This window comes from Hirundo rustica, chromosome 3, assembly GCF_015227805.2.
Source record: "Hirundo rustica isolate bHirRus1 chromosome 3, bHirRus1.pri.v3, whole genome shotgun sequence".
NCBI classification, from domain to species: domain Eukaryota; kingdom Metazoa; phylum Chordata; class Aves; order Passeriformes; family Hirundinidae; genus Hirundo; species Hirundo rustica.
In genome coordinates, this window is record NC_053452.1 from 43,895,163 (window position 1) to 44,038,543 (window position 143,381).

The 143,381-nt window shown below is 43.3% G+C and overlaps 4 protein-coding genes and 1 long non-coding RNA gene across 6 annotated transcripts; 3 read left to right on the plus strand and 2 right to left on the minus strand.

Annotated features, from left to right (window-relative positions):
* Positions 1-25,738: 25,738 nt before the first annotated feature.
* EXOC8 (exocyst complex component 8) lies at positions 25,739-29,333 on the minus strand. The gene is made up of 2 exons (XM_040059709.2): positions 27,757-29,333; positions 25,739-27,094 (listed from the first exon to the last, which is right to left on the minus strand). Exons 1-2 carry the CDS (start codon positions 29,272-29,274, stop codon positions 26,486-26,488), a joined length of 2,127 nt encoding a protein of 708 aa, XP_039915643.1. The 5' UTR covers positions 29,275-29,333; the 3' UTR covers positions 25,739-26,485.
* A 180-nt stretch (positions 29,334-29,513) lies between these two features.
* On the plus strand, positions 29,514-34,840 carry SPRTN (SprT-like N-terminal domain). Its single transcript, XM_040060780.2, has 5 exons — positions 29,514-29,842; positions 30,991-31,090; positions 31,906-32,034; positions 32,799-33,066; positions 33,366-34,840. The coding sequence occupies exons 1-5, from the start codon at positions 29,580-29,582 to the stop codon at positions 34,085-34,087; spliced, it is 1,482 nt and encodes a 493-aa protein (XP_039916714.1). The 5' UTR covers positions 29,514-29,579; the 3' UTR covers positions 34,088-34,840.
* A 10,480-nt stretch (positions 34,841-45,320) lies between these two features.
* EGLN1 (egl-9 family hypoxia inducible factor 1) lies at positions 45,321-79,523 on the minus strand. The gene is made up of 5 exons (XM_040058542.2): positions 78,520-79,523; positions 53,472-53,591; positions 51,212-51,348; positions 49,802-49,869; positions 45,321-48,024 (listed from the first exon to the last, which is right to left on the minus strand). Exons 1-5 carry the CDS (start codon positions 79,417-79,419, stop codon positions 47,960-47,962), a joined length of 1,290 nt encoding a protein of 429 aa, XP_039914476.1. The 5' UTR covers positions 79,420-79,523; the 3' UTR covers positions 45,321-47,959.
* Positions 79,524-80,090: 567 nt separating this feature from the next.
* On the plus strand, positions 80,091-90,595 carry LOC120750557 (uncharacterized). Of its 2 annotated transcripts, XR_005700043.2 has the most exons (4): positions 80,123-80,229; positions 86,190-86,330; positions 86,915-87,013; positions 90,317-90,595. It is a non-coding gene; the product is annotated as an uncharacterized LOC120750557 (long non-coding RNA). The 2 variants fall into 2 exon arrangements; XR_005700044.2 differs by lacking the exons at positions 86,190-86,330; positions 86,915-87,013 and having other exon boundaries at positions 80,091-80,229.
* Positions 90,596-111,206: 20,611 nt separating this feature from the next.
* TSNAX (translin associated factor X) lies at positions 111,207-136,953 on the plus strand. Its single transcript, XM_040059536.1, has 6 exons — positions 111,207-111,283; positions 113,142-113,249; positions 117,445-117,559; positions 119,216-119,346; positions 133,397-133,524; positions 135,167-136,953. Exons 1-6 carry the CDS (start codon positions 111,226-111,228, stop codon positions 135,539-135,541), a joined length of 915 nt encoding a protein of 304 aa, XP_039915470.1. The 5' UTR covers positions 111,207-111,225; the 3' UTR covers positions 135,542-136,953.
* Positions 136,954-143,381: the final 6,428 nt, after the last annotated feature.

Below are 143,381 nucleotides of genomic sequence, written 5' to 3' on the forward strand. Positions count from 1 at the left end.
TTAGCGGGACAGGAGAGCCCTGAAGCTTCGACAGGTGCTCTCGGCATGTGTGCCGTGGAAGCCGCTGAGAGAGCTCCCACCTGCGCGCTTGGGGAGGGGTAAACCGGGCCGTGTGCCGTGGGAAAGGGGGCACCTCAGTTTTAGCGTCTTTGCAATGAGTTGGCCGTGGAAGGTTTTGCAGTAAAACACTGAAAATAAAAGGCTGATGAATAGCCTGGCTCTGTTCTCAGTTGGAGACGTTATTAATGCATTTCTTATGGGAATGTTAAAAGCATCATACAAATATGAATCACACCGCCTGGAGAATCCGGGATGTCTCATTTGACAGGCAGCAAGTGTGTATATCTGAACTTACCCAAATCAGTGGTGATAAGTCTATGGCAGAGTTGAGATTTTGGTTTACCATTTTTAGCAGCACTGAGTTGCCAGTGAGTCCTGAAGTGGTGTTTCCCACTTCCCTCAGTGAAGTGTAAACCCGTGTGATGCAGCACATGCTACAGCTGCCCATCGTGCCCCATCTGTATTTCCCATGGTCACTGCTTCCCAATCCTTTAAACAATGCAGCGGTGTGGCCTGACCACCAAAGGCCCTGCAGAGGCTTGTGTCTCATGGAAAAAAGCACTCTGTACAGCTTGATATTTTCGTGAGTGCTCTGGCCTCTCTGGGAAGAGTCACTGTGGCTCTCCACAGGGCCATGGCTCTTTTGCACACAGACATTGTGGACATTCCAAAGCAGGGCCAAAGCCAAGGTTCTCCCTGCCCTGGCTGAAAGCAGCTGCAAGCTGGATATGCTGTGTGTGTAATTGAAGGTATAGGGAAGAAACATCTCCCTGGAGCCCCATGCCAGCTCAGCAGCACCCACTCCCTGCAAGGAGCACAGCCAGGCAGGGATGGAGCACAGCAACCAGCAGAGCATAGGGGCTCCGTGTGACACTCAGGCTCAAGGCCATTGACTCTACTGTGGGACACCCCAGTCCTGCAGAATTACCTTCCCTTAAATGGACCAAGCTGCTGTTGTCACATATGCCATTAGCCCCAGAAAGAGCCATCACAGGGCACCTGGCTACAACCAAGAAATGGTTTCCCATTAGGTGCTTTCATACATTTATCCCTCTGTGATGAAGCCTGTGAGAGATCACCCGGGCAGCTGAGCTCTGCCAAGGAAGAAGGACTGGAGTGGGAGCCTGCCTGCACTCACACTTACACTAAAGTAACAGAAATGGCTTAATTTGTACCTTTGGTTATTTCGGTACAAGTCCTTGTGGACAAGCTGAAGTTAGAACAAAAGCATTCTATTTTAATTTAGTGTAATTATAGCCTGTCTACTCAGAAAAGCTGAATTGCTTTAACAATACTACCGCGGCTAATTCCCTGGAGTATGGATGCAGTTGTGCCAGGATAATGCTAATTTGGCTTATTCTTGCCGGGAAAGGGAAAAACATTATGTGTGCATTGCAGGCTCACTTTGCAAACAGCTGCAGCTGTTTGAAAGGTTACCTCCGTGGCAGCTTGTTGCCACACTTGTTTTGGGGTTTGCTTCCTCCATAGCAGAGCTTTACAGCAAGCGTGTTCCTGGCTGCAAAATCACAGTGTTTAATTCAGTATTAGGTGCCTTCGGCCCATGAGGTGTTCTGTGGAAAGGCTTAAGTTTACTGTGTGCCTGCTGTGCTGTAATGTGAGGGAGCTCAGAGCTATCTGTGGTGTGGTAACATCTTGGATGGCAATGGTGTTTCAACAGTATAAGCTCGGTATTGGAGTGATGCAGGTGACAAATCACACCCCTGATCAAAGTCAGGTATCAGCCCCAAATCAGTACCAAAAATTGCCATAGCTTCTCCTTTTCCTTGAAGTGAGACAAAAGGGAAATGGATTTATTGCGCAGAGGTTTGTGTCCCTTGTTCTGAATTGAAAACAAGTTGCTTTTCAGTGAAACTCTGAAGGTAGTCACGGTCTGCATAAAACAAGGAATGTTTTCAGTAATTTCTGGTGAACTGCATGGTGTATGGAGTCTGGATACTGTTACTTCTGGTGCATTTCCTCCCTACTGCTCTGTGCAGGGGGCAGAGCCACATTTGCAGCCCAGTGTCTCATTTTTATTCTGCATGGTTCCCGGCGTATGCCTAGCTGCATTTGTCACATTTGTCACAGCAGCTAAAGGAAGCCAGATTCTATATGCAGTTGTCTCAAAACCTCTCTGCACAAGACAAGGCATTGCTGGTGAGAGACATGCACATTGGGAAAGAAGTATGGCCTTTTAGGATCTAGTTCCTTCTGAGTTTATTCTTCAGGCTCTGAGCAGCACCCGAGAAAATTGTCTCCCGCACACACGAGCTTTGATAGAAAGGCCCGTTGTGCCTGAGGAGCAGAGCTGTCATGAGGAGTCTCCATCTCCATGCCAAGATTTGTGTTACCCTTCTGCCAGTGCCCAGCAGCTGGTAGCTTTCTATCTCCTGAAATCCAGAGGAACTTTCCACCTCAGGGAACAAGAAATTGGAGAAAAGTCAATAGACCATTGCTTCATACCACATTTATGCAAGGAAAGAAATAAAAGGAGCTCTAAAATTATGTTTTAACTACCTTTTACTCTCAGCAGCATCCCATAAATCAGGTACCTTGTTAGTACTGTGGAATGGCATGTGATGCTGGAAGTCAGCATACAGTAAATATGCTGACAGTAAGTACAGTAAAGACACTACACTGGTTGGCTTTGGCCATCTTGGGCAGTGTGTCCTGACGTGATGAAGTCATGACAGCAGACGAATTTTTGTCCATTTTTGGCAAAGAGAAGGTGAGGAGATGTACTGCAATGTCTGACACCATGCCAGGATGTGGCCCAAGTGAGGGCACAAGGATGTGCAAGCCACGTCACCCCTTACCAGCAATGGAAAATGGCAAATTCATGTCCTGGATCAATGCCATGACGAGAACTCATTAAGACAAAAGATGCACAATCACAAGGAAAACTCCTGTAGGTGGGAGATGAGAGGGCGGGCAGTATGCACTGGGTGACAACCCATTGGAACGGCACCGAAAGATGATGTGAGAAATCTCCTCATGCAGTGCTGCAAGCAAAAAATGCCACACGTACATTTTTAAACACCTTCGGCAGACAAGTACAGCTGATGCATTGAGCTAAGTAGGCTGCAGTGGGATAGCTATAAGAGTCTGCATTGTTTGCTCTCGGGGAGGGGGGCGGGAGTGGATTCAGAGCTGCATGGTTGCCCTATACTGTAATGTACCCTGCTCAGTACAGTAGCCTTTTGTGTGAGAGGATGAGCTAACCAGTTGTTTTGCAGGGGGGGCCGTTGGCACCACAGCAGCAAGTCAGAGCTGCTCCCGGGCTGCCGCGGTGGCAGTGGGCATTGATGGAGGGACGCTGTAACGGATAGCCCCCGTTTCCGAGCTTTTGGCCTCAATCCTATCACATGCACGCATCTTACAGGTTTGAAGCCAATTGTTTTCAGAGGTCTAAGCTGGGGGATAAACAGGCTTAACTCCACATAGGTCAACAGGGTGGCCGTTGTCTGTCTCAGGGATGAATTTGACGCATTATCAGCCAGTTCACAGAAAAGCTCTTGCTCTATCCTGCACGCTTGTGCTAGTCAAATGTTATTCTTTGAGAAAAATGACAGAGAGAGGAAATTATTTTATCAGGACGTGAAGTAGGTCATTGTTATACCCTGGCTTATCATTTTCCCTATGATACAAAAAATATGAGCTGGATGCTGGCCTTGGAGAATGAAAGGTTTATTTTTTCTTTTTTTTGCAGAAACTTGAAAAGCTTGATGGGGAGAGAGGTGAGGAAGTGAGGCAGCACGCTCTGAATATGACATGATGGACTGCTGCTTGTTCAGGGGAGGGGTATGGCCTGCTCCGCAGAACTGTCACCAAGATATTGATCTTTGTCAAGAAGAGCAACCCTAAGATCTGGAAAAACATCCATCTGTAATACCTCCATCCATTTTTCAAAGAGTTGGATACCAGTGATTCAACTGAGCCGACCACTGGCGAGCGAATTGGTGAAAAAAGAGAGGGGAAGAATAGGAAGGGAGGGAGAGAACAAGGAAAGGACAGCAACCTGGGGAAGAAAAGGCAGCTTTTATAAAGGACTGTTCTGACCTGCTCTGACTGTAGAGAAGTGTCTTTGAGGCTGTTCTATGAAAACTGTGAGGGGAAAGGGCTAGAGAAGTACAAAATCCTGCTACTTATATATTTGATTTGTAGTTTAAAATATATATATATTTGCCAGAGCTTTTTTTAGTAACATTTTCATGCCCTATGTATGGATTTGGGAAATGGTATCAGTAAGTAGCACACATTATTAACTCAATAAACTCTCACCACTCTGCCTGCTAAGCTGTGACTGAATTTAGGACAGGGTACTAAAAACTCACAGACAAAACCCGCTGTTGAGATAAACCTGGAAAAAAACCCCACAAAACCAAAACAAAGCAGAATTGCTTCAAGGCTCCCAAATTCCCAGTTAATTCAGAAAACAAATTAACCCTAGCCTCCTATCTGCAGTCCCTCTGCAGGAGAACCACGGTGGGAGGTGAGCCCTTTATCTCACTTTCAAAATCCTTTTCAGCTGATCAGGGGTCACAGATGCTGAAAAGCACTGCATGTCCTGATTTGGTGTGACAGTCACCAATTTGCCAGCTTGTTGTGTAAGCCTCTCACTGCCTTAGGGCTGTCCCACACCCCTCTGGGTGCACCAGAGCTGTGAGATTTTCCCAGGGCTCTCTCTGCCGGCTCAGAGCAGGGATCAAGCAGTGGACCCAAGCAGGTCACCTGAGCACTGCTGGAGACACACTGGATAAGACCTAGGTGGTGGCAGATAAATGTTTGGTAAGAAAAATAACAAAGATACCAGCTTTGCCAAACATCTGAATGATGGGACTGCCTCTGCCCTGGAGTATATTGCATGCCACTGCCCCTCTGCTCACTGGGATTTATAACTGTTCTTCTGTTTCTGCCACAGGAGCCCTGTTTACAGAGACAACCTGGTGAGAGAAGAAGTCCAAGAACTAAGCTGGAGGAGAAGAAAACATGCTTGGATAATGTGCTGCGCATTGGTGAGACTGGTAGGAGTGATGAAGGAGAGAGCAGAGCAGAGAAATGACAGCTCAATTTGGACACATCTCTGAGGAGCCAGAGCAGAGCTGCCTGCACTGGAAAGAGGTGTGGGTAGTATCTGCAGCGCAAGTACTCTTTGCCAGACTGCCTGTCAGCCGACAGGTGAATTCCCTTATGAGGTTTCCTTAGCTGGCACAACCCCACTACTTCCCCAGGTGGACTCCCAATACAGCTGTCAAAATCTTAGACTGCTATGCTTCTGTCCTTTAGGGATTCTTTCCAGAAGCTGGGAAAACTTTCTTTTTTCCTGTGCATTCCCTTCCCTCTTAGAGCAGACTAATGAGTAACTTTTCTGCCACAGTCTTCCTGACAGTCATAGCAGAGAAGAAACCCTGCTGGCTGCCTCTGCTGGTTCCTGCTCCAGCCCTGCTCTCATCCCTGATGTGATCACTCTCTTCAATCCATGCTGGAACTGAGGTGACCTGCATTTATGGGCATCTTCATGTAACCCCACAGGCAGATAGATCTCCATGGCCTTCATGCACAAGTGGACTGCAGTCCAACATCTCCCATGTACACTCCTACCCCAGTCTCCAGTGATGTAATCTGTATTCCTGAAGTTGTCTATCTCAGAGACATTTTCTGTACAGCTTTAGACAGGCTAAAAAGCCTTTATTGGTTTTATTTACAGGGTTATGTGAGGCATCTGTTTTGTTTTCACACTGGCTAAATATCCAGTCTCCTTGAATGGGGATGAACCCCAGCTGTTTGTGTGCACCAAAATTCATCAGCCCACTCTGTTCACCTGACTCGCGTGCCATACCCAAACCCCTCACTTTGCCAGACTTTCAGGCCTCAGGTCTGCTTCAAAGGGGAGTCAAGATCCAGAGCAGCCTGCCAGACTGGGGTTTCTTTCCCAAAATGTCCCTTATGGCACAACAGATATAAGGGGTCTGGTCTCCCAGGCCTTCAGAGAAAGCTGGGAGGTGCCAGGGAGACTCCAGCTATGCAACAGGAGATGCAGAGCTTGTCTCTGGACCAGGGAGTCTTCAGTGGCCAGGCCTAAAACTGCTGACACTTTTACATTGATAAAGTAAGTGCAGGGATATCTCTTTGCATTTCAGTGCAGGGCTGTGTGTAAGAATAAGGTCCCTGTTTGCAAATGATCTGTGACAGAGGATGATGTGATCAGACCTGGCTGGAGAACTGGGAGAAGGCAGCTACAACCCAAGCTGATGGTGTAGAGCAGTGAGTGCAGGGGGAGGGAGTCAGGAGTGAGCCAGGAGAGAGGTTTTTGACATGTTAAACCCAAATGCAAACACTGTGAGAGGAACAGGAATGCAAGAGAGTGATCAGTCAATGTGTACCTAGGCATACAGAACCAGGACACTAAGCAGTCCTATAATGCTGAGTGATATGGTACTTGTAAAATATGCTCAGATTGGGCTGAGCCGGAGTGAACAGAGCTCAGTACATCAGTACTCCCAGGGGAAATCCACCACCTCCCCACTGCTGTGGGTGTCCCCAGGGGCACATTTCACTAGGCCATACACATCCTTGTATGAGGGATCAAACCAGTTTCCTACTGGGACCCTTCACTTTTGTTAACAATGCTGGGACGTGAGGAGAGCAAGGAGATCTGTCTGCTCTGCAGGGACACTCCCATGCCTACTTCTGCACCCTCCCACCCCTGGAAGCTCAGCCCAGCCAATACATCTCTGCTGATCTGCCTTTGCAGACAGTTTGTCCCGTGCATTTTTAGTTGGTTACTCTGAAAGTCTGAAAAACAACAACTGGTCTTAATGTTATCTCGTATGGAGCCAGCTACTTCCTCGTGGTATCAAACTTGGAAGAACCCCATAGACACTGCTGAAAAGCCTTTTCCCCTTCCACATTTAAAAATCTTTTCCAAAAGCGGTTGCTAGGATGTTCTCGGTGGGGATTGAAAGGCTTGGAACAAGCCAATGCAAATGTTAGTTTTATTGAAAGTGAGCAAGATGTTCTTCCCTCATAGCTGCCTGACTTTGAGGGCAGGAATTGCAGGAAAGCATCCAGAGCTCCAGGGCAGCTTAGGAGAGGAGGAAAGTCATGGCTTTTTCTGTGCTACATGGTAACACAAAGGCAGGAAACCAAAGAACAGGGTTCCTTTTGTGCAGAGCAAACCCTGCCATCCAAATCAGCACTGTCCTGGCTCGGGTGGTTGTCTGTGGAGGCTCTCAGGTGCCTCCCTGATCTCCAGCTTAGCTGAGCCAGCTATGTCCATCCAACATCCCTGCTGCTGGCAGCCACAGCTGCAGAGGAGCAGGCACTTCTCAGCACACCATGCTCCACCCCACCAGAATCTGCTTTGAGAGAGAACTGGGAGCAAGTTTGAGATACTGAAAGCAGTTATACAGGCATTATATTTCTCTTTTCAAGGATAGAATGAAAACTTCTGATTCCCAAGTTTCCAGGACAGCACTTTTCAACCATAATAGGTATACATAATCAGACATAGAAGCCATGCACAGTATAAGGTTTTCTTTCCCCTTCAAACATCCCATCTCTTCCTGGGACTCCCTCACTAGCATACAAGGCCAGGCCCAAGAAATTGCAATTGGAGTCCATTGGAGCTGGATTTTTAATCAAGGAGTTGCCAAAACTGTACTACCAACATGGCTGTATGGGGCAAACCCTCCCAGAATGGTTTACTTTCACAATGTAGTGTCTTCACCAGTCTAGATTAAACCAGTTTTTCGAACAGAATAAAATCCCAAGGACTCATTTGCTGGATAACCGTGACAGACTAGTGTCCTTTCTTAGCTGGGGAGGAAGCAGACAGAATTCATATGCCAAACCCCAAAACTCTACAGGAAAACTTCAGGTGAGAGCAAACTGAGCCTCAGTTTGTCAGTGTTTGAGAAGGTACTTTGTAGATGACTTGAAGTCCTCAGGCTGAAGATGTGAACAAGGGCAGAGCACTACTGGTAGATAATGTGATCCTGGCTTCAAACCTGCTTCTCCTGCTGCTTTGCACATCTTCATATCTTTGACAGAGTGTTAGAGCAAGAAGGATGAAAATGCTGAATCTCTCCCAGCTCTGGTAGTTGTGGAGAAGTGACCTAGGGGCTTTGAGCACCAGCCTCTTTTAGCTGTAACACAAACCACTGAAAAGCACCAGAGCTTTCCCACTGAAATGAAGGCATCGGGAGCAGGAGATTAATGGGTTGCCAGCTGTGTCGGCATGATAAGCCAAGCAAGAACCCAGACGCTTTCAGTGGAAAATGGATTGAGACCTCAGCAGGGACACATGGCAAATCAGCCAGAAGCCACACATGGAAAACTGAGGCAAGGCAGCACGGGCAAACATTCCTTATCTTCACTTTACGTCAATAGAAATGGCATTGTAAAAGAGGCAGCAAAGTATTTGCTGGAGAGGAGGAGGGAAAAGTCCACAAGCTTTCTTGGCCGTGCATGTAGGTTTTAAAATGCTACCGTTTTCCTCAGAAAACAAGCATCCAGCAAAAACCACCCAGCAAGTTCTTCCAGAAGGCTTGTTTGCTTGTTTTGGTGGATTTAGCTGAGTTGTGCTGGCAGGAATCTGCCTGCCATTGCTGTTGTGCTCCAAAGGAGGTTGGGAAAGTACAGCCTCTTAAACCAGTCTAAAGCACCGCTGTAATAATTATACTATCCACTATGATTTGCCACAAAATAGGACTCACGGGAGAGGCAGACCTCAGAAGGCTGGACTTTCTACAAGATGATGTTGTCTGCAGCCATGTCCCCGTCTCCCACAGCTCCTGCTTTTACAGCAGCCCAGCCCAATTATCTTCATCGGCCTTTTCTTTGCTTTCTGGTTTTGTTTTTGTTAAGGCTAGTTAACAGAAGAGTGGATGAGTCCCAGATTTCTTGTATGGGTTTGTTTTTTGGTATTTTTTGGTGGTGGTGGTACTTTCCATTTTGCCAAGTTTTCCTTTTGCTTTTAAACTACTGTATGCAAAAAAATCATCTTTCCTACCAGAAGCAATACCGAGGAAGAAGAAGACTCAGCAAGGAGAATAACAATTAAGGTAAGGCCATGAATAGGTTTTGCCTCCTCCTCCCTCAGTTTTGCAGCCCCACCCTGAGTGGGTAATGGGCCCTGACTGCAACTCTGCTTTCAGTGCCCTGGAGCAGGGAAAGGCACAAATATTCCCTCCACACAGGTGTGCAGGTGTCAGTGGGAGGTGAGCTGGGAGAAAAAACAGACTGGGATAAACACAGCTGAAGCGTCTCATCCTGGATCTGTATGGGCCTGGATCCATCCCTGCCCTGTGGAGCCTCAGGCTGGCCGCTGGCCGGAGCAAAGCTCATCGCCAGGCTATGGGCAGGGCTGGGCTCACCGCAGCTGGGTGTCTTAGGGAAGGGCCACCCACTGCACATCCCTGCAAATCCCCACACCAGGTGCACAGGGCTCTGCAGAGACTTTAGCCAGCCTGGGAACTGGCTGTAGAAACCTGAAGGTGCTCTGTCAAAAGGTCCAGTTGTTCAGGTATCAAAGTAATGGTATCACTCATAAAAATAATCTCAAAATAAGTTTGTTGATAAAACAGTGCGTTTTTGTATAATGCCATAATTAATGAACACGGATTCTCTGTATTTGTAGTCCCTGACACCGTAGTGATGGATATGATTCAAGAACAGAGACAGATGACCGGATAAGTGAGTGACTGATCATCTCCCTCTTAACACACGCATGGGGAAAATGAATGGAAAAATTGGAATGGAGAAAATGGAAAATCCACGGTGCTGAACTGCTTTCTGTTTTTCTCAGGAGAGGGACTTCAGGCAATGTGTCTGTAAAGCACTGAGCAGCTTCCACTCTTCCTGACCCCACCAATTTCCTCTGCACTAACTATCCATATGGATTTGACGTGTGGCCTCTGAGAGGCCCTGAGGCCTCATATGTCTTAGTAAGTCAAAACGTATGGGGTAGAGAAGCCATGTCCCTGCCTAAGCTTCTGCAAGTCCCTCAGGGTCAAGTTAAGTGCAAGCATGATCCTGTTCTCTGAACCAGGCTTGCCTGGTGCATGCTCTAATCTGCCCAGCCTCATCAGGCTGGGTTTCATCTCAGCTGCAGAGCTCAAAAGGAGGTGGCCCCTGTCTTGCCCCATGTGGTCCTTGGCAGCTCAGCATCCCCACCAGGCCAGGGGCACATCTCCATGGCTGGCTCATCCTCACCAGCTTCAAGCCCTGGGGCTGGGGCAGGAGCTTAAGAAACAAGAGGGCTGTGGGACTTGAAGGTTTCTCTGGAGCCATGTGCCCCTTTTAGTGTTTCTATGAGTCTGACTCTGCCCTCGGACCCAGGGGCTTAACAGTGCTTCCCTGCTCCACAGGGATGCTGGGGTGAGTCAATCCATTAAGAGCTGTGCACTGCTGAGACACCCAGTCTGCAGCCACATAAAGTAATAAAACAGGCTGGGGAGTATTTTCCACTCCCAAGACCCATTGGCATGCCCAGCCATCCCCAGGGAGACAAGCTCCTGTCCCCCAGAGCAGGAGAGCTGTGCCCAAACCACCTGCTGAGAACTACCCTGGCTCCTGAGACATGCCTGGGCGTTGGCTGCAGGAGTATTTGCTTGGTCTGGGACAAACTCATGCAAGGACAATGCCAACCATTTAACTGCATGGGCAACTGCCTGGGCCTGTGCCCTGCCTCCTCTTTATTAATTTATTAGTACCTTGCTGCTAGCCTACACTTGTACAGACAAGACAAAGAGCTTGCCATGAGCAAGAGCAATAAAGTGCCTGTAAGGGGAAAGTTCAAAGCGTTTTTTTTTTGTTTTGTAAGAAAAAGGTGCATTGTCCTCTGCAGCTCAGTCTCTCTGGTCACTGCAGAGCTGGGTTTGGTCGATGCAGGTAGTGAGATTTTTTTGTGCAGTGCCTGGCAGCGGGAGCCTCGGTGGCCACGCATCACTGCCCCTCCAGCAAATGCTGCTACTGCTGCTGTTATGAACAGTACTGCAGCCAGGTTTAAGACAGGGATGTAATGCTCTGAGTGGCTAGCTTACCAAAGAGAACAAAGAAATGATTATATGGCCAGGGAAAAAAAAAGAGAGGGGGAAAAAGCTAAAAGAAAACAAAGAGCCATTGACAAGAGACACAAATTAGCTGGGTCTTGGGTATCCTTCCCCATCTGATAAAACAAAAATGTCTAGAGCAACAATTAACAAAAAAAAAAAAAAAAAAAAAAAAGAGGGGTAGAATATCTCTGTTTAGCTCCAGGTACTGACTACCACACAGGTACTGACTACCACACAGAGCTCTCTTTTTCTGTTGTTCCCATGCTTTTGGTTGTCTTGGGTCTTGGTTAATGTAGAGCTGGTTACATGTATGTGTGTGTGTGTGTGTGTATGGTGCAGTCCCCATGGGTTTGAAAGCTGCCTTTTGCAAAGGAAGGGAGGCCCTCCTGAAGGGCAGCAGAGGAGGAAAGTGGCCTCATAGGATACCGGGAGTGTCCTTTGGCTGCTCATAAGGAAATACAGCTAGAGGTAGGAATTAGCACCAGAAAAGCACTCAAAACTAGAGGCAATTACCGCAGGTGTTTAGGGTTGCGAAGGCAGCACTGAATAAAAGCTGTGCAACAGAAAAGGAAGGTTGCTCCTGGGTTGCTCTGGGATACACTGGTTGTTGCTGGCTCACTGGTCAGCATTGAGGTGAGGGAAGCATACTGTCCCTGCATTAGAGCATTATAAACAATGGGGAATTTAACACTCTTCACTTTTGCCACAGCAAAGGGAAAGGAAATAATCAATTCTCCACAGTATGTGGAGGTAAATAAGGAAGCAAGTATTGAGCTCAAACTGCAGCATGGAAAGCTAAATACAGATGGCAAAACATACCTTCCAGAAGTGTGGATGATTGCATATTACAGTTGCCTCCAGGGACTGAGGTGTCTCCAGCAAGGTGGGACACCCAGGCCTGTCAGGAATGGTTAGGGACAGCTTGCTTTGTTTCTAGGTAGCTGGGATGCAGTGGTATTTCCTGACAATCACTCTTCCAACCATACCTTTGTAAAACAATCCAAAGACTGTCAAGTGCTATGGCTCCATGGTGATTTTCAGAGACAATAGAAAGGAAACCAGATAAAGCCTACAGTACATTTCAGTGCTCTTGCTCCCTCGCTGTAACATTTGTTTGTGTGTGTGGAAGTAGATGCACCTGTTCCATTCACTTTTTCTCCATTCACTTCACTGCCCAGCTCCTCTTGTCCTATGGATCACCTGTGTGTCCCTGAAGGGCACCCCAAAAACCACAGGGGCAGATATCCTCATGGGAGCCCTTTTGGGTCCCTTCCTTGTGTGTGCCCAGCTGACCAGTGCCAGGACCACTTGTCTCCGTGGGTGAGGCACGCATGGATGTTGGATTCTGAGCAAAGCCCTGCCAGTCTCATGTGAGCTGCTACCTCTGCCTGCAAGAAGACATAATCAAGACCTGTCGGATATACAGCTAGGTGCTGTTAAGTGCTGTCTGTCCTGGATTTTAGATTGTTCTCCATCAGAGAAAGATCACAGAAACAAGAAATTACACTTGTTTCTTAGTCTTGTGTTTGAAAATAGAAGTTGTTCTTAGCTATATTATGTCATTTACCTGTATCACACCATCTCTCTATGGTCTCACTGGAAAAATCTCCATTTGGTTTGCAGTGGTTCCCCTTTCCTTCATGCTGGATTGACAGGCTCAGCTGGTACCCTTGAAACTGGTGTAAATTCCTTTGACTTTTCACAGCAGCTAGTGGCACCGTGGGTCAACATTTCCCCAACAACCTTATTACCATAGCATGAAGCAGAAAGGGAAAGCCCTATCTTTGTTAGTAAATAATTAAAATTTCTTTTGTCAGTAAACTGAGGAAGCATGAATTGAAGGCAAAGAAATAAAAACATTTTTTTCCCCCAATGCAGGAGGAACTGGATTCTGTAAACCCCCATGCAGCTTGCTTCCCTGTTAACCGAAGCGTAAATATTCTTGCGTTCAAGGCCTCTCTCCCCTGACTGGAACTCTTCTGCATGGCTTGTCCTTCACAAGCTAAGTGACAATAAGAAATTGTCCTGCTTAAGCAAGGGACCTATTTCCCCTCCTCACCACAGTCATTAAAAAATGGCCATGCTAAATACATTTAAAGATCAAAGGCCTGGTGTGCAAAACAGGTCCTGTGCAGCAAACTGATGGGCTTCTTAGGCTTTTGTCACTATAGTGCTATTGCCTTGGCAAGTTAAAATATCCCTTGTCAGCCTCTATGGGAGCCTAGACAGAGAAGGAACCATCACAGAATAACTGAGTACTGTCTTTGACTACAGTCACTGAGTGGTTAATTTTTTTTAAGTTTTAATCAGCTTTGACTTCAGGTTTGGCTATTAACTCACCAACTGATCATTAACTCTACTGGCTGAATGACTGATTTCGAGAGGATTGGTCCAAAGAAGGATTGGTTCTGATAGTTGGGTGGTTTGGTTTTTTGTTTGTTTGGGGTTTTTTTGTTTGTTTGTTTGTTTTTTGTTTTTTTGTTTTTTTGGTTTTTTGTCCTGAAGGACTTTAATATCTCCTACCAGCAGACAGACAACCTATTGAATCCCCTGTAAGAGTCTGGGGCTGAGCAGGGAGGTATTGCAGGTTATCTGCATAGAAACACACTGCTCAGGGCTGATAAACTCACTGACACTCTATCCTGCTTTCCAATTTAACTCAAGCCTTGCTAAGCAGCAGGAGTAACCTGACTGAATTGTTGAGGGTCACAGCTTGAGGTGCTTAATCAACATTCCCAGCTTAATCAATGGGAGTTTGGCAAGCCTAAAACACAAATCTGGATATTTCTGGTATTTACTCTGGTGCTTGTCCTTTTCCTTCCAGAACAGCTGGTTAAGGATAAATGTAATGTTGATGCAGAAATTATCAAATGTCAATTGGACTTCCTTTTTTAAGCCCTTTTGTCTTTTAAATGCCTACAGTTGAACTTTTCTAAAGGCAATTTTGCTGGTTAGAGAATGATCTGCCAATAAATGAACAGTTGTTTTCATTAATAAACTATCCTGACTCACAGTCCATATCCTGAGCCACAAGACCATCCTGCCTTCCTGACTTGAGATCCGTAAGACCTAAGAAGCTAACTCTGACTCAGCAGAGAAGGGCTGGGATTGGACTGTGTTTGCTATGTGTATCTTTTTCCCAAACACAGCACAGACAGAAATAAATTAGGAAAAAAGCCTCTAGTACACTGTCCCTGATTTCTCCCTGGGAATCACTGGCGTTTTGATTGCTCCCTGTGGTATGAGAATGAATTAATCTCAGATTTATAAATAGCAGTCTAAGCACCACTGTGCTGACAGGCACAAATGTCAGGAAATATGTAGTTAGTTACACCGGCGCTGCATCTTTGAACTTTAATTTTAAGTACCTCTGTCATGCCAGGGGAAGCAGAATAACGCATCTGGAACTAAAAGATTCCTGCTAGACTTTTCCTACTAACTATTTCCAGCTTTCTTTCAGATAGGAGTTTTCAGCAAAATGTTGTCCAATTGAACTGATTCCTTAAAACTATTGTTTTTCTTATGAGGCCTACAAAAGAAAAACATACCCAATACGTCTCTCAAATAAAAGTAATAAGGAAAAAATTATGAATATCAAAGCATCCTTTTTTCCATTGTTGACATTTAGAATAATTTTCTTTATTCGAGTGTTAAGTTTCCTTTATTCAAAGGTCTTCTACAATTTAAATATTTTTACTTTTAAGTAATAATAACAATAAAAAATATTGAAAGCACTGAAATTTAATTTTACCATTGACTGAAACTGCATTTTTATTGTTTGCCTGCAAATATTTTCCATGGCCTTGTTTTCTATCCCTTTTTGTGGCTTGACTTTTTCCATTTCAAACACCTTCTCTCGGGTGAAAATGGTAACCAGATATTTTGTGCCTGAATAAAAAATAGGATGAAGTTCTAACTAAGACAGCCCACATGTGCCTCTGGAGTATGCTCACAGAGGAGCAGCACACCTGTGCTATGGCTTTGGCTATAATAGCAAGGCTTTGCTGTAAATCAGCCAGGTGAGGAGTGCTCCACCAGACTGATCATGCACTCCCCTGTATGGAGCATGAGGTTCAGCAGGACCACAAAGTGGACAGGACTAGACAAAAACTGGGGGAGAATGATTTTTCTGCATACATTTATTGAATTTTCCCATTGCAGAAATGCAATCATGTTGATTCACAGTCAGCAGGATGAATATCCCAGTGTAACAAAAGTAGCAGGTTTTCCAGTGCTCATTTCCAGTTCTAAAATCCCGCAAAAAATCTGTTCCTGTGCGTAGGGAGGGACTGTTCCCGGTGGAGGCAAAGCTCTCAGTGAAGTACCAGCTGTGGTATTGGGCAAGAAGTAGCAGAGGCAGCTGCTGCCTGCCTTTCCCGTGTTGCATGCCTGCCTCCAGCCCTGCAGTGGTGGGAGCAGGAGTGCATCAGTAGTGCTGGCTGCATCCAGCACACGTGTTAAGCTGCCTCCTCAGGCTTAGGCTGTGGCAAGATTGTATTAGAAAGGTTTATCCATCTCCCAGGAATGAAATAGCACCTCTGTCACCTTTGCCTCCGGCAAAACCCCCAGTATATAACTGCAGCCACCTCCAGTCACAGTTGTCACTGCGCCTGGGGGCAGAAGCCAAAAAAAAGCCTAGACCCAGGGGCAGCAGCTCTGTGCCAGCTGCACTTGCCGTGTGCCCTGGGCTGGGATGCTGAGCTGCTGGGGCCGGGCTGCGGGCTCTGGGGCTGCGGCACGTGGAACTGTGCAGCTCTGGGGCTGCTTTACAGCTTGGGTGATGTGCTGGCTGATGGGCTGTAGGCACGGGGGATAGGCGCTGCAAGGCTCCTGGGCTGCAGGCACGTGGGGATGCTGAAATTCGGGCATTTGGGAATCTGGGGCTTCGTGCTGGGCTGCGGACCTGCAGGGCTACAGAAATGGACGTTTGTATCCAAGGCAGCCGGTGTGCTCGGTTGTGGCACTGCCGGGACACATGGCTGGGGAGGCATGAGGCTTCTGGGTGCTGGGCACAGGGAAGTGTTGGGCTGGAGAGCCGTGGGATTCAGGGCCGCAGGGCTGCTGAGCGGAGGGGCTGAAGGACGGCAGAGCTGCGTGCAGGAACTCTGCGGGGTTGCGAGGCTGCATGCTGGGATGGGAAAAGTGCTGGAGATGAGGAGCTGCTGGGCTGGGCTGGGCGCGGAGCTGCGGCCATCCCGGGCTGCGGGGCTGGGGCCGGGGCTGCGGCCATCCCGGGCTGCGGGGCTGGGGCTGCGGCCATCCCGGGCTGCGGGGCTGGGGCCGGGGCTGCGGAGATCCCGGGCTGCGGGGCTGGGGCTGCGGAGATCCCGGGATGCGGGGCTGGGGCTGCGGAGATCCCGGGCTGCGGGGCTGGGGCCGGGGCTGCGGAGATCCCGGGCTGCGGGGCTGGGGCTGCGGCCATCCCGGGATGCGGCAGCGGCGGGCACCCTCTGCTGGCCCTGCTGCCTCGGAGCGGCCACTTCCCTGCACGCCCGTGCCCCGCTTCAGCCGTAGCGGCAGCCCGAGTTCACTGAGATACCCGCAATATCTTGGTGGGGCTTTTTTCCCTTTGTGCGTAGAACTGGCAACAGGAGCCTGCATGCCCCATGTGTGGTGTCCTGTGGCGCCATCAGGTTACTGATTTGTTCCATTAACCACGGCTTAGAGATCACAGCTTCACACTCTGAGGCCAGTTTTCCACCGGCTGGAGTCACTCACACAGCAGCAAACCTTGGCATCGTCCTTGTTTGCAGCTTGCTGTGGCCGCGTGTGTCGCAGAGCTGTGAGCAGGAATGACACCTGATGCCCTCAGCATCCCTCTTGTCCAAGCTGCACAGCAATCCTACTAAGCACCACAACAAAATTCTCCTTATAGGTACTTAATTAATCTACTTCTCTCGAGGATAACAGGGACACATACACAAGCCATGCATGGTGGGGGTATTTTTATTTCCTTATTGGATACTTTTGTTTCCTACTCCCAGAAACGTCTCCAATATCAGGCATGTCCTGGTGCGAGTACAAATGGGCTGTGACTGCACTCATTTCTTCATCTCTTCTTGGTTGAAGTAGATAATTGCTCACCTGATTCACTACTCATCTAACGCAGGCAGTGCCAGCCCCTTGGACACGGCATGCAGTACAGGGAGTTTCCCAGAGCTGTGCTGTGCCACTTGGACGGTGTTGGCAGCACTGCTACACCTCAGGGAGTGCGACCTGGCACTGTGTGTCTCAGCACTGACATGCTCCATGGATCGCTTCTGGAGCCTTTTGTTTTCCAAGCACTCAAAACCTGATGCTTGGACTGCTTGTGAACAACAGGAGGAAAACACCCAATTTTTAATTTGCAGACCCCAATTATTTTCCAAAAGAGGTGCAGATCATCTGTCACTAATTTAAGGAGACTGGCAACAGGGTTGATTTTATTAGCTCCTTTTCCCCAACAGATAACCCTCAGGGCCTGCAAACAATAGGCTGCAAACTGTTGGCGTTGATAGATGAGCTTCTTCCCCTTCCATGCAGCTTGGAAAATTGCTTGCCTGTCTCTTACTTAAACAAATGAAATATTCCAACTCCAGACAATGCTGGAGCTAATAATGGAAAGAGGGACCAGTTTAGGATTTGAGTCTCCTACCTCCTGATTCTTTCTATCCCTCCCCCCTCTGTTCTACCACCCCCTTCTTAGATTTTGATTTAATAAGAAAATTTAATAACAAACTCAGAATGTTAACCAGGATATCTGTGCGAGGTGAGGGACAGAAAAATCATTTGAAAGGTATTTAAGCTGTAACCTTGATGTAGGATTTGAGCTGGCAAGGTGAGGATTTACAGTCTTTTCTACACCAGAAACATTAAAAACAAACAAACAAACAACAACAAAAAACCACCCACAAGCAAAAAACAAACAAACAAAACAAAACAAAAAACCCATGGTTTCTGCCTTTCCTACTCCTGACAGCCAAGCCTCAGCCAGCTGATATTCTCTGCACCAGCACCCAGGGATGGGAGTCTGTCACAGAAAGAACCAAACACATATAGCTGCAGCACCAGCATGAATACAGATACACAGAGCAGGAACACATTTTGTGCTGCAGACCCCAGGAGGCAAGCTTGGCTTGCAGCTCACATGCATGTGTGCCAAGATACCTGTGTGTGCTGCAGTAGAGGTGTGTTCAAACCCTTGCACTGCAAAATACTGGAGCTATTTTAAGAATGGGGAAGCATCTGGCTGAAAAACAAGCCTTGTGTGTTTGGGCCTGGTTCTTTTAAAACCCTTGTTTCTTCCAGAATATTGGAAGTAATGAAAGTGCCTGCAGTAAAATACCTGATAAACCTCTCTTCCTCTATAGAGAGGGTAAATGCACGTCATTTTCCAATTAGCTCTTGCTCTGAGCAATTATGTTGATCAAATAATTGAATAAGTGACAGGAATGTGAATTCTAGAGACAGTTAATTTCATTCATCTGCCAGTTTATAGCCTGACTTGCATGAACACATAAACCAGGCTAACGTGTTATTTATAACTTTGAAAACGCAATTATAATAGTCAAACATGAAGAATTGTGTGTGCAGAGAGAAAGGTTTCTGCTAGTAAATTATAATAATAGCATAATGAGGGAATTTGTTCATTATAGCCAGCATGTAGGACAGGAAGGATGTGAGACTTGTGTTTGAGAGAGTGAACAAGGCTGGTGTCAGCATTAGCAGGTGGAGCAGTGGCTCTGGCCTGAATGTGGGGCAGCTAAGCCTTACCCTCCCTGTTTTATGAGATATTGTGTGTGTCCTGCCCCAGGGACGGTCAATGAGGGCTAAACGTGTTCCCTAGCTCCCAATACTCTTCTCTCCAAGTGAAGCTGAGCATCATTTTTGATGGAGAACCAGGACTGTGATCCTTTGCATGAAGGTGAGTGCAGGAGATACAAACTAGGTGTTTTCTGCTTGGTGTCGGTCTTGGGTGAGCATCACAGTGCTTTGGGAAAAGGTCCAGTTGAGTTGTAGTTGTGCTCAACTACAGGTTACTTGGAACAACCCTTGAAGTCAAAACCAGGTCCATGACTTCCATCAAAAGTATCAATCCTTCTTGTTAGTTTTCTTCAGGAAAAAAGAAATAATAATAGTAATAATTTTTTTTTTTTTTAAGCTCATCAGGAATGTAAACCATCTGATTTTCTTCTTAAGGCTATCTTTAGATTGTTTTAATGGATCATACCTCTTATCTGAACCCCCTGTAGCAACCTGCCCTACCATCTACAGGCACTAATTGGCAGAGATTCACAGTATTAAAAGCAGTGTGCAGGCATGAGCCACTGCCTCGCAGGGAGTATTACCTGGCTGAGTGCTACACTGGCTGCAAGGAGGAAATCTGTGCCATTAATTGCTTCCTGATTAAAGGCATTTGTAGTCTGGCCCCTCAATCTTCAAGGCCTAAAGACACATGCTGAGTTAAATATGGAATTTGCTCTCAGTAGTCAAAAACATTGCCCCGGACAGCAGAATTCAGTGTGGTAATTTTGGTTGGAAATAAACACTTTCCAGTCTAAGCATATTTTACCCCAAGCCGAGTACTTAGAAAGTGCCCCAGTCCAAACTAAAGGGTCAGAGGAGGACTTGTGGGGATTTAAAACAGTTTCTAAACCAGCTTAGTTGAGCTCTTATCATGAGAGGACATGCTCTTACAGGAATTAATTTCACAGGGCATGAGGCAGCAGGGGCAGAAACCCCACAGGACGTCTCAGGCTGAAAGGCTATTTAAATGGTAATAAACTTCAGTGGATGACAAAAAATAGTGCTGATTAGAGGCACACCAGGAGAGGGGCTATCTGGTGTGAAGCTGCTGGGCGGCGGCGGCTCCGGGGCCTTCTGTTCCCTGCGCACATCTCTTGTCACCAAGCAAACAAGATGGAGTTAATCCTACCAGCAGGGAGGGGGCCTAATTCAGGCCAGTGGACAGCAGGAGGAGAATGCTCACCGTGGGAGGTTCTGGAGTTGGGCACAATGAGGGAGGATGGGGCGTGTCGGGAGGCTGGGACAATGCCAGCCAGCGCTGGGGTCAGGCCCAGGTGGAGCCACGTCTCAGAAGAGCAGGTGATCCAGCCTGGATGTGCACCCTCCCTCAAGTGCCGTCGTTTTCCCGAGGGCGTTTCCTCCACCCTAATGTGGTGTCACCTATTACAGCCGGCCAGATGAAGTGACTTTATTTTAGCGTGTCCAACACTGTTATTGCTGCCTCCTGGGAAGTTGCAGCGCCGATGATTTATGGAGCCTACTGCTCCCACCAAAGAAGGGGCAGGCTTTGTTTGGGACCGCCATTTGTCACACCAGAGCTGAGATGTCCCAGAAACACACATTTTGTTTGCTCATGTGGTGGTTGCCCTGGTGCTGCTCTCCCACCTCTCCTTTGTCAATTGTTTTGGCAAATTTCAAAAGAAATGTACTAATTCTCAACTGGTGAAAAGCACGTTAGGATCTAATTGCCTCTGGCTATAGGAGTGGGCTTCCCAAATTCAGGGGGGCATCTTCGGTGTGTGTTTAAGCACCTTGCTGGGTGGAAGTCAGAGGGATAAAGATTACAGATCTTTCTTTGCAAGCCTTGCAATCCCCCTCCTCCCCATCAACTTTGTCAATGGCAAGAGCAGGCAGGAAGTTATATAGCCTGAATTGTGCTAGGACAGATGTACAGACTGTAACTCAACGTTCAGTTTGACATCCTTCCTCCACAAAGTGAGTCTGGCACCTCTGCTGGAGAGGTTATATTGTGGAGTGGGAAAACAAACAATCCTGCCAATTGTTAGTGAGCGGGAAATAAAGCAGAGCAGAAGCTGCTTATCAGAGATCTGCATTTTGAGAGAAAAATTCACTGAATCCTGAGGAAGGAAGGACTCTCTGCAGAGCTTCAAGTACTCTCCTGACAATCCCATCCTGCAGGAGCTGGGGCTAGGATCGGGGCTCCTTCCTATTGTGAATACTTGGTTTGAAAAATTAACAGGAATCCCCAAACTGCAGCAGTGCTGCAAAGATATAATTAAAACAAAACAAAGCAAAACACATTAGTCTGACTGGCACAGATTGTTGTCTATGAATTGTGATTTCTAGTAACAGTAGGAATGACTCAAAGCCCAGAGAACTCAAAGTCCAAAAGTCTAGAAGTCTGAGGCAAAGTTTTCCCTCATCCCAGTCAGTTTGGAGAATGTTTGCAGTTCAGATCTTAATTTTTCTGAAGTTTGCAGTGTTTAGATTCACATGCCTTATACCAAAACAGATTTGGCTAACTCTCTCTTACTTTCATGAGACTTTTGATTTCGTTTGGATCAGTTTCTGGGAGGTCAGAGGAAGAACTGTGTGTCTTGGTGCAATTAGATGAAGAGCTGTATGCTTTCAATTAATTTTTTTTAAAAAATAACTTGAAAACATCATCAATTCAGGCATCTCCAAGGTTTTCCCAAGCAGCAGTGAAGTTAACACTACCTGTCCCTCTTCCTGCTCCACCTTCCTAGTGCATTGCATTCACTAATCACATGCCAAGATATTACTGACACATCTCAACGAGATTCCCAACATTATATTTTGGGCAATCTAAGACCACGCCTCAGGGCCCAGCTCCTGCCTTGACACGAAGAGATCAATCTCTCAGCTTCCGTACCAGCTTTGCTCTGGCAGCGGACAGTGGGAACAGATGGAATGCAATCGTGCCTGCTCGCAGGGGTGCCCGCGGTCCCTGCGCCGAGGGGATGCTCCCCAAGGCACAGCTCCTGCGGGAGCCCCGCTGGCGGCCATGCCCCCGCAGCTTGCTTCAAGAAATTTTGGGAGCAGCTCCTCTCCATCCTCCCACAGTATCTTCTTCTTGGATGGGAAGCGGGATGCTCTGCCCATCGAATGGAATGCAGCCGCTGCATGGGGAGGGAGAGAGAATAAATACCACAGGGCCACAGGGTGATCTAAAATTGCCTTAAAACTGCCCTGATCAGCCATGTAAAGCCCCAGGAGGGGTACTACTGCTCGGTGGTCAGCACAGACCAGGTCCCTTGCCGGTACTTTTATCTCTGCTGCGTCAAATTGAGCACATCTGTAGCAGATAATCTAGTTCAGCTTGCAACCCTGAAATTGAGAACTGTATTACAGGGCATGTTGAGGCTGCTGAAGCTGTATAAGCAAAGTTTCCTAAATACACAAGAGGTAAAAACTCTGTGTCCAAGGTGGCTCAATCAAATTCTGATCTATTACTCCAGTCGACATCCCTTGAAGTGGTAAATGACATAAATTTCCCCACAGTTTGAGGTGCTTCTCTCTCCACTGTCCCTCAGATTTCGTTGGGATTGAAGGCGTATCACAACTCCTGAACTTGTGAGGAAAAAGATGTTTATGGTCAGAGCTGCTTGACAGATCAGCCCCATGCCAGATTTGATTTTCATCAGAGAAAATACACTAAAGAGTCTGCAGACCTATTAATATTTTTAAGTAAAAGGTATTAATATTTTTTAAGTAAATGGTAAGCCAATTAAATTGAAACAGTTGGTTAGCAAAGGGAATACAAAGAGTGTGTAGGTTATAATGATAGGCGGTGGGGACCTTTTGTGTTACTGTGCTGGAATGCAAATCTGCGCTGTGAGCATGAAGTTACACAGGAATTTCAATCCAATATTGAAGTAAAATGACCAGAGGTCACACAAACTTGACTTTGAGAAGCCAGTAATCTGAACATACATGAGACAAAACTGCAGCTGGGACAAGCAACTTTTCACATCTCTGCAGGGGCTCGAAGTATAGCAAGTGTTTTTCAGGCAGAACACAAGCCGCATGTTGGTACCTACCTTAAACAAAAGCAGAAAGGCGAGATACCCTGAAGGACACCTGCCAACAGTACAGAACCCCCCACAGGAAAACATGAAGAACCAAAAAACGAACAGTACAAGAATTAGAAAATGCAGACACCACCACTGCCAAGGAATTAAAAAGCCCTGAACCATTTAACATCTGGATCATTCTCCGCAGCATCTTCCCCCAGCATGCTACCCAAAACCTTGAAAAGCCACACTGCAGGGCAGCACAGCTTTCATGCCTATGCCTGTGCCTGCTCCAGCCGGCTGAGGTTTCAGCGAAGCACAAAGCTCCACCTAGTGAGGGGACAGGCTGTACTACACACTCAGCATCCAAGGTAAGTATGGATGGACTCCAGACACAAAAAAAGTCTGGAAGACAACAAACCCTTTAGAATTACGCTCCCTTGGTGTTGATAATCCATCACATACACACCCAAAGTCCCATCAGAGGAGAGTACAGCCTCTCCTCTATGTCCAGAAACATTTTCTTCCTGCGCCACCTAACTGAAGTGACTCTCTAAGAATGTAACTGAAGTGACACCACCTGGCTTTCATCAGCTGGCTGCTGCTCACCGCTCCCTCACAAGAGACTGACCTGAAGCTCTCTGACTTCACTGGAAGTCCAGCTTCAAACCAACATCCTGTTTCTGATGATCAAAACAAATACACCACAGTGCTGTATGTCCAAAAGTTTTAATACACGGTTTTCATTGTTCAGAAAAGTTACTGCATTAAATTCCAATACATAAATTTATCTGAATTTAAAAAAAAAAATCATTTTACTCAGTTGTCAGAGCAGCTAAAGGAAGCCAGATTCTATATGCAGTTGTCTCAAAACGCCCCAATATTACCTCCTTCTCAAATCAGCAGAACTGTTACCATATCATTCAGTAGTTACTGCAAGTCCCAACTTGAACAACATGACTGCCACAAGACAGCTCAGAAAAAGGAAAGTACCATTCCAAAACTGAAATTTATTAAACTATGAGTCAGCCTACACTGATTTTTCTCTGTTAACTAAATTAACAAAAAAGGTTGTTCAGTTTAATTCCACACCATATTCTTTATGCTGTTTTCCTTCAATAGATTCACAAGTTACAAAATATCAGTGACACTCATAGCAGTTTATACAAATCCACACCTGTTTGAATTGTGAGGCACAAGAACATGAGGTTTTATGACCCAAATGAAAAGCCAGATTCCCTGATGCATTAACATCAACGTAAGCCCACTGCTCCAGAGATGACAGCAGAGACAAAGTCAGTAGGCTCAGTGTGCCATAGAGAGATTGATGAAGGGCTCAATGACAGAGACAGAACAGAGCATGTGGCAGAATGACATTCTACATTTCATCCTCTGATGAGGGTAAGCTGTGCTACACCAGCTCACAACAGAAGCATGAACAGGGCTCTCCTCCTTTTCAGCCTCGTGTTAATGCTTGAGAATTGGGAAAACTACAATTCAGCTTCTTGCATAAAATCATCACAATAATTAGTATAGAGTTCCAGATCTAACCCTCCTCTTGCAAACACACAAAGATAAGGCTCATGTGTATTTATTCTGCTTTCTTCTGCTGTTAAATATATATATATATATATCTGTGTTCACAGAAAAAAAAAAAAGCCATCTCTTCTCCCTCTTCTCCAAAATACCCATCACCACAGAGAGCTCTCGTTTATAATTCACTTGAAAGCATTTCTCAGATTAGGTTGGCACTTTTCCCACTTTAAACAGATGACAGAGGTTGTATTACTTTGCTGTACCTCACTAGGTTCTGATATCCAAAACAGTTCACGACTGAAATAACACCAATAGGACTCTCTCTCTGACAGAACTCGTTACACAAGTTCTAACTCTCACTGTCCCTTAAAATAAAAGGAGAGCTATTTCACTGGTTTTCAATTAATATAATCTGGGAGCAACAAGTTACCCTTTAAAAACATTTTGTATGACTTTTTTTTTGAGTTTATAGCAAAAGGCCCAAACACTGAAAAGCAAGTGAGCAGAGACAATAGGGTGCTTTGCAAAATCTGACAGTTCAAAAGGTATCCAAAGAGCAAGAGAACAAAGCCCAGACACTGAAGTGAAAACTGCATGGAACTAGCAATAGGAAAAGAGGGAGAAATTAAGAAGCTTTAGTACAACAGTTACACGAACAGGATATTTAGTTATTCCGGTTAAGGACACTTTTTGAGGGACTAATACAAGGTTCCTTAGCTGTAACACGATTTTGTCACAACTAAGGAAGTTTGCACAGAAGCAGAAGTTTGCACAGTTTAGAAGCTGAAGCTGACAAGCTTTCCAAAACCAGCCTTGACACAACTCTTGGCTTATTTTATTTTCACAGACATATACAGCACAAGACAGCCAACACCACTCAATCCAGACATGAGAATTTGTATAAACTTTCCCCATCTACGTTAAAATTGCCAACCAAATCTTTGTGATTTCTGCAAAAAAGACAGTTCTTGTTTATTGCTGTATTACAGGAAATGATGCTAGTTCTTGCAGGAGACAGTGTATACTTCAAAGCTCACATCTCCTACAAAAAGCCTCACAGTCTCTTCACCAGGTGCTGCTTCTGTACAGCAAAGCTAGCATTCCATTTCTTCCAAATGAAATGGTCCCTTCAGTCCCTCTCCCTGCCCTGCATGTCTCAAGAACATTTATGCCTCTTCACTATGGTTCTAACCAGGAGACGACAGTCCATAATGCATTTGTGACCTCAAGCAAAAGTACACACTTCACTAAATGGACTTGACCCCAATCAGATCCGTGAGAAAACATGGAAGAGGAACACAAAGAGGAAGGGAAGCAATTTATTCTCACTTTTCTTCAAGGGAACAAATGCTTCTGACAGCAGGTTTGTTTTCAGACACCTATAATTCTGGCTGACAGGCCAGCTTATTAAATAGAAGAAGCCCCTTCACCCAAACACCACAACCATTTTTATTTCAGGCTGCCTTTGAAATAAATGAAGACAATCTCAATGTTACAAAAAAGTCTACATTGCTACCACAATGTAGACTACCACAAAAATGACGCTGTGCAAATCCATGTCATTTATCTGCGGTGCTGAGTCACATCTGGGTGGTGGATGTGCCTTACTAATAATAATACCACACCCTGGGAATGCTTCAGCACTTCCCCTCCTACCAGAACAATGCCTTAAAAAAGAACTGTTACAGTGACATGATGAGGATCGAACTTTTCCCGCCATCTGCTGCATATGTATGTAAGACTTTCACAAAAAATTTGGCCAAAATTTGTGTATTACAGTTATTTCCCCAGTCATGAATATTACACAAGCCCTTTGTACAGGATATGCTGTCCAAGGACACGTGACCTCCACCTTCTCTCTTCCCTACACCCCATCCACCAAGTGAAGCATTGCATGCTTGCAGGCATTGATTCAAAGTCTTCAGCTTCTAGAATGCAGCAACAGGACTTCTGCATCTTTCAGGGACTCAAACCCCCTGTTTAGTTCATCTGTTCAATGTACAACATCTTCAGTAAGTGCTGCCACCTGTTCCCAGAACAGTGGGGTTCACTTCACACCACAGAGGTGGTACTTTCCGGATTTACACGCATCAATCTTGAGGCATTTCTCAGATCCTGTAGCTGCTTGGCTGGCTTTCCAACTCCTTCCTCAAACCTTTTTTCCACAACAGGAAGGACAGTTTCATACAGGAAAGAGGCGTTCTGCCTAATGAACGCTTTTTTCTCAGGGTCCTGTTCACACCGTAAACTGTAATCGACATGCTGGACAGCCACCAGGATGATTTCCACGAGACTCTCCAGAAGAACCATATGCAGCTCTGGAAAGTAAAGCTTTAACGCCTCCTCCAAGAAGGCCATAGTCTGCTTAGTGAAAGCTACTACAGTGTAACTGAGGTTGACCCAGCAGTCATCACCCGTGTACTGGTCAAAATTGCCCACCCCACAGCTCCTCATCTCCTCCCTGAGCTTCCCCAGCGCCTCTGGAGTCATCAGGTTCATCTTTCTCCACATCTCCTCGGAGTTGCGGTGCTTGGTGGCCTCGATGATGATATCCTTGTAGCTCTGTAAAGCACCTTTGATATCCTTTACCAAGAGGGCATGAATGATGAAGGTGAGATCCAGTCCAATCTCGCTCAGCTGCTTGCAGTGTTCTTTAGCTACCTGGGATAACAAAGAACAGCAAAGGATGTTATTACTGTGCAGGCTCCCTTTACATCTTACATATTTATCAAATTTATCTCAGAAAACTGAGAAGTGTTACTCACACTTATTTCACATGCTTTAAGAATCTCATTAATGAGAAATTAATAACTAAAAGATACACCCTGGCTATCAAAAATACTCTGGGCAATTACACTATAACCCACTCATACATAAGCAGGGTTTTTTTTGTTTTGGGGTTTTTTTTTTTCCCTCCTCCCAACTAGCAGCTGAAAGAAAGCATAACCTGAGAAAGTTAGTCTTGCAAAAAAAGTATGAAAATGTAGCTATGGAGAGCCTTGGAAAACAAAGAGAAAGTTTTGAAGTACTTATAATTCAGGTGTAGCTTATGTAAATTTCAGAACCTCCTACTATTTAAAGGTACATTAAGAATCAACACATTTTGCATTCCTGATAAAGGCGAGGGTTTTTTTAGGCTTCCCTCTGTTAAATTGGAAAAAATGCAAACAAACCTCGAATGAATATTAACCTTTCAAAGCAGGAGACCTCTCTGGAGACCCGCACAAGAGTCAACAACTAGAGTCAGAAATGAGAATTTAAAGCCTTGAAACCTTTGTTTAAGCGATTGCGCTCCACCACCCCCCCTCTCTGGGCTCTCTTACCTTGACACACTCTGCCGCAGTCGACAAACTCTCTTTGCTATCAAATACTTGCTTACTGAAGGCATCTACAAACATCCTCATGGACGAGCGGGCCCAGACAACAAAGGCCGAGTAGCAGCCGTTGTTGCCGGCGAAGTCCGTCTCGAACTCCCTGGCCGTCTCCAGGAGGCTGGTGAAGAAGACGTGGCAGAGCTTGTGGATGTAGAGGAGCGTGGCGCCCTCGATGCGCAGCTGCCGGATGGCCGTGTGCACCGCGGCCGCCCGGTTCTTCAGGAACAGCTCGCAGGCCTTGGTGGACTGGCCCAGGCGAATGAGCTGGGACACGGCCCGGCGGGTGGCCCGCGGCCCTCCCCGCAGCGAGCGGTCTGGAGACAGCTCGAACACCAGGACATCCGTGAGCTGCCGGACGCGCTCGTCCACCTTGGCCCGCAGCTCCTTCACGGGCTGGCTCACAGGCTTGTCCGCCAGGTACTCGTTCAGTTTATCCAAGAGGTCCACCGCCCCCTCGAAGTCCCGCTGAGCGATGCAGACGTCCAGGTCCTCGGGCAGCTCCTGGATCCACTCCAGCGAGAGGTCAACAACCTCCTCCTCAGCGGAGGGCTCATCCTCGTCCTCCTCCTCGTCGAAGGGGTTGGTGGATTCGGGGGGCGTGGGGGCGGGCCGGGGCAGGGCCTCCTGCTCCAGGCGCCGCTTCTCGCTGAGGGCGCGGTTGCGCTTGGTCTCCTCCAGCACCTCCAGCCACTCCTTCTTGATCTTGGCGTTCTCGGCCTGGAAGATGCGGCTCTCGGGGAACATGAGCAGCTTGAACATGTCCTTCATAGGCGGGTTGTCCTTGACGTTGACCACGGCCAGCCCGTCGAGGGGGTACAGGGCGTCGTAGCGGTAGGCGCCGCGGCGGTTGGGCAGGGCGGTGGCCACGAGCAGGCAGTCGTTCATGAGGAAGGCGTGCACCCGCTGGATCTGCGCCATGTGGTCGGCGTCGTACTCCAGCAGGTCGCCGTTGTAGACCAGGTACTTGCCGGGGCTCTCGGGCAGGAGGTCGCGGCAGCCCTCCACCTTCTCCAGGAGGGTGGTGAGAGTGCGCTGCCGCCCCTCCTCGTTGGCCGCCGCATCCTTGGCCGACAGCGGCAGGAAGGGGTCGGCGGCGGCGGCGGCGCGGCGGGCGCCCAGCGCGGGGTCGTCGCGGTCGGCCTGGAGGAGCAGGGCCTGGGTGACGGCCTCCATGATGCCCTTCTGCTCGGTGAGGATGTGGCTGAGCTGGTACATCTCGCTCTCCAGGTAGCTGATCTCCCGCGCCGTCTCGATGAATTGCCGGTAGTTTTGGTAGACGTTGCGCTTCAGGCTCTGCGCCGTCTCCTCGCTCAGCGCCTGGATGCGCTGCCGGTGCTCCTGCAGGTCCCGGTCCCCGTCCGACTGCTGCGACAGCTGCTTCACGTACTCGCCCGCCGCGAAGCCGCCCGACTCCAGCTGCCGCCGCAGCCGGCTCCCGCCGCCGCCCTCGCCCAGCGACAGCGCCATGTCCGCAGCACCGCCGCCCGGCAGCCGCCCCGCCGCCACCGGGGACACCGCGCCTGCGCCCCGCGCCTCGGCAGCAGGAGCGGCTGCCTGCGGTGACGCGATGGATCCGCGCCGGGCGGGGCGGGGAAGAGAAGGAAGGGGCAGAGGGAATGAAGGGAAGGGAGGGAAGGGAAGGGGCGGAGGGGACGCCGCTGCGGGCGCACCCGGAAGGACGCGCCGGCGGCCCGCGGGTCGGTGCTGCGCCTGCGCCGCTGCGGAGGCGGTTCCGGTTGGGGCTGTGCCGGCCGGGGGGAGCTGCGCTCGGCATGGAGGACGAGGACTTCTTGTTGGCGCTCAGGCTGCAGAAGGAGTGGGAAGAACAGGACAAGGTGGCGGCAGCAGCAGCAGCAAAGCGCCCTGATGTCTCTCCGTACCGCTCGTCCCTCCGGCCGCTGTCGGTGGTGGACGAGGCGTGGGAGCTGCTGGACCCCAGCCCCGACGTGCATGCCTTGTTCGTGCAGTTCAACCAGACGCTCTTCTGGGGCAAGCTGGAGGCTGTCACGGTGTCCTGGAGCCCCCGCATGACCAGGTGCGGCACGGGGTGGGGTCGGCGGGGCCGGGAAGGCGGCGGGGAGGCCGATCCTTGTGTTTGGGGAGCCGCCCGCCGTGCCTCCGGCGGCGCCGGCAGCGTGCGCCGTGTCGGGGCGGTGGGAGGGACCGGCACCCGCGGAGCCGCGGCGTGTGTCGGGGAGGAGGTGTCGCTTGTCATTGTGCTGCTCCTCGCTGAGCCCCGCTGGCGCCGTGTTGGGGCTCTTGCGTGTCCCGAATCTCTGGCAGAGCCCGTACGGCGGGACGTGAGTTGGTCGCTGTCGTTGTCTCCGTTGCCTCGCGTCTGTCGTCCCTGGCAGCCATCAGTGGCTTTCCCCGGCGTGCAGGCAAGCCGGAGGATGTTAAAACGGAGGAAATTGGTCTGAGATGGTGTGTGTGGGAACCTCACGGACTCGTGTTGCTGCTCTGCTCGGGGTCTCAGTCTTTATGATAGCTTTACTGCACAGCAAAAAGGCAAATATGAACCAATAATAGTATATTTTTTAAAAAAACCCCTTAGAATAGATTAGGAAGGGGAATATAGAAGAAATCTGAGGTTAAACCCAGGAATCCTTGAAGTGCAGTCTGCGGTTCTGCAGCAGATGCAATTGCTGGTGGCTGGAGTCCTGCCGGCTTTTATCCTCTGCTGGTTGCAGTATTCTTTAGACATTTGGAAACAGTTGGATATTGCACTGATAAAGGACTAACTCAGTAGGACTAACACCGACAAAAAAAGTGGTGTTTGCTGGCTTAGTGCACGGAAGTGAAGGTGCGTGTAGGTTCGGTATGAGTCAAAAATTGATGAAGGGTGGGGAGTGAAATTGAAACAACCAGAAATTAAGTCTGTGTTTGCTGCTGTGAATCTCCAGCCTCTGTGTAGTGTGTTCCAGTCCATCACGAGGAAACATTCTTCTGCCTTCTAAACAGGTTTTTCTGCTCTAAGGAACCTGGGGATTTTTTTTTTTTTTTCTTTGCTTAACAATGCTTTTGTAGTTTTTCCAGTAACTACTCAGAGTGATTTTATTCCACGTGCTGAGTGACCTAGCATGTGTTTACAGGGGAATGGCATTTTAACTTAAACTCTACATTTTCTTCATGTGCTACAGAAGCAAATAGATTTTCATATTTTCTTTCTGTTTTTCCTTTCAGCTCTGCTGGTATCTGTTCATATCACGAAAGAAGTGGGTTGTGTTCCATTCGCCTCAGTGAGCCGCTTCTAAAGTTACGGCCAAGGAAGGATCTTGTGGAGGTATTTGTGGGATCCCGTTCTGTGTGGAGGAACATGGGTTATGAATAGGTTCATAAAGTATATTGTGTCAGCAACCCCTGCTTCATACAAACATTTTAGATTTCATACTGGGATGCTTTCAGGCAATCACTTACAGATCATAAAACAGTGGTGGCTTTACTGTTACGTTTGTGTGACTTGTGCTGCAGTAGCATGGTAACTTTTAGTTTTATGTTTAAAGTGAGCAACTCCCAATTAGAAGTCTTAAAGTCACTTGTTTATTTTGTTGGCTTTATACAGGGAAAAAAACACCCCAGGTTTTAAACCCCTAAATTGTCCTTTAAAATACAAACCAAACACGGACTGTAGTTTTGAAAAGGCCAACAGCAGAAAATAAGGATATAGAATATGACTTAACATGACTTCTTGTTGCTTTTTGGGCCTCTGCTAGAGCTGCTGCTTTGAGCTGGCTGAACATTCAGATTTGCCTGAGAACAGAAATGCTGTAGAATTTCAGCATGCTCAAAAGTGGCTCTCTTTTGAGGTTGTGTAGGGGACGATGTCTTTAAAGATGTGATTTAAGTTTGAGGATTATTTCTCCTTTTTGGAATGCTGCTTGTTGTAGTGATATTCTGCAGCATGTTTTAGTGATCTGGGAATAGGGGTAATTTGATAGATCAAAGTATTTTGTTTTTATGACTCAGACTGAATATGTGAATAATCAAAGATAAGATCAGTACCACAATCAGTGTAGAAGAATAACATACTTGCAGCTTGAACATGGAACTGAAAATTCAGTGCTTTTCAGCGAATATCTAATGTTTCCATCATTTCAGACACTGTTGCACGAAATGATCCATGCCCTGCTCTTTGTTACTCATAACTACAAAGATCGCGAGTCTCATGGACCGGAGTTCTGCAAGCACATGCGTCGCATTAATCTCCTGACTGGAGCCAATGTCACGGTAAGAATGATCCTCTTCACCTGATTTAATAGCGCTTTCTTCCTGATTTGGTGTCTCAGTTGACCAGTGTGGAGTAAGTAATGTTCTTGTTAGACACTCCGTAGTTGCTACCAATAAAAATTTGCATCCAAGTGTGTGCCAGTTCCATAGTTACTTTGTTGGGGATGGTGGTCGGAACAGGCTGAGGAAGTTCTGTTGAGTTGTTAGTAATACAGTTTTCAGGTATGTTTTCTGCAAGAATTTTTCTTTAAGCTTTTGTGGTAAACTAGAAACAGCTTAATGGTGGCAGGGACAGAGGTGCTTCATGTGAAGAGCAGTCAAGATTTATGTCAATAGAGGGGAATGATATTAATGTTAATACTTAAAAATTGTGCGTCTAATAAGATCAGTTAAGGTAATAGCTGAAAGGAGAATACAGTACTGGTATCGTTTGCAATGCATTCTAAACAGTTCATCTTCTAGGTGAAGTTGTAGATAGATTTCCAAAGTGATTTTACTGCAGTTCAAACAAGATAATCAGGACATATTCCTACACATCCTGTCTTTTTTTTTTAAAGCTTTATTGTAATGGTAGCTAAATGTTGATCAGATTTCACTCAGGTGCAGCTCTCTTAATTGCTAATATAAAAATCACAGCAGTAGTGGAAGAAATCACATGGAAATAAATTTTTTAAAAAATATTATAGAGCTAGTGATATAAAATTTGTAACTTCCTGAATGACTGGTCTTTTTTGGGTTTGTTTGTTTGTTTGTTTTAAACGTAGATCTATCACAATTTTTATGATGAGATTAATTTGTACCGCCAGCACTGGTGGCGATGCAATGGCCCCTGCCAAAGCAGAGCGCCCTACTTTGGGTATGTGAAGCGCTCAATGAACAGAGCACCCTCTGCACATGACTTCTGGTGGGATGAGCATCAAAGGACATGTGGGGGCACGTTCACAAAAGTGAAGGAGCCAGAGAAATTCTCAGAGAAGTCCAAGCAGAAAACTCAGACAGCAAAACCTCCACATTTCAAGTCACCTATCAAAGGTATTTTATGATTTTTTTCTTTCCTTTTCCAAACTGATTTTTGTTCAGACATTTTCTTGAACGAATATGGATCAAACACTACATAAGCTTGGTTTAGATGCTACTGCTACATAGCCAAAGAACAAGGCCTGTTTGTTTGGGCACTTCTAGGCTGCTCCTCAGCTGAATTTTCTACAAAAAGTTTAGTTTGATGCATTATTTTCAAGCAGCAGATTTTTTTGTGTGAAGCACCTCAAATACTAAGCCCATGATTTTTTAATGAAAAAATTACTAAGTTATTTTTTAATCTGATTTTGCAGGCAAGACACAAATGCATGGTGTGCAGGACCTGACTCCTTTTAGTGGAATGGGATATCGGCTTGGAGGAGGGGACGGTGTACTTTCAGAGAAAAACACAAATGCCAGCACCTGCACTGGAAACAGTGAAGCACATGGCTCACTGCATCACTCAGCAGTAAGGACAATACCATTCCCTAAAAATGAGATAAAACTGGAAAAATTACCCCATCATGGCATCTTTCCGCTTCATACCAGTGGTGCCAGTGAGAAGAGCAACTTGGCTTTAAAGCGTGAGTTTCCGAAAGCCTCTGCTGCTAATACAGAAGATGATGAGAACGACTGTGGATTGCCTGCTAGGATTGCTCGTGTTGCTGAAGAAACATCAAGCCAAAGCTCACCAGCTGGCAAGAGGGCTATGCCATCTTCTAACCGGTCACCGAAACAAATTTGTTTGGAGCAGACCCCAAGAGCTCAGGGTGCATCTAAGAAAAAAAGCTTAGAATGTGTTAATACACTGCGGCAATGGCCAAAAAAGGATGACAAAACTGCCTTTGAAAAGTATTTCATCAAAAAGGAGGGTACTGATGTCACTACAACTACAAAAACCAGAGCTGAATTTACGCAGTCCTCTGCAAGTCCTAGCAATCCTGTGAGGGAGGATAGAAGAGTCAGTTGTCCTGTTTGTGAGACTGACGTTTTGGAATCTAAAATAAATGAACACCTTGATACTTGTCTTGTGTAAAACAGCAGAAAGTTTCTTAAAAAGATAAACCAGGGCTGGAAACGTTGTTTGAAAAGTAATTTGTTCAGGGTTTGCTTAGCTGTTGTTACACTCCTGTGTGCCTGTTCTGAAATGGAATTTAAAATGTAACTGACCTCTGTATCCTCAGGCTAGTAAGTAAAAATTGTGCGTAATGCTGCTAGGAATACAGGTAAAGACTGCTCCTGGACATGCCATAAAAGCTGTCATGATTTCCCAGTTAAACTTCCAGTGCGATACAGGACAAATTCGTATTAAGGTGACATTACCTGCCAGTCTTTATTTTGCTGCTTCTGGAAGCCAGCCAGGTTTGTGGTTAGCAGGCCAGTCAGTCGAGTACTAAAGCCATTGTGCCACGACAAGTTATGAATGCCAGGCACATGAGTTTTCTATGGGAGCTTCCTGAAAGGTTCTCTTGCTGCACTAAGGTATTTAACGGGTTAAGCATTAAACAGTTTGTCCTTACAATCAGTAAAACTGATTGTAAGTATGTTTGCTTAAACATAGAAATTGTTTTATATAATTAGCTTTTAAACAAAATTGTTTTATATCTTGTTGCTGTAATTTTAAATGGCTGTATCAGCCTGGTTCATATGTGATTACAGTATTACTCCTGTTCTCTTAACTCATTTTAAATGCTTTATGTTTTTAAAAATATTGACACTACAGAAGTTTAATGTAAATTACTTTATTCTTCCATACTTTGAATAAATTGTTACTGAAGTTTAAATTTCCACTAAGCCTGGCCATTTTGTGTCACTTACCAGTGGGTTTGCCTGTATATTTGATAACAGTCTTGTTTATTAGAGCCTTTAAAATTTTCCTTCTTAAATTTCCCTGTATAAACAGGTGCTGGTGAATACAGATTGCATCAACTGCTGCTTTCTCCATCCCATTTTTAAAGCAGTTTCACTGTAAAAAATTTTACTAATACTGACAGTAAAACTTGCTTTGCCGTGTTAATTTTCCATACTTCCTTCTTAAAGCTGCAGCTGCATCTATCAGTGTTTCCAGTGATACTTGACATTTTCAATGACAGGACTACCAAGAAATATTTGTATTATCTTATGTTTTCAGGATGACGATGAGAGTTGCACCACAAAGCAATGATGTGTCTCTCACATCATGAAGCATTTTTGAGAGGTAATTCCACTAAAATTGCTCTCTGCAGTTTCCTCATTTGTCTTTCCTACTATGACAGATGGGGGTAAAGGCGAAGGATTGTGGGTATTGTTAATTGTGGGGATTTTTTCCTAATGAATTTTATTTCTGAATTGTTCATTTGAAGGACGAACAGAAAACAAATGAAGAATTTAGTGAATAGTGTAGCCTGTTGAGGGAAGGGGGAACTTAAGCTGTAGGCAAGTCTGTCCCTCATATACACGTCCTAAAATAGATCATTGTCCAAACAATTGAGCAATTCTAGATAAGCTATGGAAAAATAGCACCTCTGTCATAATGTTTTTATAAGGAAGTGTTCTAATACCAGGATCTCTTCTATCCAGAGAGGAAGGCTTTGCAGTTGATATTTATTGCAGGCTGTTACTAATGGGTCATGGCCACCTTCATTTTGGGTATGTTACTACAAATGCTGCTTCTGTAAAATGTGCTTGGTTACAGTGTCCTACCCACAAGGACAGCAATGACTACCAGTATGTTTTCTAAACACGCTGCTCAATTTGGGTCAAAGGTGAGAAGTTTCATCTCCTCTGTTGGTTGTCTTTGTCCTTGAGTGAGTTCAGATACTGCCTGGAACAACACAAGCTCTCAGTGAGCCTTGAACGAGCACGCTTCGCTGAAGTGCAGCGTGAGTTGCCTGAAGGGAAATCTGACAAACAAGTTAATAGACTCGATTTCTGAGGCAAAGCAGCTATGAAGGAGGGTCAAGCGTGTGTGTGCATTTTGTCAACAGAAGGTTCTGCAAACTAAAGGAAAAAGCCATCTCATTTTGTGGTGACCTGTTAGGATCTCTCGGCATAATTCAGAGAGGAGTTCCAGGGGTAAAACTACCTAAGTGGGGGTTGCTTGGACCTTCCATTATTGTCATTAGAGTCTGCTCTTCAGTTGCCTTGAAACTGGTTATCAGGCAAGAAATCTTGAAGGTTGAATATTAGCAAGTATTTTTTACTTTATGGAAATGTTATCTAGGAAGTTTTCTTAATACTTGAGTTCTGATGAAAGCAGTGGGAAGAATTTTTCTCAGGGCTACTAAAATGCATTAGTATCTTGCAAGAAGATAGGCAATAGAAATAGACTATTTTAGAACATATTTTAAAAGCAGTAGTGTGTGTTCATCTCTCGTTTAGTCCAACCTCTCTTTGTTTTCACCTGGCATATTTGGGTCACATGGGAGAAATGTATTCTCACGGCCAGTTCAACCCTAATGCCTGTGCATAAGCTGACAAGGAGGCTCTCTATGTCTAGGTGGAAGCAGGCCCTGCTGCTCAGTGTGGAATCAGGAACCTCTTACCTGAGCCTGCTTTGTAGGAGCATTTTCCAAGAGAACAGCCAGAGAAATATTGCTCATTTGGAACTGTGCTGCCTGCCTCTGAGCCGGAGTAATGAAGGTCACCAGGTGATAATCTAGTACAAAATCAAAGGCTAGAGAGGGCTTAGTCATAACTGGACAAGAAGTGAATAATAATCCCTGAGGTGCAAAGTAGCTATTCAAACTTCCTTTGGTGCAGCAGGACAGTAGACTAAATGGCTTGTGAGGGTTTTCTTCCTCGTGTGTTCTTCTGGAGCTCCTCAGTTCTCTCGCATTTTCCATACACACAGCAACTCTTCAAGTAAAGCAAGATACGCTTTACTGCAGGGTAACAGCAAGAAGGAATCAATAGCAAGTTTCTGAGGAAAAAGCCAGATGGACATCTCTTCCAAGTGGCTGGAGCATTCCATGGTGATGGTGGGATGATGCAGACTACTCTGGCTGGAGAAAGAAGCTGCTGCCACAGCAGTTTGCTTCACCAGTGCTGGGTCTGGTTATCCTAGAACACCGTGTCTGTGTCTTTTGTTGAATCTTGTCACCTTAAATTGAAAGGCCTCTAAAAAGCTGGGCTGGGTGACCAGGTGTGAGGTTACACCTGGCCTACACTCCCCTCTGAGCATGTTTGTTGCTGCCTGATATGGTGAAGAACAGATAGCTAGCATTCATCAGTTTTACACTCCTAACTGAAATACCCAAGTTCTTACTTGCTTCTGGATTACTATAGCTGTCTTGAAGCCTTGGAATTTAAGAAACTCCTTTTTTAAAACATGAATGTGACGACTCTGCATAAAAATTACCATTAGAGTGTGGTTTGTGGGCAGACAGGCCATTAAAGAGACTTGCATGTCACTATATGTGAAAATGTGTGTGTGTTCATAGACTCAAGCGCATGGAAGAAAGAAGCCAAGCCCCAGGCTTTGGGATCCTTCAACAGGCCGTTAGGTGGCACTCCTTGCACGTAAGGAATTCTTATTTCTTCCTCTCTAACCTGTGCGGGGAGAGAACAGAGAGTGCAGGATTGCAGGCTCGTATTTCACCTGCACTGCGCTCCAGGCTGAACGTGGAGCAGCAGCAGCCCTGACTGGACCACAAACAAGTTAAAGGAGGAGGAATAGTGGTGGTGGGGGGAAACATCTGCAACTAGCTGGGAAATGAAGAGTAAATGTACAGCTAACTAGATTCTGTGAGTGATTCTTTGTTGCAAGAAGGACTGGGAAGATGAGAGAGTAGCTCTAGTTTAGGACCCAGGAGTAACCCCAAAGGCATCCTTTTGTGGGTTACAGGCATTGCACTGCTTACATCCGTTTCAGTGACAAAGCTAATTTTCTATTACCATTTGGCATCAACACAGCTTTGCAAGAGATGCAGGGCAGAGTTTTAGGAAGTCAGAGGGATTTATAAAACACAAAACCCCTGTGCCTCGACTAAGCCAGGGAACCAGAGGGGTGTAACAGGCCCAGGGAAGTGTAGTGTACTACAGGTGTGAAATCTTAAAATGGGATGTGGCCATGGCCTTAATTCCTCTGTTTCCTTTTAGCTTCTGCCAGGCCAGGCTGCTTTACGACAAGATTAAATTTCTAAGCAGGTGCAGCAGCTTGGCCTCAATAGCTCACCCTGTCTCTGTTCCATCCATCACCTTTCATTCACATAATTTCACCAGCTTTTTGCCTTAGTATGTTTTTGAGGTGACATATCCTAAACTGTATAACAAAGAACCTTTGAAGGGGCAAAACCCAACAAGTCAAGTGTTTGGCTTCACCATTGTTTAATTTAAAAGCAGTGATTGCTTTTTTTTTTTCTTTAACTGATGTCAGTCTCTGGATCATAGTTTTTGTGTTTGCTGCAAGTACCTTCTCTTCAGAGAGCTGTCACTAGTGGCATGAAAAGGCTGGGACAAGATGTAGGCTCGAGCTCAGTGAAGGCTGGTACAGGATATGAGGCTATAGGAATATGGTTTCCTTGGGAGTTTTCATTCTTCCCGTGGCTTCAGTAAGCAATTTTCAATGGCAGGAATGGCCATAGGGCCTCTCTGCGCTTACCCCACTTTCCCCCCACTGCTTTGCTGCCCTGCCTTTGTCTTTCCACTGACTCTAGTCTCTTCTCTGGAGCATCCCAGCAATGATCTTCTTTCTTCCCCAAAGGATCCCCTCGGTGGGTGTGCTGCTACTGATCAGTAAGCAGTTTTTGAGTCACTGGGAAGGTGGTGTGTTCAGAGGCAGGCACAAAGCTGAAGTGCAAGTGATTCACTTGGAAAGTGCCCTCCTGCAGATGCTGGTGCAGGGTGGGACAGAGCCTGGCTGCAGCACCAACAGCAAGAAAAGCTCCCTGGTGTGTCACAGCACCACAGGGCTGGGCACGAGCTGCTCCGGCTACTGCAGCTCTGGAAGGACACGGCACAGACCTGGGCTGTTCTGGCAGATGGCAAACAGAAACATACCCAAAGGGAAGGGTCATCCTGAGCATAAGTCAACACCCCAGGGGCTTCAGAGAGGATGGCACCTGTACCAGGTGGAGTATGGATAGATGCAAGTAAGGGACTCCGGTCTTAAATCTGCTGTGTTCCCCAGGATATGCTGCTAAGAATCCTTTGGGATATTCCTTTGATTTACATTTAGCAGTAGCTACACAGGAAATTTAATTTAAAGAAGAGAAAAAAATTCTTCCAGCCAGGGTAGCTGAACATGAGAACAGGTTTCCTGCAGAGGTTGTGGAGTGTTTGCCCTTGAAGGTACTCTAATCCAACTGGACGTGGTCCTAGGCAGCCAGATCTGGGTGACCTTGTTTGAGGGCGGGAGAGCTGGATCAGACCACCTTCAGGAGCCCCTTTGCACCTAACCAGCCCTGGACTTCCACCTAACAACCTCAGGAGTGCTTCAGGTCAAATTGAAATTACAGCTGAAGGCAAGTAAGGTCCACCTGTTTACCCTTGCCCTGCTACAGCCCAGAGGTGCTCACACCATCTCTGCCCATCAGCTGATTTCCAGCTGTGCATTTCTTCCTCTCCCTGCAAGGTTTGGCATGGACAGCTCTCATCACTGCCAGCACGCACACCCTGGGGATGGGGGATAAGTCTCCTCTCACATGCATCGGAGACTGGGGGACTTCAGGCAGGAGCTGGGCAGGTGCCACGACACGAGGACAGGTACAAGGAAGCTCTGCCCTGCCAAGCCTAATTGCTGAATCCTCTCCAAGTCACACTGTGCTGGGGGGAAGGATTATCAGCCCTGCAGACAGCATGAATTAAAACTCAGACTTAATTAACTTTGAATGATACCTAGAAGAGACTTAGAGTGCCAGAAAAGCATCCCATGAGAGGAAATAGGGGATATTTCATGCACTACAAAACCCAGGCAGCATTTCCCAAGCAATACAGCAGAGTTAAGACAACTCGGCCAAGAGGTCTCATTGCTGACATTTGGGCTTAGGCTTGGGCCACGAAATGCAAAGTTGCTGAAGCAGACACACATCCCTGGTGATAAGCAATGCCATGACTTCGGAGCTGTTTGCAAGGTGTTACAGACACAAGCATTAAACACAACCATCCCCTGAAGTAATGGGGAGCCCTCAGTTTGGAGCAAAACACTGAAAAGTTGTTGCCTTAATGCCACCTTCCTTTTAATCCCTGTACAGGTCCCAGAAATGTTATCTTCTCCAAGACAAATCTGCAGCATCACACTCCCAGCCTAAACCAATGCCTTGCATCCTCAGCTGTGCAGGCACTGAACCATACAAAGGCTGCAGTCAGTCCATGCACACCCTGCAGCAGATACGGAGGGAAACGCTGCCTTAACTTCTTCAGGAAGAAGAGAGGGATGGGAGGCTTCTGTTGTTGGGCAAACATCTTCAGCCAGCTATGAGCTGTTACAGGATGGGTTGATCCCAGCCTTCAGTGTGTTTTCACATGTGGATGTGGGTTTGTGTTGAAGTGACACCGTTTTTAGGAGACTGGCAAGTAGATGTCCCATCCATGAAACCTGCAACAGTTTTCAGTCTCCTTCCCTCTACCTCTCTTCAAAAGACTACCCAAGTCTGGCGTGAAGCAGCTGCTGGGTGCTTGTTGCATGGTTAAGGGACTCTAAACACAGTGCCAGGTGAAGGGTATGTCCCATGATCAGCTGTGTCATGTATAACAGTACCTCTGCAAAGGACAAGGAGCACCTTCAGCCCTTCAAGGCTAGCTGGCCTCGCAGAGCACAACTCTGCAGCTCAGCACACGGCGCTCGTGGCGGGCAGCACCAACTCAGGGCGGGCAGCAGCGCCAGCCAGAGGCTGTGCAGCCAGCCATGACTTGGTAGCCACTATTCTCAAGGCATTTTGTACAGCCCTCGGCCAAGAGCTTGGGTAGCACCTGACCACCTGGAAAGGCAGCCACCCCAAATGTTTTCCTCAGGCAAGTATGCTATAATTCGCTCCAACCCCCACTCACGGGACACAGCACGAGAGAAGGGCTTGCAGCTCAGCTGACAGCAGGTGGGACGGTGCTCGGGGAGCCATGGAAGGATGCAAAAGCACAGGGGTAGCAAGGGGTGGGAGAAGCCTCCATGCACACGTGGGAGCAGGAACGGCAGGGGCAGGGTGGAGGCAGAGCAGATGCTCTCCAGGCGCTCTCACATGAGGAAACGAGCAAATTTTCAAACCTACTGGAACACTGGAAGTGTGACCACCCCCCTCCCACTTTCCCCACTCCTCCATCCCTGCCCCAGTGGATTTTTGTGTCACATTTGCCACACAGCATCCTCCCCCTGTAAGAGAGCGGTGTGTTTCTGTCGCCTCTGGGACACAAAGACCATGTTTTTCTGCTTTGGGACAAGGCCTTGTCCTGGCTGTGACACAGCAGGACCCCACCCGCTCTCTCCCCAGTCCCACGAGCCTGAAGCATTTCTGCATCCCACTCCTGGTGTCCCAGTGACAGCCTGGCCACAGGTGGCCCCCTGCTCCCTGCCTGCCCTCTTGGATTTGTATAAGCCTTGGGTTTATCGTGAAGTACGTGCCCTCCCTCCTCATCTCCTTGCATAATGTTGCACAGCTGCAGAGTTACAGAAACTGCCAGCTAGATAGAGTCATTTCCTAATGTGTTATTTTAAATAAAGGGTTTAAAAAAACCCAAACCCAAACAGCTACAATATTCTTATAGTACAGGTGGGAAAAAATAAAAGTAGTCCAAAAAGTTTATAGATTGCTACCTACACCCCTGCAGTTCTTCTAGAGACAAGAAATACTTAGGATTGAAGAGAGTTTCTACAGTTTCTGCTTGTTCATTAAAATATGACCACACAGAACCTGTGCCCAGCACCACATTACTCACTATTATGTTGTGGCTGGGGAAGGGGAAGCAAAGGGAAAATAAATATGCCTGATGTGACAGCTCAAACTTTGCTCTTTGCTATCGAGAACACCATCAACTGGACTCTAATCTCAGAAAACAGATTGTTATTACCCCTGTCCCTTTGGCAAACATTAGCGGTATCCACAATCACATTTTCCCTGAGGAAATACTCTCCTTGACGTCCAAAGATGTTCTCAAGTGCTCCTATAAGAACAGTTCTGAAGTATCTTTTGGCTCTGGTAACTCATGGTACAGCACTCACCAAAACTGTACTTTTCAGACCTAGGGGTATTTAAGTAGCATTGAAGTTTGTTTCCAGAGTGTAGGTTGATTCACTCCTATCTTACTGCAAGACAAAAATTCTCAGAATTCCAACAGGCATTAATCCAGCTCCAAAATTCTAGTTTCCGTCTGTTCCTTAGAGCTGCCACCATGTCTTCTGCTTTAATGCAATCTTTTAAAATAGATTTATAAAAGCTTGCTTACATACAGTAACATAAGCAGGACACATTTACTACCAAAGTGACTTGACTTCAGATAGTTCTGAGAGGTTTTTATCTTGGCTTTTTGGTTGACCCTTGCTTTCTTTAGGTAGCAAAATACCAGATTCACAATCCAATATGATATTCAGGCACTAGGCTTTTCATTTGTGAGTAGGAGTAAAATTTCTACATTTTAGTTATGCTGGCTTCATGTTTTCGCTTTTAAATAAAATAAAATAGAACATCAGCCCTTGAAACCAGGAGAGGAACTGGTTCCACCCTGGCAAACTACACTGACACAGACAGACAAGCCCACAAGGAGCACTGGATATCCAGAATATTCAGAAATGAAATTTTACTTCCCATCAGTATTTTAAAAAAATAATCGGTTTCAGTTCAGACACTGCTCTGAAGTGTGTGTCTTTTATCAGAGCTTGCCTGTGTTTAATCCTGGTAAATTGATAGCCCATCTCTGTGTTTTACATCCCTCCCACTCTGATGTGAGGCATGCCCTGAAAACCTTTAGCCATATGGAAAGGATGGCACTGGGCTTAGAGGCTGAATGAGCCAGTCAGCCCTTCCAGCATTTATCACCATGTTATATACAAAGGTAGTTACAGTAAATTCTCCCAAAGACCTCTTAAACTATTATCATTAGAAGTTTAATCCCAAGCTGCATATTTAATAAGGGGAAAGTCCAACAACTTACTTTCAGAATACAGACAAGGAAACCAACTCCTAGTTCAAATAAAGTTACGAACATCTCATCTTCAGAGATAAAAATATGCTTGTTTGCAACACACATCCATGAAGAAAAGGATGGATGGGATGCACCAACTGTCTTTTCTGAGATAAACATATTGTGCACCTATACAATATTTTTAATTGGAATGTCCCATATACCTCATACCCACCCAACACGCTTTATCTTGGTCTCATGTGCCAGTCTTTCCACATCCTACTTCACCATTTCTATTCAACTCACTACTTCCTCCCTCCTGCCAAAGATTGAGCCTATCCCCAAGAGGTTGTCCCTTCCCCTTTTAGAGCCAACTCATTTGGGAGCTGCAGTTTGGGGGGGGTTTTTCATATTTTGGGAAAGGAATAAATGTTCTGTATGTTCACTCAACTTCAAAGCCATCAGGAAAAGCTTGATGAAACTCAGTAAGCAGTAGTAAAAGTCAACAATTCTCTGGAACTGGTTTTGTCTGGTAGGAGAGAGGACCTTGAAACCTGCTTCCATCAGCTGCTATCCACCCCTTACAGACAGGATCAAGCAACTCTGATGCAGCAGATGTTCCAGAGTGAACACAGTTCCTGTACATACAGACTTTGGTACCTGTGCAGTAATTACTCACATTCAAGCTTTACATGTGAAAAAAGAAAAAAAAGCTGACAATGGGGGACCCAGAGATCCATACTTCAAGCCCCATCCCCTCCAAGAAGGTGGTGAGACACAAATCCAGCTGAGACCCATGAATGTCTTCAAAGTCTTCGCTGCTAAGTATTCATAAATTCCTCCTAAGTATTTGCAAGAGCATGCAGTTACCTGCTTGCCTGCAGGCAAGGTACAAACGCTAGACTCCTGGAGTTTGGCAACTTGGGAGTTTGCTCTCGTCACGTGGCATTCTCCCCTCCTCTTCAAAGCATTCGGCACGCACAGAAACGGCACTTTGCAGTTTGGCCATGCTTGCCAGTATGATGGAGATGTGATCTTTCCACTCTGACCCTGAAGTGGTCAGCAAAGCCAGATGTTTTATGTGATACAGGCTGTCAGCTCTCAAATCTGCAAATGCCTTTTCTGAGAAACACCCAAGCGAAACACTTCATTCTCCCTGGTGCAGTGTTTGATTTTACTATGCAAAACAATCCCCCTGCATATTGTGCTCAACAATGTGATAATTTAAAAAACAAAACCCAAACCAGGTCTACACAGGATGGCTGTAAGGTTTCTTCCTTGTTCAATGTAAAACTAGGATGGGGAAGAGGTACTTTCAAGAGTACTTGTAAGAAGTTATACAGCACTGAACATGGAAAAAGCTTCAAAGCACTTTGCCATCAGCTCGGTGTTGCTACACTTCTGTTTCAACCTAAAAAAATGCCAAGAACCATCACTTTAGAGCAGAAATGAGCAAAACTAGCACGCAAGTGCCATGAAAGGTGCACTAATGCTGGAGCCAGGTAACTTTCTGAACTAGCTGAAGACAGACAAGCACTTGCAGGGGGCTTCACAAAAGCTAGAGTGATGTCAGAAGCACAGCCAGACAGCTGTTCCCTTGATTACCACACAGTCATTACAAAGCTCATCAAAAGTGGAGGAATATTGTGGTATCTCTTACAGTTTTGCACCTGTACTCTACCATTCTCCTGTCCTCTCTCAATGGCCCATAATTCATTGGGAGCCATGTAAAACTGAGGAGATTCCATTAAACCTTACAAATCCTGTTTGAATGTCACTCATTCCGTACCACCCATACCCGTCAAAAGTGGTGAAAAAACTAGAGCTGACTCTACATCATAATCACTCTTCAGAAAGCCTAAAAAGGGTCCTGTTTTTGAGGGAGGAAATCATCAGGAAAATGGTGACCACACCCAGGTAACTGTAGGCAATCTGAAGAAAAAAGTCCCAGATCCTTCTCCAGAGCAGAAACAGTTCTGATTTAAAAACAAACAAACAAACAAAAAAACCCAACCCCCCCCAAACCAAAAAACATAACCCAAACGCCCACCCCTCAAACAAAAACCCACCAAACACACAACAACAACCCAAATGCAAACAAAAATCCCAACCAAACACTCACAACAAAACAACCAAATATCCACCTAGCCCCTCTATCAGGAGGCATTCATAAATTAGTTGCTACAGAGCAGTTTTAAAAGTTACAAAGATTACAAATAACCACATAGTTTTCAAGAACCTTTATACATCATCTTTTTTTAATTAGATTAGCTTTACAAGCAACTTGAGAGCTCTTTCATAATGAACACTGCTTTTGAAATTACACAACTTTATAGGCAACCTGTAAATGAATCCTGAATTTCTTTGCCTGCTATAGATAAAGGTCTCATATTTCACAGCCAGCTAACATCATGAATAAAAATAGCATTATGAAGCTTTATTTTTAACCAGGACTAGATACATACAGATCATAAGACAGTTTAAAAAATAGTTTTAAAACAAGGACCTGCTTGGTGATGCTCAAGACTGAATATTCAACCGACATGAAATGAACAGTTTCGAAAGGACATGGAAGAAATGGCTGACCTGATTTGTTGACCCTGTTGTAATGACTTACATGGAGTGAAAAATTAAGCACTTTTTAAACCTGTCTGGCAAGCACAAACCTACAGTGTGATTAGAATTTGATACGCTGTTTAACTGCAGCGGTTTGAATTACAGAGGGACTGAAATGAGTTTAAAGGCTTATGCTTACATTTCTAAAACAAAACCAATCTTCTGCTAAAGAAGTACTAATGAAGATGAAGTAGAAGAGGTGACTTTTTTGCTTGTTTCATTGGTAGCCTAAAAGCACTGCAGACCAGACAGTAATGAAGATTTGCACTCCTTGGCCAGGTTGGCAGAGGCACTTACAGTAAAGGTATCCTGTCTGTTTTTCTGGGAAGAAAAGAGGGAAGAGGAAGAAACTGTACAGGGCAAGAACTTACTGAAAAAAGGAAAAGTAAAATCAAAACAAAACCGGGATTTCTGTTGGTTCTCCTAAATGATATACCAATACTGAATTTTCCCCCCTTCTGTCAGTTTGTTACTAAACAATTAGCTTTTTTCATGTTTTACATGAACAATAGTAATGTTTTTAATAAAAAATTACTGAGCTTTCCATAGAAAGGGTCTCTAATTGAATACAAACTATACAGATGTTAAAATTGTCACAAGTTGTAATATATACAGAAATATTTCTGTACACTCACATTGTTTTGGCTAAGTAAGTAAATAAGATAGAAAACTGCAGTGGGTAAGGTGAACAACCCCCAAACTCCTGTAAATATGAATGCTGACTTTGATAGGTTTGCTTTTGTTTTCTCAAGCTTTTAAAGCTCAGGAAAAAGAAAAGAAAGAAGAGAAAAAAAATTGTGTCCAAAACATCCATTTCTTAAAAATAAGAATATCACAGTTTCTGCACATCTCACTTTTATTCTGTGACGTCCCATTTCCTGGATAAAATAAAAACAATGTAAAAGAAAGCAAACATTTTCTTACTACATATATACCTCAGTATTGATCAAAGGGCATTGCCTTTTTGGGGAAATCCTTCAGCAACAGTGAAAGTATAAAGATGTATTATTGCACAAGGAGCCTACAGAGTGATGCACTTCAGCTTCAGTGTGCTGACCACCTCCTTGATACTATATAATAGATCAAGGTGTCAACTTACAGACTGCATGGGACACCAACATATGAAAAGGAAATTTAAAAAAGTGAATTTTAGATATTCTATTAACTTATATACAAAGGAAAGGGGGGTGGCAAGTATTCTTTAGAAAAGGAAGAAAGCTCAAAAATTTCTGTCAAGTAAGTAAGGAGGTTCTGGGTACCTCTAATAGCCTAGGAAAGCCCTTGTGTATTCTTGTAACTTGTTGGTATTTACCAGGTCCCCAAAGCCAATGACAGCAATTGATAGTGTCAAGTTCACTTAGTGCCAGTCACTTAAAAAATAAAAAAAAAACCAACCAAACATCCCCCCTCCAAAATAGAAAAGAAACAAAAGAAGAGACAGAAACTTCCCCTCTGTGGATTCAACATACAAAACCACAAACTGAATGTTACTACTAGCGAGATATTGATTTGCTTTTGTTAATAAGGTTCAAGAGAACATAGTCAAAAACAAAAACAAAAAAACCCCAAAACAATACAGCAGCAATCTTTAAAAGTTAAGATTAGTGTGAGATATGATATAAAACAATCAGATTTTAGCTGGTAATTAAAGTGCTCCTTTTCTGTCTTAAATTGTAAAAAAAAATTAAAGTGATTATCAGTACTGGCAACCCTTACATTAAACTAGGTCTTTCATGGCAGAGGAGAACAGTATGAACAGTTTTACAAAAATAGATCCATGTTATATTGGAGAATACTGTAATTTTTTTTCCTTTTTTTCAGTTTTTCTTTTTTTTTTTTTTAAGACTCAATTTTGATAAACTGTACCTGGTCATACAAAAATTACCCAAAATTCAAACTTTTACCATATAAAAAAAGGGAGAGATGAAATGGATTCAGCTGGATGACAGGTCTGGCAAAATATAAGGATGGACAAATTCTATGTAGGGCACTTATTTATGTCCAGATGCATATGGTGTTTCTTACTGATTGCTTATCTTCTTCACATAAGCAGTCACAGGCCTGGAGTCACAATCACATAGTACAATGCTTCAGCAGTCAAAGAACCTTCTTTTTGATGCAACATTGAAACACTGTTTGCTTCCGTATTAAGATGTTGGTGTGTTGTTGATTTTCCTTTATCTTGTTATTCACATTCAGAAGTTAATAGATAGCATCAAGATTTATCAGGGAGAATAGCAAGGGGAGTTGCTAAATCAAAGGCTTATAAAACATCTTTCCCAACTGAGTCAGAAGGTTTATTAAGTTCAACCCTCACACCTTTTTCACCTGCAGAAATATGAAAAGGAAAATGGTATTTTTCAGCATTTATCAAAGTATAGTCTAACAGTCTACATCACTTTCCAGAATAAACTTTTACTATCAAAACACAATATCCCATAAGCAAGAAAAGCTCACACATATTCTGCATGGCTTTAGTTAGACTGACACTTATCGAAAAAAATGAATTGAATTGTTTTCTATTTTATGACATTTTATTCTATAATTTCATATATTATTATCAGTAGAAAATAAATTGGATCTTGCACAATTCTTGCTGCAGATACAGAGCAAAGACTGCAATTTTAATTGCAAATGAAAACTGAAACCACAACAATATGGTAATATAAACCCATTACAGAGCAAACACACTGAAGGAGGAGGAACTTCCTCACAGAAAAGGTGATTAAACACTGGAATGAGCTGCACAGGGAGGTGGTGGAGTCACCATCTCAGTGCCACTGTCTGCTTGACAGGGTGGTATTTGGTCATAGGTTGGATTTGATGATCTCGGAGGTCCTTTCCAACCTAACTGGTTCTGTGATTCTGTGAAATTTAAACAACCCAGCCTTCCTTCCTTAAGAGCCTGCAGTTGAGGGGGACCCTGGAAAGGGAGGTGGGCAGAATAGAGAGCACCTTCCCTTCAGTCTTGAGCCCCTCCCCAAACCATTTCTCTGCACTCCCTTTGAAAGAGCAGCTGCTCAAGCTGCACAGGGGCAACAAAACAGCTCTGATCCAGCAAGGCTGACTCCAGGAGCTGCAGAGTCGCACACTTGTGACATGAAGGCTTAGAGACAGACAGCCTTCCTGTGGAGGCCAGGCAGGCTGACTGCCTGGGAAGTCAACTGTGCCCTGCCAGGCGTGCGCCACCAAGCAGTGGGACAGCCTGCCCGGCTGGAGATGAGGGGCTCCCTTTGAAAGCCAGGCAGGAGCCGCACTGCTCTTGCCACACCCAAAATGCACTCTCACCAAGAGCCCCAGGAGGGACTGGACTGAACTGTGCACAGCTCTGGGGCTGCTCAGGAGCTCCAGTCAGCAATGAATAGAAGTCTCAGTTGGAGATGAGTGGCGCCCATCTTCAACATCATTGGTTTCAGAGCTCTTGACAAAGCCGTATTCGTGCGTGCACTTGCAGTACACCTGATTTTGGTTTATTTTTAAATTACGGTAGCAAACACAAAATTGTGACGGCAATTACAAGCATGACAGAAGTTCTAGGCCATTTCTCCTTATAGTGCTAATTTGAACAGGAAAATTAGATCAACTTCCTCTTGGGGGAGAAGCCAGAGAAGGAAAACAGATGCTGGATAGGTGAAATTGGAAATGAAGGAAGTAAGTCCATTCTTTTAATTACAGATTTTAATTTTAGGCTTTTGTTTCTACAATATAAAAATTCTAATCAAGTAAAGTTGTATTCACTTGTTGAATCCCTATATTTGATCAAAAATATTTCCAGAGCTCTCAGTTCTGCAGTGCCTTACAGTCTCTGGCATATTTACCCTCCACATATATTAGGGAGACCGGAGTAGGGAGAAACTGTATCCCCCATGTAAAAATACTGAGCAGCCCCGAGGTCTCAGAGGAAGTGTAAGCAGGACAGGCATTGACCTGATTTCATGAATCACTGCCCAGGAGCAGTTCAGTCCCTGGGTCACCTTCCCTGTAAAACCAAACGCGAGTTACTCCGCTTTCTCTCTCTTTTTGTGCAGAGGGTGAGCCAAGGAGATGAGGCTAGACTTAGCTACTCTTCCACACAAAAGTAACAATGATATTAAGAAGAGCTTACCTGTTAGATATTTTACTTTAGCTCGTGCTCTTTCATCTGCATCAAAATACCACACTGTTATTGCGTACCTAAGGAAGAAGAAGAAAAAAGCACTCCTGAAATATGATACCAGAGAAGCATGACATTAAACACAACCTAAATCAGATAATACTTCTGCCGTCTGACAGAAGAAAGTTTTCATAAAGCAAGCAGTGGATTTGTTGTTTTTTTTTTTTTTTTCTACTGGTAGGTATTATCTGAAAAGTCACTGAAAGGGTGACACTGGTGCTCTAAGTTTACATTTCTTTTCCTAATGAGTTACTGTTACAGTTCTTGTCAAGAATAAAGTCTGCCCGCATCACCTTGCCCTGTGACCTCATCTGTTTACTAGGTCAAGTTCATCATTGAGTCACACTGCAGGATCATATTTTTTTGGACATTTGCCACATGGGACAATTAACTACCCCTTCTTACATGGCTCCTCTGGTTTTCCACTGCCCGTAGAGGATTTAAATACAAAATTCCAGCTATTGAGAAAAGACTTTAAGGAGCTTTAGTAAATGGCATTTCACCCTCTGACTCTTCTGGGAGTAGAAAGGGGGAGGGAAAAGTGGTACAGCTTCTGGAAAAGCTGCCAGAGGATGCGCTGAAGGCAGTTCAAGTTACTTCTTGTAAATGTAGTTGTGTTATCTCAGCTCCAGTCAATATTCAGTGCCCTGGCCATCCAAACATGTTAAAACATGGGCAATAGGAAGTGTGTATCAACGACTCAAATGATTTACCTATTACCATTTTCTGGAAATGTCACTTATCATGTGGGGGCAGAGAATGCAGGCACCTTTAACATCAACCACTGCTCTGCACTGAGGGACAAAAGAGAGATCAAGTTCCCCCTGTGCTTCAGACTGGGAGCAGCTCCTCTAATACTCCATAAAAATATTCATGTATCAATGGTTGTTTCTGTTCCACAGTCCTCATCTAATTCCCAAATTAGAATGTGGTAGCTTAGTTTGAAAATTACTATTTTCTGATAGCACCCTCTCAACAAGAGGGAACATTAAACTGTAGCACCCAGTCAATCTTCCAGTAACACAGCAGGGTGCTAAGGATAAAGGGAAGGGAGAAGGGTGTAAAGCCACTACAGAGCAATAATGAAGATGGCACCCTCTGGCCAAGTTGGGGTCTGCTTACGGCTCTGTGTGCTCCCAGCCAGTTCTGTCAAGCACACACTCAGAAACGCCCCCATGCACGCTCAGGAGGTTTTCTCCAAACTAAGAGATCAGACAACACTACAAGCTCAGCAACACAGCGGAAGCCTAATCATCCATTAGCAGAAAAACGCCTTTTAGTCAGATACCAATTCACAGCATCACTAATTTCTCATTTCTTGCTAAGACAGGCATCATGCAGTAGAGAGTCCATCACTCTTACCTTGTAGCAAATGCTGGCTGTACTTCATGAGGGTTGCGGCGATCAGACCAGAAGAATAGCAGTCTATCAAATTTGGGTTCAATATCAGCAAATTGGGCTTTACCTTCTGGAAATATCCGAAGGATGCCTCCACTTACCTACAAATGAAATATTTTTAAACAATGCTTGAGAGCCATGTCTCACTGTACTTAAAATTCCTGAATATCACATCTGAAAATATTTCAGACACTTGGAAATGAAACAAAAGCCTTTATCAGGTGCTCTAGAAATTATGATTCTATGCATTTTCTGTCAATACCTTTCATTTAACAAAATGTTTAACACATTTTTCACTGAGTGATTTCAGAATGCTATGTGCATTCATGTTTAAGTAAAAGCTTAGATGGGGGAGTGCATTACCTATTAGCAAAAAAAAAAAAAAAAAAAAAAAAGGACAAGACTGACCGATATTACAGAGGTGGCTCAAAACACCCCGATACAGATGGGAGAATCTTTTTATTCCACATCTGAGTTTCACCTTTCCCCAGTAAAGAGATTATTTCATTCAACTGCAGCACAAGTTTATGCGCAATTAAATAAGGAAAGAGTAGGAAACTCCAAACTAAAGCTTGAATCTGTGCTACTCAGGGTCAATTTAGATCTCTCCCAGGTTTTGAAAACCGCTGAACCTATCTGTGTATGTCTAGAAATAAGCACAAGTAGGTGGGCTAATTATATTTAAGTCACATTAATTTCTTCCTACTGATGGTGTTGATGTTGTTAAATTTAACTATAGATGGCCACCATAGACCTTCATGTAGTAACAGACATAACAGCGCAAGTACTAACACGGCAATTTGATATAAATTACAGGGGCATCTGTGATCTAAGTCAGTGAACAACTGACAATTTAGATCCATTTCTTCTCCTAAAGAAAGTTTGCCATTTTTTTTCAATAAACAATATACTTTGTAGTTTATTATTTTGTAATTTAAAATAGATTTTGCAGGAAATGAATGCCTCATAAATTAATTCCATAATTAAATATTCATAAATTAAATATCCAGCTAGTAAATTTTTTACAATGATGGTGAAAACGTAACTTGCTTGACTTCTGCACTCTGGTATGTATTTTTTTATTCCAAGAAAGAAACCATAAATCAACTAAAAATGCCCCAAAGCTGCACTTTAAGATGATTAGTACAATTGGTACAATTATATGAAAGATGCTATCATAACAAAAAAAATTATTTTCTAATTGTAGGATTCAATTTGACAAAGAGCACATCAGAAAGGAGAAAGCTTGAAACGCATCCATCTGACACAGCTTTCTGATCCACCAGTTTTACGCAAGTATGTGAAGAGGGAAAAAAAAAAGAAAAAACAACTCTCCTTTGCAATTTCTGTTATCCATACCTGGTGCACGCAATGCACAGAATCTGACTGCCCCTATGTACTCTTCCACATGCTACTCCCTTAGCATGATTAAACATCAGGAGTTTTATCTTGTTTTTTCCCCATACACAATGAGAATAAACTTCTCCATCATTAATGGCAGAGAAATCAAAGAACTAGCAAAGCTGGTTTTGCATGACTCTTTCATGGTCTCAACAGTGCAGTTTAGCTACATCTGTTCTTCAAAGCTACCTTGTCCCATTGAATCACTGGGAAAATACTTATTAAAAATTCACTTTACCATAGCCACTAGCAGTAAATTCTTAGACCACTTGAACTGTGTTATAAATCTGTTCTACACTTTGTATCTACAATGATACAAGACTTTTGCTGCTTTGAACTCTACTGACTTAGCAATGACTTTAACACTTGGCTTATTTGAAAATGCTCCCAAACTACAGCATCTTTCTTTTTATAAGCATACTCAAGCAATCTAGTTGCACAAACAGTACACTCAAAACTCAACAGGAATACAAGAAAATAAGAAAAATAATAAATATAAGAAAAAATTAAATTAAGAACATATGAAATTGCCTTTAGTTTCTCTTTGTGTTTAGGGAAGCATTTACCACTTTCCTTCAATCTTACTGTCAAAGAAGGTCCTGCTAACATAATTCAAAACCTTGAAAGTAAATGCTTAATCTCTATCAGCTCTCACTAGCAACAGAATTAGGGAGGCAAAGGATACCCACAGTTAACATAGTGTAAAAACACAACTAAGGCACAGAAATAAGGACACCAGCAAAAACCTCAAGCAAAGGTGCAGTATAAATAAATATATGTGTGTGTATGTAAAAAAACATTTTAGAAAGAAATTATTGCATACCTTGGCATCCCAGTCCTTATTAAGGTAATATATACATGTAACACATCTTCCATCTCCATTTGGATTATCAACGTGGCGCACATAGCCTGTTCCGTTGCCTGGATAACAAGCCACCATAGCCTGGAGTCAAAGAATCAAATGCAAGAATTACTTTTATCTCGGTGTGTGGGAAAAGTCTACATTTTATCTATTAGTTCTTAAGTAATTAATACATAAGCAATAGAAAAATTAAACCAGAAATAATGTGCCAAGGCATTTTTAGCCATTTTCTTTCCAGTTAAAAACTAGTTTAGAACACACAGAGATATTGACAACAAAGGCATGAAAGACACTGAGAGGAACACTTATTTAAGGCATGGAAAGCGGTGATACTCTCATATTGTGACTAATCATTCAGACTTCCCTCCCCTGAATGACACAGAAGAGAGGAAGAATGTCTCGTGTGTCATGTAATAGCTTCTCCTTGTGATAAGAAATCTCCCAGACTCAAGTTCAGACAGCTATCTTTTAATATTTTTTTTTTTTTTCGCTGTGTTTCCAATGCAAAGAATTCCTTCTCAAAAAATGTTGTCAAACTATTATTTTAAGGCGACTTTTAGACAAAACCAGTAGCCCATGTTACTCGATCACTCCAAGAGCATTCTTGGGCTTGTGTTTTGTCCTGTACATAGGAGGTCTTTGAACCTTTGTTGAAACAAACCTACACGTACAACAAAAACATCCTTTTTAGTCAAGAAGTGAGAAATGGAAAACAGACACCGAGCAGTAATCTGCAATAACCTTCTGACATCAAACGACTCGCAGTACAGCAGCGTATTAAACTTCCCATGCTGCACTTTGCTCAGCTGACTTGAAAGACCCCGGGAGGCGATTTTTGGAGTCTTCAGACATGCGGATGTGCGTGTGAAACAAACCGGCCCTTGCTCCCAGATGGCCAAATTAGCTTCATTAGCTATCAGAGCACACGGCTGGTGTGTCACACAGCACATCCCTCTATCTTTATGCCCTTGCTAGAAATAACAATTATTTCAGTTTTTTGAAAGAGATCAGAGCAAAGTTTTCCAGGTCAAGTCACCCACTGCCACCACAGCATTCAGATGTCTGCAGTGACAATATCCTACCTGCAAGAAATTGCAGCATGATTTAAAAAAAAACCAAACCAACCGAAAAACAACAAAAAGGTGAGTTTCTACCAACAAAGGAACATACTGCTGATCTCAATGACTGCCTACTGTATGAAAAAAATTTAAAGCTTCTATAAACAAACACTCCTGTTTAGATTTAGCCCAGTTAAGCCAGAACTCTAAGTCAGACCTCTGCATTGCAAACTCTTTCACCTCTCATGTACTACACAAAAAATATTTTCCCAATATTTTAATTAATTTTATTAATTAATTTAATTAATTTTAATTCCCCACCCTTTCCTTTAATATACTATAAAGAAGGCTTTCCAGAGTTTACATAACTTGCAATCCTTGAGGAATACATTCACTGCAGGTAGCTGGGTAAACTGTGCTTTGTGCAAACTGGGAAACAGTTTAAAGTGCTTGCAGTTCAATCAGTACAATATTTGCATATCACATGTAAGCAAAATGGATTTTGCTGTAGCAGCAACCTTTTTAAAAAAATTTATTTCCATATATACCCTACTAACGGGAACAACAGCTTTTAGTAGCTATGTCTAGGCAGAAATCAGAATACAGTATCTGCCAAGTTGTAAGCCTGTGACTTTAAATAATCCTAAATATAATGCCAAACTTCGTTCACATCATTTAGAAGTGTCTACATTGGATGAAAGGTACTCAAAAATACAGAATCCAAACACACTTCTAATTTTGATTAAGCACTTCAGCTTCCCAACCTCGTTACTGTAATCGTAATGCCTTTATCATTACAGGCCCGATGTTACGAAAACGTTACACGTATCAAGAAAGTGATCTAATATTTGGCAAAGTCGTGACTTACCAGTTTTGCTGCAGGAAGATAAACCCACAGAAATCAAAACAGTGAGTTAAAGATACCAAATAATGTAATAGGGTTCTGTAATTTCCTTTCATAGGGAGAAAAAAAAAGGAAGAAAACAAAAGCAAAGCTGGGCTGGAAGAGGAAGAGATTTGGTTCCCACTGAAAGCCAACAGTCTTGACAAAAATCTCCGATGTACCACATAAATTGTACCAAGCTCTCATGGAGCATGAACAGCGCTGAAAGCAGATCCAGATCTGATTCTGTAACAGTATTCCTAATAACAGGAAAGTTTTAATTTAAGGGGCTTTGCTGAAAGATATCATGCAAATTAAATGCTGACACTAACTGTTGCTCACTATCTGTGCGAAAACAGCTACTAAAAGTCTCTCAGAATGAGGAGAACTTTGAGATCAAGCAGTTAGAGCAATCTCAATTCGCACTTTAATCATGAGGAGTTAGACTCCAGGGCAACAAAACAATATTTCACACCAGACTGCTGAAGAAAAAGAGGACCAGCAACACTGTTTGGAATGTCTGCAGAAACACCAGTTGTCATCAACTTCACATAAAGAGCAGCCATATTCATTTCATGCAATCATTTGAGTCTAAAATACTTTCAATGTTTAAAAAAACCTCGTGTTTTTGACTTTAGAGTCTGAAACTTCTATCATCAACTCCAAGTGGCAAGAAACAGTTTTGTTGCGATAACTTATCTAATATGTATTTGTTATAACACTGAGAATGACTCAGCCCGCAGCAGCAAATTGGAAAGTCAACAAATTTGCAACTCAGCTGCTGTAGCATAATATACATTGCTTTTGCTGCGCCCCCAATTAACCTAAGATAAGGAAAGGTACAAAATGTAACAATTTATCAGACATGGGAAATACATTGCTTTGTGCAATAGCATAAAGCGGCTTCATGCCAAATTGTCATGTAGTGCAAGATTACCCTTACCTGGAAAGGACAAAGAAGTGATCCACATAAATAATGAAGCTTTTGTTGTTGTTCTAACATTTTACAGTACAAACAAGCAAGCAAAGAAAGTATATCCAAAACAGAGAAAAATTTGTGTGTGACCTTTTTTTTTTTAAACACTGTTAGTGGTGGTCAGTATAGCCAGGCATTTGAGACCTGAAAGTCCACGATTCCCTAACATTTGAGGCTATGAACAATAAAGTTGCTAACTTTCCAAAACAAAGATCCACCCATCTCATCAGCTGCCCCATAAAAGTAATCAGTTAATTCAACTCAAGGTATTGCTTGCATTTTCTTAACAGAAAAGGAGCCTCCTCTTTTGTCCTTCTTGGGCATTACAATTTTTAAGCATTCAGTAAACTTAACCTCTGCAAAAAGAGTATTGAAGTCACACACTGGATTTGTTCACTCACAAGATTCCTGTGCCAACACTCTTAATATTAACCTTCTTTAACCCAAGAGCATTCTGTTTTAGGCTGAGCACTCGTGTCTAGCACATGAGCACTGTCCTAAGATACCCCCTGGAATTCATGAGTAATCAAGAAAGCATGAAAGTGCTCTCTCCACACTGATATCTGCCCAACTTGTGTCTATCAAATCTAAGTACTCACATGCTAAAGCTCCTGCTGATCACTCATTTGCATACAGATGTTCTGTTTGCAAATGTTCTAACTCCGGAAAATAAGGCCATCAGCTCAGATAAGCAACATTAAGCAGTTAACAGAAGAACTAATAGAAACCACAGATTTTTTGCTAAAAATAGACATCCCTAGTGTGTCAGGCATTATTCTAATTAACAATAAAATGCACAAAGGTAACATTAGAGGGAATAAACCATAATACATAGAGTTTTTTCGCTACGTAAAGACACATCAGCTAAGACTCGGCCCTGGGAGGCATAGCACAACAGTGCAGCTGAAAACATGACTTCATTTGGGATTAGTCTCAGCCTCCTTTCACACAGAAGTATGACAGCCTCTCTCATCTATAAAGAAGGAAGGCTTGGAGGTAAACCAAAGCTTTTCCTTCTATCCTCTCCATTCCCTCTCACTGCTGTATGCTTGAAAGCTTAGGTATCGTTCCTTAAAAAAAAGGAAATATTACAGCAAACTCTTAGGAAAAACAGAATACCAGTAACATGAGAACACAAAATTCCATAAGGGCGGGGGGGGAAACCCCAAACCCACAAATACATAATGGAGAGGGTGTGTGTTCTATTAATTCATTAAACAAATATATTAAATATACTAATATTTAAACTTTATTGTTAAGCTCAGATTAAAGCTGCATCAGTCAAGGAGATGTCACTTTTGCTGTCTGCTGAAGGAACTGCAAATCTCAGGGAGCAAAACAAGATGTCTAAATACAAGACCGATGACTTCCTACCAAAATTTATCAGATGTGCTCACAAAGACTTCACTGGAAAAGCCTTGGCACTGGACAGACATCTGACAGATTATGCAAAGAAAGAAAAAAAAAACTCAAACACCACTGCAATGAAGAACCAAAGAAAAATAAAATCAGATTACAAAATTACCCAGCCCTGTTTGGTCTGTGATGTATTCTATTTCAAAAATTTATTCATCCCTAACAAACAAGAGTTCTGAGGAAATACCTTTCACTTTAAGCACACATCAGGCTATGCCTTCTCACAAGTTGAACAAAGTAACAGTAACATCAAAGGAACAAAAGACTGGTTTAGTATCACCTTCTGTGAGCAGGATCAAGACTACTGACTTACACAAGCTAGCAGGGTACAACTTGGCTTGAATTCGTAAGTCTTCTGCAAATCCTTCACAAGCACAGAGAGAAACTTCCAACAGAAAGAAAATGTCAACAGGGAGAACTCCTGTCAGCCTTTCCCAAAACAGAGCAATCTAAAAAAGGGTAAAATAAATCTGAGACACAGCTAATACAAGTATTTCTATACTGACTTCCATCTGAGTAAAATTTCTTAACTGTTATCCTCCATGGTTTAGTAAGCAAGGTTAGAGAATCAAGTTTTCACACACATCAACATTGTGAAACTAGAAAAGCTGGAAAGAAATGTCAGGCCCTGCAAAGATTTCATATTAAAAATTCATGCCTTGCAGTCATCAACTGGTGAACATACAAGAGGAAAGTAAACTACTACTTAGCAGCTTAAAAATTAATCAAAACATTATACATCCTCAAGAGAAGAATCTCTAAATCAGAAACTAAAATAAAGAAAAAACTGACATGTTGCAGCAGCTTTGAATCACTGATCTTTAAGCCCTATCTCTAATATTAAATTACCACTACAGCCATGCAATTTGTCCATTAGCAAAGAAGTTTGGAACCATTATTTTCTTTTGCATTTTTCTCTCCAGATATGGTAAACACCCAGCTGTAGAGTGAAGGGAATACCCCAAATACCGAATCAGAAACCAACAACTCCCCACCACCCAAACTAATAAACCTTGACTAAAGCTGCTATTTGTACCATGCTCTTGCAAGAACAGAGTAAGCTGCTCTTTCAGGAAAATACCCAAGCAACTAAAGAGGCAAGGATGACAAAAACAGGTCACCTTCTCTTGTATCTTGCAAAGTTTTAACAGCCAAGTCGGAAAGCTTGGCAAAGCGAAGGCAAACTGAACTAAGAACAGAGATGAAAAATGAACTTAGACAGGAAGGGAGAGAGGAAAAACTGAGAGCTGACATAGCTGCTTACACTATTAATAGAATCAGCACACAGCTATGTACATGGATTACATCTTCCATGACCTTCTAGGGAGTTCAGTAACCCGACCTACCTCCCTTCTTCCCAGGCTTTTCAATGTAACGCTCAAGATTTCTACTTGCTTTGGATAGAACCACACTTCATAAACATACAAAATCAAGGAACATACCATACCATATCATCAAAAGTTTGGCACAACATATTAATACCTTTGCACAGCGCTTATTTCTAACTTGCCTATCAGATGCTGATTTCTCAGAACAAATTCCAGAAAAAGCTTTGCCAACCCAGCAGTTCATTTCTCATCAAGTCATGGCTTTATTCACATCTCCATTTTTACGTGATATTTACCTGCTCATGACAGTCACTTCAAACATCCTAATAAACTGACACAAGCCAGAAGGCAGCATTTTTCATTCTGGTTCAGTGGTTCAGATTCAGCTGAGCTCTCTAGGGCCAGAAGAGCCACAGGAAGTTTGGATCCAAACAGCTTGAATGTAACTCTGGTGCCACTGAGCAAAAAACACCTCAGGTATTTTTCACTGTAGCAACATCTAGTTTGGTACTCTCCCTTTACCATTCAATTCTAACTGTGCTCAACAGTAGGACCACACGAAGTAAATTTTCAAGTATCCTTCCTTTAATCCATGCATATCCATAGGCTCCAATAAATTCTCTTCAGCTCTTGAATTGCTGAAGAAATGTGCCTGTGAGTCCAGATGATTCATCAGTTCTTACAACTGGCACAGGAAAAAACACAGAAATGCAGTTGGCTTAAGTGATATTCAGGAAATGACTGTGCATGTGGGATGTGCTTACACTTTGATGAATACACCTAACAAATAAAAAATAGGATAGAGATGCTCTTATGAAACTATCAAGCAAGAGGCAATAACCAGAGGGAGATGGTATTGACTCTCAACATCGGGACAGCAAGAAGGCATGTTCCTTGAATGGAGGCTTTGCCTGAGCCCTGAGGAGAGCAGGGCAATTGGAGAAACACATCTCCAAAGGTGAACACATGAGCAACTGAAACCAGTGCTGAAGACAGACATAACAGGACGATCTAAAACACATTTCCCAGCTGAAGTTCTGCAGCTCTCACCACTACTAAACTGAGATAAAAGTGCTTAAACATTAATGAGCTTTTCTGCTCTCCTATACCTCAGCTTGTAAAGCTGCAAGTCTCAAATCTCCCGAGGCAAAGAGAGGGCCGAGTCAGCTTACAAACAGCAAGGAAAAGGAAAGATTGTGTCTTCTGTAACACAACACAGTGGCATTTTCCAGGCTGCGAGCCAGGGTAGGTGGGATGTGCCTATTCTCAAAATTATGCTAGTTTTACCAAAAGGTGCTGTTTTAAAACTCCATCAGTGAAGGCACTGCAAATACACCTGCAGTCCTTCAATCTTATGAAGCCCTAGTTTCCATTAACTTAATCCAATTATTTATCAAGAAAATAAAATGGAGTTCAAATCTAAAAATGTACAGAGAGAGCTGTTCTCTGGCATAAACAGACTAATAATAATAATAATAAAAGTGAAGTTTATCTAATATCTCTGCATACAGATAATGTCTTCAAGTCTAAACCTTCTGTATTTCCTAAAAAAAAAAAAAAAAAAAAAGGCAAAAAAAGCATTTATATAAGCACATCCAAGATGTCAGTGCTTCAAAGCAGTAATAGCTCCCTCCCTAAGGTTCAACTCCCTCCCTCCCTCCCTAAGGTTCAACATAGAACATTCTGATAGATTTGATATCAAAGTCTACTGCAAACTTAAAAAAATAGGCCAACAACACAGAACACACGAACAAAAAAATCCCATAGATATACTTGATTGAGGCTTCTCAAAGAAAGTAGATGAAAAGCACTGTCACCAGAGGCAGAAAATTCCGTCTGAGGAGCAAACAACCCTTGGCTTTGCAGCTAGGAAGGTCTAAAGCATACTTTGATTTGCACCACTGTAAATCTGTCTACGGTATGAGTAAGTAAGTTGACCAATACATTTCAGATTCAAACAACTGTTGAATAATGTTAAATATGTCTGTAGAATTGGCAGGTCTCCATGGCTAACTCCCCATTCCCTTCAAGAGAAGGGAAGACTCATGACTCACTGTTTTGGTGCTGTGTAAAAATTTGACAGGAGTAAGTCAGTCAACACAAAATGCTAAGAGTCTGTTTTTAATACTGTAATTTCTTTGAAATTAATAAAACCATTTAGAAAATAAGTACTTTGAAACTTTTTTCTCCAAGATGGGGCAAAGCTTTCTGCTCACGCATGAGACTACTCAACTTCCTAGTTTCACCACTGCCCATTCAAAAAGGGCACAGAGCAGCAACATCTTTAACAACTAAAAATAACATAACACTAAAGTAAACTACAACAGTGCACTAAAATACTATGATGGCTCATTCAGCTACATCACTTAAAATATATTCTGACAGCACTTTGTGCACACCAGATTTCCAGAGCCAGCCATATGACATCAGCAGGCACACTGATGCACAACACACAAAAAAGCATGGTTACCTATTTTTAGATTATTATGTATTATATCAGCGAATTTTTTCAGTTATGTGAGATCTACTGGGTAAACTTTGAACAACTAGACTCAACCTTAAGATGTCTTTTTCAACCTTAATTGATGCTGTGACAACTACCTTAAAAATAAAGCATGCATATTGGCCCAAACATCAAGGCTGGGAAGGAAGAAACACTAGGGATTAAGGGTGGGAAAGAGGTGGCTGCTTTTTTTCTTTTTAAACCAAGCCTTACTGTATTATCTGTAAAAGTAAATGGCTGAGAAATTTGCCATTTAAAGAATGTCACTCATCATTTCTGCCATTCTTTCCTAAAAGCTATACAAACTGAGAAGCCTAAAATTTCCTTCCTATAGAAGACAAATCATCCACAATTATTTTGCTAACTACTTGGATGGAGATTCATTCCTTACTTAAAACTGCAATTTTGTTTCTGTTTTAGGGAACAAAATAACCACATAACTGAAATTTAGCTGGTAGGAAAGGTATCTTTATATAAATTTGAATGTTGCACAACTGCATGGGAACAGGATTTTGTGTTTAGCACTACGGTTAGCCAGATACTTGGAAATAAGTTGTGTACTGCAAGTTCCTTAAGTTTAGTAAATGTTCATGAAGATGCAGTAGAATGTCCAGATCTAGACCTCAGATGCCACCTCTAGATCTTAACCACAGAAAGATTTACTGTCACAAACTATGCCTAAGAGAATGATCTTAAAGCAGGTTTTAAGGTTGATTTCAAGGGAACATACATGATTCAGCACACCAACAGAATTCCAGACTTCACACCATATATTACAGCATTCGCTCCTACTATTAGAGGCCAGACAATTCTTTGAATTATTTATACATTACAGAAAAAGAAGTAACTATGCACTGAAATGCTATTACACATTTATGGACAGATTTAATTTATATTAGCACTGCACAGAAGTCTAAGGTTCAAAGCCAAACAGCAGCAGGCAGCCTGTAATATGCATTCAAGCCACCTACAATTTAAATGCAAGAAATGCTGACTCTGCCCATGCTACTTTTTATGGGCTTTCACACATAAACTGTCTCCATCCAAGCTGTTCTTTACAATCCCACCACAGTCCTGTAATAGGGCCTCTTTCCCAGCTGGCATAAACAACACTTAGGGGTTTTGTTGTTTTAACCAGATCACCCAGCGTACCCAGTTCAAATGCACGCAGGCATTAAACAAATCCACTGGCATTCCAGCTGTCCGAGTTCCCATCAGTCCTTGGGCAAAGCCTTGAGGAACAGCTGAGGCCATGCAGCACTACAGGCTGATCATAAACACCAGGAGCAGGACTGCTGACGTTGGCGTGCCAATCGGAAAAGTGACTCCCAAACCCACCCCTTCTCTGTATGTCCCAGCAGAGCCAGGCATGTCATTTCAGGTTAAGGGGGCATTCTGCTGCAACAGGGAGGCTGCACTGGCTCAGTGAACGCCTGGAGGAGAGTGGCTCAGGAATGCAATGTATTTGCTCTAGGAGCATGAGGCCTTGTGAGCGCGAGAAAGATCTGAACGTACCCAGCACTGACTCCAGGGAGGAAAAAACACCTGAGGAAACTGTCTGTGCTTGTCTGGCTGATATAAAAGCCCCGCTGTCTTCTGAAATGCCAATTCAGCTGACCATACAGTGAGTTTATGTTCATGGCAGCAACATCATCTCCAAGTTAGGACCTCCTGCAGAGCTCCTCCGTGCTGCTTCAACAGGCTTTTTCCCAGTCTCCCAATGATCACAACCACTGGCCCAGGAGACCAGCCTGATGGAAAAACACATCACTCATGCCTTGGAGAAATGGAACATGCTACCTTATAAACTATAAATTTGTTAAAATGGACCCATTTGGTTTGTTCCAAGTCTGTTTATACTTGGCATTAGGAAACTACTATGAAGAACATCAATCCAATTGAAAAAGTTACCTCTTTTCATCTTTGCTACTATTTCAACAACAAAGAATTGATATATATATATATATCAAATTATTCACCCTTCCTAAAAGGCAAGTAGGCTTCTCCATAGATTAGTCCTTCCTGTGAACAACAACTAAAAAGCCTGTTAACGTTAAGTGACAAGGCTCCTGACGATCAAATTGGTCATCACTGTCTATAACTCAACAAGTATTGTGGTTGGAAATCACATGTTAACCTTAAACTCCAAATTTCCCACTCTAAAAATCAGAAAGTGATGGAATAATCCAAACTCCACACAAAGTGGTGATATAAGTGAAAAAGCCATGGTGTAGAAAACCTGACAGAAACAAGAAAGCTTTTCTTTAACAATTTGCCACTGAGACATTTCTCCCCCCTCTTCCAAGGCAGCCAGAAGAGCACAGGACCTCTCCTCTCAAACGCTCATGTAGAAAGTCAAGAATGTCTACATTAGCTGTGTTAGCATGCACTTACATACCCTTAAACCTTCTTAAAAGCACTGTACTTCCTAAGAAGGAGAAGAACACTATTCCAAACCCCACCTAGAAATAATGGATGAAGACAGCATACGCCCACCTCCTTTCTTCGTGTTTCTGCAGAAAGGTTTATCTGTATGTCCCTAAAAATCCAATCAACAGAAACTTCCCTGGTAAACCAAGGGATAGGATAGGTAGGGCTTTGCAATCTACAGTACTCACTGGGCAGAGATTGCAGGTGCTAGCAACAGATCAGAGGTGTCACGTCAGACCAAGAGGACTGTTCCACAGCACATATTTATGCAACTTACATACAATATCTGCAGAGCTTAAGTAAAGCCTGTTCCCAGCTTAATGTTGTGCCAATTAAAGAAAAAAAAAAGAAAAAAAGAGGCTAGAGCAGAATGGATGACAGTGTGTTTGCCTCAGTCTGCAAATAACGCAAAATAACTCATACCCAAGGTATGAACTTGTCATCAACTCAAGCAACAGCAGTGGAAATTACTGATGGACAGACAACATACAGTGAAATGAAAGGAAGATGAAAAAAGTAGACACCAGAAGGAATGGCAACACTGACAGAAGTCTGTATTATTGAAAGGGGGAAAGTAATGCCAAGTATCACGAGAACTAAGGAAGAAACAGAACAGCAGCCAATTGTAAAAATCCTAGATTCCAGAATTTTATCCAGACAACTTCCCCTTCAAGTCAGCAAGCAATCACTTCAGATTTCAGGATTGGGAGAAATAGTCTTTCAGGCAGAGACCATATTTTTAAATAAAATTTCTACATAACTATCAAAAATAAACAACAGATCTCCTAAAACATGTATCTAGTATTGCACACTAACACTGGGTAGCAGTTTCTAAACAGGAGACTGCACTTCAAGAAATTATCTGTGGGCAGCCAACTGATTTACTAATTTATACTATGTGTAGTAAATGGCCCTGTATCTTTAGTATAAAGACACTACAGATTCCAAAACTTTTTCTGTATCCTCTCGAAATCACACTTATTCGGAGATGAGCAACCAAGAAGAGGAAAACTGAATTTGAAGCCAGAGAAAGGCTGTAGGGAAGAACAGGGAGGAAGGGAAGGAGTGGGCAAGGACCTGTGAACAGTGGATGCACTAGCCAACCATATGTTACAGTAATGAAGGGAGCAAGTCCCACAGCACGGGTTTTAATTGCGACTGCCCTCCTACTAACCCCATGAAACCAAGCTGCAAGCACTAATGCGTGAGATACCTCAGCAGGCCCCAGCTGTAATTGTTTTTGGGTGTCTTCCGGCCCCTTAATGAACCACACCACAAAACATCTTGGACACTGAAGTTTACTCTCAGCACAGATTCGCGACCAGCGGTAAGAAAAAAGCTGCCGCTCCACGCACAGCACTGTGCTCATATCCACCCCCTGCGTGCAGAAGGCTGCTCACATCATCTCTACTCCAGGTAAAATGCTCGCATGGAGAGGCCTTGCAAAAAGCTTCTTACTTCTCTGAATGCCAGCTGTGCCCTCAAGCCTATCGATCAACTTAACTCCCACTCGCCGCACACATAAATCATCCAAAAGACCGATATATTTTATTTCCAGGATCAATACAAGAAATGTGATATAGCTGCCACAAAGACAACTGAGAGTTACTCCAGAAACAAAGAATTTACTTCCTCTGTAAAGACAACCCTTAATTAAGGGCTCTCAAACCAAGATAACCGTTCCTTAAAAATGAAGGCTAGATGATGAAAAAAAAAAAGTGTAACAGATTTTTCAGAGGAAAAAAAAAAAGTCTCAAAGGAACTCCATCTTCCCATCACTGGCAAATTCTGTTCCCAACTGAGCCCCTCAAGAATTCCATCACTCCCTCCAGAAAGCTGTTCCCAAAGGGAGGGGGTGGGGGGTGAGGAGGAAGGCAGAGGGGGAGGGGGGTACATTGGAATTTTTGCTCTTCAAAGGCAAGTTTTCTCTGGGGTTTTAATATGGAGCTATTCTAAGTTGAATTGCAGAACTCTAAGTCTCAATGGTGAGGAAGCATCATTTATTACTAGCTTTGTCTTTCAGTGGGTGTGTTCCTTCCAAGTAGCAGGATATGAGCGTAGAAAGAGTAAAAGACACAGTAAAAACTAGAAATTTGCAAAATTTAAGTTGCTATATGAGACACCTAAACTGAGAATAAAGCTTATTGATAGTATCTTCATCTACATTTCATGTCCTGCAGTGGAACACTATTGTCCATGTTTACAAGGTCCTTTATAAAGCTATAGGACTAAACAGGTAAAAATAATGTATGTTTATCTTATTACCTCTTACAATATAATTTTGGCATAGTCTTGGCTCATGAATGAGACAACTCCCATTTTCTATTTTCACTAAGGAAAATGACAAAGTCAGGACTCCAGTATAGGAACTCCTGTGTTGTTCTTGAGTCTGTGCCAGGTGTTAGGAGGCCTTCAAGAGTCATTACATGTCATTTTGTCCAAGCTATAGTGGAGATTAAATACAAATTTACTCAGCCCATTAATTTAAATGCAAACATTAAACATTCTTAAATATAAAGCACTTGAACCATGGATCTTACTTCCAAGGCATTTCATAATAATGAAACAGGCAAAGGAAAGACCAACAAATAGGAAATTCCAGCTGCAATTTCACGACATCAAACTAACCTCCTTTTAGTGAAAAATGAGGTGTTACCAGCAGGATTCCCAGAGGACCTGTACTACTTCTCTATGACCTGGGGGAATGGGCTGAAGGAGCAGAGTGATGGTGTTTACCTGCAATACCTAAATATGCTGCAGTCCCTCCCAGTCCTGGCTGCAGAAAGGCACGCAGAGGGGTGTTAAATGATACCAAGTGCCTAAACAACAAAATGGGAGGTGAAATTCAGGAAAGAGCAAGTGCAAAGAAACATCCCCTGGGGGAAAAAAGCAGCTTTCCTATACAGCAATGTCTTCTAAACTGGATACCATCACTTCAGAAAAAAAATTAGTAATTACAGGCTGTTCTCCCAAGAACTTCATCTCAGCACAGCGGAGGAAGCAACTAAAGTGTCATAAATCACTAAACTAGGAAAGGCAGCACAGAATACAACACCTTGCCAGCATACAAAGTCAGGATGTATTTATACATTAAATACTGTGCTTCTGCTTGCCTTACCTTGATCAGCAGAACCAGAAAAACTGCAGAGAAGTGCAGCAGGAACAACCAGAATTATGAAACAGTACACACTGGATAAACACTAAAAAGACTACAATTCTTCAATTTAGGAGAGAAAGCGTGTCAGCTGAAAAAAATGCATGCAAGCAAATGTCAGACTTTTTTCAAGAATACGACAAATAAAACTATTGGGAAGTGAGTTTTCACAATACAGTCTAGGACACTGAAATCACCATCAGTGGATTTTAAACAAAAGGAAGTTCCTTTTCCATCTAATCAAACTGCAGGACTCGCTGTTACAGGATGTTGCAGAGGCCAAAAGTACAAATGGCTTTTAAAACAAGATTACATAAATTAATGGCAAATGCGTCCATCCATCTGCACGTATTACAGGCAGTGGTCTAGATGCAACCTCTGTCTTAGAGCTCCTGGACTGCCAAAGGTAGATGGTATATGAGAACATAATTTTATATACACTTTGAAGCTTTATATACAGAACGATTATTGATTATTTACAACAACTACATAATAGTATAAACATAGATGACAAATACTTATGTGAAACAGACATTTGATAAGGAAGAACTCTCACTGAGCAAACACAAGAAGGCAGCCTGCTAGAACCTAAACCAAATTAGCTAGAGTGCAAAAAGTGTAAGCTTTTGAGAAGAGCAGCTCTTCAGTATCTGAACAACAGGAACATATGGTTTTAAATTTTCGGTGTTTTTTTAAATTAAGACTGGATACTCCTCAAAAATGCTCAGCTTTAACCTATAATTCATGGCCTAGCATCTAGCTCACACAGAAGGTCACTTCAGATGAACACAACTCCATCTGGCTCCAATTTACCACAAGATATATGGTAGGGATGGCCAAGCTGACATCTCCCAAGAGGCACGTGGCTCTTATCTCTCTCACGCAGTCCTTGTGGAGGACAGGCCATTGACACGGTGCCTGCAACTGCTGTACCTGGCAGAGAGCAGCAACTGAGGCAAGTCCTGTCCTCTGCACGCCTGCTGGGGCAGCCGGCCTCCCCTAGCACCTGTTCCTTCTCCCTCAACAGCAAAGGAACACACCACTGCAGAACAAGGACCAAAGGGGAGCACAGGCAGGATGGAAGCGGGCAGGAGCAGCAAGTTTGTATGGGGAATACAGGTGAAAGAAAATGACTAGAAGGTAGATGGAAGAGGTAAGGATTGTAACTTGAGAGCTGCAGGTTTTTGATTTGACAGGCTGGCAAAATATATAAGCCTGACTCTTACCAGTTCAAATGTTCCCTCTCCAAACTTATCTTTTTTAATATGGAGCGGGTGGAACTTTTCATAAGTAAAATAAAATTGAAATGTACCAAAAATAATATTTGGCCATATGTTTGTTATGAATTTACTACATAAATAAAGTAAAAATATGTGAAATATTAAAAGTAAAGCACTTTTTGGTAGTTTGCGGCTTTGAAACAGCATATTTCATTTTTCTGTTTGTCTGTCAAGAAAAGGATAACTATGCCTGCTGCACTATGCCCTCTCAGTATAGAGGTGGACCCAAGATCATATATAACTTTAAAATAATTTTGGAGAGAAGGTATTAATCCCCTACAGGTAATTGACTTTAATTTCTTAAATGTTTGCTTAAATCAGTCTTGTGAAGCGTACACATACTTTGTATAAGCAAGCTATGCTAGGAAAAGGCTGTGCTATGAGCATACGCACACATGAATGGAGAAATGGGCAACTTGGGAGAAAATAGGAGAGAGGCAGCATCACAAACTTACTAAAAGACCACCTGGATGACCAAAAGGGATCCAAGGCAGGAATATCTCAAACAGCTACACTACTGGCATATTTGACCACAATGATCCTTTAAGGAGCAAATGACCAGTAGTACAAAGACTGGTAACTTCATTCAGAAATGCCATGAGCAGGACTTATACTGACAGTGCCATTGCTGGAATAAATATTTTAACAGATTGCAAAATTGGGCTAGTTTTGTATTTTTTCCGTTTCAAACTGCAGTATTTTTTTCCATGGGAGCGCTGAGGTTGGCAGGCACCTCTGGAGATCATGTGGTCCAGTCCACTGCTCAGAGGTACGTCACCCAGAGCGGGCTGGGTGACTAGTGATCAGGTTTTGACTATCTCCCAGGATGGAGACTCCACAACCCCTGTAACAACCTGCTTCCTGGGTTATCACAATGGAAAAAGCGTTTCTTACATTTCAATGGGATTTCTTGCATCTCAGCATACCCACTGCCTTGCCACTGAGCACTGCTGCCAAGAGTCTGGCTCCCTGTCCTTCACTCCTCCCATCAAGTATCTGTACACACTCGTGTGGTCCCCTCACACCTTCTCCTCTGCCACATAAACAGCCCTAGCTCTTTCAGCATCTCCCTGTACAACCTGAAAGAGCAAATCCACAATGAACAGCGCTACTGCCTGACTGCTGTGCTGTCACAGAGCAGCTAAAGCACACACAAATAAGGTTAAGCCAAACAGAGGTACGATTCAGCCAGCATCTATTTCACTGGGCATCATCCAGTGTGCCAGCTGAAAAGGAGTCAGTTTAAGATGCCCTTATCAACTGGCCACAGTTTCCTTTCTCACAGCAGTAAGGCTGCATGCCAGCTGCCTGAACAACAATGCAGCAACCACTGAAATGGAAGGGCCTGATGCCTTCAGCAGAGAACAGACCACACACTGTTCGAATACAGCAGAAGCTGTTGAGGGATCTTGGCACCCACGGCAAGGTTTAGCTGCTTGAACAGATGCTTGAACAGGACAAAGAGCAGCATCAAGAGAGATATGTTATTAACCAATGATAAACTGCTTTGGAAACTTGACACATGTTGCATCCCTGGACTTCCACAGCACAAAGAGCTTAAAGATATAAGGATTGCTGCCTCCAAGTTGGGACAAGTTTTTAATCTATAGCAATTTAAATTCCACATTATCACAACAGTCAGGCTAAACTATTATTGAAATATTTTTGTTTCATTTGACTAGTAACTTCAAGACTGTTATAACTATATAACTACAGCCATCTGACCTACTCAAGCAGGGAGATAACAGACCCTGGTATACCAGAAGAGCAGCAAACCACAGCAAGACTTTGCCCAGCAGGGAATCCTTCAGCCTCTGCCACCTTACCAAAAATTTCAAGCTATCAACAAAACAAATTGATGTGAATCAATAATACAAGCTCTTCCTGGAAACAGATTTCAAGTATCTTCATACAAAAAGACAAATCAAACTAAACAAACAAAACTCAGGAAAAATAAACCAAACCAAGCAAATACATATAAAGCCCTAAAGTCTTCAGCATTTAGTGCATTTTATAAACTTTACAAGCAATGCAACAATTCCTCCACCCTGCTAGGACCAAAAGAAAAATCTCTCTCACTGCATTCACCTTTGTATCATTTTCAACATCACGCTTGTTTTTGCTGAAACAAAGCAAGGCAGTCTCAGGCTTCGCTCTCACTGCAGCACACTGAGGTGACACAGCAGCATCTCCTCAAAGTTGTACATAATTTCTACAGTACAGAACGCTTTCATGGTCAAACTATGCGCTCTAAGCTGGTCTGAGCCTAAATTAATGTGTAAAAATTAATCCTTGGGTATTAAATAGCCTTTTTCTTTAGGCCCCATTAGTTACCCTACAGGTATGGACTTCATCTCTTTGTCAGAGAGCACTATGCACAGAACATATCGATAACTACCCTACCTCCACACATAACCTCTGCACAGACGTGCAGGCATGCACATTTCTACCAGATTCCTATTTATAACACCATATGCTAACAAAAACACTCTCAAGCAATTTTAAGTTAAATACCAAAGAACAAGAAAGTCTTCAAGTGTAAGCAGCTGTTACGTGCATAAAAGCATTGCTCTATTTTTGTCAGACGCTGCCCTGGAACAGCAAGTGGATTTTGACCTGAAGCTTATGACTGCCACTTACCAGCTAATTCTGGCACAAGCCTGCACTGGAAATATGCCTGACCACCCATCATTAACCAACAACCTTCAGAAACGCAAAGGAGTTTACAAGGATCTCATCAGCACCAAATGACTTTCCCAAGAGACCTCAAAGACAAGCGTTAGTCCTCCTTCTGAAGGGTCTAAGTCAGGAATGCAGAAGACAAAAAGGTATCATAAATAACAACTATTTCACTCAGTAGTAACTGCAAAGTAAATAACTCTACTGTTCTATTCACTAAAAATACTGCTTTCAAAATACTGTTTTCTTAGGGGAGTGTAAAAAACATGCCAATGAATAAAGAACTTGAACTGATATAATCTGAGTATGCTGATTTCCAAAAAACACTTGTACAGTCCTTGCATTGTCTGCAGTCACTCCCCCACTGAAAAGTAACAAAATACAGCAACACAAGAGCCAGGGAGCCCCACGAGTGTCCTACTGAAGAATTCACTAACCAACCCACTCAGAACATTCCACAAATTAATTTTTAAACTGAAAAAAGTACTGTCTTTGTACAAGAGCTCTCTAAGGAGCCTAAAGAGAAACGATTCAGTCTCCGGATAGGCAAGAAGAAATTTTTGCTTTATATAGAGTATCCATTTCCCTTTTATAACAAGTTTCCTTTCTGCTGCAGGAGAAGGCCTTCATTTAGATTCCAAGTATGCTACATACATGCTTAAAGGTACAAACATACGAACTAGCACCCAGTACAGAACAACACAGAAGTAACTAGAAAGACAGCGTCCTGCACAATTTCAATAGCAACCTGGCTTATTCAAGCCAAGAGCCATCAGATATTAACCAAGACATACTAAATCCAACTTAATTACAAATCTAATGAACATGGTAAATACCGCAGAAGAGAATAATATGCTGCTGATCTGCTTTTTCAGGAAATAGCTAGCAGCCTATTCAGAAATTAAGCACCATCTAGAAAAAAGGAAAACATCTCTCAACCAACCAGTCAAGGTTACTGATACAACTAACCCAGGGATCTGAGAACTGCTGTTCAGACAGTCCTATGACTTGGCAGGACATCACTTGCAAAGAATGTCAGTCCAAGAGGCCACAGGGAAGGGAAGACAGCTCTTCCTCCTGAGCTGTACAGCTAGGATGAGAAACATCCCACTTGATTCTTAGGCAGTATTAAATGAACCCATTCTGTGCAGAAGAGACAGAACAACCAAGTAGCAACATGGTCAAAAAATCATTTATATCACTGACAGGAAAAAATTAATTATCCACAGTGTACTGAAATCACTGATGAGCACAAACTACAATGTTACAAGTTTCTTATCTCCAGAACAGTAACAACTGAAAAACATGAATTCCAATTACAGTCAAAAATGGTTTGGAAGAGCAAGCAACAAACCAACCCTGAATTTCATACAGCTATCCTAACGCACCGGGCAATAGAGAGAAAATGAGCAGGACATGAAATGTGAAATAGTACTGAAACTGCCCATAACAGACAGAGCCCCACAAGAAGAACAAGTACTGGAGCTGGCACCAGGGGATGGGGCTAAGCAGGGACCTTCCTCACCAGCAGCAAACAATAGCAAGCTGCAGCACACTGTTCATGGCGGATGATGCCAATCCAGCTCTATCTTGAAACAGAGAAGTCAAGAACATCTTCGATGCTAATAAAACATTAGAAGAATGGATAGGAACAGCCAAAAAGCTTAAGAGTAGGTTAGTTTTGAAGCTGGGAATGTGGGGGAAATTAGTTTTCATCTGGAGAAAATACATGTTTCCAATGTACATTACATGGGATCACGTGGTGGGTAGACGAGCAAAGTTTCTGTATAAAATTGTTGTACGAGAGATTGTTGGAGGACAGAAGAATGCATTTCTGATGGCAAGAACCGTATCTCACACTGAACACAAAAAAGCAAAAAAAGAAAAGTTAAGAAAGAAAAAAAGTACATAGTGAAGATTTCTTAAACTGTGCTTAAATTTTCAAGGGCAATTTTTGGGAGAATCAGACTCCAAGTGCTAAACTAAGACTGTAGTTTGGCAAACACTTTAAACTGGCATAAATTTGCATTACTGCTGAAAGAAAGTCTCACCATCTGCCAGTCCTCTGTGCCAGCACAAACATCCGAACACTGAACCAGGAGCACTTCTTTTGCCAGTTTATTTTTCAGATGGATCAGTTCCCCAAACCAGTTCACAGGATGGCCATGTAAACACTTGTGCTGGCAAAGAAGAGTGACTACTTTTCAGCACTGCCAGGCCAAAATGTTCATTGAACTACAGCCTAATACACAGAGGTGTGGAGAAGTTATACTAGTCACAGGTGGTGCTCCCCACCCTTGGACACACTATATTCGTATCACACTTCAAAGTTGCAATCACCACACAGCTGCCCCTCAGAAACCAACATATCTCTGTAATTTTCTCTAGTAGGAGAATCTATCATAATCTCTGCAATGTTGAAGTTGGCTGTAAACAAGAGTCTTCTGGATGCTGCTGTGCTTCTCAATCAAAAGATCATCTGCAGGAGAAACCCCAGTCAGTCTTCTGACCATCTGCTTCACCTGGGACCCACAAGGCTTGTACATGAGGAACAACAAATGAAAACGATAGTCATCACACGTCAGGGCTCTACTCCAACAGGGATTTAAGAACCGCGTGTGGGCTGTTGTGTATCCATGAATCACCACAAAATCCTTCGCTGACCAGCACACTCATCTACAAGAAAACAATATCACCAACAGAAACGTTGCCGGCAGGGAAAGAACAAACAGATAAGGACAAGCATTGGTGATATTCTGTATCAAGGTCAAGCAACACAAGTGAGTACTGGGAGACTTAGAGAGACCTACTCACACTTTCCCACAACTCAGTGGCAAATTCAAGCCCATACCTGAGGTCATTCACTAGGAACCATCTAGATCAGTAAGTTTGCTACCAAGAAATAAATTCAAGGTGTGATAGTGAAACATTCTCCAGAATGATACAGGAGGATCAATGTAATCGCACATACCATAAGCAAATTGAAGGGAAGGCCCCCACTTTACAGACATTCCTAAGCCCAGATTTCCAGTCACAGCCCTTGGGTCCTTCGACCAGAGCAGGACTTACCCCAGCTGCACATCTGCCCCTGTGCTCGCTTTCCTTTTTTTTCTTCCAGAGTATTGGCATCATCATCACTTTCCAGTACCTGCTTGGCTGCCAAGTTCTTATTTCCTACCTCTTATTTTTCATTTGTCTTCTTATTGCCACTCATGCTTACAGTTATATTTTGTAGAATAAGATACAGTGGAAAAAACACCTATAAATCTTACTTTTCCTTGGAAACATTAATCCAGCATGTTTGTAGAAAGGCTGCAACAAGTAATTGGCAAGAGCAGAAAGCCTCTTCTGTCAAGTTTATAAAAAAAGCTAACAGCAGGGTATGAGGAATCCACTCACTCTTGGAGAATTGTTTTCTAAAGAAGCATTACTAACTTTGAAAGAATCTAATTTAATAGGGCACAGGCAGACTAGTCTGAATCCAGAGTCCTCTAGGTCTTCAGAAAAGTCCAGGATCTCCAGAGTAAGAGATGAGCAATTGCCAGAAAAAGCAGAAAAGAGAGTTTGCATAATGTGTGATAAATAAAGCAATTTTTTAAGCCACAGGTGGCTGAGAAGCAGTGGGAGCCACTGGCCTACTAGCAAGAGAAGAGAGCATTAAAATGCAGCAATTTGAACAGGATTGGTCTCTTGACAATTTTCTAGAAGTAGGAATGAAGGAAAAACTAAAGGGATGAAACAGGGCCTGTCAAACTGTCTATTTAATGTCCTTCCAACAAAATGCAGGGGTAGGGTTTAGGAGATGGTTGGCACTGGGTGTAATGGCAAGCCAAAAGAGGAATAGCTGATGGATCAGATGTTTGGTTTTGTGATGATTATTAGGAGCCCAGTCCACAACTGCGAAGTCGCAGTATTACTCCAGGACCAGTAAAGGATGTAAGCTTCAGATCAGCAGAGTCTACAGTATGGGAAATAGAAAGCTAGCAAAAAAATCATAAATCTGCTCCCATCCTTAACCCCTTCTTCATGCTCCATATGGGGAAGGAGGAGAAACCTTCTCACCTGTGTGAGATTCAGGATGATTTCTTTTCCTGATTTTGATGAGCAGGCTTTTACCTCCACTACCTATGTAAGAACAAGACAGGCAGGAAACAAATACTTGCACGTACGAATGTGGCAACTGATAAGACTAAGGAAAAAAAAAAAAGAGAATTTATGAATAAGACGAAAGAAAAAAATAGAAAATAACAGGAAGTAGGAGAAAGACACTAGAGCTCCAATATGCAAGTATGTGCCACTGTCAGCTAGAGAAAAGAAGGAAGCGGAGTCTAGAAAGAAAGGGAACAAAAGCATGGAATGCAGTAAGTCAGGACTTTCAAGATGAGTAAATAGTTAGCCATTCTCTTATTCCTGCTGCTGTCTCCACACACCTCAAAGGTACTTGGCTAGATTATAACTACTGCTGTATAGGTATCTTTCAGGCTGGAGAGTAATTTGCTGACACTCAGGACTAGGTGGAACCATATCAGTTTACGTAGATCAGTTCTAGGTGGGCCAGGCAGTCTGGAGAAAACACCTATCAGAGACTTTAAAATATAAAATCTCAGGTCACAATCAACATTTTACCTTATTTAATGTTCTTTGCCCTAATGGACTGGCCCTGATGAATGTAAATCAGTTTTAATTAGATCTTATTAACACAACATAGGTTTTTCCCTGACAGGCAGGTTTACAAGCCATGAGATTCAGGATATATATACCTCAGACTTATTTCTTCCTGTTTTTTCATACACTGCTTCTAAACAGTTTACAGAAGTGATGGCAAGTTCAATGCCAACACCACCAATGGGTTACAAGTTACATGGTTATAATAATACAAGTTATTTGAAGTGATCCTCTAGGTATCATATGCTTCTGTTTATTCAACTCAGAGGTAAATCTCTGAGAGTGAATGACAATTTTCATTCTGCTTTTGCTGGAATTTTAGAGAACTGGGCTTTCCTGTACACTAAAAGCACTAACTACTGTGGGGAAATAAGCAAGGCAAAGTGGGAAGAAAAAATAATGCATTTCTGTGCCACCAAGGAGTAAAGTATTCTATTTTTACTGATCTCATCCCTGCACCTGCTTTGATCCCCCAAACAGAGAGATTTCAGCTGCGACTGAAAACCAAGTAGGAATGTAAAATACAGCAGTCCAGGAATTACAGGCATGATTCAGGATTACAACTCCAAAAGCCTTCACACCTATTCTTTACAGAAGCATACCACTGCACATAAAAACAGAAGCAATATTCCTTTTTGCTGCCTAAAATTGAAATCAAGCAAAACCACTGATGTCTTCAGAGTGCAAGTTCAAAGCCTTGAAAGGATTTAAGACTGCCTGAAAGATAAGTTGGTTTAGAAAAGTCCTGCAGGGATGTATGTGGACTCTACACCATGTTCCCATTGAAAAGTTTTAGCACAGTACTGGTTCAACTGAAGAAATGCAAATACAGCATTACCAAAAAAAAAAAAAAAAAAAAAAAAAAAAAAAAAAAAAAAAAAAATCCCACCCTCTTTTCTTTATCACGGGAGTTTCCCGTGCCCTGAACAAATCCAGGGCTGTTTGCTGCAGTTCAGTTTCTCCCTTCCTCCCGCAGCTTCCTACCAGCTGAGATTCCACAGCTGCAGCAACAACAGTCCATCTGTGACAGAGCAACCACCTCGACAGGATGACTCCTACCATTTCACTGGCTTCCTTATGCTTTAACAGAGGTAGCAAAGTCTGAAGGGGCTTCACCCCTCTTCTTTATTTTTTTTAAAACTGAAAAGATACTGATGAATATTCATTATTAGTTCTCTACCAAAGGCATGAATTTCATTTAAAGGACTGGAAGGGAATCGCAAATTAGGCTAACACATTGAGAGATTTTGACTCAGTTCTCTGGTCTCGAAATAGAGCTAAGGAGTAAGACTTCTGCGGAAAGGTGACTTGACGAGAGTAAAATAAAAGCTCTGCCCAAAGCCGCCCTACTCTGTGGCTGTGACTCCATGTAACAGCCTGCCACAACACCACTTGCCAGAGTGCCGCACTGTAACTCACGGGTTTATTGGGCCACCGGGGCACTCACTCACTGACGTGGGTCTTCTGACCACATTTTTAAATCCTGCTCTTGGCAGGCTACATCCTGAGCCAAGGCTTACCAAAACCCGGCCCATTCATGCGAGCCTACAAATGCCATGTACAAGCGTTTCCACGCTCTCCAGCCAGCACTGCTGCCGGGACACCTCGCAGCCAGCCCCCTGCTTCCCGAAGCCTGTCAGAGCACTGTTACTCGGGTTTTTTTTTCGGGAGACCATGGAAGAACTCACATTTCAATACTCATCACCTAGTGGGTAAGCTTCCAGGTCAAGGGGTTTTTAACAAAATGCAGGCACATAAACAAGATCACCTTTTTTTCCTGCAAACAAACCCTTTCCGCACCTTGCCGTTGGAGAGCAATCCCCAGGCTGCCCGCGGGACAGCAACCCGCCCCTCCGGGCTGCGGCCCCAGGCCCGCTGGGGTGTCACAGAATTTTTCGGGTTGGAAAGGAGCTCTGGAGATCATCCAGTCCAACACTCCTGCCCAGGCAGGGTCACTTTGAGCAGGTGACACAAGAAGGCGTCCCGGTGCGTTTTGAATGTTTGCAGATAGAGACTTCACGACTTCCCTGGGCAGCCTGTACCAGCGCTCTGCCACCCTCAACCTGAAGAAGTTCTTCCTCTTGTTGAGGTGGAACTTGTGTTTTAGTTTATGGCCACTGCTACTCGTCCTGTCACTGGGCAACACTGAAGAGTCTGGCACCGTCTTTATAACATTCACCTCTGAGATTCTAACATACATTAGTGAGATCCCTTCTATCCTCTTTGTACTAGACGAAAAGGGCTCAGCTCGCGCAGTCTCTCTTCATGACAGAGATGCTCCAAACCCCTAATCATCTTTGTGACCCTCTAGAGAAAGACGGGAGCTTCTCTCTCGTACTGAGGAGCCCCGAACTGGACACGACGCGCAAGCAGAAATCGGCTCCGGGGAGCGGAGAGGCAGTGGGCGCACACGCACGGCACAGCCCCGCACAGGCTCCCGCACGGACAGACAGCCGGACGGACGTGCGCACACGCACGCAGCCCCGCAGACAGCCGCACACGTGCGCGCACACACGCCCGCACCCGGGGAAGCGCCGGCTCCGCCGCCCCGCTCCCGCCCCTCCACCACAACCTCCCCCGGCTGCAGGAGCAGGGGGAAGCCGGGCACCGAGGGTCCCAGCTCCCTCCCGCACTCACTTTCGTCCTGCCGTTGATTTTGTAGTTGCCCAGCTTTCCGTTGCAGTGCCGGATGAGATCGTCCATGCTGTTCATGAGGAGCCGGATGGTCTGGCAGCCCGGCTCCTTGCCCTCCACCCAGGTGATCTTGTCGCCGCGGATGTCCTTGGAGGAGTCGCTCTTCTGGCTGACGAGCTGCCCGTCGGTGAAGCGGCCGGTGTGGTGGAGGGCCCGCACCTCCTCGGCCACCTGCCCGCCCAGCTCCTTGCCGAGGAAGTCGTCCACCACGCAGATGCCGTGCTTGTTCATGCAGGGCACGATGTACTCCAGCGCCAGCCGCTGCGGCACCAGCGACTTGGTCTGCCCGTTGGGGCGCAGCGCGGCCCCGCCGGGCCCCGCCTGCACGCCGCCCGGGTACAGGTTCGACTTGTCCCGGTACAGTAGCACTGCCTCCCCGGGGGGCGACGGGGACTGGGCCGCGGCCTCCGCCTCACCGCCAGCAGCTACAGCGGCGGCGGCGACGTGATTGTTGGTCAGCGGGGCGGCCTCGGCGGGTGCCTCCGGGGACGGCGGCGCTGCGCCCTTCCCGACCCCCGCCCGGCTGCCGCCGCCCGCCGCGGCCCCGCCGTGGGCGCGGGGCGGCAGGGGGTGCCCGCTGCGGGGCTCGGTAGCGCCCCCTGCCGCGCCGGCCGCCGCAGCGCCTCCTCCGCGGCAGATGAGCTTGTGCTTCTTCCAGTCCTGGCGCTGGTGCTCCTTGCTGCAGTAGAAGGAGCTGCGGCAGCGCCCGCACCGCAGCAGGTTCTCCATCTTCCCGCACAGCTCGCAGTACTGCCGGTCCCGCTCGCTACTGCTGCTGCCGCTGCTGCCGCCGCCGCCGCTGCTCTCGCCCTGGCCGGCGCCTCCGCCGCTGTCATTCGCCATGGCGCTGGTGGTGCCGCCGCAGCCCCGCTCCGCCGGGTCGCGTTATGTAAGGAGGCGGGCGGGAGCGGCGCTAACGCGGGCCCCCGCCCGGCCGCGCGGGGAGGGAGCGCTCACTGCATCATGGCCGCCCGGCTCCGGCTCCGCCGCGGCCCCCGCCGCCTCCGCCGGCCCGCGGCCTCCTCCGGCGCGCGGGGGCCCGCGCCGCGCTCCCTGCGCCGCTAACGCTGCTTAGCGCCGCCTCATCGCCGCCCCGCCGGCGGCGGAACGGCCCAAGGGGAGAGCGGTGGCGCGGTGCGGGGCCGCCTTCCGCTCCCCGCCGGCCTCTCTGCCCGGTGCAGCACGGGCCGGCGCGGCCGCCGCCTCTGCCCACCGCGCCTCCGCCGCTGTGCCGGGGCGAGGAGGAGGAGGCGCCACTCTAGCGGCCCGCTGTGCACGTACGCCACTTCCAGCCCGCCAGCGCCGCGGGCACGTCAGGCGGGCGTGGCCGGGCGGGCGGGGCCGGGCCGGGCTGGGGCGGTCGCGTCCTCCGCGCCGCTGCGTGGGGCGCTGAGAGGCGCCGCCGCTGCCGCGCGTTGGCCTTGGGCGCACGGACGGGCCTCGGGCCGGGCCGGGCCGGCCGCAGTGCTCCCGTGGGGACGGCGCTCTTCCCCCAAATCGACGGAAGGGGCGGTGGGGAAATTGCTGGGGTTGTCACCGGTCTGGGCTGCCGGGGCCGCGCCGTCGTCGCTGGGCAGGTCGCTAATGTGAGGGTGCCCGTGACCCCAGTAGCGCGCTACCCCGCTGCCCCTCCGGGGAGTGGGCCTGCCGCAGGTGAGGCGGGGGCTCCGAGCAGCGGCGGGTGACGTGGAAGCTGGGTACTGGCTTGAATGACAGGCAGGGTGGCGGCGGCGGCACCTGGCTACGGTGGAGGGCCAGGTTTTGTCACTCCCGTAGGCCCCAAAATACTGCCGCTGGATAGCTGGTAGAGCGGGAGAGATGTGTGCTGTCCCCTTCATAAATAACACGTGGCTTGTGTCCCGCCTAACGGGGTGGCAATGAAGGCCGGAGCTAGGCTGATTAAGAAAAGAAAAAGCAAAAAGCAGGAAGAAGGAGCCGGTTGATGTAGCTGCCAGAACAAGGCGAGGCCAGGAGTTGGGGCCTGTGCCGTGATGAACATGGCAAAGTCCCTGACCGGAAAAAGGAAGCTCGTTTGGCTGAGCAGTGCTGGTGGAGGGACAAAGGTCTCAGCTCAGTCACGTCGTTTGTCAGAAGCCACATGGGGATCTGTACTCCTCTGAGGTGATGTTTAAGCTTCCACTGATCCAATTAACCGTGGCTTTGCTTGCTTGTGGTATAGTTTAGGAAAGTGGAGTGTATTCTGCAGTTTCCTGTAGTATAGCTCAACAGGTAGTTGATGCTTCAGAGCCACGTGGTGAGGCAGGGCAGCGATTCTTCCTGGACTGGGTGTTCTCCCACCCATCTTCTCAGTGAACCGTTTGGTGAACAGACAGCCAGTATCTGCTCCGTGGGCTGGGCTGGTGAGACACGATGCATACCGTTGGTGTGCGCTGCCTGTAAGTTAAGCAAATCCATTCTAAAGCCCAAGAAGTGAAAAATAACATGAGCCAATATAAAGATCTCGAGGTAGAAAGGTGAAATGAATCCTCTGGTTGGTAACCCAGAGGTTGCCACAGGACTTCACGTGACTTTGGATAAGTGGTTTGTTCTCTGCCACTGTAGAAGAGGAATACTAATGCTTTTGCTTCTCACTGGTTTATGTGAGGTTTAACACTGTAATATACTTGTATTATGGTGAGATGACTTTATGCATGCAATTAAAATGATTTCGTTCTTACCTCTCCTGTAGAACTGGGTTTAAGATTGATTGACATAGTAATAGGACTTGAAGGAATGTTAGGCACTGAGTGTACTATATGAAGGATGTAGGAGAAACAAAGTGTACCAAGACTACAAGTGCCTTGTGGTATGGTACATGCATGAAAAATGAGAAGGAAGACCAGGGTGAATTATTAGAAAGGCAAAAGGAGTACTGAGGAGACAAGGTCACAAAAGCCCAGCGGATAAAATTTCAAGGTGAATATGACTAATGAGCTCCGAGGGTGAATTAAAACAACAACAACCACCACCACCAATAAAAAAAAAAAAAAAAAAAAAAAAAGAAAAAAAGATGGCACATGAACTGGAAAAGATGGAAATGAGAAACAAAATTCCAGATTAGTAATTTTTTTGTGGTAAGGGCAGAAGGAAATTGATTAATACCAAGTTTTAAAACCAGAACATGAAGTGGACAGATTTTTAATGTAGATTTAATGAGAGTTTTTCCTTCAACTATAGGCATATGAGGTATGTCAAAAATACTAGGCTTGGGCATTCCTCTAGTATGCTTTAAGATTAATTCAGTTGATATCCTTGGACTTGCAGCATTGCTAAACTGGGCTAAATGAGAAGCGAGCCAAGGCTGTTAGTTTCAAAAACTTGAGAAATGCAAATAGTGGTATTCTGCTAGATAGAAACTGGAGAGTTAAAGATCTTTTGCATGTGTTGTGTACTCCTTCAGCAAACACAATGGAGATGAAAGTCACAGACTTGAAACTCAATCATCCAACCATGAAATAACTAAGAAAAAGACTAAGGCACAAATATGGTGGCTAGCTAAAAATCTAATGATAGTTATTTTTTTACAGGCTAATTTGGCTTCAAAAGTCTTTTGTTCTTTCCCTCTCTTTTCCACATGTCTTTTGGAATGCAGTTAAAGGTTTGCATCTTAGTTTTTCACATTTGCTAATGTGCTAAGCTACTTCAGGTTGTCTTGACATCATACTGTGTCACAGCATGGTCAACAGAAATACCAAGTTCAACAAAATCCATCTTTGGGTGTATGAAGCATTTGCCTTATTACTGCCGCACTGTACCAGTGACACAAAACTTAATGAAGTCTGTTTTACAGCGACAAAGCTGTGTTGAGGAGCAGTGGTGGTAAGGAAACTCAGGAAGACAATGTGTATTTATATTACAATATTGTCTGCAACATGCTAAAAATGTTTTCCAAGCATATAAAACTCTATTCATTGCCAAAGAGCTCATTTCTTAAAAGACAGTGTAAGGATAAAGCACAACAAAGAGTGATACATGGTATACAAAGTAGAATGGTCAGTGTAATGGTTGCCAGAACAGAGGAGGAAGGGGCTTCCTTCTTTCTTTTTAGCTGGTTAGTCTTCACTTGGTCCCTAAAGTGGCCGTTCTAAGATAGCTAATTTCTTGTCTGTGTCAGTGAATGCTGGAAAAGACCTTTACTGGTGACTAGGTAATGGTGAGATATACTGCTTTGCAGAGAATGCAGTGGAAAGTCTTTAAATACCAGTCGTGATGAGGATGTTGGGGATAAACTTAGTGCAAGGTCATAGTTTTTTATCACCACTTAGATATGGATCTGATATGTGTATTAGAAAGGGAGGAAAAAAAAAGGTTTGGTCAATGAATAACTTTTCTGTTTTTATTAAGTAATAATAATAGCTGCATTTATACCATGCTTTAGATAGCTTGCGTACTGCAGCGCTGAGATTATATAAGCAACCAAAAAAGAATCTTTGAAGCCTGGGGAGAAGGGGAATGCAGAGTAACAAGATTATAGAAGGTTGCAAAGTCAGTTTAGAAATAATGTTGAAAAGTAACCTCATGTTGAGGTAATTTTGCTGTGAGTGGGAAAAAAAGTGCTCAGACTCCAGGCTAAGTTTTTCATTGCTGCCAGGAGGCCTCTTGGAAGCTACATGTGCTTCTGAGGTGGGTGATAGTGTCGGGCATCCACGAGACAGATGCATGTCCACAACAGCATCATAATTAAAAGTCACAACTTGGGGGCTTGTACTATTTGCTCTCCTCCACCCAGACCACTCCACCATGTTCTTCAGCCTGACTGCCACTATTCCACCTAGACAATTATTCACTGGTCTCAACAGTGCCATTTTTCAAGCTTGCTCTTCATACTGGCAAGTGAACTATAACAGGTTTGCAGATTTTCTAAATTAAAGGAGAGAACTGTTTGTCTGAATCGGATTCTCTGTTAAACTCACTTCCTTTCTAATCAGGACAAAGTTTACAGAGTACATCCACAAGGCTATGCAAGTGCTCCTTTGTAGACTACATGCTCTTTTCCTGAGGTACTCAAAGGGTTAGCATGGTTTATTTATCTCCCAGACACCTCCCCTGGCCCCTGTTCCTGCAAGGCAAGGAAAGGGTCACCTAGTAGAGGTGATCTGGAAGGTGTGGGGTATTGCCTGGCGGGACTAGTGCCAGCCATTACAGAGGAGCACATGACCAAACACAGGGTCCCGTCAAATCATTTGGGCAGCATAACTGGAGAAGTCTCAGAACTTTTCAAGATCCAGGCTTTGATATACCAAGAACTTGGTATTTTCCCCAGTATGAAGTGCCAAAGGATGCTTGGGACAATGGAGAATTAGGCTCAGAGCCCTGAAAATAATCTGCAGTACCCTGTACCATTTTTCATTCTGCTTACTGCTTGTTGATTCCACTGTAGAGTTTCCCTAAAAGGTTTTGCTGAAATTAAAGTGATAGAATAAGTCGGTTGTTTATCACTGAATATCATAATGGTCTAATGTTTAAAAGAAAAAAACCTTTAATTATAATCTCAGTTTATAAGTATTGGACTAAATTATAAGGAGTATTCTCAACTACTCTATGTAAACTCGTGTTTTATACTGTTGTTAATATTATGAGATTCCTCCAGGCTGTTAAATGAAAATTTGTTTTGCTGTCTCTGAATCTTTCTGAAATTATATGCATTTTCATATCTGGGAATATAGCCTATTTTTATTACACCAAAAATATCATTAGGGTTAATCCAGAGAGATTAATATGTACTAAAATTTTTGTCTACTGTAATAATTTTATTAATGTTTAAGGCAAATTAATTATGCTAGTGAAATGCAAAAAAATGGTTGTTGTTTTTTGGGGGTTTTTTTAGCTGAAAATTCTGCTTCCAGATGTCTCTATCTGTAAAGCTATAGAAATGCAGCATAGCTTAAAAAATGCTGAAGACCAACTCATTCCAGTTTTGTCCTCATTTTAAACTTTGTACCATGGAAAGTTCAAAAGCTTTTTTTCACATTGTGAGATTTCTCCAGAGGGAATATTTCTGGCTTTGGTTAGAAAAGAACTCTCTGTCTTCCTAAAGATTGACAATTCTGTACATTTTTGGCCTCTAATTTAAGGAAGCCAGCAGGCTTTCCGCATGCTTAAAGTTCAGTTACGAACAGAAAATTTCTTTTAAAGAAAATTTCTTCTAAAGAATTTTTAAAATCCATTTGAAATTCTCACACTGATACAGCAATAAGCAGTTTAGGGTGGGGGGAAAGAGAGATTCCTGTTTTATCTGTTTGTAGGTCAAATTTTTCTGAGCTGCTCCAGAAACTTTTCTTGATTTTGGTGCAGTCAAGTCTTCCAGAGTGAAAACAGAGGACTCCAGCATAAAGAAAGGCCAGCGCTTCATAGCGGCACAATCACAAAAAGACCTGTTCATTCTGCATCTGATATGTGCTTCCTGCCCCTCTGTCATCATGATTCAGCATGGTGACATGCTGAAAGATCATTAATGTGGAAACAATGCCGAGCAGTGTTAGGATGATGTGACCTACCACGATTATTTTGTGTGTACCTGATTTATTGCACATCATATTTTCTCTTTCCTTGTCTTTCAGCTGCCAGGCACGTAGTTCTTACTTCTGCCAGTGCCTGGTCTTGTACTTGGAAAGGAGAACAGGGATGCCCTGGGGTGTAGGCAGGGACAGTTTGCCCTCTGCCCCTTGGTTTGGGAAGCTTGAGAATACCTCAGTTCATGCTTCGCAATATATTGTGCTATTTAATGAATTACAAAGTATCCACTTTTTTTTTTTTTTTTTTTTTTTTTTTTCCTTTCCCCCCCTGATTACCTAGGAACAGTTACCCAGAGCTCAAGAGGGGAACTCAAGAAGTGTTCTTTGAAACAAAGACAAAATTGTTAAAAACCTGGACATTTTATCTTTGGGTGAAGATGCAGTTTCTTATTCCTTTCTCCAGGTGACTAGCACAATTTCTGATACCCTCCTCTTTTTCTTATGGAGACAGTTGTACAAGTAGGGGACATTCCAAGGAAACAGTGATCTTAAAACATTTGCTGCTAGGAAAGGAGAGACCTGTCTCAGTAATTTAAGAGAGGAAGGAAAAGGTAATAGTGAGTTAGGTTTTGAGCTGATAAGACTGACTAGGTGGTATTCCTCAATAACACTCAGTGGTTTGATTTTTGTTGTTTTTTTGATGAGGCAGTTTCTTGAGAAGAATGGGGACAGGCTTAATTTTTGTTTGTTTTTAAAGTGAACAATGGTGTCCTCCCTCTTTTCTTGAACAATGGGGATACAATATTATAGCTCATGTTTTGTTAAAACTATCAAAGTAGCACGTCTCAAAGAGCTCACCTGTGCTAGGCTGGCTACAGACACACAGACAGAAAGACATTGTGAGCCTGAGAGTCACTGCAATCCAGGTGGACTCAGTACTGTGTTTTTTGTCGCTACTCATTATTCCTTCTGCCAGGACAGTGCCTGTGTTCCTATGCCCCCCTCTGATGCATTACACGATCCAATGTCCTGTTGCTCTCCTACCACTGCACCCTTCAGTGTCTATGCCATCCCAAGGGCTTTGTGATGTCTATTCTTGCATTTGCATTCTTCTCAAAGACAAAGGATTTTACTCCATGCCCTTCTGTTTGCTTTGAGTGCTCCTCTCATGCCCTTCTCCAATGCTTTCTTCAGCTGTGGTTCATTTAACACAACAGTGTTGTGTTGCTGCCACCAGAAGGAGCGGTTCTGCTCCCTCCAGAGCCATTCTCCGTGGCATCGCTCTTGTCAAGCCCTTTGGTGAGTCAGTTCAAGAGAGTAGTTTTCTGTTGGATTAACAAGTTGGATCAGTTTACCAAGTGGTTTGATGTGGTGTGAGAGAGGGTGTGGACCAGCAGGGCCAGGAGTCAGGAAGGGAACAGCAGGACCACCCAAGTGAGAATACTGAGCTGCCTCAGTCATGTCGTGTAACTTCACTCTTATTTACTTCACATTATGTAACTCAACCCCTTTCTACTTTCTTTCTCCTCTAATGAGGAGATGCTTTTAATTTTGAAACTGTATTGGGGGAATCAGCAGATCCAAAGTGCAGGAGATTCTGCACCGAGACAGAATAATGGCTAGCATCAACTGGTAACTGCTATCTAAGGATGCAAGGAGAGGTATTTTAGGCCATTGATGGTGCAAGCAGCATGCCAGGGACTCTGATTTTGTAAGTTTTTGTTCATTTATTTGTTTTTCTTTTCATGTTTTAGTAGTTGAAAGGTTCTGGCTACTTATGATAATAGTTATTGGTATTTTAGAACTGAACAAGTATGGTATTGTGATTTTGATGCACACTCATTATGATGGTGTTCTCTGTCTTCTTATTCTTCCTGTGCTAGCAAACGCAACTCACTGTGCAAGTACACTTTGACTAATACCAGAGTAAGGTATTTCATCATGTTTTAAAGCACATCCCAAGCAATTTATACCAAGAACAGGTATGTACTAAACCAGGAATGCTAGTAGTAGTGGATATACAATAATTTAAATTCCCATATTATGAAAATTGTTGTCGTCTCCCTGCATGATCTAAACTGACACTATTCATTTTATCTCTTTCAATGGGCCTTGAGATAACACAATGCTCTTCATGAATCCACTGAAACATAATGTTGGAATTGTACATTGGAGAACTTTTACAAAGCAGTACTGAAATATTAAGTCCTGGAAAATTAAGCTTACAGGGATTTTGTGCAAGTGCACAGCTGAATTTGTATTATTAACATCCTTGTTTTGTGTTCAGACAGATAGTAAGTGCTGCAGAGCTGTAATTAGTGCTGTGTTGTGATTGAGTCTTGCTATCATTCTGCGATGGTTTGTTACTGTTAGAGTCACCTGAACCTGTTCCTTGCTCATCCAGTCAGCTAATTGGTGACTTAGATAAAAGGTGGCATTTAGTGCTACTAGAAGAAATGGCCTTTTATTTTTATGCAGAAGCAGAAAACAGGTCAAGAAGCAACTTGGTCCTTCTACATCCACTTGCAGTGCGAGGCAAGATGATAACGGGTATCTCGTCAGGAGGTGGATTTCACTTTTTTCTTCCTTTCCTGTTGCATTAGGCTTATATTTTCTTCCTGGAATTATTCTCTCTTTTTTTGTTGTTGTTGTTGTTTTGGGTGTGTTTTGTTGTTTGTTCATTTGTTTGTATCGGGGTGTATGTGTGTACCCTCAGATTATAGGTAATGCTAGGACTGTGTTCAGGAGTTTTCATTAAAAAGCAGATTCCTAAAAAGGATTTGTCCTTTAGATTAGAGCTTCCTCACTGTGTGATTGACTTCTGACTGGAGCAGATAGGCAGACAATAGATGAAGACTCTGTCCTCACCTATTTACCAAATTGTTCAAATGGTTGTTGAAATTTGTGTGGGAGGCAACAATCCTCCCTTTCTGCAAATACATCCTCCAGTAAAAGCCATGTGCCGTGGGCAAAAGTAGTCAAGGGCTTGCTGCCTTTTTTTCTTCTTCTTTTTTTTTTTTTTTTTTTTTAATAAACAGAAAATTATCAGTTTCAGAGGCTGAACACGGCTAGCTCATATATGCACACAGACTGTATTTGTGGATATGCCCATCCTGTGAACCCAGCCTGATTCCTACCTTATTTTAGCTACAGCTACAGCCATTTATCCACTGTTTTAAAGCATGTTCTGTATTTAACTTGTGATGTGTGTAAAAAAAATGCTAAATCGTATCTTTGTGCAGCAACACGTAGCAGTGCATTTGTTAATGAAACCTTATTTTTTATTTAAAAATATCAGCCTCAATCTTTTAAGGAAAAACCACAGCACAAAGCTAAAAACAGTTTTTCTTCTCTGTTATCTTAAGATAGCGCTGAATCACAGGCCTAGGACAAAAGTCAATTGAGAGTATGGGTTCATGGTAGAGAATCTGCCCCAAGCATATTAGGAAGAAAAGTTTTCAGAGGTTCATAAATGCCAGTGTGTAACATCAAGCATATGCCTGGTGCACTACAAACTGTACTGCAAAGCTTTAATGATTGTTAGATGCCAGGCAAAGCTCTAAAGCGAGGTGCAAGCTTGTTTCCCTTTGTAAGCCTTCCGAGCAGCTAGATGTGAGCTCTTCCAGAAAACTCTCTGGAAATTTCATCTAGCCTCTGCTCTATAAATAGAGGAGGTCTTCATCCCTGAGGAGGTTTTGCAATGTCGTGTGGGGGAGTGCTGAGCTCCGATGGGGGCAGAGGAAGCAGAGTTGTGGAGCAGTGTGGTGGGACCAGGAGGGGGAACAGGATCTCCTTCATTGTGAGATGAGGTGTGAATACAGGTTGAGAGGAGAATAGTTAATTAAGATGTAAGGCTCTTCCCAAAAATGTGTGTGGAGGGAGAAATTCCCTTAGATGCTATACAGAAACTACTGCCAGCAGTGGGGAAAATGCAGCCACAGTGATTGTCAGCTGCAAATGACAAAAAAGATACCTGCCTAAATCAGTCAAGAAACACTCCTGAAGAGGCGATCTTTACCTCCCCACCACAAATGGAGAAATGGTTTCACTGGGACCAGTGAATACAGCAATACACGCTGTAAGAAATGCTGTAGTTTACCATGTAGGAATTACTAAATTTTTCTGATGGATTGTCTTGAGTGTGAGAATACGTGACAGAGTGATCACAAACATAACTCTGGATTAAGTCTCAAGAGCAAAACACTTGGAATTTTGTTTCTAAAAAATATGTAAATATAGAAGGAAACCAGGTGACTTACAGAATCTAGAAGATTCTGACCTACCACTCTCCCTTTTCATTAATGCAGGTCTCCTTGATTGTGATGGCAGATTAAAAGCACTCTCTTCCAAAATTTAGCTACAGTGTATTTTTCAAGATTTAGCTACAGTTTAATTATTGGGATGGTGGGGCGGGGATTGTGTTTGGTTAAAGTTTCATGTATTATTTTCAAAAGAAATAAGTAAAAAATGGGATTGAAAAAGGAAAATTTCGCTCTGACTTCTGATAGCTCAGCCTCATGGCAATAACCATCTTGCATACTACACATTTGAAAGTGGTGTACTTCGTTACTTGTTTCATTAATTTTGGGGGGAAAAAATCTGCAAATATAAAAAAGAGGCTTAATTTTGGCTAAGCTCAGTAATTTGGAGTGAACAAGGCTAATTTTGGAGAAAATATTCTGTCTACAGAAGAATGAAAAAATGAAAGCAAGCTATTTTCCTGCTTACAGACTGCATATTGAATGCTGGTCTATAGATAAGTTATTGTTTGATCTCAAAGACCTTTGGTATGCAATCTTTGAACATTTTTCTTCCTGCCAGCAGAGTTTGAAAGTTAAGAGGAAATCTTTATTTTGTTAATGTAAAAACAATATGGAAATAATACAGGAAAACTGAGCTATTGCCCTACAAGGCTATCATTCCTCTGCCTTCCTGAAAGTATCATCCAGCTACAATTTCTTTAAAAATGCTTACAATTTCTTAATCTCTTTAAAGGTAAGGGAGGTGTGTTTTCTGTACCAGAACAGTGCTTACTTCTTTCCGTGTGCTGAGGTTTCATGGTAGAATTTTAAGACCAGACCTTAGACGGGCTAGAATGTATGATACAAAGTGCTAATTGTAAGGTAAATTACAAGGAGAAAAACCTCACAAAACCAAAACTGATGACAAATCCCTTGGTCATGTTTGGCTTCTAAGTAATCAGGACAAAATGTACAAATGGGAGGGGATTTCTAACAGTGTCATGCATCAGCTCCCTAAAACTTCTCTTTGCTTTTTTATTCCAGTGAGCAAAGTCATTCTCACATATCCTAGCTGCTGCAACTGAATCATCTACTGCAATCTCAAAGGCCACGATGGCAAGAGTTTCTTCATATAACAAGCCTGTTCACACACACAAGAGAGAAGCAGTCACTCCAATGTTGGTGTAATCCCTCTGAGCAGCTTCTCAAACACCTGTACTCTTGAAGCTGTGCACCCATAGCTGAGATGTCTACAGTGCTTTTAAGAATATTTTAACATTTTGCTAAGTACTGAAATATATTGGTCATAAATTGGTCTGGCTACGTGCCGTGTTGTTCTGAGAGTGTCTGAGAAAGAAGGGAGAGGCTAGAATTTGTTTTGAAGTGTTTATTGGCTATTAAACTCATAGCTAGAATAAAAGCAGCAGCAAATAACCTGATCTTTGTGTTACAACAGTGCACAGTCTCATCTTCTCCCTTCTTGCATCGTATTTCCTATCTAGGTCAGTGTGCAGTGCAAGGCTGCTGATTTACCAGATAATGTTTCCACACATTGCCCCAGACATGGTGATGACAGGCAGGTTTTCAGACTGTTTATGCAAATCACTACTGTCTTGAGCCTACTCCTGGCACAAATGTTACCTTCCTCCTTGTTGGTTTGGTGCCCTGGTATGTCTTCTCCAACCTTATGGATGGCACTGGCTATACTGACATCTAAACAGCTTTGTAGATAAAGCCATCTTGCTGTCAGCCTGTTAAACATAGATTCCGTCACTACCCTGCAACTGCTGTGTAATTAAATGTTCTACTAGGCATACTCTGGCTTAATGAGTTTTATGAGTCATGGTGGCAAAGAGAAAGGAGAGTCCCCAAAAACAAGAATGGGCACAAACACCCTCTTGATAATTATCTTTTTTAGAGAGTAAGGTTCTTGCTTGTACAGAGAAGTCAACAGTGGGTCTCCTTGGATCCCTTGTCAGAGAATCTCACACTAATGCCTGCTAAGGTAACTGGAGAAAGTGATTTTGCTGTTCTGAATTACATAAAACCGTAGTGCAGGTACTTGCAAGAAAGTGGTTTGTTTGTGGCATCTTGATTTGAAGAGTGCTTGAGAAGGAAGGAAGAGGTGAGAACTTGCAATTTCTGTGCTCTCATAAACTCAACCCCAAACCCATGTACACCACAGCACGTGTATTACATATAGAGCATTGCTAGTCCCCAGTACTCACGATCTGAGTGTTGAAAGCATCACCAAAACCATTTCTCACTAGCTGCAAGCAGCTAGGGGCATGCAAACTGCTGCTGTGAGAAGGCAGCTCAGCGGCATCAGGCTCTTGTGTGCTGAGACAGAGGGAATGCACCAGGACCATCCACACCCCCTGCTTTCACACCCTCTTCCAGGAGGGAGGGACTGTACCCCTGGGAGTGTGTGCAGGGTGGTGTGGCTCTGCCTGACCCTAGCTGGACCTCAATGGAACCTTCTTGACTGCCAGTGGGGGGAAGAGGCAGTCAAGGAGCATGTAGGGATGAAAAGGTGTTGGACACATCTGGAGTTCCTCTGACCAGACTCACCCACTTGGTGTAGCTTGTACTGAGCACAAGCCGAAGTCAGCTCCTGGGTGCATGGGGCAACTCAGTACAGAGGTGCCTAAGTCAGTCTGTAAACTCCAGGTCTGTTAGCTGAGGAGATTACCACTCCCCCAGCACTCAGGCACACACACACCCTGCCAGCTTTCCTTGACCTATTTACTAGCATTGAACTAGATACCGGCAGATCTTGCTCACTTTGATTCCAAAGGACCAGGGAAAGCATGTACAGTTTTGCTGACAAACCTGGGAGGGTAGTTGTGGTTAGGAGGAGAATGGTAACAGCCAGGGTGGGATTGGGCTGGGGTATTGACACTTCAACAACAGCTGGGAGAGGACATGAGTCTCCAGCCTGGTTGGGTCCATATGGCTGCTTACAGGCTGTGGTTGCAGACGGGCTATGACTGCACAAGCAGGGCTTTGAGTAGAGCTGTTCCCTCCCTTCCTTTCCCTGTGCTGCCCCAGGGGGTGCTGCAGCTGCCCAGCAGCCTGCCTGCCCCTCCCGTGGCTGCCCTTGTTTCTCCTGGGTCTGAGCCTGGTGTGCTCTTGCAGGGACTGCTCATGCAAAGGCAGCTCGTGTCCAGTGCTTGCAGCAGTGCACAGCACAAGTGACAGGGCTCTGTGCTGTTCCCCATATGGGGATCACCCTCTGCTGCAGCTCCTCTGCTTAGCTTGTCCTTTCACCTTAAGTTCTTCATCTATCTGGGTCCTGTTGCAAATGCTGAACTAAACCCTTAATACCCCTCAGCAGGGATGGAGGGTTAAATCAGATGAAACATTAGAGTATCTCAGCAGGAGATGTGCTTAACTAAGGCTCCTGGGTCTTTAACTGAAGTCTAAAATGCCCCCAAGCATCCCTGGTGGTGCCAAGACTTGCAAAGCAGCTGTCTGTGTGAGCGGCTGGTCCCTGTTCGTTGTCAGATCTGCTGCTGTCTGTTCCAGGACACCAGCTTCCTTTGGTGGGCGTCCTAACCCATAGGCAAGAGAAGGTGGCGTATGAAATACTTTGCAAAACCCTGCAAACCTGAGACAGATGTCTGACCTGCAGAGTGGGATTCAAAAGCCTGTTCCTCAGGCTTTGACGCAGACAGTTTCTTGCATCTCGCCTTTTCAGTCCTCCAGGCACTTTTTGAGGTAGCCACCAAAGCACATGCTTGAGGTGCTGGCCGAAAAAGAGGCCTGTGCAAGCAGGAAACACAGTCTGTGTTCGAGAAGCATGGGAGATCTGGCATACAGCACCTTCAGTTTGTACGTCCCAGAAAAAATTGAAAAAACAGTAAAATGAAGCTGTCTTGCTTGTTTTGGCTCTGGTGATTGAAACTGGGTGCGAATTAGTATAATTTAGTTTTCATCACTTTCTTTTATAAGCTCTAAAGTTCTGCATCTCATATGACTTACAACCTTTATGGGCTTAATTTTTGATTTTTTTAAAAATGTTGGTATATCCATGTTATTTATAGTCTTGCAGACTATTTTTGGATAATATCTACAAGATACAGTCTTTTTTTAGTCAACCTGGTAGCCCAAACTGTGCCACACTCTCCTCTTATACCTTGATTGCTACAACATCTTTTGTCTGGTTGTGAGACACACGCTCATTGACTCTGCAGCTGCATACATATTCTGCTACAAAACTCGTTTTCTTTGCTTGCTGTTTTGTCACCCCTTTCTACTGACCTCCTTACCTCAGTAAGAGAAGAATTCAACCCAGGTTTGACAAGTCCATTTATGTTGTGGCTGACAGTATTTCTGTGTACGTGCAGTTGGGCTTCTTTGCACGTGCACAATGGGTGGAGCGACTTTGCTGTGCCCCAGGTTGCCGCAGGAAGGAGCACACCCCTTGGGCCTCACTGCAAATGAGCTGCAGGCCATTGAATCACTGGCAATGGCTGTTTGTTTCCAGCACCACCTTTCCTGGTGTCCCAAGGCCCTGTTGCTGTCGCATTAAGGGTATGCATTACTCCTGTGATGGGCAGGAGAGTGAGGAGCCCTGGGGAAAGCCAGCTACAGGGTGCCAGAATAGCCCTGACACCCCCAGAGCAAATTCCTCCTAACCACAGCCTAATTGCTGTGAGCTCCAAGTTGCCTCAAGAAACAGGTTTTCAGGGGGAGGTTTTAGGACAAAGGACCTGTTTTTCATTATTCTAACCCATAACTCAGAAGCAGTCTGCAAACTGAGGTACCCCAAAGCTCCATCTTCCCTTTTAAATCCTATGTAGATTCTTTGTTCTTCATCAGCTCTCCCATCTCTGCTGAGATGTGTAAATTATCTCTGAGGCTTATTTTAAGGAACACTATGGTACTGATCCAGAGTTTTCCTAAGGTGTGTGCCATACATGGGGAAATATTGTAAAACTGCTCTCTGCAAGCACAGGTTGAGTTTCGCTGATTTTAAACTACCAAACGCCCCTGCTTATCTTTGCTTTAAGAACCTTCTGAGCCTATCTCTATTCTTTCCAGGACTAAATACAAGGTGAAATCACACCTTCAAGGAGATTCCCTGTATTTCCCCATACTTAGATTTTTACCCCCACAACTTTGTTCTCTTTATCATGCTCCCTTTCACTTCCAGAAGATGCCCCAGGGAACATGTGCTTCCCAGAAGTTCCTTAGACCATCTGCAGTCAAACTGGCAATGACAAATCTGCGGGTGTCCCACTGCCCCTTGGCCAGTGGCCAGGCAGTGATACTGCAGGGCTACTGCACTTCTAAGTGGGGATGACATAAAGTGGTGTCACATCCTGCTCAAGTTCTTTACGTGCTGCAAACAAGATTAACTTGGATCTTAGAAATGAAAATAGACAATACAGGCTATAAGTTCATGCAGATGTTTATACAGATTGCTTAGGAAATAAAGATCCCAACTGTGATAAAAATAATAAAAGAAAATATTCTCCATTATTTTGCTGAATTATGTTCTTGCTGTCACAGAGAATTTACCTTGTAGGCTATTGTAGGGCATCAATATATTTTGTTTTAAGATAGTTTCTTTCTTCCCCAACCGTAGCCTAATAGTTGCATAATAAAAATTAAAATAGTTTAGACATTTTAGCTTGTCTGTGCTAGGAAAGGGTACTGTTACAACAATGCAGAAGTAATCATTCACACCTATTGTGCAGACAGCATAAACACATTTCATAATAGAACAGCAGTTCCAAGGAAAAACTGGAAGAAATTAAATCGTATAAGTCATCTCTCTATGATCCAAAGAAGGGATTTTGCCAGCATAAACGAGTTTGGTTACAAAACCTCCCAGTTCTTGCTGCAATTACTATACTAGTACAAGAAAACTTGTAGATCCAGACTGCCTACAAAAACAGGACTGCAGCAGCCACCAATATCCCGAGGACTTGTTACACTGAAATCAGTTCAGCTGTAACTCTTGATTTCATTGAAAGTTATTCCAAGAATGACTTTGTCCCACTGGATTCTCTTTCATAACAGGAACATAAAATGCTCTTCTAGTACAATCACATATTCCAGGAAATATGTAAAAAGGAATTTTTTTTTTTATGGTGGGGGAGGGACCGCACAGTGAAAAAGAATAATTTTTGTATTGGAATTCTTCCACTTCAGTAAATATCCAACCTCCCACCAGCATGCTGCCCTCCTTATTTTGCAGGCTTGTGAGATTTTTACAGCTCCAGGTGGCCTCTTTTTCACTCCTAGATAGTCCGACTCAGCCTCACAGCCAACACAACAGCTAACCAGAACTTTTTTTTAGCTTGATAAATATATCTGTGTGAAGGCATTGTGCGGCGTGTGTGAATCCAAGTGAGGCCAAGGTGTGAGCGGGGCAGCACGCAGCCCAGGGCTGAGGCAGCTCTGTGCCAGGCAGGAGGAACTCTGTCCCTCCCAGCATATAAGCAGGGGGAGCTTGCAGCATGTAGGGCACAGCCATGTAAACCCCTCTCAACTACACGATTTCCCAGCCCCACATTTTCGTTTCCACCCAGTGCTCAGGTGCCTCGTGCTGGGCATGCCAGGTTACCTGCAAATGGAGGGCTTGGGCACCTGGCCCCATGCTCAGCCTGTGCTCTTCTTTATCTGGGCTCTCCTATCTGCTCTGCTATGTTATGGCTTTTCTATGCCTGAAAGAGAAATAAAAGCACCATCTTCCCTCCACCAGGAGAAATGAAGCTGTTTCTGGGCTTTGAGGCAGACAGACAAGAGGAATGCTCGCTTAAACTGGCTGTCACTGGTGGCAAAGTAAGCAGCTGGAATGGTGGCAGATTTCCTAGGTATTTTAGATAAAGCAGAGCTTGGGAAGCTGGAATGGAAGGATACAAAGTACCGCCCTGCTCCCACCTCTGCTATTTCTGCCTCCTGTAGTGGTGTTATGACAGCATAACCAATTCTCCAAAATCATCTCTCCGCTCCCAGTAACATCTTGACCTTCTCTTGAGTGGTAAGAGCCAGTCCCAGTCCTGGCCTTTTATCTTTGGAGTGGCAAACTTTGCCGGTTCAGCTGGGGAGCCAAGAGAAATGGCTCTGGCCAGTCAGACCAAACCAGGTGGCCTGAAGGGCAACATTCCCTGGGTCTGCTCTACCGAGCACCACACAAGGGGTTGACATGTTTTGGTTCCTTCACTTATGATCGACACAGACCTGTTTCATTCTATATTGCAGCAGCCTAGGAAAGTGCAGATAGTCAGTGACGGGACCTCATCTTAAAGCTCATTTAATTCAGGCCTTTGCATTTGTCAGTCAGCAGTTTTGCATGTAGCCACGTGATGCTCAGACATCATAGGTTATATGGCCTACCTCTGCAGCTTCATGTGGTTCTAGCTTTGATTGTCATTGCTGTTCCCTCTTATGTTTGGGACACTTTTTAGAGATGGTGCTTCATTGCCAGGGTGCGTGTAGCTCTGTAGGATCGATGGAGAGGAAAGCCTGTTTCACAGGCTGGTTTCTGGCAGGTGTTCTCATGTGGTCGGCTCAGACCTGACTTTGCACTGAAAGTGTGACTCGGAGCGTGTCCCCCACTGCACTGGGTAGGGTGTAGGCATGTGCATCTGGGCAAAGCAGGTGCAAACCACTGTGTCCTGGGGTGTCCTGGCCATTCATATGAGAAAATGGCCCTCCTAAGGCATTGGGGGATGTGTCACTTGGGGTGTTTTGCCTCCCTGAAGAATCATGCCTTGGGCTTCCTTTCAGTCCCCTGCTTGGGTAAGGGGAGTTTGCTTTAACATGTCAGGTTGAAAACTTCAAGTCGTTCAGGAGTTGCTTCACATGCAGCTCAGTTGTCACAGCTCAACAGTAGCTGCCTCCAGGGGAAGGGGAGAGTGGGAAGTGAAGCACAGACACTCTACAGCTGTAGGACTCTACCTGTGCGGCTCTGCTTTTGGCTGTTTTTGTAAAACAGTGCAAAGTTTATGCATTTCAGTATCTGCCCTGTGCACATATTCCTGATTTGTTAAAAGCCTGCCATTTATTCCCCTTCATCTATTGCACACAAGTACAGTTTATCTTAATTTGGTGTTTGGAAAAATCTTGCCACTCAAATTACACGAGCAGAGGGTGAAAGTAAGCAAGGAGGAAACAAGGACAACTGCATATATTTCATGTGAGTAGATTACTTGTCCTTTTCCTGTGGAACAAGTGTGGATGTTTTTCTCACTTAAAAAAAAAAAAAAAAAAAAAAAAAGATAAAGAGGCAAAAAATCCCAAACCACCATCAAGCCCTGACCTCTGGCTAACTTCAGCTTCAGCTACACCAGACATACCCAGCTGTATGCACGTAGCTGAGTGATGCCCTCCCAGAGCAGGGCACATTCCAGGGACTTGGCTCTTTGGGATTAACTGTCTCTTTCATCAGCTTGGCTTGGACTACTGTTGCTGTTGATCATGCAATGCAAATCTTTCTCAGAAAGACTCTCAGGCTGTTGATTACAAAACACAGCCATTTTGACAGCCACCACATAGGATCCAGCCCTCGGTGTTGTGGGCTTTTGTTACCAGAGATAGGAACTGTGTTATTGATCACAACCAAATATGAAAAGATGCATCCTTTGCACTACGCAATGTTGAATATCTAGTGAAGCAAGATGAAAATTATAATTTATGTCACTTGGGGGAAAGAGCTCTGCCAGAACGTGGGTGGATGTACTTTATCTAACATCCTATCTAACATTAGCGGCTGAGAGCAGCAAGCAGGAGAATTACAACACTTCTGTTTGTGAAACACCATGCGAGAAGCAGAAGGGTGTGGATTTGTCCACACCTCATTTTGGGTGTCTAAATGAAGCACCGATGTCAGGAGCAAAGTTGTCCTGGATACTTCCTCAGAGAGAGACGTGGTTAAGATTTTAGGAGGGATAAATTACTTTCTGCAGGCACCTCCCTCTCTCTTGACCACAGAAGACCACAGAGAACTGCACTGCTCACCTCCTCACTGGCTGCAGTGAGGGAGCAGGGGGGCAGAAACACTGCCTGAAGGGAAGATACTGGTATTTGTTTGGGCCTCTCTTAAGGAAGGGAAGAGTGAAATTCTAAATGATTGGCTCAGGATTCCTCTGGTGGGGGTTGGGGGACGGGACAGCCGCAGACAGCCGTAGTCAGCATGTGCAGCAGATCTTGTTATCTCCTGCCCAGAGGTGTGCTTTGGCGGAAGGTTGTGCTGGGACAGTCCCCATGAGGTAAGAACCTCCTGTGATGCCAACCCGAAGCTCTGCTGATTTGTACTAGGATGAAAATAGCTCTCAGAGGTTTCACACTAGTGAAAGGTCAGTCAGACTGGGACATCGGGGCCGACATATAAAGGAGTGGGCAAAATAGCTACTTTTCTGTTTATGTGTGGGAGCTCTGCTCTAAAGATAGACTGCTGAACTATTTATTGTGACATTTGTCTGTCCCATCTGCATAGGAACAGGTTTACCTCTGAATGCTGTCACCATTAGAGTAGGTACTGGGCAGTTTTGAGATTGGTACAGACCAGGATTATACTGTGGTAACAGAATTTAAAACAGCCCTGTCCCATATTCCCTGCCTTCCACAAGCTTGTTCACAGTGTGTTCTCTGTTCATGCTTTTCTGTGAAAACTGGCAAGATCCCCTTCTCAAAACCCAGGGGACTTCTGGGTTCCAGTAGAGCTGACATTCACATGAGCTGTGACTATGGGCAAGTTCTGTGCACCTTCTTGATGTCAGCATGTGCAAAGGAAAAGTCAGCTTTAAGCTTCCCAATAGACCCTGCTTTCCTGGAGTGCAGGGGACAACCTGCAAGTACCCACTCCTTCATCTGGCTGCAGAAAGCCTCTGCCAGCAAGGAGGGAGAGCAGAGGCAGGGTGGCTTCAAACAGTATTTGGAAAAATTCCAGTTCTTGCAAGGCCAGTACAATGCTGAATAAAAAAGACAGGTGGTTTAGTAAACCTGGCATGGCCAGCAATGACAAAGTGACAAAGGGCATTTTCCTCGTGGTCAGCCTCAAGGTTGGGAAGGAGGGGCAGGTGCAGCTGCATGTCATAGCAGTGGTGGTGAAAGTGTGCATCGCTATGATCACATAGAAAGCCAGTCCCCAAGAGATGGTCAGTGGCTTTGGGGGGTCTAAGGTGCTTCAGATGAGTTGGTACAATTGGCAGAGCTTACAATCCTATTGCCTGACCCTCACTCTCCTCTGCCCCTTCTTCCAAGGAGGAGGTTTTGCAGTCCAAAAATATGAAAGAGCACTTCTGCATTGTTCTTTAGCACCTGACTGTCTGCCATAGTCAACATGCTGTTTTTAAAGTAGTTGGGTCCAGAAAAGATAACATTAAACCTTTCAAAATACATATTTCTTTTCTCCTATGGGGAAAGGCCCTATGGATGTGTAGCCACAACATGGATAATCAAAAGTAGCTGTGTGCCTCCGCTTCTCCTCTCCCCAGGAGCCTGTGCTCCTCTTTTTCAACTGCAATAGCGCATATGTTTTGGACAGAGCAAGTGCTGGCTCAGGCAAGTCCCCACAGATGCTTGTGCTGCCACAGCCAAGAGCAAAGCAAGCTGCAGTGCTGGGGCAGGGGCAGAGACCAGTGCAGTGGTAGGGACAGAAAAGCTGCACAGGGGCTCGGCAACCTGCCTGCCTCAGAGCCTGCTCGTTTCCTGTCGCCGTGCTGGAGGAAGCACCTGGGCTGGGGAAATGAGCTGTTTAACTGCTGCCTAAGATCAAAATGAAGAACACCTCTGGAAAACTGGCAGCTGGATAAATGGAAGAGGATTTTGTATTTTGCACACCACTGTGAGAAAAGGGAGTGACCTTCCCTGAGGGCTGGGAGACAGAGGTTCGAAGATTTGCCTCTCAAGTCTGTGCAACCAGAGAGACGCCTGCTTGTGTAGGACCAGAGTTGAGGGACACCTTCCTGGGACACCACCAGCAACTGCTGTGAGGACAGGAGCAGGAACAGAGATGGGAATCGGTTTCTTGGAGCACTGGCCTGGGTTGCTAGAGGCAGCCATGTGGTAGAGGTTCTTTGGAAACGAAAGAGATCTCATACTGAAAAACAGCAACATTTGGGGCTGTCTTCCTCTGTGGGTTGCCTTTTTGGTTATGCCTCTGGTAGCTAGGAACTTTTCTCTTATTTCAAGACTTGATCTGTTGATGACCAGCTTGCAGTCAAATATTTTTGAGTCAGATTGTCTTTCAAGTTGAACAATTTGACTTTTTTCCTCCTGTCCCCCCACACTGTTTATGGTGAGAAATCATAAGCTCTCTCATCCTTTGCTTTGCTGAAGTTTTTTCAACGTCATATAGAAAATGCTGTCTATTCCCTGTAATGTTCCTGGATATGTCTTCAAAGCACCTGTTCCAGTTTGAGTGCTTTCTGAAAATAGATCTAACTGGAATGGTATACAGTATTCCAGATGAAGTTTCTCTAGTGTCTTTTCCACAACGTTATTAGAATAATTTCTACTGCTTTTTTGTCTGATTTTTACTATACCATTAGACTCTATTTGTATAATTTCATCTCTGAGAGATTTCTGCCTGTGATATCCATAAATTTTTGCATACCAGCAACACCCTCCAGCTGTCTACTGTTGACAGATTTCATCACATATCAGTCATGTTGCACAACACCCCTGTTTGTTGTTGTTGTTGTTGTTTTTTAATATCTAAACTCTCAGTAAAAATATTGAAAGTCCTAAGATTGATACTTGTGGAACCCCCTCATCCTGGTACAGCACCTTTCCAACACAACTTGTCTTCTTCTTAAGGCAGTTCCCTACTGCTTTACAGTTTGACTTGAAGTTGACTAATCTCCATCTTCTCCAGTTTGCCTTTTAATCACCAAAGTTGATTCAGTGGTACTGAATCAAATGCTTTGGTGAAGTCCAATAGTTGAGACAGACAATGTTACCTCTGCCTAAAGAGGGATTGGGTTAATCACATCTAAGAAAGGTAATTGCTTAGTTTGGCATGATGTAGTTTTAAAAGACCCATCTTGCATCTTATCCTGCTTCCCAGCTACTCATTACATACAATTTGTAGTTATTCATTCTCTAAGTTTGCTCTCAAGCTCTTGATAGGCAGCTGGTGGATAATCTGGTGAGGACGTGCTCCATACACTTTCTCATAAATCAGATGCAGGATTTTTGTGTTGGCAGATCTAAATAAGCTATACCTACTTGTGCTTACATCAGCTTTTAACATGGTCTAGTTTTAACTCTTATAGGTCAGGTGAGTGCTTGCTCATGAAGATGTAGGCAGATTCACTGACCTTATTCAGGACTGTCCATACAGGCTTTGTGTGTTTTCATGCATTTTATGCTTTAGTTCTCAGGTTGTGCACAGTGTGAATGCTTTGTGCCTTCAGGCTCTTGGGAGAACGGGTTGTAAAATTTGTAAAGAGTTGCTTGGCTGACTGTAGAATATAAAATTAGTGTTTGAAAAGGGAGAGCAAAACAGCCAGAGTAAATCCAGTTTCTCCTTGGAGTCACTCAAAGTTTTTGACAGCTGCAGCGTTGCAGGAGCAACTCAATGTCATGGGAACACGGGAATTTGTTTTCATCGGAGAGTTGCTTTTCCTGCCAAGCTGGCAGCAGCTATAGATGGAGCCTTAACAGGGAAACACTTTCATGCTGCCTGTGCTAGGGGGGTAGTTCTCCACAAATGACTAAGTGACAGAATACTGACCTTCACCTTCTGATTTTCTTCCATCTTCTTACTGCCCTTGTTGAGTTTTGAACTTTTTTTTTTTTTTTTTTTTCCCTGCTAACCAACATGCTGGATGGTAGTGAACACAGGGATGCCTAAGGATTTGCACATTGCAAGGGCAGAATTCATAAGGTGAGAAAAACAAGTATTGTGTAATGCTCAGTTTTCCAGCTCAACAAAGCTTAAGATTTCCTTCAAACTTCAAGCTGTTTCCTACTACCATTTTGAAGATCATCCCTACAGCCTGCTCTGAGGTGCTGGATATTCTAGAAGAAGTTAGTTTTTAGCTTTGATCCTGAATCAAGCCTCTGTCATTTATGGGCCAAACGCTTCTACAAGTTAGGTGATCCACTGTGTTTTGTCCACCACAGGGAGGGGAGAGAGATTCCTTGAGGTTAAGCATGTAACTTAACAACCCTAGAGGGACACAGCCCAAGATAAGAGTTAGAGGGGACACTGATGGCCAGCCCAGTTGATAGTGTTTGTTTTTGCAAGTGTTGGAGGGTGTGTTCCCCAGACATGTGAAGAAACAGCAAAGAAAATACCTGTTTGCAAGGGTAAAAGCGAGGTCAGTGAGATGAGCATTACAATTATTTGCTAGTATGGGCCTCCTCAATGTTGTCCCTATACAGTAGGATATAGACACTGATAAACTGGAAAAAGACAGCCAGGACCCTGTGGATTTAGAAATACACTGAAACACTGTCTGCTTTTTAAATTCTATTTCAAAATTCTTGCAAACAGACTAAAATTTCTCTGCCATGGATATTTCTGGGATGGTCAAAGCACAGTAATTCATGTTTTGAAGTGTGCTGTCTACTTGTACTTGAGATATTGCTGTCATGTTTGTGGTTTAATTCACTTCTCATGCTGCCAGGTACATAAGGCAGATGTCTGTCATCACCAACCAGTTTTGTCCCAGACCAGTCCCCTGAAGATGTTTAAGCTGCTGACTTGTGATGTTGCTGCTTTAGTCATTATTAGGTTTCCTCCTGTTCCTCAGGGTCACCGTCTCTTCTTTCCTCTTCATGTTGAAACAGGGCTCGTTGGAGGACCTGGTTATCAGGCACTCTCAAAACATGGCCAAGGTCAGTCTGTTTTCTCCACTGTACTGTTTGTACAGCTGTGGGTAATCATGCAGGCTCTGAAATCTCAGCATTCTTTTGGCTCTCTTGCTGCTTTATGATCACTGTCCCCCCGCAGGCGTCCACATTGAAAGCACTTTCAGGGGAATAGATGTGTTCTTCCAAGCCTTCAACTTGTACAGGTGAATGTGTAATGTGTATTTAATAAGAGCGGCTCAAAAGGGCTTACAGGTAAGCTTCGCATTGATACCGATGACTTCCACATGGAATGTATTCTTGTCATGGGAGCAAAGGAATTATTTCACCCATTTTGATATCATATTCTTGGACCAGTGAGTAGAGATATGCCTGTCATGTATAGGTATCCTCAAAAGAACTGTGCTCCAAGCTTACCCTATTTTGTTCATTACCCTTACATAGCCTGTGATAAACTTAGAAACCACTTATAGAGGCATTTAAAAGACATTAGGATTAATGTTTTAGTTATTACAGTTTTCTAAACAAGTATTGATTCTCTGGGATTTGTTGGAATAGGTGGATATTCCTGAAGGACAGAAAATAAAAACTTCATGCTGACTTTTTAAGGGTGATTTTTAAAATATAAATGCATATAAAACCTTCTATTAATTTGCACTCTGGGCCTTCACACTGTGACAGAAGTATAAAATGTTCAGTTTGTAGTGAGTTTTAATATGATTTCAGTTTTCCAGGTCAGAGCTGATCATAACAGTACAGCACTCAGGAACAGCAGGGCCTGAATTTTGGAGACACCTGCTGAAGTAACAGCCTGTGACCGAGTCACAGCTTTGGCATATGTATGAAAGTTTCTGTGAGGAGGTTTTCAGTCCTCAGTGTCTTCAAGGTCATCATCACCCGTGACACAAAATGGCATTGTTAGACTACAACCTCTTCTCCGGCTCATTTTGAATTGACATAGGTCCGTAACACAAGTGTATTTCTGTATTCATCTTTAATTCTTTAATTTGATACAGCTGTGTCAAAACCCTCTCCTGAGACCAAGCACAAAAATTCTGGTTTCTGTGCCTGGACCAACACAGATTTGCCTTTCTGCAGAGGATGAAAAGACTCACAAGCCCCCTGTGGCACAGGAGCAGCAGACAAAGCCTATTAGTGTGGTGCCAAAACATTGTTCCAGAGCACCTGGCTATAAAAAGGGAGAGTTAACTCTGTGTTAGCATTTAAACAACCAGGTGAAACGTATCAGTACTGGTCACTGTGACCTAGTGGAGCAGAAGAAACTTGGATGAGAGTAGCTACTAGGTGTTGGAAGGTAAAAAGCTATGTAGGAAAGTCGATGGAAGACTACCAACACACTCTGAAGCAAAGGCTTCTTCAATACAAGTCTGTAGCTAGCACCCCCTGTTCTTGATTCCTCATAATAAGGCTAGTTTAACTGGTGCCAGTTCAAAAGGCAAATGGCCATTCTTTGTGACCAAACTGGTCATGTATCAATCTCCTTTCCCTTCCTCATCAGGTCTGGAAGGTCCCAAGCACCAGACAGAATTCTTCTCCCCCTTCCCTATCTGCCTCAAGGCTCCTGGGCACTGGGCTCACTTCTCCCTTCCTTACCAGTCTTGAAGGTCCCATCACAACCCAGGTTGTGAAGACACCATCACAAATCAGGGAGGCGTGGCAGAACACAGAGCACTGTCTATAAAATCAAATAGTTATGAGGCTAAAGTGGGACTTGGACCACAGTTGCCGCTGGACACCAAAACCCATGATCTCCCAGTGGTTCCACCATCATCTGCTTCCCCCAAGTTCTGAGTGAGTGATTAATATCTTTCCACATGTTTTTATTTTATATTATGATTATTATACTGATACCACAAGCCAAGTATTAAGATTTGACCCATTTTGCAGGGCATTCAGGTGGTTAGGAACCGTAAGCCAACCTGTGATACAAATTTTGTGCTAAGCTAGCTAGAAAATTGTGATATGCTGATTCCAATTATAAACATCCTGTTCTGGTCACAGAATTGTATGCTATGCCAATCATAAAATTCTGTTTAAAAAAATAAAGCTTTAATTATAATTACAACTTTGTATCATCATCCTTCCACCTCATAGTGCTGGGTGACAAAACAGCTTTCATGTAAAATCTTTACTGGCCCAAATGGAAATAAATCACTTAGAAGAAGCTGCATACAAATACCTGGTGCAGATGTAGCTATTTTTCAGCAACGGAAACGATTTATTCTGGTGTAAGTATATCAAATAGCTCATTATCCAGTCTAATAAAAAGCAACAGATGGCTCTTCAGCTCTGCATTGTGGAAGGGGTCTACTAAGTGGAGTGGCCAACCACAGAAAAAACAGTCTGATGAAGCCACAGAAGGTCTCTGAGATCAGCACTACCAACAGAGCCTGTGCTCAGGGGGCACTTAATCTCCATTTTCCCCCTGTAATCACCATAGACTCTCCAAATGCACCAGCTGCTAATGTTCGTGTTACAAAAGCCAGAGGGTTTTGCACTGAAGCATGTAGGAGGTGTTTAGTTTGTTTCTTTATCCTGCAGAACAAGGGGAGCTTCTTGTTGAGGTTTGGAGTCTGTCACTGGGAGTGGTTAACATGAGGTGTGCAGGATAGCTTATGCAGGGAAGGTTCCCCTAACCTGTCATTTCTTGTGTGGGTGTGTTTTGCCCTGGAGCAACCTTAACTGCTTTTTTAACAGAACTTTTTGCTGGGAATTGTTAGGAAAGCATTTCTCTTAACTACCTAAGCCTTGCTGTGTTTTTTTGGCCCTACCTATACCGCAGCATAAAATATTCTGAAAATAGGGAATTCTCAAGACTTGATAGTCATCTCAATGGCACCCAATTTAAAGATAATTATTCCTGATTTACATAGGCACGAATAAGGGCTTTCCATATATAATATATTGCATCTCTCAGATGTAGACACAAAGGCCATTCTCAGATTCCTTCTCATAGAGAGTTAGGTGCAGATGAATCAGATTAATTCCTTTGCCAAGAGCCATTACTTCCAAACTGCAGCACTGGAGAGGACCAAGAGGGTGAAGGAGAATGTGTACTTGGCACTGCAGCACAGGGGCATGGGGGGTCCTGAGGGCTGTAGGAACTGAAAAGATTCTGTGATTCTTTAAGTTTCATATGGTTCAGATGAGAGACCTAGGCATGCATACCAAAACCACCCAAACAGAAAAAAACACCCAAGCAAATTTTTCTGTTATGTAATTGGATTTACCATTTCTGATGAGAGCCACACCCTCAGGTTCCCTCACTTTTCTGACTCCCAAAACTGAAGGAAATGTTTCAGGTTTTCTTTGTTTGCAGCTCTTACTCCACCAGCATTTTTTCCAAACCTACAACACATTATAATTTTAGCTCTTACATCTTCTCTGTCCTGCCTCCATGCTGTGGCAGAAAAGCCCAGCAATTAATTGACCAAGCCAATCTGGAGCAGCTAGAAATACAAAATATTTCAGTTAGACTTTGCAAGGGGCTCAGACACAGAGCAGGACATGGGAGAGATAAAGGAGAAAGGTTAATTTCTGCGTTTCACTTCTACTGCGTTGGGGGTGTTGGTGTTGATGCAAAATAAAGATATTCTCACCTTGAATTCCTCCAAAGCAATTCTTTTATGTGGTTGCCTCAGTAGAATGAAATCTTTATGAAATAGCCAGCACACCCACCCAGACATAAGCCAGGCACTAACTGTTCATGTTTAGAAACAAACTTTCCCCATGGGTACATTATTCACAGCCGGTCACTTGCCAGTTTTCCCTTGGAAGATATAAACTAAACATTAGGAATAAAGGCAATGCATAGTTTGGTCTCTCTCTCTCTCTCTCTCTCTCTCTCTTTTTTTTTTTTTTCTCCCCCAGATGGATGTTGCAGCAAATCTATGGATCCTCTCTGTCCTTTTTTCCACTCGCTCATTTACAAGTCAGCTAATCGATGGTTCATTCCTAAAGTCTTCCTGCTGATCCACTCAAAGGCTGCACCATGGTGTACTAGTACTTGGATCCTGAAATCTCAAATTCTACCAGCAGAAAAATATTCACAGCTTCCAAACCTTATTCCAGGAAATGAGGAAATCATCCTCCTGATCCATCCTGCCACCGCTGTGGGCATCTCTGTTGCCTGAGAAACATAACAGGTTGTTGTTATAACAACTAGAGACCAGCTGACCTCCCGCTTCCTTTTGTCAACCAGCTGCGAAACTCCTCGGTCATGGAACAGTCTCAAATTGAACATCTGACCCCAGTTTATGCAATTCCCCTGTGACCATTTCATAAGCTTTTTGTCACTTCACTTCACTCAATTGTTTGTGGAAAGCATTCACAGTTACCCTGGCTAATGGGAACGTTTCGGTGTGACAGCTTGCCCGTGGCTAAGCCCTCCATCTCCAAGGCAACCTCACAATCTTGCTCTTAGGGTACTACGCCATGTCACGAGATAAAATGAAACCCAAAAGGATACTCTGGGATAATTCCAGCTCTAACTATCCATCGTGCTAGTCTGCTTTAACAGAAACTTTAGGAGACATTCCCAGGCTGGTTATTTAAACATGGGAGGGCACCACAAAGGTAACATTTGTCTTTAAAGCTATACAAGCCACACAGGGGCATGAAGAGCTACACCATGAGCTCTGCTAGGGATCCCAGAGATCTTAAACAGTTTCCACAGAGCTCTACTGAAATGATTGAGGGCAGAAAGAAATGGTAATTTCACGTGTCTGAAAAATCACCTGGATCCTACCTCTGTGCAGCTCCATTACTTGAAGCTGTAGGTGTTGAAGCAGCCTCACCAGTGTAGTTCTTGAGTTGGACCCACTATACTCCTCTGTCTACCCTTCACAGCTGAGTCAGTGTTAAACTCAGGCTTTTACAGTAAGAGAAGGAGTCCTTTCTGGCTCCCTTGAGTGGCATTTCAAGGTGGTCTCTGCTGATAGTACTGCAGAGGACCAGAAGCCTCACTGAAGGACACTGTGTAGGAGTGTTACTGAAACAGGTCATTGCTCAAAGCAGCAGACTTCAGGGATAAAATGAATGGAGAAGTTCCAACCCCTACAGTGGTGGTTTTCAGCTGGTTTCCTCACTCAGAAAGGCTCAGATCCTGTCTGTCTATGCACTCGTGCACTGTCCTCACAACCCTGAGTCTTGGAAAACACTTTTCTATGTGAAAGCTGCGTTACCAACCCTGTCTTAGGATCTGGAGCACAGTCATATGCAACCCATATACAACATCTTAGTGTGACTGTAAGTCTCTGAGAAAACCTTGTTGGTTTGTTGTTAGCTTGTATGGGGGGTTTGCCCTAGCCTAAATCCTTTCTCCTACCAATTCCTCCTTCAAAATGTTGCTATTCCACCTTCACACACCTGTGGAGGTGCAGGTGCCATTGTCTTCAGGCATAAAGGACACAAAATTGTAAGGGGAAGGGAAAAGGTTTAAATACCAGCTGGAAGAAAATGAAAAATATTGCAACTAACCTGTTACCAAAGTGTTTTAACACTGCCACATTTAAGTGGATTGTTTCAGAAGAAAAGCCCCAACTGGTTCTTTTTCACAACAACATCCCATTGATGTCAAACAAGTTGAGTATCTCAGTGCATGTGCAAAGTGTCACTAAATCCATCAGAAATCAGCTGAAGACCTGACCTTCACTCCCTACAATTGTCCAAAAATTCTCCACTTCTGGGAAGCATTCAAAGGCAAGCACTCTTTCCACTCTCCTGACATCAATATAACCAAAACAACTCTGCTTTTTGTCCAAAGGGCTGCCAAGAACAGGGAAATAGCACAGTTTAAAAAAAAAAAAAAAAAAAAAAAAAAAAAGGTATGTGTTTCCAAAAGCAGTTTTGTACATCTTCTAAAACAAAAGGCTGTGCCTGAATGTGTGCAGCGATAACACTGACACAAATAATTTCATGTCCTGATTTTGCCCCATAGAAAGCAGAAATCTCCTGTGCAGCTGGTAGGGCAGCAATCAAGCTGTTGCACAACTCAATATGCAGATCAGGCCTGAGGAAGTTCTGCCGGGATCCTCTTTGTCCTCTGTTTTTCAAGTGTGATTGAAATCTGTTTTCTCAGATTAGGAAATTGGAGAGAGGTTTTGTGTTACACCTCTGAATAATTTTGGACACTGCATGACAGTCATGTGTTCTCAATAGTTGAAAATACCAGGTTTGAGCAGGCTGCCTGGAGACTTTAAAGCTCGCTGTCAAAGTTTTACTCCTCTGCTATTTGAGTTAGGTGATTTACTGTCCCCCTGAATCTGTTGATGGATTTGCCCAATATTCAAGTTTGTCAGAAGCTGTCTTTGTTTTTTTGTAGAGCACAAAAGACCTGATACTAGGCCAGTCTCATGCTCTTCCAGAACTCCCAAAGGCTGGGCTCTGATAGCTTTGGACTCTGAAGCATTTGCATTTCACAGCTGGGCTTATCTGGTTTCTAGTAAGGTGCAAGTTCCACCCAATTTTTTTTCCTTATTCAGGATGTTTATAATCACTCCTGGAGGCTCTTTCCCTCTGTCAAATCAGATCGACCAGTTGACCAACAGATTAAAAAATTATTAAGGGTGGGGAGGAAGGACAGGCACACATGCACACCCACACACAAAGGCTGCAAGCACTCCGCCTTTGTGCTCCTATGAGCTTTGTTTCCTTGGGAATCCAGCTACTAAAACAGGCAACAGCTGTGACAAGAAATGAGATCTAGCAGCAGAGCAGCAAGACTGATGATTTGCAAACCTTTTGGTTTGGGGATTTGCAAGACCCATCCCTATTTTAAACACATTGGAGGAATGCATCAGGATGCATGTGTAGGGAAGTATGAATCTAGTAGGCAAGTAGACTTTTTGTAGTTCATTATCATAAGAAGTGAAGCATCATCAAGTGCCCTCTGCGTTGGGAAATATTTACCGTGTGCATCCATCTCCTTTGTCCTCAGTCGTGCAGTGTCTCCTGAGAACACTCACACTAAGTCTCCAGTAGAGGAAACATAATTTTTACCAGGCCTGAGTAAACATAGGATGCAAGTAACCTGGGTTTGGGAATTTGCCTCTGTACCAGCAGCTACATTTCCTGCTTCTCAGATTTCTTTTCCTGATAACAGGCAGCTTCACTATCAGATCTTTTCGGTGTAGTTAGCATCTGCAGTTTCCAGCCCCCGTCTCAGTGTCACTTTGCCATCCTCCCTGGCCTCATTCCCCAGGCACACCACATGGATGGGCACTAAGGGGAGTACGCGGCGCCTGGTGCTGCGCTGGGGGTGTGTTCCCATTTACCTTGCCTGCCAGGAAAGCACCTGGATCCTGACATGCCAGGGAGGAAGCGGGCACTAAGGACACAGGAGCGGACAGGCAGTACGCAGAGGACACGGTTTCAAGCTGTGCCAGGGAAGGTTTAGGTTGGACACGAGGAGGAATTTCTTCACAGAAAGACTGTCACAACTGGACATTAGGATGGGCTGCCCCGGGAAGGTGGTGGAGTCACCGTCCCTGAAGTGTTTAAGACTGGAAGCGGCACTCAGTGCCGTGGTCGGGTTCACATGGGTTGGACCTGATGATCTCAGAGGTCTTTTTTAACCCAACCGATCCTGTGATTTTGTGGAAGCACCGTAGTCATGATATACCAGGGAAGAAAGGTGCAGTAAGAAGACCCGTCGGGGGGTGAGAGGAAGGCGACATGACAGCCGCTTTATGCGGGTCTGGGCTGAGGAATGTCGCTGGATTTCTGCGGGTCCAAGCCGAGGGCCACCGTTGCCCCGGTGGCGGGACACGCCGGCCACCAGCGGGACGGCAGACAGGGAACTCCATAGGCCCTCAGCCCCACTCCGACTGCGCCCCCGCCCCGCCCGGCACTACATGTCCCGTCGTGCCGCGGGCGCTGAGGCCCCACGACAGGGTCGCACACTAGCTGTCCACGGAGTCGCCTTCTCGGAGGCACGGCCCGTCATCGGCGCTGCCCCGATTTCGCGGGCAGCAACGTCCGAATCACGCTCCGCGCCACCACTGCTCCGCACCGTGCCTCCCGCGCCGCGGGCGGCAGGCTGGGCTCCTTCCTTCTGCGCGGCGTTTCGCCGTCAGGCGCCGTGGCTCCCCCTCCATGGCGCCGATGGGGCGGGGGCGGCGGGCGGCGCGGCGGGGCCCTGGCGGCGCGCGGCGCGGATGCGGGTTGCCGAGGGGACGCTGCGCGGCGGCGGCACCGGGATGAGCGGCAAGGAAGGTGATGTCTCCTTCCCTACTCTCCCCTCCCCTTCCCACCCTCAGGAGGCCGAGGCGTGAGGAGCTGGAGCCGGCGGAAGCGGGGAGAGGCTCCGCGGCTCGGAGGGGACGGGGCTGCGGAGCCCCTGCCGTGCCCAGCGGTGCCCTTCGGCCGTGTGGTGAAACTCGCCCTGAGGGAGGCCGCTCCTTCACGGCTGTCTCTGACCTTTCCTTCGTGGGTGCGCCAGAGAACGTGGCCATAGGGATCTGCATCCCTGGGGGTGGAAAAGCAGATGCCGCAGAGGGAAGCTGTCTGTGTGTGGCCTGTAAAACACTTGTGCTAACGATTCAGTATAGTGTGTGTGTATATCTATATAAAAATATAAATATATATATAATCTTACGTTTATAGCATAAAACTTACGTGAAATACTTCTTTTTCACAGCTTGCTCTGCTGCCTGCGTGTTAGTTTAGCCCTGGCAGTCACAGAATCAGAGTCGTAGAACGGGTCAGACTGGAAGGGACCACAGGGGTTTATCTGTTCCAAGCTCCCTGCTCAGGCAGGGTCATCCTAGAGCACGTGGCACGGGATTGTGTCCAGCCGGTTCTTGAACATTTCCACTGAGGGAGACTCCACAGCCTCTCAGGACAGCCTGTTCTGGTGCTCAGTCACCTGCACAGTAAAGTTTTCCCTCATATTCAGGAAGAGTGGAACTTCCTGAGCATTGGTTTGTGCCTGTTGCCTCTTGTCCTATTGCTTGGCACCACCGAGAATCACACAGACTTCCCTTCAGCACTCTTTCAAGGGGTGCATTTAATGTTTCCAACTGCTATAGGAAAAACAAAACCCCAAACTCACGTCCAACAGAAAAGAAGGAAAAATTATTTTCATTTATCTCTTTAAGAAAGTAGCTACACTCACTTCTGGTTTTGGTTTGGGATAATAAACAATTAAGTGGAAACATTTTAAAATCCAGTGTTCCCTTGTTTCGTCTTTTAAGGAAATTGAGAGAACTCCACAGATTCAAAAGGTATGCCTGTATTCAAGTTTGCCAATTTTTGGGCTCTGCTAGGAACAGTGTCCAGCTGTCACCAAAAGGAGGGAGAGGGAGGGAGGAATGGGTGACACAATGAGTTAGTCTAAGGTGAAAGAAAGATAAAAAGGAAGAAACAACACAAGGTATAAATCAGGAGTCAAACATAGTCCAGAAGAGATGAATTTTGGGTGTGGAGAAGGATGGTTAAGGAAGAAGCACACGAAGCAGTTGAAGTGAGTGGCTACATTCAGAGAAGGAACTGGTTAATGGGCAGAGTGTAAGGGCCTAAGAAGCTACCCTGCAGAAGCTAATCCAGTGTATCTGAATAGGGGTGGTCTGCTTAAATTGTGCCTTACTTCTTTTATTGGTTACTGAAGACCGGTGGCATAAATCACAGTAACAAAAACTTGCAGGTGTATTGACTGATTTCAAGATGAATATTTAAAATAGTTACGAAAAAAGAAGAAGAAGAAGAAAGGTCTAATCCTGTAGGTCCTTGTTCACACAAGGATTTCCATGCAACCATTCGCTTACAGCAAGAAAACATAAAAGGGTGTGAAGACACGAAAACCTTACAAAAAGAAGGCTTAGGTTCCTGCCACACTCATCCATTGAAATGGATTTTTTTTTTAATTTTCACTAGCAAAGTGGTAGAAAAAGTAACATGAAAATGTGAAGCTGGCATCAGTTGATAATAAGGTTCATCCAGTTACCTTACTCTGTCCTGAAGAATATGACTGCTGTCAGGAATGCTCTGAAGAGAGCATTCTGTTGCTCCTTATGCTCTGGCAGAACTATATTTTTAATTTTTTTTGTGTGTGTGTCTATCTTCTATTTATTAGGAGCAGGTGGGTTCAGAAAACGAAAGCATGACAATTTTCCACATGGTCAAAGAAGAGAAGAAAAAGAGAATGTTAACCCACCTTCAGCTTTGATGACGTCTTTTAAATGTAAGTAAGCATTTGGAAAACTAGATTTTAAAAATGTTGTGTAGAAATTGCTAGGAAATTATTAGTGGAATAAACTAGTTTTCTCCGAGGGAGAAACTTGAAACTAGTTGGACTCACACTCCATATCTTTAGAGCTTAATGTTCTGCATTTTGTGGAGTGAAGTCCTGGGAGTGGGATTTTGCATAGCTCTGCCTGGTTCATGACTTGCTCCTGTTTCTATCCCACCTGCTGCTCCCCCTGCCCTCCTCACTTGTGCTGAACCTGGTGCTGAGCAAACTGCACAAGAGTTCAGCCAGGCAAGAGGTGACCAAGCCCTTTGGTGGCAGAAAACTGTGGTAGAATCTGCAGAGGCATAAAACAAACTCTGAGCCACAGGGGTGACAGGAGGAGGTGGTGACGTTGGGGAAACTGAGGAGGCTCTGACCTTGGCTGTGGTGCACAGATGACTACGCTACTGAAGTATAAATCTGGATGCATTATTTTAAAAGTTGGTAGTTGTTTATACCTGCACTTTTTTTAAGAAAAAATACTTCAACTAACTAATACAGACCTTTATGTAGTCACTTTATTCACTTTGATTGCCTTTTAAATATTATCATATATTTGAGATTGTTTCAATAGGCAGATGTAAACTTCCTTTCAGACAAAAATTTTTAATAGGATTTTTCACCAAACCAGATGTAAACTCCAGTAAATATAAATTCCTCATTCGATAACCCCTAACAAAGCAAAGTTCAGAAATGAGAAGCCTTGACTGAAAAAGATAGATGTGAGATGGGGAACAGATTAATTCTTTTTGTAAAATTTTTCCTGTGCCCCACATTTTCTATGAAGCTAAGAAGAGTGAAATATAAGCTGGCTGGCTGCTTTAGATGGTTACTGTGTACTTCAATGTCATATAACTTCCTGGCTGTTTTAGAAATGGGTGTTTATATTTTTCTGTGTAAATCAGCTTGGCAGATGATTAACCATGACCCCTGAACTTTGCCTAGAGAAGCTGTGGCTGCCCCATCTCTGGAAGTGTTCAAGGCCGGCTTGGAGGGGGCTTTGAGCAACCTGATCTAGTGGAAAGTGTGCTTGCCCATGGGAGGAGGGGTTGGAACTAGGTGGTCTTTAAGGCTTCTTTCAGCCAAACCACTCTATCATTTGTACTGACTATTGTATATGCACTTGCTCTTGAGTTGAGTAGAGCAACTGTACTTTAAACTTTTAATTCTTCACTGTCACAAATACCAGTTTGTCATAAAGTTGCTATTACTTGCACTTCAAAACAGCTTGTTTCCCTCCCTTCTCATGACATCGATTCCTCTGTGTTTGGTTAATTTCAGAAAGAATTTAAGGGACATGGTTTCTTCAAAGTTTTTCAAAGATCTGCTCTTTGTGTTTATTGCAAAGTGTTAAGTGCAATACAAAGTGCACCAAGTGCACTGCCCCAAACAGAGATGCTGGTGGTCTTTGTCTCCGTGTCAGGCACAAGCATTAGGAAAAGGTATGCTCCAGATGGTTTATAATTGAGCAAGTTGTGTAAGATGAACCAGTTGTGCACTATTTCTGTGTGTGTTGTCTGAATCTAAACAACTTAATGATAGAATCTCAGACTATGCTAAGTTGGAACCGATCCATCAGGATGATGGAGTCCAACTCCTGGCCCTGTGCAGGACATCCCAAGAATCACACCACATGCCTGAGAGTGTTGTGCAGTTTTTTCTTGAGCTCAGACAGGATTGTTGCTGTGGCCACTTTTCTCGGAAGCCTGTTCCAGTGCCCAGCCACCTTTTGGATGAAGAATCTTTCCTGATACCTAACCTAAACCTCCCCTGACACAACTTCAGACTGCTTCCTCGAGTCCTGTCACTGCTCGCCAGAGTGAAGAGATCGGTACCCACCTTTCTGCTTTCTTTCCCTTATGAAAATGTTGAAAGTCTGCCCTCAGTCTCTTCTTCTCCAGGCTGAACAGACTTGAGTAACCACAGCTGCTGCTCATACAGCTTCTCCTCCAGACCCTTCACCGTCTTCATTGCCCTCCTTTGGATGCTCTATAAGATCTTAAGATCTTTTGTTTTGCCCACAAAACCACACACAATATTTGAGGTGAGGCTGCCCCAGCTCAGAGCAGAGGGGACAATCCCCTCCCTTGCCCGGCTGTGATGCTGTCCCTGATACCCCCAGGACAGAGTTCGTCCTCCTGGCTGCCAGGGCACTGCTGGCTCATGTTCAGCTTGCCATCAGCCAGGACCCCAGGCCCATTTCTGCAGCAGGGCTCTTCAGCCCCTCATTCCATGGTCTATACACACAGCCAGATTTGCCTCATTAATGTGTGGCCTTAAATGGGTGTACACATTTTGCTCTTTTTAATCTTTGAAAGAAAGATGTGCTTGAATTGATCTATTTGCACCAATGTTTAAAAAAATAAGTAATGAGAAATTGTTTTCTAGAATAATCATAAGAATCACAGAATGGTCTAATTAGTCAAAACCCAAAGAGTTACACCTTTTTTTTTGGAAATACGTTTTAAATAGGACAGGTCAGTGATAAAGAGAGGGGATCCTACCTTGATTTGTAAGGTTAAAGTTTGGTAAGTATCATTTGTAACGGTCTGATTTAACAGCACCAAAATTATCAATAGAGTCTGAGTCTTTACTTGCAGTGCTAAATTAGACATTATAGTGGAATGTGTGGGAAATGACTGTTTGGTTTTGATGTGTTAGCTTGAAGAACCCCTAAGTTCTAATCCTTTGTAATTTTAGTCAATAGCACAATACAGCAGGTTTTATTGCATCTTGTTAGGCTAAACATTATTGTGTTTGTCTGGTTTACTTTAGAATATAAAACACTTCACAATAGTCCCTAACAGGTTTAAAACCTAACACAGAAGTCGAAAAGCCACAACTATCCAGGAAAGTTAGGGCGTGTTGCTAATATTGCAGATGTTCAGAATAGTGAAATTCCCAGTAGATGACATTTGTAAATGGTCCTTGGAAATGCCATCTGCATCATCCTATGAAGGGAAGTCACCCCTCCTCAAGTCCCTGTCACTGATCTCAGCAAAAATTTCTTGATGATAATTCAGGGGGGGAATTGACTCTCAGAATTTGCAAGAGACAGGCCAAACAGACACGTATAAGCATTAGAAGATCAGTAGGAGTATTTGTGACTTATCTTCAGAATAAGTTTCAGAATAAGATTGGGAAGAACAGGGCAAAATGAGAAGAACAAAGATTTAACCAAGGCAATGAAAAAAGACAGAACTATTTTTCTAGTGTCATCTAAACCTCACTTGCCAGCGAACTGCTATGCTTTCTTAAAGGTTATTCACTTGTCAGACCCTTTAAAAATGTAACCTCTTGGTTTATTTTCTGCATCTTCTTGCACAGAAACTTTGACACCTCTTTGACATTTATGTAGGAAATTTGTTAGATTTCTTGTAAGCATCTGTTAGTGATTTATTTACTAGAATAATGGTGTATAAAATGTTAATGGTGTTTGTGAAACATTAATAAGGTTTGACTGTCAAAACCAGATGCACTTCCTCTCATCTTTGTATTTGTTGTAGTTAGAGAGAACTAACATCGGCAAGTCAGAAATCTTATTTTAAATAATTGATCTCACTTTTCTTTAGTACTTCTAGTCCTTAGGGATATTAAAATGCTCAACTTCTGGCCAAGTCTAGCTGGGATGTGAAATGCAACCTTCCTTATAACTAAATGGTGCATTTTGAACAGTATATGTGCCTTAGCCAGATGCTTTTTATTTGATTGGTTTGGGCACTGGTGAATCTTATTAACAAATGATTGTAGGGTTTTATTTTTAATTTGTCTTGCTGAATTGGGGTGAAATTTTTAGTCCGTTTCCAGAACAGCAGTATTGTGGTATAGATTTTATTAACAAAACCAAATATTTTACCTTAAAAATTGTTTAGGCTGCTTTAAGGCATCATCAGTATTGATATCTACTTAAACCTGACGTATTAAACAAAGGGGTATTAATGATGAATTTTGCAGCTTCTGGCAGGTGACAGGCAGTGATGGCATCTGCAGCCATGCCCCACGCAGGGACAGCCCACCTTGGGGAAAGGCTCCCAGGGGCAAGGGTGACGGAGTCTGTGAGGAGTTAGTGCAGCACAGGTGCTTTTCTCTTCCCCTGCACTGTGTTTGTGTGATAACTGAGCTTTTGCTGTAACAACTGACTCCACAGCATTCCAGCTGGAGCTTGACACCAGGCACGATAAATACGAACGGCTCGTGAAGCTCAGTCGGGATATAACCATCGAAAGCAAAAGAACAATATTTCTGCTCCACAGGTTCACCAGGTGAGTCACGTTGAGTGTGAAAATGTTCATAGTCACCTACAATCTGCCTTGCAGTGTTGTCTGTGAGTAACAGCTGCAAAGTTCTGTTGAGAGGAATTTAATTAACTTCCCGTAAACCTCCTTGAGGGTGGCTACAAGCTAATGAATGCACACTCCAGTTAGAGAATTAAAAGATGCTGGTTCAGGTTTCTGGGTTGGTTTTATTGGTTTATTAAACCAGTGTAAAGCAGTAGAGTGAGCAGCAGATGAGAGCCTTCCAGCTTTCAGCAAGCTATGAGAGGAGTGTGCACCCTTCCTTCAGGTTACTTGCCCGGGCAGTTCCGTCACTGTTTTGGTTGTTGCACCCCCACCCGAGGTCATCAATGCAAATAGGTGGTGACCTGGGGTCTGTTTATGTAAATACTACAGCTGGATAGGTTTCTGTGTGAAGTTTTGAGCTTCTATATGTTTCGTGTTCTCATGAGCCTTCAAGCAATCTTTGTAAGCCAGAGACAAACTAGAAGAGCAACAGGAAAATTTGAAGCTTTGCATAGCCTGCTGTATAAAGTGTTTGTTGTACATGACAAACACTGGTCTTGCGTGTTACAACAGCTTTCCCTGTTTCTTCTCTTCATAATTTCATTTATTTTAACTTACATTTTATTACCTATCAATATATTTATGTTGAAGTAGTATCTATTTATAGTTACAGTTATAAATGGAGATTATGAAGTTGCCTGCTCCTTAACTTGGTTTTCTTCTGCAGAGAGGTACTGTGATAGTTCCAGTAATCTTTACAGCCTTGACTGTAAATAACTACTCCCACTGCTGGGGCTAGGTAGCTGGGAACTTGTGGAGGAAAGAACAACAGCAAAGAACTCCTCATTACTCTGAATTTAGATTCCTGTTTTATCAGGCATTCCTGGTTTTGTGAGAGTGGATGTTTTCCTTGCTGTATTTTGTATTTCCTTCTTTGCTTTTTGCAATTATTGTGGTTTTAATTTCAGTACATTTTACAGTTTGTTTTAAATGTTTTCTTGAGACCAATTAATCAGTAGTTCCTTAAAGAGACTGTAAACTAATATACTATGTGGATTATTTGAGCTCAAGGGAGGAGAAGGTTTAAAGGAAATTAGATAAACTGAACTTTAAATGCCAAGTATATGTTGTGGTTGTGAATCAGATTTTCAGCTGTTCCTGAACAGCGTAGTCCATAACTACTTCCTTAAAAAAAAAAAAAAAAAATCACATGTAGAAGTAAATCATGTATTGTATTTTGCAATATATCAAGTATTGCAAAATATTAATTTTTTTTAAGAGGTTGAAGGACTTCTGTAAGTACTGCTAGTTTTATGGGATATTTTTTGAAGCCTTTGTATGTGTTTCTCCTTGTTCTTACTTAAGCAATAATCATCACTGTAGTCTGGAATAAACATCATGCTACCAGAACTCTGGCTGGTTGATTATTTTCTTGGTAAGAATAGAGTAGAATATAGAATTTCAGGATCTGCAGTAGGTATCTGTGAAAGTTAAACTGTTTCTCCTTGTAGTATCATTTTTGCTTTTTCTTGAAGCCAGTAAAAATGTATTGATTAGTAAAAGAAAAAGTGTAATGTTTTTTAACTATTTGTTCATGTTCTGGAAACTGCTCTTTCAGTTTCTGTTTTATGATTGCAGTGCTCCCAATGGAGAAGAAATACTGAGTGAATCTGAAGTCAAGCTAGATGCTGTCCGACGGAAGATCAAGCAGGTTGCACAAGAACTGATTGGAGAAGACATGTATCAGTTCCACAGAGCTATATCTCCAGGTAAATAATTTAAAAGTAGGAAAAGTGTGCGGTTTTGAACTAAGCTTAGTTTCTCTTTATGTAGCAATACTTCCTCTTCATACTGCAGGTCTGAATTTGTTACATTTCTGTGGTTATGAATCTGGACTCAGGTTAATCTTTGTTACTGGCAAAGTTAGCTCTGGTATTAGAGAAGCTGTTGTCCTACATTTTCATTGCAGTTTAAAGGAAGATGTAAATGGGAATCTACAACTGGAACAATTTGAACCCTGCCCTAAACTGAAGTTGAAAGTATTTCTAGCAAGTGTACTGGCTGGTTATCTCTGACTGAGAGGAATATATGTAGCATGCTCATTTGCCCCTCCTGAAGGGTTACAATTCCTAAGAGCAGAGTGAGAGCAACTGTCTTGTGAAATTATGCATTTTGAATGCTAAAATGATTTTGAATTGATCAGGTTAATGAATTTCAGTTCTTTGAATAACATTTTCTTTCTTCTAGGTTCAAAATATGCTTCTGCCTCTCTGTTACAAGCATTAAACCAGTTTGTGTTTCGGTTGCATCTCTTTCCGCTCCTCTCTGTAAACGGCCATCTTTTCTAACATTCTCGAAATACTAAATCCCTATTAGTTCATGACTCTTTCTGTCAAACCATATTTCTTTGCTGACTCTTCGCTGACAATCTGAATATTACTTAAAATTGGTATGCCTTGGTTGTGGCAACACATGAGTAAAATATGTAACTGCTTCTCTGACATCTTAGTCATGGTATAAAAGTGTCTTGTGTTTATCAATCTCATTTTAAACAATTTGGAATTGTGTATATCTTTTCTTGTTTAGGCAAAACTTCTTCAGCTGATGAGAGCTGAAGATTTGCCCTGAATTATTTAATTGTTTAAAAGTGTCCTTAGGACTGATTTGATAAACCAGCAGCAAATACGCGTATGTAATTTACAAGACAAACAATGCTCAGGTTAAGTTGTACTCATGTCTTACACAAACTTTAGTTTAAGAGTGAGGCAGATCTTGAGTCTCAGTTTAGCAATTTGGAACCAGAAGGAGCTTGCCCTGATAGCCTTCAGTGGCTCTGGTGAATTCCACAGTCCTCTTACTTGCAATGCATTGGCTTTTCAAATTAGATATCAGTAGTTTTTCTTGGGGCCACTTAATCTGTGTCTTGCTGCTATTTATAGCCAAGTAGTGTAATGACAAAATGAAAAGAGATAATTCAAAATGCTGACATTACAGATGATCTCAAACTATGAACAATCTATTCCAAGTGTATTTTGAGTATCTTGACACGTTGAAAATGTCTTTTGATTTTCATTCTAAAATGAAAAATTCTCTGCTTATAAAAGCTGAGAATTCTTGCATTCATTTGCAAAAGTTTTTTAGAAGCTTCATTGTGACCTGTAAAGTTTGTTTGAATAACCCCTGAAGTTTGTAGTTCCGTGTGAGTCATATAATGCTGCGTATAAAACAGCAGTGTTTGAGGTCTGCCACTTCATGGATCTTGGTGAGGCTGCGTGGTGCAAGCCATCAGCCGTGCCATGTGAGCAAGATTCTTACAGGGCAACCACTTACTCTGCATCAGCTGCCTCACCTGATCTGTCTCTGTTTTGTTTGAGCCGTGTCTTTGTGGCAGTAAATTCAAAGAGGTTTACCTGCCTCTAGTTCTACTGAGGAGCAGTTGGCCTGGACTTAGATTCACTTATGTCACACATAAGAGAGTGTGCATACCTACACAGCAGACATATGGAAAGTTACTGCACAATAGCTTCTGTGTTCTTACAAAACAAGTAAGCAAACCTGATGCTAGTTTTCTACATCCAGATTCTCTCCTCTTAGTAAAAAAAAATTACTGATTTTGCTTCTTTAAAGAATACATATTTTCAGTAATCGAAAGTTAGATTTCTTTTTTACGTGAAAGATGCCTAAACTTAAGCTAGCCATAGCAATCTGAAAATAAAGGAATTAATGAAAAAATTTTTGTTCAGCTTTGCTTTGTATATTTGATAAATACACACAGTCAGCTACACTGATTTTCCTGCATAGTTTATTTCTGACTTGCACAAAGGTACTTGTTACTACCAGAATAGACCTGAATAAACTGTTTAGAAAACAACTGCAAATACTCTGTCAGGGACAATTCAGAATTTTTAAGTTTTCTCCGGTGTTGTAAATCTTAGCCTCTTAAGATGACTAAGATATATTTTAGAGCAGGATGAGTTACTCTAGGGGAGTTTAGTAGTGGAAGTTGTTAGCAGAGGATGTTAGAGACCTGCAGCACGTGTATGATGACTCAATGCCCTCCTCAGCTGCAAAACCTTTAGAACAGAATAGGCAAATTCAGATGGAAAGAACCTACAACAATCATCCAGTGCCACTGCCTGGTCACTCCAGGGCTGACCAAAAATCAAAATAAGTTGTTAAGAGCATTGCCCAAATGCCTCTTCTAAACACTGACAGGCTTGGGGCATCAATCACCTCTCTAGGAAGCCTGTTTCCGTGTTTGACCACCTTTTCAAAAGAAATGCCTGATGCAGCTTAGAGCCATTCCCACAAATCCTGTCACTGGATGGGACAGGAGATCAGCACCACCTTCTCCACTTCCCCTCGTTGGGAACCTGTAAGGAGCAATGAAGTTGCCCCTCAGCCTTGTCCTCTCCAAACTACACAAGCCTGAAGTTCATAACTGCTGCTTATAGGACATTCCTTCCAACCATTTCACCAGCTTTGTTGCCCTCCTTTGGGTGCCTTCAGGGACCTTCACATCCTTTTTTGTGACACCCAGAGCTGCACACAGTTGCATGTAGGGTAGCACATCCTTAATGCTTACGTGGGACTTGGGGTGAGATTGTTACAGAATTAAAGAATTTTCTTAATACATTCTTAAGAAAACTTAAGAGAATGAATCTTACTGACTCTCAAGGTAAAAAGAAAAGAAGGCAAGAAGGTATTAGTGTGCTAAATGAGGGGGAGAAGGAGACTCTGTTGTCCATCTTTCCAGCAGTCAGGTGTGCAACCTCTCAAATACCTGAACCTTGCAGTTTTTTTGAAGAGAACTAAAGAGTAGAAATTCACAGCTCCCCAAAGCATTTCTGAACTTAGAACTGGAAATGGTTGTACTTTCACTTTGCTCCTCTTTTCAGGTGAGGTAAATGGCAAATCTGTGCACTCCCATCAGCTGTATAATACTGCTTGCCTCTAGGATCTCCCTGTTGTTTCTGCAAGTAGGTATTTGTGTAACATTAAGAAGAGTGTTTATAAAATCCAACTGAAATAAGTCACCTTCATTCTATTTTGGTACAGCATCTGCTTATATTCTAGCTCTTGTATATATGCTCCTCTGCAAGGAAAGTTTGTGCCAGCTGTTGTCCACAGTGCATGTTTAGTAAGGGAGTGTTAGAATATACCTATGTGTCACTGGAAAGACAGGGAATGTTTTTAGGCATTGTGTAAATGAGCTTGTGTGTATAACAAGTATAAAATGCTAACTTTCAGCCAGACCTTTACTCTTACCTTTGTTAAATCCTCTGCTCTCCAGTCAGTCACTGGGATGGCAAAAAAGGAATATGCAGGCTTCAAGACATGTAGATCTTGATTGTATTGAAGCTGGTATCAAGGAGGTGTCAGAGATGTGAAGATGCCTGATGTCAGGATTATGCAGCTGAGATAGAAAACCTAGAAATAGGATGAATGAAAGGACAGTTAGATGAAGAGCAGCTGGGAGAGGAAATGCTTTATTCCACCACTGTTTATGAAGAACTGTAATTGGGAGGTGAACAGTGATAAGAGTTAAGAATGTTGCTTTTAGTTTTGGTTTTGAGTCTAGTGTTCTTTAATTGTTTTGCTTTTTTTCAGTGGAAAAAGCTTGCATGTGTTTTTGAAAATAAATGTAGTTAAGAAAAGTGCTAGATTCTTTGTCTTTATATATTTCCTAGGGCTGTAAGTCTTGACCTTCCTTTAACCTAGTTTTCAACTCTGATTTTGTATTTTAAAGAAATTCTGGAGAACTAGTTAAAAAGCTTTTTATGAACAAAAGCATTGCCATTAAACTGCTTTTTTCTTCCAAAAAGAATAAAGAAACACTTATGTCCCATATCTCAAAAGCAGCATGTCTAATTAACCTCAAACTTCCTAAAAATGTTCTCCTTTGTCTTGAAACCAAACATGAAACATCCTCCTGTTCCCCACCCTACCTCTCACAGAAGGAGTAAAAGGGTTCAAGATGGAGCTTATAATGGAAACCACGGTAGCAGCCTTAACTGGGGAATCATGATTGTCTGCATAATGAAGCTGCCTAATACATATTTTATTCAGTATAATAACTGTTAGCCTATAAATAGAAGAATGCTATGAGTATTATGCTTGGGAATATTGTTTGCCACTTGCAATTGTTAAATGCTTTTTTTGGGGTTACTCCAAGCAGTTGTTCTTTTGACTTGTAGATAAAACAATTCTGGCAGAGCACTAAAGGAGTTTCATGCTTTCCCTCATTAAGAATAGTGCTAATGGCACGCAGGACGTTTCCCCAAAGGACACTTGCATGAGCTCAAACACTGAGTATAGCACTAATTGAACAACAACAAAAACTGATGACTGTTTTCTACACGTTTCTTAACAGTACAGATTGTCCCAGGGGATGATTAAACAAGCAAACAAAGAGATACTGAAATAATGAAGTCTTTTTTTAATGCAGAGCTCTTCATTTGTTATGTTAGAGTGTTCTGCTTTGTTGATATTTTTAAAGCTTTACTATTTGTAATATAGAATTCCTGCTCCTTTGGCCTGCTTTGCAGTGTATACCTTATATATCCTGTGAGGAAATATGTACTCTTTCTTTAAAATTGTTGAGAGACACTATGCAAGAAAAGGACTGAAAAAGATTGTATGGATTTATGAAAGGAAGGAAGAAATTTTTCAGGATTTTTTTATTTGTATATATATGCATTTTTATATGTATATTTAACTCTCAACTACTGAGAGAAATAACAACAGTATACAGAAAAGATCTGTACGGAGCTTAAAGATAAGAAAGAAGTGCTCTGCAACATGTGTAGGGTCCTGCACTTTGGCTACAACAAACTCATGCAGTGCTGCAGGCTGTAACTGGAAGAGTAACTGGAAAACTGCCCACTGGAAAAGGACCTGGGGTTTCTGGTCAGCAGAGGCTGAATGTGATCCTCCAGTTCGTGCCCAGGTGACCAAGAAAGCCGGTGGCATCCTGGCCTCTATCACCAGTGGTGTGGCCAGCAGGACCAAGGCAGTGATTGTCCCCCTGTATTCAGCACTGCATGCACCTCAAGTTCTGCATCCAGTTTTGGACCTATCACTACAAGAAAGACATTGAGGAGCTGCAGCGTGTCCAGAGAAGGACAATGGAGCAAGTGAAGGGTTTGGAGCATAAGTCTGCTGAGGAGTGGCTGAAGGAGCTGGAGGTTTAGCTTGGAGAGGAGGAGGCTCATCGCACTTTACAACTACCTGAAAAGAGAGTGTAACCAGGTGGGCGGTGGTCTCTTCTCCAGTGTAACAGGAAATGGCACATGAGGAAATGGCCTCAAGTCACTCTACAGGAGGTTTATATAGTATATTAAGAAAAATTTAATCATGGGAAGGGTTGTCAAGCATTGGAACAGGCTTCCCAGGAGAGCGATGGAGTCACCATTCCTGGTGGTATTTAAAAGACATACAGATGTGGCCTTTAGAGACATGGTTTAGCGATGGACTTGGCAGTGTTGGGTTAGTACTTGGACTCAGTAGATCATAGAAGTCTTTTCCAGCCTGAAAAGTTCTATGATTCTATGTTAGGATGTTTATAATTATTCAAAGCATGTTCTAAATCTACTCTGCATAAATGCAAAACTTGTGTACTGCAGAGGGAAGATTAAGGTCTGCTTGATAAGTTGGCACTGTGTGGGATTGAATGATGTACCTTTTTAACATGGCTTTGTTAAATGAAATCTCTAGCTATTTGAGGACTTTACTCATTTTTTTTTTTCCCATTAAGATAAAATATTGAATGAGGACCCCATAATTCTTCTGGAGCTTCTTAGGTGGAGTGGCATGGGGCGATGATGGTCGATGCAAGTGGAGCGCTGTTGGCTGACCTTTGCTGTGTGCCTGTGCTTGCAGCAGTGGTGAATGGAGTGGTGTGCACAGGGAAGCTCATTAGCTGTTTATCATGTCTGCACTTGCTCTCAATAGGATTAGATGACGAGGCTGTAAAATGTCAGCACCTTGTCAAAACTATTGCTCTGTGACTGCTTCTGCTGATGATGATGCAGGAAATTCTCTGTAAAAGTTCAGTACTGACGCAGTCTAACACATCATTTATCTTGTGCAGGCACTATTTGTGTTCTGAGAGATTGATATAATGGAGCTTATTTCTGTCTCCTGCCTTATGCCACTTAGAATTGCTTTAGGCATGTCAGATATTGCAGCAAACTGGATTGCTCAATTGGACCAGGCCTGTTCAGTCTGTGTGAATGAAAAGGAAATGCTTCAGTTGCACTAGAATGCCACTTTTTAACTTCAGTATATTGGAACACCAGGCAAGATGCTGTAAGAAATACTATGGAGATGAGTGGGGTCTGTCCAAACAGGCCAGCTTTAGGTTACTGATGATTTAAGTAACAACATTTTTGTGGGTATTATATGAAGCATTTTAATGAGAATGCAAACTTAAAGAACTATCCATGTGATGATTTCTGTGTTTACGTGGGGTTTTTTTGGTAATTTTTGTTTGTTTGTTTGTTCTTAGCTTTTTAACTCAAAATATGGAAATAACATACTCAGATTGTTCTACCTTTGTAAACACATAAGCATTTCTGAAATAATATTAAGGTACATAATATCAAGGATATAATATTAATTAATGTACTTTTCTGTACATCAGGAACAGTGTAAGTAGGACACCTGTTTTTTTTCCTCGAGAAAGATTAAAAGCTGTAATTAAAATAGGTGGCATATTTAAATAGCTTGGTAATAGAAAGGAAAAGCTTTGTACTGCAGGAGGAAGGTATCATGAATTGTAAAGGTCTCACCCAGGATAAGACCTAAATACACCTAAAACTTGAAAGGAAAACTGACCGTGAAGGAAGCAATCAGGTTTATGCAAGATGGTGGGAAAACACAGTAACACAGGAACAGGATGTAACTGAAGAATTAATCTCTTGCCGCTGTAGGTGAGGGGTAAAATGCCAGAAATGGAAACAAAGTTTCCTGATTATACTAGAAAATCAGCAGAATTTGGCAGTGAATAAGCTTATGGTTATCAGATACAATTTTCTTAATTTCTTTCTTTCTATTTTGTTATTTTCTGTGTTTCTCTTAACTCATATCCCCCTTAGTCAAACTGGTTTGGTTTTTTTTTTTTTTTTTTCATTCTGCAAGGTGCCTATTTGAAATTTGATACCTTCAGTTTGTTGCATTTTTACTACCCTTTTATTATTTTTGGTTGATGCCTTTTTCCTCGATTCTTCTAAGGAAAGGGAAAAATCAGCAACTGCAAAACCTCTCACTTTGTATTTTCTGTTGCTGGTTTTATATGTCCATACACAAAAATTAAAACAAACCTGCAAACATGAATGCAAATTCTGACGTGGCATGCACTATGTGAGAATTGATTATCAGCTCATCCCTGAATGAGATGTACATTCAGCAGGAGCCATTCAGAGCAGTAGAAGTCCATAAGAGAAGCTATGTAGTCTTTTAGAGATGCATGCTGTGGGTCAGCATGATAACAGATTGTCCTTTCCTGCTTCTAACTTAAGATCTGACTGTCCTGAGGTTCTGCTGTACCATGATGACAAATACTGCAGTTACTCACATGACAACCTGAAACTAGTGACATTGTTTGTCTTTTAATTCGGTTTCATAGCTGGCAAATGGAGACCTTGTGCTCTGGCTCAGGATTTTTTTTCAACCCTGCAGCTATTGACATTAGTGATTCACAGACCAGATCTCTCCAGCCTTTGCAGGAACCAAGTGCGGCTGGAACATAAGACAAATTTAAAAAAAAAAAAAACAAAAAACAACTGTGAAGCTTTTTTGTTTGTTTATTTAAAATCACGGAGGAGAATGTGTCATACAGGAACTCCATTCCAAGAAGTGACCAGGACAGCACATTGTGGTTCGGTTTTTGTTTTGCAGTCACGTGGGGAGAAATAGAGGTTAGCACGTGGTGAGGTACCTTTGTACCATCTCACAGATCTGTGTTTATGAGGATAAATGGCCGCTATTGGTTCTTCTGATGTGCTTGTGAGTTGGGTGTGTTGCAGGGAAACAACATCACCTTAAGAACTTTCACTGTGTTTTGACCTGCAGAAGCTGTGTTGTGTTAGGTGCACTTTCTTCTTTGATCATTGAACATCCTGGCTGAGTCAGAGCTTCCTTTCTTTGGTATCTTGAACACTTGCCCTCAAGGCTGTCAGTAATGTAAAATTTGCCATCTGACTGAATGACTTCTAAAACTCTGTATTAATCATGAAGGCAGTTGGGGGTAGTCAAAGAGGTCAGGAAGACTACTTTTCACAGGAGTAGTTTTTTTAAGAACTTATGTAAAGCATTGGTGCTCTTCAGAATTACTACATTTGGGGCTGATGAGTTGGAATAAAAGCCAAACTTCGGAACAAAAACCTTTATTACAGAAGTAATCATGGTGCATCCCTCAGGTCCCCAAGTAGAAGCAAAATAAAAGTTTACGGATTTCACACCCACAGTTACTCATCTGCAAAAAGGCCTATCATTTGTCATATGTCCATGTGTTTTTAACAACAATTTTAAAAAAATTGATTACCTATTCCCTGCAATGAGAGATGAAAATATTGTTTGCAGTTCTTTGAAGGGTTTTGGTGCCTGTTTGGAGAAAAAATTTAACTCTCACAGGCATCTGTCTGTTAGGGAACTTTTATTTTTTCTGGGTTTTTTTGGAAAACTAATCTTGGTATTACCTTTTCCCCTGAATTTGGTGTGTATTCAATTTTAAACAAAGTGCAAACCATACTAACGTTTCAGTTACTTCACTTCAACACATGCAGCGAGAAGAGAACAGAACTTTTTGGTGGTCATGGATGTGTCAAGCAGCAGTTGACTAATGAACAAAGCATTCAGGGCTTTAGAGAAGAAATGTACATTACTTTAATTATTGATATAATAATAAACCTTCTCAGCTTTTGAATTATTACTCAGTGAATAGAAACATGTTTTTTTCCAAATATGTAAGCTCATATAGACTTTTGTTCTAGTACTTTTATTTGCATTTATGAGTTAGTACTGTTTTATAAAATCCAGTCCTGACTGGAATTACGCTTTTAAGCCATTTTCACAACAGGATGTCCAGAGCATTCCTGTCTGTGAGGAGAGCTGGCTCTATCCTCTTTCAGTGTATGTTATGAAATTAAACTTTGACTTCATGCTCACAATCAACAAAATGGTTTGATTGTTTAATAGCCTCAGTTTAAGTTTAATCACTTCAGTTTTTACCCCTTCTGCCCAGAAAAAGACCTCTGAATCTTAGGAAACATTGTCAAGTATGCAGAGAACTTTAAAGGAATAGATTAAGGAGTGGATTACCAGTTTTATCTTAATAGGACACTGGATTTAGTTTTTGTATTAATGCTTCTTAACTTACTGTGTGTACCTGTTTAAATTGATGTTGTCCTTGGTTAATTGTTTGCTTATTTCACTTGTTCTCCCCTTTATTCATCCATGTGCTTCCAGAAACAAGTTCTTTAGGTTCACCATGCTCCCCATATTCTTTAGAATTATTTCTCTGTTTGGGATTTCCACAAGAGTATGACTTTTTTTTTTCTGGATTATGGCAGGGATTTCTAGGGTTCGGTGGTGGGTTTTTTGTTGTTGTTGCTTTCCTTGGTTTTTGGGAAGATGAGAAAGAAGGGATTTTTTTTCTGTGTTTGTTTGGGTTTTTTCTAATGAGAACGTAATTTACCAGCCTAAACATGAGGGTAAGATAGAACCTGGTCTGCGCTGTTTTGGTTTTGTAATGAATCAGCAAGTGGGTAATTTCACATGACTCTCCCTGTAAATAATGTGCCCCACCCTTCATGCAGGGATCCTGGAAGAAACTTGCTGTGTGTATCTTCCTACCATCTTTCTAGTGGCTGCTCTTGGCCTGTGATTCCTGCTGTATGGCTTAAGGGAGGAGCTCGGTGAGAGAGCACAGGCTTGTGTCTATCTACGTGTGTCCTGACCATCAGCACAGGCTCCTCTCTAAACGAAAAGACAGAGAGAAATAGGACAAAGGATGAGAAAGAAAATGAGTTTGAGAAGAGACGGTGAGAGAAGCAGCTTACTTGGGAAGATGGCAGGTGACACTGGCATTGCTAACCCTAACAACCAAGAACATGAAATCTTTTTGAACCGAGATTTAAAGGAGGAAATGAAGTAAACAAAATTTGAGGAGGAGACTCACCTTCTATTTGATAATTTGGTTCTTGGTTGAACCTTCCATACATGCATGGATGCATACACATCTCAGGTGGAATTAGATTCTGTTTACCCTAGTATGACTCCTACAATTTCTATTACCTACTCATTCTTTAAATAAAACTAGCTTTTCCTCTGCCTTATTCATTCATTTGACTCCTGGATTGAGTGCTCCACTGACTTTTTAAAAAATTATTTTTCATTTAAGTAGGGAAACTACTTTTTCTTCTTAGAGCTGCTTATGTAGTTAAGGAAAAATGTCTTGAATATGAGCAGGCAAAAAAGTGCACAAGCTTTCAGGCAGAAAAATACCCTTTATTTATAGACATATGTTCAGAAAATATCTCAGTGTAGTTCTCTAGTTCTTATGTAGAAAACAAATTTTTAAAACATAGAAGGGAGCTGCTATACTGGGTCACTGTCACTTACCTAGTACAAGCTATTTATATAGAAAAAATGTAATAAAATATCAAAACACTTAAGCAGTTATTTTTTTTACCTTACATCTGTAATTTTAAGAGGTGCTATTAAAAATAATGCAGTGTTTTTTATTGGTATTTTTGTCCATGTGCTACCAAAAAATCCAAACCTATAAAAGGCAGTCTTAAAAACTCTTCCATTACTGGCAGCTCAATCCATAAATAAGCCAATTTTGGAATAAATCCAAAACAAGACCATAAGGGGAAAGGTATTGTTGGATGGTGTAGTGAAATGGGATCGAGTTTTTCACCCTGGGAATTATATGCTGAGAATAACGGATGTCCTACCATTAAGCTAAAACATAAAATGTTTAAACATCCTTCTACCTGCACATGGAAATACCTTTTTTCAAGGTCTTGGGTCATTGAAATGTCATATTGTAGCTACTTCTGGAAGAAGAACTTAGTATTTAAAAAAAAAAAATAATTAAAAGTTAAAAAGTAAAATATTAATGTTTTTTGTAAAGTAGTTGTGAACAGGATTTGTTACCAGTCTATTTGTGATGGCAACTTTAGTTGAGTTTTGTAAGGCTTACTGAACTGTGGGAGATAGATTCCCTAATTGTGAGAAGGTGACAGTACATGGCAAACTGTGTGCAACATTCACATGGCAGTGTTAAAAGGAAGGAGCACGAGGCTGGAACGTGTCAGCTAGGGTGGGATGGCAGGAGGAAGCGAAGACCTGTGTGTGTACCTACATATAAATATGACCACATTAAAAAGTATATAAAGAGAAAGGAACAGAGGACCCAAACACAATGGGAAAGGACAAAACGTGTATGGAGTAATAAAGTGCAGTGATTGAAAGTGGGCAATCTGACGGATCGAGAAAACTGTTTACCAAAAAGTTTGAGAGCTGATTTGATCTCTCCTAGCGCTGTGGAAAATGCCAAGTTGATTCTTCATATGTGATAGTCTTCTCCACAGATAGTAGAGAGAGATTCTCACAGATGTTGTCATGCTGAGTGCTGCTGTATCTGGTAGCTTACAGCTTATCCACAGAAAAAGCCAAAATTTCATAATAGATTACTGGTCCTGTTACATCAGAAGGTAAGTCAGGGAAAGAGTGAGTGATGAAATCTACCTCTCTGCAGCTTCTGAGGTTATTTATCTTAAAAGATCCTGTGTAGCTTTTATCTAGTGTTTTTCTATTGCTTGTGTCCAGAATGCTTTACTTGAATTCTGTTGATTAAGTTATGGTGTTTAATTGGTCTTGCCAGCTCCCTGTTTGTGTTCTGGTTTGTGAACAGCAGTGTTGAGTGTGAGTTTGGTTGCTGCATATTTATTCTGCTTTTCCCAGTGCATCTGTAGAGTATTATAAAGGAATTGCCATTCTGAGTTGCTTTTGCTCAAATACATGTTTGAAGAGAAATGCAGGTCACTTATCATGCTTTTGTGATTGTAAATTGGAAAGCCTCCTACTCCTTGAGGTTATGTCTAGTTTTTTGGGGTGTTTCCAGGCTCATCTGTTATTCAAATCTATGCTCTCTTCTTTTTGATTTAGAATATTTCCTTTGATCCAAGTAAAGTCTAAATTTGCTTCTTCCTGTGTATTTCTATAAGCTGAGGTCCTGGCACTGTACAGGTCAGTTGAGGGTATTAAGATTATTTTAATGGAAGCAGGATTCTACTTCTGGTACCCTTGGTTATAGCCTCATTTTCTCACTGACAAAACTATTGTCTAATCCTGGCCCTCTTGCAGCATGATACCTGTTTGCTTCTCTTGAAGTGAAGTCATCCCCTTAAAATGGCTCTGAATAGCTCTGCTAGAACCATCTCTGTCATGCGTCTGTTCCTTTAATGTCCTCTTTGGGCTTTCTCTGTTCATGGGTCAGATATACACAGGCATTGGCTTTGTCTCTACGACTTTTTTTAGCTTAGTACTGCTGTGGCTGTTTGTTCCAGCTTTGTTTCTGCCTTTTTTTCCACCAGCAGTGCCAGCTTCAGCTTTCGGCTTACGAACTTTTCTCACATGCTTCCCCCAAATCTGCTCTTTGCACCTAAGGATAAACTGACAACCTGCGAAATCTCTGTCTGAACATTCAAACTCTTTTTCTTTAGATCTCACCTTTGCTGTAATGTATAATAAAACCACCATCTGCTAAGAGAGATAATTGTGGCAGGTAGCTGTAGATGGCATACAAACCTGGTACAAGCTGCAATTGTTATCCCATCTTTTATTCCCTTTCCAACACACCAACTCCTTTTGCCCCGCTCCACGCCCTAATTTTAGGGTGTAAGTTCTTCTGGACAAAGCAGTTATTCATATATTCATAGAATCACAGAACAGTTAGTGTTGGAAGGAACCTCTAGAGATGACCTAGTCTAACCCTTCTGCCAAAGTTGTCTGTTGGTCTTCTTACTGGGCATCACCATCCTGTCTGGTTTGTTTATTTGCTTATTTATTTGATCTGGAGTGATTTGTAACAACAGATGCTTTGTCTTGAACATGAATTTCACCAAACTTGCATATTTTAAGGAGCCTGATTCTCACAAGATGGAGAAGTTGGAAGTTCAGTTTTAAACAAGTATCTACTACAAGTCCTTCTCGGCAGGACTGCTCTCGATCTGTTCACCCCCAGCCTGTGCTGATATTGGGGATCCCTTAATTCAGGTGCAGCACCTTGCACTTGGTCTTCTTAACCTTCATGGGATTCCCATGGGCCCAACTTCTCAAGCCTGTCCTAGTCCCTCTGGATGGCATCCCATCCTTCAGGTGTGTCGGCTGCACCACTCAGCTTGGTGTCATCTGCAAATTTGCTGAGGGTGCACTTGATCCCACTCTCTATGACATTGATGCAGATATTGAACAATACCGTTCCGAGTATGAGCCCTTGGAAACATTGTGGGGAGCTGATCTTCAGCATGTTTCTGAGAATACCATGATGCTTTATATTGAAATTACAGATGGTTCTGCATGAAAAATGCAGATAGAGTGAAAACTTGAACACGTTTGTCTGTGTGCTTGGTATTTCGTGCTTTGTTAGATTATGTTTCTTTGTTATTTCTGGATTATGTTAGTTTGCACTTTTTGCTGGTAACCTTCAAATAATCTCACTTAAAAGATTTCTTAAAAAAAAAAATTATGAGCATGGGTCATTGCTGAAAAGTTTGAAGCATGAGCTTATTTCTGCTGTTTTTGTAGGACTTCAAGAATATGTTGAGGCAGTTTCATTTCAGTATTTTATCAAAACACGATCTTTGATCAGTGTTGAAGAGATCAACAAACAACTAATATTTACAGCAGAAGACAGAGAAGAAACAACAAACATGGTAAAAGTTTTTCTTTTCTCAATTGACAAACATCTTTTTGGGATAGAAATGCAGCAAGAAGGCTTAGTCACATTTTTGGCATCTGATTAAATAAGGCCAGTTAGTGGAATGGAATTAGATATACATGTGGACTTTGATTCACTTGTTCAAAACATGCCTTTTATTCTGATAAGTAGTAAACTAAATCTGTGGGATACAAGTTTATAAATTTCACATCCTTTTTAATCAGAGCAAACTGAACTCTTTCTGATGCGGCGAAAGATCCAGGACAGTTAAATACTAGCTAACAAACGTGGCGGAGGGATTTTTAGTGCCTGGGACTGTCTGTAAGACCTTGGAGTGTGTAGTGATGTTGCAGAAGCTGAGGGACACAAATCAGGGCAGTATTAACTCCATAACTGAAACCTTGTTGCTGGTATTGAACTAGTCTCTGGAGGCACTGTATATGCCTTGTGCTCTTAGCTGCATCATTTCTAACTCTCCTGAAGCTGATTCCTTTCAGAGGACAAGCTGGTGTCCCATCATACCTTAGCCCTAATACTGTATCTGCTGTTTCTTGATTTGCCTGTACTCCTACCGTGCCCTAAATGGCTCATAGGGATAAACTATTGTCATCAAATACGTAAACTGGGTGCAGTTTGATTGTTGGCAGGGGACAACAGCGATTTGGTAGCAATCTACGGAAGTGCACAAGCAGTTGAGGTGCAGTGTACAGTAATGCTGCTTTATGTGAATTCCTGAGTCTTCTGCTGCTGAAGAGATTCTGCTGTAAAACACTTCTTATTCTTTTGTTATTCTTTTGGTAAGATATTTGCAGATAAGCTTGATTTTTTAGTTTAAATTAATTAGTTTTTACCAGAGGTAACAACTATGAAGTTGTTAACCCCAGCATGCGTGCCTCTGACCAGATCTGTCAATTTGGGTAGATAGCATATTATGGGAATAAGTGAACAGAAGAAAAGCCTGCATTGTCTCCCAGTGTTACCGATATCATGGCAATAAAAAGCATTGGAAACTTGGATATTGGAGCAAACTTGTAACTTAGTGATAGGTTTGCTTCATGAAGATTTTTGTGTGCTATTTTAATGAGCTCAGTTGATAGAAAACAGATCTGAGAATACTATAGCTACTGGTAGAGAATATATTTTGAAATTCAAGATACTGTTATGAAATTATATGATTTGTTTTCATAATGTAGACTATTTTTGATTGATTCGCTAACTTCGAACTGATGATTTAGGAAAAAACTCTATCGCTGAGATCTGTCAGATGAAAGAAAACCCCAAACAACTGCAAATAAATGTTGCTACAAAGATGTGATAATTCTGTTTGCAAATAGAGATGGTAGAGTTAGGGTATGTTTATCATACTTGCTAGAATGAAAATGACATCTCAAGTAGAAATTATTGTATATATATAAGAATGTATATATAGTCTTGTATAAGTATCTTACATACTCTTCTTATGTGCTGGAAGGAGATTAGTACTCCTGAAATCAGACCATGTGGAAGTGCTATGCAATTTAATTTTCCAGAATGTTTTAGATTTCCAGTTATGTTAGATGAGTTAGTGTGTAGTTGAACCATTACAGGTGGCTTTCTCACACTTTTCTGTACTGGGCTTTCTTCCATTCTGTCCCCAGACCTCCAGTTCCCACGATAAACAACCCCATACGTGGAGCCTGAAGGTAACACCTGTGGATTACCTGCTGGGAGTGGCGGATCTCACGGGGGAGCTGATGCGGCTGTGCATCAGCAGCGTTGGGAACGGCGACATAGACACGCCCTTCGAACTGAGCCAGTTCTTGCGACAGATTTACGATGGGTTTACTTTCATTGGCAACACCGGACCTTATGAAGTCTCAAAGAAGCTCTATACCTTGAAACAGAGTCTGGCAAAAGTAGAGAACGCCTGCTACACGTTAAAAGTACGGGGATCCGAAATCCCAAAGCACATGTTGGCTGATGTGTTCTCCACCAAAACGGAATTGATTGACCAAGAGGAGGGGCTTCCTTAAAATCAGGAGGCTCCCGCTACTCAGAAGGGAAGAGGACGTAGAGAAAGCTCTTTAGTTATGATTTGTGGCGTTTTGACCCTTCTCAAAGCTTTTTAGGTAGAGGCGTTTTTAGTTTTATCTGAGAACGCTGTTTGCGGTGGTAATTTGTAACCAAAAGATACTTTTTATGATGTGCAAGAGAAAAAATGTTTGACTTTGGCCTCTTGGTATGGAACTTCCTGTATTGTTCCATTGTATCTTCTTTCAGAATGACCAAATTTCCACTGCACTCTACTCCAGTGACTGTCATTTGTGTGACTCACCTCACCTCTTGTTGGTACAAGTTTTCATCAAGCACAGCAGTGGAAAAAAATGGTTAGGTGCTCTTATTTAGCATTATCCATAGGTTTCTGCTGACCCATATTCTGAGTATTTGGGTTCTGTATTCCTGTCATACCTACAACAATGCACCTGTGCGTAAGTGCATCCCTTGACTTGAAACTGGGGTGGTCCCAACAGTGCCATGTAATTCAAGTTATCTCTGATTAGTGCTCTAAGGTATGAAGTCAATTTTTTGCCAGTTTATAATGAAGCTAATTGTAAATATTACCGTCCCCATTGTTTTGGGTCTCTGTTAAAACTTGAGCTCCATTTGAGCTAACACTGGTACTTTGCAGTTTTGAGATGAACGAGGAAATCCACAGAAAATAATTGTGGAAAGTATTGTTTTACATTTTCTGTAATGCTGTTTAATGCAGATTCTGATATATTTCTGTTTGCAGACAAAAGAAATTGTCATACAAAGTGTGTAATTTGGTGTTAGGACAAGCAGTTTTTGGCCAGAACAAATGCGTTGCAGTGCTGGAAGTCTGTTCTCCATTGTTTGTGCTGCCCTGAGGACCTCCAGTGGGATTGAACTGGTATAAGTGAAAAAGGGCTAGCCAAGCTTTAAATATATGTTAGCAGGAACTATATCATGTGCGTGTTCCCGTGGAAAGGAAATTGCAGACAGAAGTAAGGCAGGCATTCTGGTTTCCACATTTATCTTTGAGGAGGGTATGTCACGGTTGGCAAAAAATCAGGGCTTTATGCTGGTGTCTGAAGTTATGAAAGTCTGATAATGTACATAATGCTAAAGGAAAACAGATAAAACAACATGATCTCTAGACTCCAGGAAATAGGCCTCCCAAATGCAATTGAAAATACTGCATGTTTTTTATTTCCACTTCCATATGCTGTGACACTGCCAATACTTTTCCCATGAGCATGTCCTGAGTAGCTGGAATCATCTGATATATGGATAGGAATGGGTGAATACAATTTTGTCCATTTTTTCCATTGTTTCCACATAAAGTAGTATGGGGAAGATTGAACAGGGAGTGGCATTTTTCCTATTGTTTAATACTATTTTTTACAATAAATTCTGAAAAGTAGTCACTGTCTCTATGTTGGTCCTTCTGCATGTGAGTCCAAGAGGTAGATTATGATATGAGTTTCCCTCTGTGAGGGACTTCACTTGGAAGTTTCGCTCCATACCTATATTCATACTTTCATGGGCACTTTCTAATGCAGATTTTTTTTTTTTTTTTCTTCCCTTAACTTTATTCTGTAGTATCTAAAAGATAGTTAGGATAGAAACTTCATGTGAATCTCTTGAATGACAAAAATGCAAAGGATTCAGGTGACAAAGCCAGTATATCCCTGGAACAAACCTGCAACATTACCCATGTTTCTACATCTCACCTTTTTTTCCTGCCTTTTTTTTTTCCCTGAGGAGAGGAGGGGGAAGAACAGAAGCTAGTTGCTATAAAGGAATAGTTTTGGGGTGTCATCCCCTCCCTGAGATGTATACATCTAGCATTTCAGTTGATGCAGCTACAGTGGAGTTGTGTCTCTTTTGGCACACTAAATTTACTGCAAGTCATTGCTTGTTTAGTGTGAGTGTGTGAAGCGAAAACAGATATTGTTAGACAGAGTGTGTGATATTAAACAGAGATCTGTCTCTTGTCTAGCAGCTATCAGGGGGAATTAAAAAATATTCATGGCACAGTTTGAAAAGGGATGAGATGAATTCCAGCACATTGCAGTCCTTGGCTCAGTGACATTCTGCCTCTAGCCATGGAATGAGCGCACAGTGGTCACCACTTTAGTCAGCTCCTGCTTTTATACAGTCATTCATTATTTTAAAACCACAGATGTCTAAAAAGACTACTTTTTTTCTTTTTTTTTTTTTTTTTTTTTTTTTTTTTTTTTTTTTTTTCCCCCTAGCAGTCTTTAGAAGTAGATGCTCTTTCAACAAGTGCATACTGGTTCTAATGATTCTGAGATTTAAATTTTTGGTCAGGCAACAGAAATTTTTTTAATAGCAGACATGATTTCTAAACTTCAGGCTGCCTGCCCTTAATCAAAAGCTCAAAAGTCAATGATTTCTAATAAGGAGCAAAGTGTATGTGCTGTGTATTAAAACACCAACACAAATGGGAAGTATCTAATGGCCTGCAAACCTCCTGCTCAAGGAAATATTTTCCCCAAAAAACAATTGCACAGTAACTATTTGAAAAGTGACAGACATTTATCAGCAAAACAAGCTGCTAAACAAGCAATGGCAATTTTCCCATTTCTTATCCCATTACTCTATGGAGCTATTGATACGCTTGGTCTGCAGCCAGAACAGGACTACGTCATAGCAGATGTTTCAGAAGGGCAGCTCTGCATGCTAAAAATTGTCTGCCTTTCTGGAATCTCTTTTCTCAGAAATGGTTTTTCTTTACGGGTTCACTTTTTTTTTGTGACTGTTAATTTTCAGTGAGGAAAAACGCACCCGCATTTAGCTTTCCAGAACTGCCAGAGAAGTTATGCAAGAGAAACTTCCTGTTGACAAGACACATATGCCTGTCTACTTAAACTCCTGCTTACTTGGATGTTCAGTGAGTTTACTGAAAATCAAAAGAAAGAAAAAGAAAATAAACCGGACCTTTTAAAATATTTAGCATATTAGGTGCTTTATAGAATCCAGACCAGCTTCTGGCACTGCCCTCAAAGAGTTTGCAGTTTAAGAGTAGGCAAAAGGTCAGCCAAGACAAACAAAAGGAAGATGGTAGAAAGGGGAGGGGATAAAGTGACAGGATTTTTTTCCAGAAGACAGAGTGCAGTAGTAGGTTGGTTTACCACTTCTCATTTTGGGAAAGAAGCTTGTCAAAACTCATGGAAGCCAGCAGTGTGACAGTAAAGGGTTAGTTGGGAAGGGTGAAGGCAGTGGAGAGGCAAAATGGAAGGAAGTGAGGTAGAGACAAAGAGGGGAAGAATGGCAAGGAGTGGGACAGCATGGAGGAAGAGCAGGCTGAGCCACGGGACAGCGGGTGCACATGCAAGGAGGGTGGGACTGGGGAGGACGTGGGACAGGAAGACAGCCCTGCAAGAAGTTGGAAACAACACTTTGAAACCAAGTGACTCAGCTATAAGAGAGACTTGGATTTGACCAAAGGAACTGAATTTAAAATTACCACAAAGGTCCCCAATGCATTGATCTAGCCTTGGGCCATAAATAGGGGGAACTTGATTTCCTGAGCAGCTGAGAACCTGCAGGTCCTGGACTGAGCAGTGTTTGCAGGCTTCCAGTCTTGCTGTCACTTATCCACAAGCTCTCAGTTCCCATATGACCCAACTTCCCATTCACATTCCCGTCACTCCCACACTGGTAGCCACAAACCTGGATGTTTGAATTGCCATCATCTGCAGCTGTTGGAGACATGGTTAGATAGAGTTTTTAACATAAAGGAATGCTTACGGTGACCACAGTTTCCCCTTGTGTGCGGTTTACGTGTCCATTTCGCTGGCATTGCTGCTTCAAACTCCTCTCAGTTTCTTCCCTTTCTTTACTTATCCTTTCTCAGGCTGTACTGTTCTTTTGAGCCATTGCCCATGTCCATCCTGTGGTGCAGTTTTTTCCGTGTTTAGCTGGAATCCTGGGGTGAAATGTGTCCATGTAGGAAGAAGAATCGATTGGTTTCTTAGGTAGGGTTGTCTGCTTGCACCTCCAAATTTGGGAATAGTGCTCTGACTCTGAGGGGAGAGGTCTGGTATTCCTGCATTTGGATAAGGCCTGGTGCATATGTCCTGTGGCAGCCATGGTGCCATGTGTCAGGATGGGTGGGCGGCTGGGTGGGCAGATCTCATGCTGCTTTTGCAGGTGAGCAAACCTTGGTTATTCTGAGGTTTGCAATCATCACGAGCCAAGGAGAATAGCCTACAAACATGAAAGAAGTTTCTTCTCCAGTTCTGAGGAAGGTAGTTTTTGAGGAGTATGATTTCCCACAAATTCTACCTCTTTTTACCTCACCCATCATCCCTTTGAAAGGCCTGTTTGCAGAATGTAGCAGAAGAGACTTGCCGATGACTCTTCTGGAGCCAGTCGGTGCCTCCCTGAACGCTGGCCAAAAGTGATGTGTTCCTTTCTCAGCTCCTCCCACAGGCTGGGCAGGCTGGCTCTGGTGTCCCTTCAGCCACCCGGGGGGGCTGAACTCCCAGCCTCCACTACTGGATTTTTCAGACCAGTGCCATGTGGGTTCACCCTCCTTTTTTTTTTTTTTTTTTTTTTTTTTTTTTTTTTTTTTTTCCCCTACTGTTGTTGTTTTCATGTCATGCAGATGTTCATTCCTCCTAAAGAAAGACTCTGTTGTGTGTGCTCTACTCCTCTGCCACCACAATAGGTCAGATGACTTCTTGAGCCCATCAGAAACTGTTTCTTGGCTACAGATGCAGTGCAGGTTTTGGGGTATATCTAGCTTTGGGCACTTGTCCCGTAGCCCTGAGCTTTCCTGCAGGCTTGCGAGTCCCTTTTAATCCAGAAGGGTCCTACTAGTTCCATTAAATTCTTCCTTCAGATCCTCTCCTCGGATGACCCCAACAAGAGAAACTGAAAATACTGGTCTGGAAATTGCTCGGGTTTTTGTTAAAGTGAGCCTCTTCATGCTCAGGGACAGGCCCCAGGGTGGCGAAGGATTTCCTTGAATAGTCGGTTCTGGGAGTTTGGATGTCATGGGAACATGAAGTCCCAGGAGTCTCCTTTCAGGAGGGAGTGGGGGTTGTTTCTTGCCGTGCAGCAAGGGCAGTTGGTAGGTGTGTTTTACTTTGCACCTCGTACCTGGGAGTGAGGGTGACAGGCAGCGGATGCCGGGGCTGCAGGAGAAGATGAGTAAGATGGAGCCATGTCAGGCCGTACAGTAAATCAGCCAGGAGCCTGCAGTACGATGAGAATATTTAACCTCCAGCCCTGCTCCCACCAACGTGAGCCTGAGCTCCTTCTGCCCTGAGGGCCAACCAAGGCCGGAAGCTGCGCCACCAAAACGCCTCGGTCACTCGCATGTGCATGTCCGTGACCTGCCACACGTGCCCAGTGAGCAGTGTTGGAAACACTGATGCAGAACCTCCTGCTCGCCTTCATAAAGTCCTGATGCCGGATGTTACTTCACATTTATTAATTATTTTATTTATGGTTTATATATCTTTGCTGGAGGGCATCAAGAGGAAGGCAGGGCACAGGCAGGATGTGCGCTAACACCTGTTTCCTTTGCCTCCTTCCCGAGCCTTTTTTCCATCTTTTTCACTATAGCCTCTGCCTGTGATGGCTCCTAGTTGATGGGCTGTTGGAGAAATGTGGCTTTGCAGGGGCAAGAAAGCCAGCCTTAACAGGGTCTGTGCTCATTTGAACTGATCAGGAAAAGCAGGGCAGCTATAAACCTTCAATCTATTTGAGAAACAAGCTATAACTTCCCTGGGTCTGCCTTTTTACTGGAATGTTGAATATTTCTCAGTTACTGGAGAATGTATAATTTTTCTGCCACCTAGTGTCCATCCTTTGGAGTGCTCAAGTTTTGGCTGTGAGTTACAAGTTGTTTATAGTTTTTAAGTGCTTATAGACAAAATTAATGATGTGATGTAAATTTCCTTTTTAGACTGAGGTAGGCCTCTGGTAGTAATAATTTTTACTGTCTGCATACTCTACTCTTTGGAAATCTAGGGAATGCCACAGAATAGCATATTTTTATTTTATATTTCATCATATGTATATAGTATTTTGAAGACAGATAAATAAAAAGCCATGAAGGACTTTGACCAGGTATGCTCTTGCAGATCTGTGAATTATACAAGCGTTCTTATTTGAACTAGTACTTTGAAGGAGTACCAGTGCTATAAGGATTTATGGAGTCCTGGAGTCCTAAATTCCTTAATGCATGTTCTAATCATGCTACCTGAACAAGAAAATGTAAGCCTTTTTTAGCTGTTAACTCCTGGTAAAAAATCAAACGCACATGTGAATTTGCATGTTTGCTTCCCTGCCCTGACTGTTGTCATAGAAACCCCTCAGGTAGAAACACGGGAGGCTCCAAACCCACTGTGTGTCTGCAGGATAAAAAAAGGGGCTGTGCTGAGCTCCCTGAACAGAAGGGGGCTGGAGTTGGTGGTTAAGCCCTGGGATATTGCCCAGTTAGTGCTAAAGGTGATTTGGTCCCTTGTGTTGTCCTGGGCCTTGGTCTCTCCCTTGCCCTGTGCTGCTCAGGGGTGTCCCAGGAGAGATGTGACATGCACCACAGCAGAGGGATGATGAAACACCAGGCTTTTAAAGGCGATAACACAGCCATAGTTGTCACTTGGATTGTCCCAGTGGAAAGGTATTGATGGCAATCACTTATAAAATGTCATCAATAGACTTAAAAATGGTGGCACTGTCACCCTGAAGATTCTTCTTCTAAAGGTTTTTCAAGGGTAATTTTAGGTCCTTCTCCTACAGGGTACCTTTCACAGGATAGCCACTCTGGCACTGAAGGCCAGAGAACAGCGTAGATCTCCTGTTCTTACACCCACAGTTCCTGCCTGTCCTGTACCCAGCTGCAGGGTGGAGGGCTGGCACACTGGAAAAGATCAGGTGAGGCTGGTGTGTCTGGACACATGGCTGCAGACATCTGTTGCTACCCAGGCATTCTGCAGTACAAAATTAGCCCTGTTTTATGTTACGTTGTCACAGTCATATCTGAGCATCTTTGGCTTTTTTGTAGCTTAGCTGGGGGCCAGATACCTCATTAATGTAAACTGCTTTCTGGATTACAGCCATGGGAGGAAGGAGATGCTGGTTTGTTTTAGAGCAGTTCCTTTGCCTCTGGAAGATCACAGGTTTCAGAGCAATTTCCGTCTTTTTCTGCTACAGCTTAACAAAGACAGATTTCGTTTGTGAACCTCTGAATGCCCGGGTCCCAACATGCACATGTATAAAAGTTGGAGACAGTTTGAGTCCTCCCAGTCTTTGTGATAAACCCCAGTGAGATTCTAGCTGGTGTCTTCAGTAAAAAGAGTCTGAAAACCCCAGCTTCATCAGGGAAGTTAGTGGCATCCCTAAGCTGCCTCAGCAGCTCAGCAGCTACATCCTGCAGCTTCGCCTCAGGTCAAAGCTCGAAGCGCTCCCTGAGGTCATCAGGAGCTCTCAGAGCTGAGCTTGCTGCTCCCTCTGGGCAGCAGGAAAACTCAGAGATGTTGAAGGTGTCTGAAGGTGTCTGAAGGCTGTGAAGGTGTCTGAAACTCGGCAACCCTTCCCTGCCTGCCTATGGCCCTGCTTTTCTGATTCTGGTCTCTTTTCCTTTTGGGAGTCACATTTTACTGTAGGGTGTTGGCATGGCTGTTTGCTGATGCAACACCTGAAAATGGGATAGCTGACACATGGGCACATAACTTGTATTTTTGCCTTATTTCCTGGGCACTTCCCTCCTGCGGCCCTGTGCGTACATACGGGACGTACACATAAAGACATGGAAAAGGGGGTGAGCTGTGAGCTGAAAAAGTTTATTCATGGTGAGATATCCGCTGCAGT

Bases quoted from the DNA above. Each gene is read 5' to 3' on its own strand.
- TSNAX (XM_040059536.1), top strand. From the start codon at position 111,226: ATGCGGGTTGCCGAGGGGACGCTGCGCGGCGGCGGCACCGGGATGAGC. The intron at 113,250-117,444 runs GTAAGTAAGCAT...CTGACTCCACAG, and splicing joins TTTGATGACGTCTTTTAAAT to CATTCCAGCTGGAGCTTGAC. The intron at 119,347-133,396 runs GTAAATAATTTA...CTGTTTTTGTAG, and splicing joins CCACAGAGCTATATCTCCAG to GACTTCAAGAATATGTTGAG.
- SPRTN (XM_040060780.2), top strand. From the start codon at position 29,580: ATGGAGGACGAGGACTTCTTGTTGGCGCTCAGGCTGCAGAAGGAGTGG. The intron at 32,035-32,798 runs GTAAGAATGATC...TTTTAAACGTAG, and splicing joins TGACTGGAGCCAATGTCACG to ATCTATCACAATTTTTATGA. The intron at 33,067-33,365 runs GTATTTTATGAT...CTGATTTTGCAG, and splicing joins TTTCAAGTCACCTATCAAAG to GCAAGACACAAATGCATGGT.
- EXOC8 (XM_040059709.2), bottom strand. From the start codon at position 29,274: ATGGCGCTGTCGCTGGGCGAGGGCGGCGGCGGGAGCCGGCTGCGGCGG. The intron at 27,095-27,756 runs GTAAGAGAGCCC...TTGTTATCCCAG, and splicing joins CTGCGGCAGAGTGTGTCAAG to GTAGCTAAAGAACACTGCAA.
- EGLN1 (XM_040058542.2), bottom strand. From the start codon at position 79,419: ATGGCGAATGACAGCGGCGGAGGCGCCGGCCAGGGCGAGAGCAGCGGC. The intron at 51,349-53,471 runs GTATGCAATAAT...TTTCATTTGTAG, and splicing joins ATAAGGACTGGGATGCCAAG to GTAAGTGGAGGCATCCTTCG. The intron at 48,025-49,801 runs GTAAGCTCTTCT...ATATTTCTGCAG, and splicing joins TAAAGTAAAATATCTAACAG to GTGAAAAAGGTGTGAGGGTT.